We start from the raw sequence: 144,179 nt of genomic DNA on the forward strand, positions 1-144,179 counted from the left end.
CTTCTTCTTTTTCTACTTCTTGTTCTTCTTCTTCTTCTTCTTCTTCTTCTTCTTCTTCTTCTTCTCCTCCTCCTCCTTCTTCTACTTCTTCTTCTTCTTCTTCTTCTTCTTCTTCTTCTTCTTCTTCTTTAGGCGACTAATTCTTTTATGGACATGCAAGAAAGTATGAATGCCATAAACATCATGCGAACAACGCTACATAATTTTATATAATATAAATACGAGATTTAGAAAACATATATCACTATGTGTGTGTTATGTACTGTATTTTCTTTTTTCCGGCTATGTGTGTTTGTGTGTGTGTGTGTGAGAGAGAGAGAGAGAGAGAGAGAGGATCCATACACACACACACACACACACACACACACACACACACACACATATATATATATATATATATATATATATATATATATATATATATATATATATATATATATATATATATATATATATATATATATGTATGTATGTATGTGTGTGTGTGATATATCAGCAACGTTTTTCAAAGTCACTTTTTTATATATAAAAAAACATCCACGTCGCTGAAACTTTAATTAATGAAGAGGGTAGATTGAGGCTTGTCCCTTTCTTTCGGTCTACTGATACCAAATATTAATCATAAACATACATATAATGTCGACAACGCTGTAAAGTAAAACTTGATTACCAAAGATCTATTTCTGTGTCATTTTTTCAATGACCATTTTTAAAATCAATTTGTATCATCAATTTTTCTGTCCCTTGTGTTGGTCAATTTTTATGGTCAACTTTAGGGAGCAATTTTTATTGTCAGTCTTTGGGGGTTATTTTTTTACAAATCCTTTTCCAAATTAATTTGGTAGAAATTGGACGTAATTTTAAACTTATTTGTATGGTTAATGTTGAAACCATATATTTGAAATTAAGCTTTTAAAAACTATGTTTATTTTTTTTGTAAACTGTATATTTTAAAACGTTCAAGTTACTTTTAAAGGTAATATACATGTAGTTTAAAAGAATTATATATATATATATATATATATATATATATATATATATATATATATATATATATATATATATATATATATATATATATATATATATATATAAATATTAATTCTCATAAAACTACATTTTATATATTTTTAAGTCAATTTTCATTTTCTGGTGATCTGTAAGAATATTTAATAAAATATTGTTTTCTATGGTAGAAAAGTGTAAAATACTCATGGAGGTTAATAGGGGGTGGTTAAATGAAAAGCTATTAAATAGTCTGATGCACCTAAAAAGAGAAAAAGAAATATTATAATATATTTTGTTTTCATTTAATACGAACATTTTAAAAATAAATTACAGCTGAGTAATTGTAGTATGCACACTAAAGTTGTAAAATTGATTTAATGACTAGATATGTGAGTGAAAATTAAGATGCAGTTATGTACAATACAAATGGAGCATCAAGTAGCTATGTCTGTGCCGAAAACTATAACGGCATTAGTGCATTTACACTGAGTGGTATGTCTGGTAATTACCAACCCATACACGGGATCCTTAAAATGATTATATACCGTGCTTATATCGGGTGGCAGGTTACTTTTTTATATCCTGAATACGAATAGTTGATAGGAACGTTTAAAAAAAAACGTTAAGAAATATACAGTATACAATATATAGCGTGGAAGCCTCATAACAAATTTTTAATGAGTATGGCCATTTTCCAGGGAAAGAGATATTTATCTGAACCAACGACTTCTGTTAAAAGAGATCAGTAATGAAGATATGAGCCAAATGTTATGACATACTATTTGCTGTAATATCATGATATTGTATTAGGGACCCGATGGATCACATCTTTCTGTTAATTGTGCATACCACTTGGATAAAAATATGTATGTAAATGAATTAAGTTTTCATATTATTTCCCAATAAAAAAGGAATCTAATATATATCATATATCAAGCATTGTACTTGGTTGTGAAAATACACATTAGATTAATTTAATCTGTAACAAAAGAGACCAAGACATTTATTAAATAAATTCTGGGAAATATGCTGCAGATGACGTAAAATATATTTATAGCATAATGAAATAATAATAAACTTTGATTCTATTTCGGAAAATTGAATAAGCTTTATTATCTAAATATTAATGTTCCACCTGACAGACACAGATACACACACAAGCAGAGAGAGAGAGAGAGAGAGAGAGAGAGAGAGAGAGAGAGAGAGAGAGAGAGAGAGAGAGAAACAGAGTACGTTTCATTATCGAATCAAACTGAAACCAAACTTTGATAAGTTTTAATTTTTTATTTTCTCTTTAAAGCCATTTATCTCATATGATTGTATAGCATAAATGAGCTACATTATTTTTTGGAACATGAACAGGCCCTGAGGCAGATGCAGAAATGGTGCGACTCAATTCGCAACAAAGTGTGTGTTAAAAAATAAATGAGATGACTTTGATGTATACATTCACTGTAGTATGGAATTGCAACTTGAATCATCTATTATGGCATGGATATGACGTGTTAATAAGACTGTAAATTTAGGTTTGGCCGATAAGGAGCAAGATGCTTCAACAGATAAAGTTGACACGAAAATCGATGCTAGTGTTAATGATATAACAACAAAGATTGATCCTAATGTTGACACAATTACTACATTGACTAATGCTAATGTTAAAAGTCCTTTAAGCCAAATTATCAAGTTTGGTCAACAGATTTAATAATTAACTGAACCCTTTTTGATGCAATAGCTGATATGTTAAGACTGCTCATTTTATTATGAAAGTTGGAGAAATGTCAACGGATTTAATATTAGGCTGTGATGATATATCAAATATAAACAAAAAAGATTGAAATGAGGCAACGAAAATACAATAATATACGAAACTACAAGGATCTTGTGAAGATAATAACAACAAGTGATGGTTTGCCAGTCCGTTTAAATGGTGATAATTTAGTTAGATATGAAATATCAGGATAAAAAAACAATCATTTCAACACTGTCCACATGAATAATAAGTTTGTCAAAATTATCAAAGATCCAGTTAATAGTAATGACTACTAATCAAAGCTATTTTGATACATATTTAGTTCCAAATCTTTACGATAATCAGGAAGCTTGTTAAAAACCTGGCGATTTTGATGACTGGTAGTCCAGATATGGATAATACTACTGTAATACGGGCTAAGGATACAAAAGACAACTAGGACTGTGCGATAGATAGATAGATAGATAGATAGATAGATAGATAGATAGATAGATAGATAGAAATAAAGACAGATAGATAGATAGAAATAAAGACAGATAGATAGATAGAAATAAACACAGATAGAGAGATAGAGAGAAAGACAGATAGAGAGATAGAAAGAAAGACAGACAGACAGATAGATAGAAAGACAGACAGACAGATAGATAGAAAGACAGACAGACAGATAGATAGAAGGACAGACAGACAGATATATAGAAAGAAAGACAGACAGATAGATAGAATGAAAGACAGACAGACATATAGATAGAACGAAAGACAGACAGACAGATAGATAGATAGAAAGAAAGACAGACAGATAGACAGACAGATAGAAAGAAAGACAGACAGATGGATATATAGATAGAAAGACAGACAGATAGATAGATAGAAAGAAAGACAGACAGATAGATAGATAGAGAGAAAGACAGATAGACAGATAGATAGATAGAAAGAAAGACAGACAGAGAGATAGATAGAAAGACAGATAGATAGATAGATAGATAGAAAGAAAGACAGACAGATAGATAGATAGATAGAAAGACAGACAGACAGATAGATAGAAAGAAAGACAGATAGATAGATAGATAGAAAGATAGACAGACAGATAGATAGATAGAAAGACAGACAGAAAGATAGATAGATAGAAAGAAAGAAAGTCAGATAGATAGATGGAAAGAAAGAAAGACAGACAGATAGATAGATAGAAAGAAAGAAAGACAGACAGATAGATAGAGAGATAGAAAGAAAGACAGACAGATAGATAGATAGAAAGAAAGACAGACAGATAGATAGATAGAAAGAAAGACAGACAGACAGATAGAAAGACAGGCAGACAGACAGACAGACAGATAGACAGACAGATAGATAGATAGATAGACAGACAGACAGATAGAAAGAAAGACAGACAGACAGACAGACAGATAGATAGATAGATAGAAAGACAGACAGACAGACAGACATATAGATAGATAGATAGAAAGACAGACAGACAGAAAGACAGACAGACAGACAGATAGATAGATAGATAGAAAGACAGAGAGACAGACAGACAGACAGATAGACAGACAGACAGATAGATAGAAAGACAGACAGACAGATAGATAGAAAGACAGACAGACAGATAGATAGATAGATAGATAGAAAGACAGACAGACAGAGAGACAGACAGACAGATAGATAGATAGATAGACAGACAGACAGACAGATTGATAGATATTTAGACGGACGGACAGACAGACAGACAGATAGATAGATAGGCGGACGGACAGACAGACAGACAGATAGATAGATAGATAGATAGATAGACGGACGGACAGACAGACAGACAGACAGATAGATAGATAGATAGATAGATAGATAGATAGAAAGACGGACGGACAGACAGACAGATAGATAGATAGATAGATAGATAGACAGAAAGACGGACGGACAGACAGACAGACAGATAGATAGATACATAGAAAGACGGACGGACAGACAGACAGATAGATTGATAGATTGATAAATAGAAAGACGGACGGACAGACAGACAGATAGATAGATTGAAAGACGGACGGACAGACAGACAGACAGATAGATAGATAGAAAGACGGCTGACAGACAGATAAATAGATAGATAGATTGAAAGACGGACGGACTGACAGACAGACAGATAGATAAATAGATAGATAGATAGAAAGACGGCTGACAGACAGACAGACAGATAGATAGATAGAGAGACGGACATAAATACAGACAGACAGATATATATATATATATAGATAGATAGATAGATAGATAGATAGATAGATAGAAAGACGGACGGACAGACAGACAGACAGATAGATAGATAGATAGATATATAGAAAGACGGACGGACAGACAGACAGACAGACAGATAGATAGATAGATAGATAGATAGATAGAAAGACGGACGGACAGACAGACAGACAGATAGATAGATAGATAGATAGATAGATAGACGGACGGACAGACAGACAGACAGACAGATAGATAGATAGATAGAAAGACGGACGGACAGACAGACAGATAGATAGACAGATAGATAGATAGATAGATAGATAGATAGATAGATAGAAGGACGGACGGACAGACAGACAGATAGATAGATAGATAGATAGAAAGAAAGACTGACAGACAGACAGACAGACAGACAGACAGATAGATAGATAGATAGATAGATAGACAGACAGACAGACAGACAGATAGATAGATAGATAGATAGATAGATAGATAGATAGATAGATAGATAGAAAGATAGATAACTAAATAGATAGATAGATAGGTAGATAGATAGATAATCTGTTATACAGTGGAATTAAACAATTAACGTGATAGTCTAAAATACTTTTGAATACTTTATTTATCGGAGAAGAGATAGATAGATAGATAATCTATTATACAGTGGAATTAAACTATTAACATGATAGTCTAAAACACTTTTGAATACTTTATTTATAGGAGAAGAGATAGATAGATAGATAGATAGATAGATAGGTAATCTATTATACAGTGGAATTAAACTATTAACATGATAGTCTAAAACACTTTTGAATACTTTATTTATAGGAGAAGAGATAGATAGATAGATAGATAGATAGATAGATAGATAGATAGATAGATAGATAATCTATTATACAGTGGAATTAAACTATTAACATGATAGTCTAAAACACTTTTGAATACTTTATTTATAGGAGAAGAGATAGATAGATAGATAGATAGATAGATAGATAGATAGATAGATATATAGATAGATAGATAGGTAATCTATTATACAGTGGAATTAAACAATTAACATGATAGTCTAAAACACTTTTGAATACTTTATTTATCGGAGAAGAATGAAAAAAATATTTAGTTCAGTCGATGAATCAATGAATAAAAATTGAGAATATCTTCCAAGATGCCATAATACTAAGAAAAACGATCAATATATTATCATCGAGAAAATGGAATGCGACATGCATAAATAAAAGTTTTATTGAAATGTGGATTTCAAACCGACGATAATTTGTCAGTAAATGATGATGCACATGACGCAACGTAACTTGTAATAACGCATGGAATCTATTTCACAGCGCTCCCTATTTAATGGATGATAATCTGATAGAACAAATTTCTTTTTAACTTGCACAAGTTATTACCATACTATGAAAATTATTATATTCAAATGATTGTGAAAGCTTCCCAATAACCAATTTGCTATGGTTTAGAGAAATTGGGAATGATAATGACTATTATTGAAACGGGTACAGACTTAACATCTGCATCAATGGTTGCAAATGATGCCAATGTAACATTTCAGAACAGCGCTTAAGCTACACGTATGTAGGTGGTAATATAGGATTTACCAAAAAAAGGAGACCTTTAATTGCTGGCGACAAGCACTTATCTTTACCATTATCCAGCATATTTTGGTTTATGCCGAGATATAATTACAGTATGTCGTGGTTATTCACTCCATTATTTGAGACAGGAATCCGCCCGGACAATATATCACAAATACGGATGGGGCAGGTCCAGCAGCTAATGGAAAAAATTTAATATTGACAAGACATGGAGGTATATTGCCATGCCAATATATGAATTTTAAATGTCTTTAGCAAGCGATATCGAAGTAAAATTGGTTAATGAGTATACTAAAAAGTAAACACACGCACACACACACACACACACACACTATATATATATATATATATATATATATATATATATATATATATATATATATATATATATATATATATATATATATATATATATATATTTATGTATGTATGTGTGTGTGTGTGTGTGTGTGTGTGTGTGTGTGTGTGTGTGTGTGTGTGTGTGTACTTTTATATATAAGAATTAAATCCCATATGGACAATTACTACAAATGAAACTGAGAAACTTCGAAGGCACGTGTTTATTTCATTCAGCTGTAGGAACCAATAGAAACCAAGAATAAAAAACGAGGTATTTTATAATGCAAATTTAAGAAAGAATTTCAGCATCAATAGTGTCGAATATTCAGAACGGACATTACTTTGCAATTTGTCAGCAGACAATGCAAATTACGCAGCATAATATTCAATGTTTCTGGACGCTGTAAATAAATATTCAGAACTTGTCACTGCATTAAATGTAAATATAATTAACTATGCTACTCTTTACGCTATATTCAATTTCCATGTTAGAAAACACGATACAACATTTATAATATCTACATAGGATGTTGAAGTCACGTGGGAGTTAGGTTGTAACATGAATTAAAAATGAATTACCGTTAGTTTTGGGGTTTAAAAAACACACAAAGAAATATCAGAACATCATAACTTGCTGTTCAATCTGACAAAGAATTGAACAGAAAAGTATTACAATCGATTCTTGGTTTTGCAGATTACTTTTATTCTTCCTTTACCCTTCATTTAATGTGACGCGATATGATCTGACATTGAATCTATGGCTTTATAAAATCCCACAAAGTCACAATTTTGCATTAAATGTTAACTTAATTCGAAATTCAGGAATACAAGCAAATACTGCTATTCCAAACCAGTTCATTGGAAATAATAACGCATTGCATTTCTTCCAGCTAAGAAATTATTTTTGAAAATGAAGTTGGTAAGAACACGATAGCCGATTGGTTATTTTGTATTACTTAACGATTGAATACATTTTAGATGAAAATCTGCCGTCTTTGCATGGAGTAAAATAACTGTCCAGTCTGCTCATTAAGTAAGTTGAAAGTCAGTCAGTTTCATACACAAATAAACAACTAGCTGCTAGCACATCGTTGATTTGTCAGAACTGGATGAATAGACGTAGGACACGGGATCATTTTTGATCAACATATCTGGGTGACACTAAAACAGAGTATTATTTGCTAGAACATTTGATTGACATATGAAAATAGAAAGATTATAGTAACCACGCAGTTCAATAATGAATGATTCTACAAAGACCTTATTCCTCAGGACTACAGACTTCCTTCGAATTTTGCATTACACGTGTGTGTGTTAGCGAATACATTTCTTCGAATTCCTTAACCGGCAGATTCATTGTGGCAAAGGTTTTACTATTTCTTTAAGAAAAACAAAAAAACGTGTATATCTTTATTTTAAAAAGTATGAATAATATATTCACACGGACAAATACCCATTTTATAATTTACAGAGCACACACACACACACACACACACACACACATCCCCTCCGGATCAATGATGTTTCACTAAAAGACATAAAGGTGGAAAGATTACAGAATCAGTCTTTAGCTTTGCGAGCAAAATATAAATCCAATGTGTCACAAGAAATGAATGAAAATATATGTGGCTTTCAAGGAACATAAACTCATAAATTTGATAGTGAAATTCTTAACATCGATATCGGAAGTATATTTTTGCTCTGCGTGTCTTTAACAATAAACAGGAATCTTCTATTTATATTTTAAAAAGTCGGTCTGTATGTGGTACCCAGCTGGATAACATATTACAGCTTAACTGTTGAATCTGCTTGAGATGTTACTAGATCGTTGCCACAGAGAGAGAGAGAGAGAGAGAGAGAGAGAGAGTCACAAAAATTGCTTACTCCGTGTCCTGAGTAAGCTCGCAGCCAGTTTATGCTAACTACATAATGGTATAACGTAGATATATAAGAAATCAGAGTGTGAAAATTCTACCGGACTTGATACTGCCAGGAAATAGAAGCAGCTGGTAACAGTATAAGTTGGAATTAATTTGAGTGATAATCTTAAATTGAGGGTATTCAAATTTTTTCAAACTTTCCGTTTGAATAGGATACAGGGTTTGTAAAGGTCGGACCTTGGAACGTTTCTACCATGGGGTAAAATGTCACAAAGATGGGAACTTAATTTAGTATTTGTTTTACTAATCACCCATAATGCGAAAAATGTGAACATATTTTGACATACACTTTCCCCTTTTCCCCAGAATCACAAAAAAATAGATGCATAATGGTAACGTCCCTTCGTTCCTATAATTTGCCATTATGTTTAAAAGATGGACATCAGAAATCGGATTGTCACTATTGAAAGGTAATATCTATCCTACTTCATGATTGACTTGTCTATCTATAAATCTTTTGACCCACACACACACACCTTTCTCTCTCAATTGTTAAATGTCTAGACAGAAATTGTTACGCTAGGACGTAATATTTATTTTAGTAAGACGACAGAAAAACTCCAAACAATGACATCTGCCTCTCAACAAACACAGCATATTAAATTGGTACCATTTTTGGCCATATATAAATATCATGTAAAGACTACGGCACATTACATCATGTCCGTAAGCATTTCAACATGGAGGCTTAATGTTAGATTTCGATTTTGCCTGTAAAATTTGTATGTCCTGTTTAAAACATGATTTTCATTTTACTCTAAATCTTCCCACTACATTGCTAATGATGCTCACTTTATTAAAACAAAAGACACGTAAAAGTGAGATGAAACACATAGATAACTATTTTTCAAAGATCGTTTCTGCTTCGTAGGTTCTCTGCCGTTCTAAAAATGGCGCGGTTTAGGCATTTTCCTGTTTGTTGTTATTGAGATCATACCTGTACGAACTGGGTGATTAGGGGGTGGGAGGATATTTGTGGCCGTTTATAACAGTTCGCAAGCAAAACGTTTGTCAAACCAAAATTTGACCATTACAATTAAAATTTCTTTCATACTTATGTTTCTGTTGATCTCTCTCTCTCTCAGTTGGCTGTTTCACACGTTAGGCTATCAAATCTTAGTCACTCACCATTTAAGAGCTAATTTTGTATGAGAGCTACTTTATTCGTTATATCAGATTGTACGTGTCCCATACGTGAACTGCACAATACACTCTTATGTGCAATTCGATCTATATCAGTGATGAAACTTTCCAAGAATTTGTTTGGTGTTCCAAGCTCGTCTATGAATCTTTAATTCTTCGTAGAATGTAGAACAATATAATTTATATAATGTTTGAAGTCACTATTGTTTGTATTTTTCAGTGAGAAAAGGCTGACTTCTGGGCAGTTTTGGCTCCACATGGTTCTGTATTTATTCGAGTATACTATTTGGAAGCATGCAGATATTATTATTATTATTATTATTATTATTATTACTATTATTATCTTATTATTTTTATATAGCAATATTCTGATCGCTTCTCATTTTTAGGCTCCTGTCACGGAGGGACAATTAAACGCAAATTCAGATGAATGTGGTCCGGAACACTGCTGTGGGTATGCTTCTGGACGACTCTTGGATGGAGGTTTAGAGAAAGCGGAAATACCATGTAAGTTACTGAGAGACTTGCCATATTTATGTGTGTGTGTGTGTGTGTGTGTGTGTGTGTGTTTTAATGAGAAGCTATCAGGAAAGGACTTAAGGACTTTCATACTTCTAAAGAATGAATGAAGACATATGTTTAACAGGTTCCTTATCTCTATATTCTACTGCAACTCGTCTAAACTATTTGCAAACATACAAACACCACACAACATTTTATGTTTTTTATGTATTTACATTTATTAATTATTAGACTCATTTCAGATTTACCAAATGATTTCAACAGAAAGTAACTTGGTAATTTGTAATTTGATTCCTGAACTTACATTTGTTTTACTCATTTGTTAGAGTTACTCTAGATTTACCAAATGATTTCACCAGATTTGCTATCAATTGCCATAACCCGAATTTTCTGAACTAATACCTACATAGATTTAATCAGCTATATTGACAATAAATCCGCAGCATGTGAACTAGCACGAATAGTACTCCTTAGCTCGATGATGCACAGCGTATGCGCTGCCTGTGCTCTAATTAAGCGACCCTAATTTAAACTCATGCGCTAAGCAATTCCAGTGCTTCTTATGTATTACGTTCATTAATTATTAGACTTATTTCAGATCTACCTAATGTTTTCAACAGAAAGTAACTTGATAATTTGTAAAGATTCCTAAATTTATATTCGGCTTACTCATTTATACTAACTAATTACTAGAGTTACTAAATGATTTCACCAAATTGCTACCAATTGCCAGACTGGAATAACTTATAATTAAGCGACCATAATTGGAACTCATGCGTCAAGCAATTTCCTTATTCTTTTTGTTTTTTGCACCAAACAATTACATTTACTTCCTTCTCTTTTACTTATATTAAACTTCTTCTACAAAACTTAAATCTTGTATAATTAAATATCAATTAAAAATTGATTTATACCAAGAGTATCTAAACACTAGTTAGGGAGGTGTACAAACCCTAGAACAAAATTTAATCAAATCCAAATTTATTAAAACTGATACAATGAAAGACATATTGCGGAAAATATAAACACATAAAAACCTTTAACTTTAGACACAAGGGGGATCTTCTATATGATGCAAGCCTGAGAGGGACCACACAATAAAAAGCAATAACGTTGCTTCCAAACGAATCGCATTAAGCATGTTTTAAAATAGCTTACTTTAAAAGAAGGGATGGCAATGTATAAGAAAATTAAACTTTAAGAACATTACATGAATTGCCTTCTTTCCCACACGAGCGATAGCTGTGAAAAAATTATTTACAGGCATATGCTTGGATTATTAATTGGCTAATCGACTTGATAAACAGGTCATGACCCATTCATACCTGTTTTAGCCACGACAGATAGCTTTCAAACCCCGTCCTGAAGTAAACCTAAAATTTGGGCGAGAGTCTTACGGTGGAATCTCAACTTCAAAGGACCGGACCTCAAAAAGCATATTGATTTTGAACGATAATTTGATATTGGTTCTATTGACAAAACACTGATCAAACTTTGTGGATGGCTTGCACATATAATAGGAAAGACATAGTGATATTGAGGTTCGAACGATCTTGTACTAAGTGACTGTTATAAACAAGTGGGGGGCTCCGAGAGTGGCCGAGTGGTCTAAAGCGCTCACCGTTCCGGATCACTGCCATCTCACCTCTGCCAGCGTGGGTTCGAGTCCAAGGCTCTGCTGGCGGGGGTACGTGGGAAAGCTTGCCAGTAGGTTCTCGTGAGTCGGTGGTTCTTCCCTGGGTTTTCTAGGGTTCTTCCTCCACCAGTTATACTGGCCGCCATGTAAAGCCTATCTTGTGCTGAAAAATGGCGTTAAACCCTAGAACAACAATAACAACAACAAAAATAAACAAGTGAAATAAATTTATACAATTTGTGTAATCACATGCCACATACCTGCTCAATTCTTTCGTGCTGACCAGTTGTCCGAACAAGAAAATAAAAATAACTTCATTAGATTTGGAAAGATTAAGTGTCACGTGTATTAGTTCGAGCCGGAAATAGTTTTCTATGTCAATGAAGTTAAACGAAGGTGACTGATTCCAAAACATAGTAGCATCAACTCAAAACGTCGTTTTGTTTGTATTGAAGCAGACTTGGAAGAATAACCCAGAATTAAGATGGGGAACACAACCCATTTGCATGAAACTACATACATAAAACCCTGGGAGAAAACATAAATGTAAAACCGTTGTTGTTGTTGTTATTCTAGGGTTTAACGCTATCAAGTAATAAATAAATAGACCCCTTCTTTGATAGAAAGAAAAGATTCAGAAGGAAGTGATGGAAAACTGAAACAATGAAACAAGCTATGAAATATCTGGGAAACATTACATGATATGAAAATAACGGTGAAACCGTGTAAAATGCACGAGCAATTCAGGTCAAATGAATAACAAATGTATGTAACAAAAGGATGATTACAACAATACACCCAGTCAGCGGAAAAGCACCCCAAAACACCACAATATGGTGGAGTAGCATATTGTGCAAACCAGTCAACCACAATCGCAAGTGTCTAGACAAAGTGAAAATGAGCTCAAAGAATTTCGACTAAAAAGTGAAATTCCGTGAAAACATTTACTAACAGTTCCAGATTGGAACACCTCTAGCCCAGACAACGTTCATTGAGTCTAGCTAAACAAACTCGCTAAACTCTTTGATATATTAACAGCTGAGCTGCACGACTATATGGACGCAAGTAGTGTTAACTTATTGATGACGAAATGGCTTACTCTTTTGATGGTGACAGATGATTAGTGTGATGTGTGTGTGATTGGACTTTTTAACGTAGCTTTAACAATTTTTCAGTCATATCGCTACGATGTCTGCAATGTGGCAGTTTATAGTGATGTCTAGCACTGGAGCATCATGCCGCAGACATGTAGCATGATGTCCCACCCAGTCATATTATCCTGACACCAGTCCGACCAGTCCTAACACTAACCTCTTAATGCTGAGCGTCAAGCGAGGCAGCTGTAAGTACCATTTTTGTAAGTGTTTGGTATGACTCGGCCGGGGATCGAACCCACGACCTCCCGCATCCGAGGCGGACGCTCTAACCACTAGGCCACCGGAAAGATGATTAGAAAGGTCCAGTAGAGAGCATACTGTTCGTGAATGATCCGAATAGCTAGGTGGCATATAGTTTGAAATAATGTTTCTTGTATAGACAGTAATGATCGACACTGCTTATTACCAAATGATAAATAATGCAGACTGTATCTTCCCAAATGGAATCGTGGAAGTAGGGCTGGTAAGTGTTGAATAGTTTGCATGGGAAGAAAGGCGGCCCCTAGGAAAAAAACATATAGAATGTGATACAAGAATATATAGTCTAAACCAATAAAAAATTCTTTTTTTTAAGAAAACGAATAAACAAAGTGTTACCAGAGATGTTAGTTCATAGAAGGAATGTCATGATAGAAGGAAAAGGCAATGTATATCTACTTGGAAACGTAAATCGAAAGAAAAATAATAGTTTAAGGATGCCTCCAACTAGAAGGCAGTGCAGGATCAGGCACTAATCAGCGACAGGTCGAAATTGTGTGTACCCAATCAAAACGTCACAGCATCATAATAATTGTCCAGAATTAAGTACTAGACAGCCAATCTCTGGTCAATGAATGCAACCAGTCTACCAAGAGTGAGTACAATAATCGGTACGACAAATAATGCGAACGACTGTATGAAACTTTGAGAAAGGAATGAATGCACAAGTGGTACAGTCATAAGACAGGGATAGAATGAGGAATGGATGGGTAGAGGTGCTCAGAACAGCAGGACCAAATCGTGTTGAAATTTCAACATTCATATAGATCACCGATATATCAAAGAAGGACATACATCTACTGATTTGCCTGTAGATGAGCATCTACGTCATAGACGGTCGAATACCGAAGGACTCATACGTCACATTTGAGAAATAGGGAGCAAATAATAAAGAGCAATGACACAGCCATATACTTTAGAAAGGTTTGGGACATTCACATCGAAGTCTTGCCAGTTATAGTGATACTACTGTAAGTTATAGAATGGAAAGAATTACACAATGTTCCAAGTCCCTATAGTATCACTCTCATAACAAATAGTTTGGATAGTCTGAGATCTAAGGATATGGTTGTGGCTCCAGTAGGAATTACCTGCCTGAAATACCTTTAGAAAAAACGATCTGAAACGGAGGCATAATAATAATAATATTAATAACGATCAATAATACGATTAGAACAGGCATTCACACATACCGAATTCATTTCAAAAAGAAAATTAAAATGTTGTCGCTAATAGATCTGGAAATATATTTCGATCATATTTTGAACTGAAGACAACTTCTACTAATTATCTTTATTTACTCTGCAGCATTGTTTTTATGCCCTTATTAACGGACACAGTTTATACTTTAAAATGAAAAAAAATAGATACTGGAACAAAGATATATAGATATTACTGATTTTAAAGCAAAAAGCAGTTCCTTCATGTATGCAGTAAAATAGGTAATCTTAACATATAAACGTTTCTGTTCTGAAATTTACCAGTTCGTGGTAGAACCAGATTTGGTGCGTACTCCAGTCAGTTTGGACGTGAGGAAGAAATTTGTGAGTATCTGTCCTGGCAGGTTAATTTCAGTCTATATTTTCATCTATTTACCTATCTCTATGTCTGTATATCTATCTATCAATCGTGTGTAAATATTTTGGAGAAATATAAATGTATACCACGCAATTACATCAACACCAACAACTACATGTATTATTCAATATTTTCCCCTTTAGCTTCTAAAAAAAGACTAAATGCAGATTCGAAGCAAGAAGGTTACCGTAAGCCATTATCTCTCTTCTCTTTTAATTCGACAACAAATACCTAAGCCGTATACAGGATCTTTGTGAATGGTATCGGGGTAAGAATGGGGTATGGCGGAGGAATGGTAGGGGCTTCTACAGAAGGTGAGCGAATTTGACTCCAGGGCATATTTATTTCTTTCGCACCAGTTCAATCTTTGAAAGGGGACCGCTCCGGTGGCCTAGTGGTAAGAGCGTCCGCCTCGGACGAGGGAGGTCGTGGGTTTGAACCCCGGCGGAGTTATGCCAAAGGATATTGAAAATGGTACTAACAGCTGCCTCGCTATGCGCTCAGCATTAAGGCGTTAGTGTTAGGAATGGTCCGCCTTGTGTCAGAATAAAGTGACTGGGTGGGACATCATGCTACATGTCTGCGGCATGATGCCCCAGTGCTAGACATCACTATAAACTGCCACACGACAGACATCGTAGCAATATGGCTGAAGAACTTACACACACAAAGTTATATTCTCTAGTTTGTTAATCTAATTGTCTTCTTATTAAGTGCGTTTGAAAGTGACACGTTGGATAGCTTCCACAGACATGACGTAGTCTTGCTTTAAATCATATTGTACGAAATGTACAAAATGATCTGTCTTCTTAAACTTGGATTTTCCCAAAGCTACTGTATATTAACTAATTTAATTTATTCTCCAAATGATTATTCTTCTTCGTTTTATATAAATAGAAGGTTGAATGTCACTTTGTGTGCATTCATGCATATTATAATGACTTATCATCATGGAGAGGCAAAGGTTAACCAAGTCTCAGATAGCGAGGATACGCGTAGCAAACTGATGCGGAATAGCGGCATTAAGAACGTTGTGCCTTTGACAATCAAATTGGCTTAGTTAATCCACCCTATCAAATAAAGTGAAAACTATAATTCAAGATCTTGTCAAGACACTAGCTGCGAGGCGCCCAGATGGGATCAAACCACCATAAATGTTCCTATATATTATATACAATTCTCCACGAAACACCTAGGGTGACATCCCAAATGACACTAGAATTGTAATGAGTGACACTGCCATTACACACGCCATGGTTTTTATGGTTTGATACTACTTGCCTGAATGTTTAACAGGGCTCTCTCTAACAACATATTCCTTTCACACAATTATAAGGCACAGTTGTCTATGTTTCGCCTCACAGGCATGTATCGGTATGTCACCTACGTTCTTTTCAACTGTATAAGGACTATGCTATTTAATCCTAAAGAGGATTTTGAGGTATGGACAAGAGAGCATGGAGCATGAACTTTATCACCGGGCTGAAAGATCCTTTATTTTTTAATTCTGTCTTACTTTGATTTCATGTTTGACTTAGTAGAGCAAGGACTAGCTCTTGTTACTTCACAAACCTTTGTCACCATATATCTGAATTCAGAGACATGTTCAATAAAATTACCTTTGTATCTTCGGCTGAAAGACATTTCTCCTTTAATAACTTCACAGGTCCTCAGACAGTATATCCAAGACCTAAAACGAAATGGCTAAAACCTAATGATTCTTGAACTGATTCACTAACAGCAAACGACAGTAAATGAACACCCTTGTCCCAATACATTTTTTGTATCAAAACAATATTACAGAATCATATTCTTCAATGTTTGGGGGAAATAGCTCCAAAGCCCATTTTCTTTCGCAGCTCCAGTAACTGTACAATCAAGATATAAAACAGGGATTTCATTTTAAGTAGGAACAACATTTGGTTCCAATAAGTATTGACAGTCATAAATGGCTTAGCCACAACCTTATCTCCATCTAGGTCATTGCTTAAAAATATATGAACACTTTCTATGCTTAAATAAGTTACTGTTAAGTGGTGACGGGTCCGAGGCTAAGCCTGATGACAGATTTACACAGTGGAGGGGAGCATTAACAAAGGCGCACTCTACTCCCTGAGTATATGAAGATAACTTCTCAGGTAAAGGCAAATTACCAGGTAATAAAGACTATGAGAATATCCTGTGTCCCTTACTATTTTAATAGGAATAGGATTGGTAGAATCACCCATAAGTGATATAGCACAGATCGATATGAATGGTTCATACTTCTCCATAATAAAATCACACTGGGGTTTATTTTCTTCAATATGTTAGATGAACTGATATCCCACATCAGCTTGTGTACATCCAAGTAATAATTCTGTTGATATATACTCAATAATTATTGTATAATATTAGCTATGTACTATGTCATTTACAAAAAAATGAAATTCGTCAGGTAGATCCAACCCCTATTCTCAGTCATGGACAAAAGTCAATTAAGCAATACAAATTAAATATACATAGCAATCCTTATATGTAACCTTCCAAATCTTGGTTGTTACATAAACATTATATGTACTGCTTTCAATGATCATGATGCCAACATATTTTTAGCATATGTCCAGCTCAACCTCTAAGTAAAAAGCAACACATATATTTGTCAAATGAAACCATTTTAATAACTTTGCTCGCATAGTACCTATACACATAATTTCCATAAAAGAAAGAAGTATTCATTTCCATGTGAAGATCTAAATTACGTTGAAGTGATTTTCTTCAAAAAGTGTACCAGCATTAGAACAAACATATTTTAAATTAAAATTAGAAAATATCAGTTATTAACGAGATAAAAATGTTTGAAACATATTGGTACAAACTTGGAGATTAATACAATCTATGCTTAAAATTTTATATTTTAATATTGCTTGTCTTATTTAAAAATTTGAGATCAACTATGTTGCAAATTGAAAAATTGGTTACAGTAAATTATGTCAGTATACATGGTAATGCTGACAGAAATGTTGCGAAAAATATCTGTTTCAAATTTTCATTTATTTCAAGAAAAATTATTACAGGTGGAATTTATATGTCTGTGAGAAAGAGATATTGCCGAGGAAACAATAAATGTATGAAGCATTACAATACATTTATAAACAATAAACTGTATTTTATGTGTTGGTGCATCTGCCATGATAATACTGATTTCAAATCGATTGTATGTGACAACCGTATTGTTAAACAAATATTAGAAACATATGATAATTGTGATTATGGATGCAAGGTTACAGACGATTTAGAAAATCCGAGGAATTAAAAGAGGATATGTGCTCAGGCTATCGATTTGATGTTACTAATTTTGGAATCCATGCAGAATGGCTACCTGATTTCCGAAAGAGAATATTCTCAGATAATAATTATAACATTTTAAATGCAAAAAATATTCCAACTTTATTTGACAAAAAAGAACAAACAAATGTATGCTGTGCAATATACATTATTATAAATATACGTGCAACTTGGATTAAAAATCAACACAACTTCATGCAATAGTACTATTTAAACAGACACAACGATTAACAAAATATATGAAATATATTGTAGATTTGAGACATTATGTTAAGAACATGAATCAAATTATGAGAATGATCATTGCAAATGAGTGAATAATGTTGTCTTTGTGTACCTGACTATATTATAATAAATATTTACAAGATATATTTAGATTAAATCGATAATTATCTTATCACCAGCAAACGAAAAAATATTTACTATTTTTACCGTTAAAATCCCAAAGAGTTTCATTGTTTTTTTTATAGCTGCATATCAATCCCCAGGCAATTTTAACTAACCATTAAATTTTAGATATATAGATTTCATTTTGTTCTTCCTCGCTACTCACTGATTATAAAAAGTACCATTTTATGTACCCAAAGTGAACATTGTGACACCGTTTTCACCATTAAAAACAAATTTAGTACATTTTCAAACAAATCATCTGACAGTCACAAGTAGCTGTATAGGTATAGTTTTTAAAACAATTAACATTAAAATTGTTAATATGTCATTTAAATCTTAACTTTAAAGTTCGAATATATAGGGAATAAAAGCAATTAAAATTACTGTTAAATTCTGAATTTTCACTCATATAGCTTATACAATGAAATTAAAAGTTTATTTGCAAACAAACAAATATAACTAAAATTAACTCCAATTTCACAGTTTGTTTCGAAATTAAAAACGTACGTAACAAAATTGTTCATCAAATTTGCAGATAAAAATAGGTCAAACGTTTTGCTATACAAATTGATTCTAAACTGCTTTATTCAACATTTTTGTCCTACCTTGTATCCCTGCCATTCATGCCATGTTTATGTGCGAAGAAAACAGATTACCATAATGTTCAGTAAAACACATTTTTATTTTTTCATCATTTCTAGAGAAATCACTTCCAAAATAAGTAAATTAATGTTCTAAGAGAAATTCGAAACCACGTTGATGATGCAGATATACAGTTAAATAAGTGTGCAATTGAATTAATAACAAAGATATGGCTAATGAACTTTTAAGAACGAAATATATAATGACTTTTATTTTCTTGTATCTAAAAGATTTATAATTTAACTTGAATGTGAAATATGTGGTTGATTGTATGTTATTTGCACATAATGGCAACATTTTTGAAACAGCTATGATAATTCATGAAAATCTGTAAATGGACATGAAGATAAAGGTAAAGAAAGGTTTGAATCTGCTTGCAATATGCACAAGTGCCGACGTATGGGCTGTATCCGAACATGACATTACCCTACTGTGTTTTTTAACATTAGTGAAGACATATCGGGCTGTGCACACGTTCACATTTGTAATCTTATTAAAATCAGTTGGTACAGAAATGAGAGAATTCAACATAATACATTATAGTTTAATCGTATAAGAGAAAGAGAAGACAAAATATGACTTTGTACAACAATCTTTCATACGTCACGTTAACGAAACAAGTATGATTGATCAAAATATTGATGCAATTTAATAATCAGTCTTTTGTGGTTTTATTTTGTTGGAAACCAATAGAAGGGGTTTTCAAGAGATTGTATGTCTTGAATATATGTTGTTTTATGTATATATATTTCTAGTCTTTCATATGATATTGCATATTACCTCTACCTGTATGTAATCCATCTGAGATGAATAAAACGTTTTTCGTAATCAGATTCATTTGAAAAAGTGGTTGACAATTTTGGATATTTTCTATATTATTTTTTCTCAAATGTTTCAATCCTATATAGTTTTTTTTTTAAATGACGGATTCTTACATTCCATTCAACGAGTTCTATTTAATTATTTTGATTAGGGAGGAAGCATTATCTTCATTTTCAATGTCATCATCATTTGTTCAAAGTTTATGACTTGGAAGATTACTCTAATTTCTCATCAATTTTTTTATAGTTCAACGTTCAGTTTTTAATTCAACCGGACAAATTCTGAGAACTTTTACAAACAGATCTTTGTAGTGATACGTATGTTTGTGTTATGTGTTTGTTTCTAACATTGAACAGTCCAAACCAAAACAACACTTTGGAAAGCACCGACGTTAGGTGTACGACAACTTACTCATGCACGTGTCATTTACATGAAAATGTGATTTCACAGCATAATTGTATGTAAGTCTGGTAGACCAGTTCGTCCTAGCATTCTCAAGGTCTTTTAAAGTCCGTAAAGAAATGGTGGAGCTATTCTGATTAGTTGCAAAAATAGTTAGACGCAGGTAACATCATACATGTATAAATTTTAATCACACTATATGGATGCTTAAAATAGAAACGCATATTAAATACATTTCATATTATGCTCCTCTCCTCCGCCAGCGAAAGAAAGTAATGGCTAACTTGCAGAGACAGAGAGATCATCATAACCCGTTCTCAGTTATTCATTTCCCCCCCCCCCGCCTCCATCTGTTCCGCTCAACCCCCATCAGCACCACCACTCATCCGTTTCTCCCTCTAGATAATAAGGATGGTTGTAAATATGCAAGGCAGTTAAGCACACATAATAGCGCGTATGATCTTAACCTAGTTTTTGAAGTATCTGTCTGAAATTTCACATATGTAAAAAAAATATTCACGCCGACGCGGTATGGACAAATGGAATTGCAACGTATGTAACAGTTTTACAAACGTTTTAGGATAAATAACATATTGTTACAAGACAGGGGTCTTTACTTGGCCGAGCAGTGTCAAACCCTAGCGCGATTCCTGCTAGAAGTCATACACGTTTATCCCAAATTTCTAATGACTTCCATACAACTTCAGTTGTAAATTAGAAAGCCAGACGTTTCCGTTCTTTACATAAATTTCACTCTAATCAATGCAAAACATCATATCTCCCAACCTGCCAAATATATATCAACCGCACATCTGCATGGTTTCTCTTCATCACGTTTCCGTACAGCCAGCAGTTCACGCCGTAGAAACTATACAACTATCTCCTAAAATCAGGGAATTATTTTAACTACGCCACCTTAGGCCAGTCGATCCAGGGTTTCAAGGCACATTTCGCCAGTCAAACTGCATCATATTTGCCACCGTGGCGACACCGTGTCTGCCCAGTCCTTCTTCTTTATTCCTTTGTGTAATTTACCGGTTTCCTACCGTAAATACTGCCGCTGAAGTCACACCACCAATGTACAACACTAGATTTTAATAAGGACCTTGGTATTCCAGAGACCTGAATTCACTACTAGTGAACCATGACATCATGGAAACTTATTAACGCTTCACTCCGTCACGTTTGCTCCTAGTAATTGGCTAATTATTTAGGGCTAAAGAATATTTCCATTGCACCGAATCCAAATAATCACACAAGCAATCAAAAAAATCTAAGAATTCCTTAAAACGGGGCGCTATAACAAAATGCGCATACTCTAAATCTATTACAATATATTTTTCTAATTTCACCTATGTTTCCTGTTGTGGTGTCGTCTAAATTAAAATATAAACAAATAATTCATTTGCATTCCGACTGCAAAGCACAGACGAGGTTAAATGTTTAGTGGAAAGTCTTCTGCATGCTTACAGGTGTGCGTTCATTTGGTTTGTATGTGATTTATGCATCAATCATAAGAACATATGCACAAAAGCCCAACGTGATTAGTTGTCAAGTTGTTTTATCACTTAGATACGACAATATAAGACACTTACACAAGTTACAGTTGCAATACATATTTACTCGTAATTTTTCTGTTCAGCAAAGGGGGTTGTACGACATCATTTAGTTTTGGCTGTCGTGGTTTTCAAAGTTATACACTATTTTCTGGCAGGTTAGAGTAGGTACGTGTTGATGACGAAGGGATACATATAGATTCAAACATAAACCATCTTGTTTCAGTGTTGAATCACATGTTATTTTCCTCTTAATCAGTAATTCAAATAGTCAAGTGTATGGGCTGTTTCTATTCTTTTCTCTTTTCTTTAGCTCTACATATACAACGATGCGGTCTGTAGTTGATTCAGACGATTTATGTTACTTAAATGACTACCATTTTCCGAGGTATTTTATTTTTCTTATAGTAGAGGACATGGTGAATTATCCTGAATTGTCTTACGTTTTCGTGTTTTGTCTTAATGCATGAGACACAAAACATTTCCATTTCACAGAAGGAATTATGAGTGTTGGCATTTTCAGCTCCGATTTGTATTGTCTTCCTATTGTTAAAGCATGCATGGGGTCTGACACAAATATCACGTATTGTTCAAGCCAACGAAACAAGATTATGGCCATTATTATCCTTAAAACAAAGGGAAACCTTACATTTAAAGTCTGTTGATGTTAAACAAGCCTCAGAATTATCATTTAATAAATTTTAACATCCTGTTCCATTTACTCCTTGTTTTATCTAACATCCCTACATTCGTCTGTCAGTCCTACATGTACGTTACTCATGGTCATATCCAATATGCCCCTCCTCTATTTGCGCATTGTGTATTTACTTTAATCAGTTTTTGTATGTTAACATTAACGCGTTGTAAATGGTATATTATTTTATTTTAACTTATCTTGGGAGATCTTTGTTAACGATGATAACCTATTGTTTATATTACCAAATTTCAGGCATTATATATCAATAGTTTCAACCTTGTCGGATCTGAACTAATTTTAAAATGTTCGTGATAATAAGATAAGTGATCAAATCTCGCTCGTTCTGAAATAACCTACGATAAATTGGAACACACTTACGCAAAATAGATGTTATCTAAAAATGTAAAATGAAATTAAAATTGAATTACAATGAAACGTCTATAAACGTCTATGTTAACTCAGAAACCTCTGATAACTGACTATTTATTACAGTCCCAACAAGACAGTTTTAACAGAAATCTAACCTCTTTTTACTGGTGACCTCTATAAAATTACCCATGGTTTTGATCATAACAGTTTAAAATGAGGGAGGATTTAACGTAAATGCATTTCTCTGATGTCGAGTAAGTACTTTGTATATATTATTTATTGCTTATCATTATTTCTCCATTCTACAAAAGCCTACATATACTTAAGATGACTAATTGTTGTCAGATGTATTACGTCATTTCGGTAAACAATATCCATTTACAATCAGACCACAAACAATATGCGGGCTTAAGGTACATGTATGTTCCATTGTGTGATTTTAGCCCTCACTATAGTTTTGAGGTATTCATGTAAGTAGGCCAGGTTTATGACAGGTACATGTTTCGAGTTCGCCTATAAATTAGGAATATAAACAACACCTAGTCATACACAAGAGAGAAAGGAAATATGATGTTGGCGATATTTGCAAGTTTGCTTGTGGTACGTATGTGACAATTATGTTAGTTATTAGAATTTAAAATGTATATGAAATTAATGTGAAAATTGCATTATAGCATCAAGTTAACAACAATATGGTGATGAATGAAGGTCTATTGGTTGTCGCTATCAACAATTATAGTAATCAATTAGATAAATAATATTCTGTTACGATTTCATTTTATCAGAAATAATGCATTTAAACAAATTGAAGTAAAACAAAATAATATGTCAGGTGACTCGAAATTATTGTATGATAACAGCTAATATATTGTGTATAATTGGTAGATACTGCATAAGAAAGGACCTTACAGGTAATTTATAGCAGCATATTGGAGATGATAAATGGTTTAGCATATGTTGTTAGTTCGATATAGACAATACTTTGCGAAGTCAATGATAGGCACGTTTGTTGGTCAGAGTTTGTTAGTGTGTGTATGTGTATGTGTAAATTTGATTTTTAACGTATCTTTAAGACTTTTTTAAAAATTCATTTGGCTAAAATGCCTTCAGTGTGGCAGTTATTGTAATGTATAGCACTGGGGCATGACCGGCGTTTGAGGGTGGCAAGTGGGGCGACCGCCCTCAGGCCCCGCTCTTGAGGGGGGCATCGCGCTTTAGGCCTAAGGTCGTCCTTATGAGTTTGTCAAGCTATATTCTCCGGATACTCAGGCCCCGCGCGGTCATGAACCCGCGTACTCCTAACGCCGCCTCTGCACTGGGGCATTGCAGACATGTAGCATGATATCCCACCTAGTAACATTATCCTGATCAGGCCGACTAGTCTAACACTAACCACTATAATGATGAGCGCCATGCGAGACAGCTGTTAGTACCATATTGATAAGTCTTTGGCGCGACCTCTCGCGGATACTCTAACACTATGGCACAGGAGTGGTCGAGAGTTTGTTATATATATATATATATATATATATATATATATATATATATATATATATATATATATATATATATACATATATCCTTTGGATGTAATATGTAGACTTATGTAGTCTATCAGAAGTAATGTGTAGTCTGTTTGCAGTACCGCCTAATCTATTAGAGGTAATGGATAGTCTGAGGCAACGTGCAGTCTATAATAGGTAACTGGTAGTTTGTCGGAATTATTGGTTTATGAAGCAAGGACACGCAGTTAAAGGGAATGGAAAATAATTTTACAACTGAGAATCATTTATTAATTAGAATAAATAATAAACGGATTCATAAAGATCATTCGATCAACCAGTCAGTTAATCAATCCACCAACTTTAACTTCTCAATTTTTTTTCTCTTGGCTTTATCATCTTCTTTTTAAAGCGTTCATCATATTAACAGCTCCAGGAAAAGCTGTGTGAAAACTAAAAGTCTGTTTTAAATGTTTTGTTTGCATTCGTCACTGGGAACTTTTTTGATTTTAATTAGTTCTCTTATGATTGCAGATACCATTGTCACAAGGGGTAAGTATTCATGGATCTCTCAAAGCATACCCTGTTAGCTCCGATGATGAAGGTTGGATAAGAATTTTAATTCCAAGCACTTTCTATCTTTGTTAACAAACAATTCCTTTAAATAAATTTGCATTTTACATTTCCGATTATGTGAACAAACGTAATAATTTAACAAATATGTTACATTACCACCCAGCTATCGGAAAAGCTATTTAAAGAATCCTTTACTTAATACTGTGCATGTATATATGATGTTATGTCCCTGAACATTAAATTAGAAATCATTTTAAACTGATTACCAATATATCAATACTCGGATCAAACGTATCAATCGGTACCTGTGTGTGCACTGCTAATTGTTACTTGACTATGAATGGTGACACTGGCAATATATGCACTCTGGTCGACGTCCACCCTTCCGAAGGTATGTGCCAGTTGGGTAAGTGTGTTTTGTGTGCCAGTGGCACAATGCTACGTCATATCAGAGGATTGTGCTATGTGAGGCCTGACACTCTCCTATGATAGTTTGATGTTCCGACAATAGCCTGTGGATATTTATTTCCACATATCTGCCAGGCATGTTGAACATTCTGATTCTCTAGAGCCACAATGTTGGCAGCTGCAAGGCAGCTTTAACTAATGTGGGCAGCGTGTGTAAAGAAAACCTCACTACACACTACTAATGCTAGAGTATGACAGAATTTATTACCATACACATAAAACTAGTATATACATATGCCATTCATACATGTACCTCAAATAAAGTGATTCGGTCTATCCACATCACAATGTGCATTTTGACATCTTTGATCTCATTGACTCGTTAAATCTGTGCAAAGAATGCTGGAATGGTGCACCCAGTTCAGGCACAGATCCGATTTCCGTAGTTGTGATCTTTCGAGAAAACAGGGAAATCTCCTCGCAATAATTAGTATTAATTTTTAACCTTTGTATTAACCTTTTTTTGGTCTCGTTTAAACAACATTACTAATTCAAAGATAATATGGGGCATATTTTGAAGATTTCATGAAATTTCGACGTGAAAAACTAAAGTGATACAAATTTAAACCTTTTATGTTTCACATTGGTATTCTCGTATGTGCCAGACCGAGCCCTATACCGAATGCTTGACCAGCCTAGGAAACTGGAGCTTAAATACGATCAGGTAAACATGGACATCTTATCTTTTGATTGTAATGGTAAGCAAGCTATCTGAAAGTCACTAATGCGATGGTCGAAGGATAACTATGAATGTAGATATTACTCTGTTTAAAATGAGAGGACCCAATAGAAGTATGCTTATCGTTCATTCTGATATGTCATTTTCAGGCATACATTTGTTATAACATATGTCGCTTGTCGTCCTTAGGACGAACTCACAAGGAGACGAGTAGACGTTAATTGTACGACTTCCTTAGATTGTGGTCCGGGACTCTGCTGTCGGGATGCTTCGGGACAAATATTGGCTGGCGACAGCGAGGGATTGCTACGACAATGTATGTAACTGAACGTTTTGTCACAAACAGGTTTCATTTAGATGTTAATTTATGCTAATGTGTATATTTTGTATCAGAAAGCTTTATTGTGAAAGCTATATTTGAGTCTACCCAACGAATTAACCTCTCAAAAATGTTTGATTATAGTCTAATGTAGGTCTCTTCACCTTTAAAGCTGTTTGTTTATTTTTCCTCTCATCGTATTTCAGTGGTTTATTTTTTCTTTCTTATACGCGACCATTAGATGTCGCTTCCTCATGTTCTTTCGTCTGTTTGTCTGCTTGTTTTTCTGCCTCACGACAACGTTGCTTGTAAGCCACGCACATTGACCAAGTTTTACGAATACCTTTCTTTGAAAAAAAGACCTGGATGGATACAGCAAAATAAAAAATGATATCATTCTCCAGCTCTCAATGTGACATGCCTTGTGTTCGAGCCTCAAACAACCGGTTTATAATCGCTGTGTTAAGATGAAAAAACAAATGATATTCAGTGGTGTCAAACGACGATAGGTAATAATAAGCTAGTTCTATCCAAATACGCTCACTACACCGTTCTGATTGCACTAAAGGCATGAATAACCATATTGATTTTAAAGTCAAAAGGACAACGGTCTAAGTAACAGTGGTATAAAGAAATGAAATAAGTTTTTTTTTTACAAACCACATACACGCTCCATCTTTAAAGTTGTTTTGCTGTTGCAAGAAAATAATATAAACAAAAAACGATCAAAGGTAAATTATATAGTCTTATTAAAAAAAGAAGAACAGCTTATATATCATTTAAATTCAAACTAAGCTGAAAGCAGTTCGTCAGCAAGAATGAATCAGATGGAACCATTGACTCTTTATATTGAAGAAAACCATCCAGAGGAGCCTAAGAGTATGATGGGCAAACGATCCAGTTCCATTAATATATTAGTGGGTGAAAAAATACAACGGAAAAAAGATCAAGAAAGGCACAAATGTAATACAGAATGGCTGGATAATGTGATTGATGAACTATGGAAATTTGTCTAATAACAGGATATTTTAATAACGTAAACAAGTCGGATCAAACAGTTCCTAAAATGCCAATCGGAAAATCCGCGGCTCATACGAGGTTCATAATACTGGCTCAAACGTTCATTAGCATCCATGAAAAATGACCAGCTGTTCAGTTTACAACATTGCATGAATTGTGGCAGTGTCGCATTATGGATGACAAGGAATCGCACTGTTCTGGTGATAAAATACATTGATGAAGGCCTCGCAGTGAGCAAATACACACCAATAAGATAGTAATTTATAAGACGATAAAGATACAAATTAGAAAATAAAATAGTATGTTAGGAGAGAGAGAGAGAGAGTAGAGAGAGGTCCATCAATTCCTGGGATGTCGCCATCATTCAGCGCAGAGCTGACATTTCGGATTGGACCAAAGACATGTCTTTTCGTTTTGAAAAAAGCATAGAATTAATCCTAGTAGAAATGAATAGCCAGAAAAATCTATTTCTTTTTCAAAAGGCTATCAAAGAGAAGAATAATAATGATAATATTAACGACAATGATAATCATTCGTAAAATGAAAATATGCTGAATTATTTCTTAAGAAAGTAATATTGAAAAGTAATACGTTTGTCATTAAAACGGTTAGAAAATAATACATTGTATGGTTTCAAGTCTTATTGTCATCAGTTTTTTAGTGGTTTTCTTCTACTTTGTCGTATATGGTTATAATTTAACGAGCAATTATATTTTATTAAACGATAAACTAGATGTGCGTAAATATTTGCAAAGGACGAAGGTCCTCTCGCTAACATAAATATTAAGAATAAATACTCTTAAAATTTATATGTTCTCTCTGAAATTTATTAGCTGCAGTTTTAAACACATTTGGTACGTGCTCTCGCCAACTTGGACGTGAGGGAGAACTTTGTGACTGTGGATGTCGGCGAGGTAATTTGAATCTATCTACCTATCTATCCATCCGTTTGTCTGTCTGTCTGTTTGTCTACCTACCTCTATCTATCTATCTATCTATCTATCTATCCATCCATCCATCCATCTATCTGTCTATCTATCTATCTGTCTGTCTGTCTACCTACCTCTATCTATCTATCTATCTGTCTCTCTGTTTGTATACCTACCTCTATCTATTTATTTATCCATCCATCCATCCATCCATCCATCTATCTATCTATCTATCTATCTATCTATCTATCTATCTATCTATCTATCTATCTATCTATCTAATGTTAGTTTGTCAGAGAAAGAAGAAATGATAGGAATAGGAAATTTAGCTAATATTAAAAACCACATGACTATTGTACTCACATGTAAATCGAAGCTCGAGAGTTAAATGTTAGTCATTTTTTCCCTTAACCGTTACAGTCTCTGTGAATAAGATATTTCCGGCTGTGTGTATGCGGGGTGAGTGGGCTAGGGAATTATTTTGATGATTTATATGGGTTTCTACTGGACGTCTGCGAATGTTTGTACAGGGGGTATATGTATGATCCTCGCCAATTCTGTCTTTAGTCGGTTTTAGGTTTTAGTGAGTTGTGATCGCTTGCTTTACAAAGTGGTTTTATACTCTTCAGCGGTCTAAGTTTAAGAGACAACAATGTTATCGATGTTACCTAAAAACTAGCTCGCCAAAGTCTTTTATTGTCACAATCAGATCTGCATGTAATATTTAATTATAAAGAATATTTGCTCCAGGCTTGGAATGTTATCGCCCCCTGACCGGCATGTGTTGTGTTCCTATGAGGTGCACTGATGCTGCCTACGTCCGGAAACAGAGAGAATACTGGCAAAAATGTTTTAGTGACCCTACCTGTCCCCTCCCGGTGTAACAGATCCATATGCCCTTGACCTTAAAGGACACGACCGTTCGTAAAGTGGAAGAAGTAGGAGCATTTAGCTACCTAGTTCCACTGATAAAGATGAATGTGACTATGACAAATAAAGATAATACGTCTATTTTTATTCCCTCTCTTTTTTGCATAGTTTATTGCATAAGAATTCGTTATGTTTATTTCAACATTAAAGTATAAGCAGAAGCGGCATTTATGCTAATAAATATATCTTCTGTTTCAGAAACTTATTAATAATTTTCTAAGTAAAACTTTATTACAAGATTACATGCATTTTAACTTTAAATAGCGGCAGATTTCCACGTATGTGATTAATTCTCTTCTTTTGTTTATCTATATAAAGTTTCTTTTTGTTGCAGTTCTTTATTTTTACATGGTAATATTTAACTTTTAGTTATTATTGTCCCAAATTGTCGTTAAACCCTATACATACAAACATACATACATACATACATGCACACACATAGATAGATACATACATACATACATGCATACATACATACGTGCACACACACACATACATACATACATACATACATGCATGCATACATGCATACATACATACATACATTAATACATAGATACATACATACATACATACATACATACATACATACATAGAACAAAATTACCACAATGTGCCAAATGATGCGTCAGAAAACTCACCTTACGTATTTCATATCGCAACGACCTCTGTTTCATAAAAGAAACATGTATCCGTACAAAAGGAAATAATAAATGTATACAGTGTTAAACGCTTTTCGAAAATCTGTCAACTGCCTTGCTTAATCTATCAGAAAGCAATGCAAATAAAATAGCACATAAATGGAAATGTTCATACGTCATGAGCTGAATAAGCTATTTTTTTTTTTTCGTTTTGATTTTCTCTTTAGGAATGTGTGAATGCATAATTGCAGATTTTATCACTCATTCTGTTGCAGTGCATTGGAACTGCTCATGAAGATAAATAAGGTTGAACTAGAATCATTGATCCTAATGACAGTAATACAGTAGTTTATGGATACTATGTCGATGATCAAAGTAAATTGAAATATAACGAAGAATACAATATGTCAATGTTAAGGTCATTTATTATGTACCTCGATCCTTTATTCGCAAGAATTGGCGACGAGGTAAAATAAGAACTCTAACAGGTAAGCAAACAACGTATCAAAGTCAAATAAACAATCTTTCATCTTGGACGACTGAACATTTTAAATGGTATTTTATAAGTAGATTTAGAGATATAAACCGATCTGAAAGACATTTCAAAGATTACCCGTTAGCATCACTTAGTTTTGCAACAAAAGAAGATACTACGGTTTGTTTTAATCACCCAAGAGGCAACTTTAAAATCTTAAACTGAATATAATACATACCACTCTAAGACTAAACGAAATCAATGACTTTGAAAGGACACTTTATACTCATTAAGCTTTGGTAAACAGATTTTAAATCTAGGGAAGAGAACAAAGGTTAAAATAATGCAGATAAAATACAGTTTCACAGATACCAACAATATTTAGCATTTGGAAAGAGAACGGCCATAGATATAAAGATTAGCTGGTAATTTAAAACAAAAAAGAATTAGCCAAATCCATCTACGATGATAGACATAAGCAACTGCTTAAATTTAACTTGACTATAGCAAGCTATATCTGTATATGGTTACAAAAATGTTCATACTAGCAGTTACAAATTAGTTATTCTATGAATGTAGATACTACACATTATACAACGACATATAAAACCTAACATCCAGTTTTACCAAAAATGTGATTACTATAATAATAAAATGTTATGTTAAGTTTCCCTTGAATGATTAAGAAGGTATCTGGTCTTTTCACGTACGAATAACCTATAAAGGATTTGCTAGATACATTCTTTGAGGACTGACAAAGATGAAGAGTATATATATATATATATATATATATATATATATATATATATATATATATATATATATATATATATATATATATATATATAGTGGTTAGAGCGTCCGCCTCGGATGCGGAAGGTCGTGGGTTCGATACCCGGCCGAGTCATACCAAAGACATACAAAAATGGTGCTAACAGCTAATTCGCTTGGCGCTCAGCAATACGAGGTTAGTGTTAGGACTGGTCGGCCTGGTGTCAGGATAATATGACTGGGTGGGATATCATGCTACATGTCTGCGGCATGATGCCCCAGTGCTAGACATCACTATAAACTGCCACACAGCAGACGTCGTACCGATATGACTGAAATTGTTAAAGCTACGTTAAAAATCCAAATCACACCCACACACACCCACCCCCACACCCTTACACCCCCACCGCCACCCCCCCCACACAAAGAATGACTTTGTAAAAAGAAAATGAACAACAGATGTAATTAACAATATGGTACTATTATCAATTATGCAGTATTTCGGTAATTAGTTTCCAACATGACACACGTTATTTAGTGAATAACATAAACACACTTTATACTTGTTAAGATACCGCCTTGTAATACAAGGATAATTGAAAGCCATTAAACGTTTATTATTGTATGTGGATTTCTCTGTCATGTACACGTTTTCAGCGCAAATGTTTTTCTTATTTATCATTATCTTTTTTTCCAAGAAAGTCTACGTGTAGAAAAGTGATTAATCGCTGTTACAGGTGTGTCATTCTTTCTCTAAATTTATCCATTTACAATCAGACCACAAAACAACTGCGGGATTAAGGCAGTTTCCATTACCTTTGACATCATCATTGTTTTGTGGCAGTCAAGTGAATAGATTAAGTCTATGAATGCGCATGTTTAAGTCCATATATACATCAGGAAATTAAGTATTACTTAGTCGTACACATCAGAGTGGAAACACAATGTTGACGATAATTTCAGTTTTGTTTGTGGTAAGTGTGAGTTTTGTATTAAGTATCATAATAGTCAAGCGTTTAAAACGTATCTGAAATTCTTGAGCGAAATGCATATCCATTGAAGCATCTATATTGAAACAATTGGTACTGTACCAAGGATTGTTGATGGTCTCTTTCAGCAGTTATTCTTTATCTATTAGATCTCATGGTAATGTGTTAGAGCTTAAAATTCATCAGAAGTTATGTGTATATTCCATCTAAAATATATTTTAATCAAATGTTACATGTAATTGGAAATCATTGTGAGATAATTTGTCGTCTATCAAGATTAGTCGATAGATATTACACAGTTAAACACGTAATTGGTTGTTTACCATAGCTAATGCTGGCAGCATGTTGTAAATGATCAATGATTGATAATATATCTATTGTTAGTTTGATATAGGTGATATCTTGCATACTGCACGAGATGTAACGATGTGGTAATTTACAGACTGGTTGATAAGTAGCCTGTTAGTTATAAATTGTAGTCTATAGAATAAATTTGAAGTGAATAAGTGGTAATTTGTTGTTTATCACAGTTACTGTTTAGTTAATTAGAAGTAATGTTTCGTTGTTTTAGAGGTAATTATATAAGAGGTAATCTGCAGTCCATGAGAGGCAGCTTTCCCGAAATTACTGGTTTGTTACATTTGTATTCAAAGATTAGAGAATGGTAAATATTATGCAGATGATAGATATTCGTGTCTTAATTAATAATTATAGTAAATAGAAAGAAAAAAAATCATTCTACCATTCTACTAGTTAATCAGTCAATTAACTTTAAGTTATCAATCTTATTGGATTTTGTAACATATCAATAATTGCTATTAAGAAAAGTATCAGTTACATGAAATGTCAGAATGAAAACTAAAATCCAGTAATTGAAATGCTCAGCTCGATTCAGGGATTTCATTTCGTCACTGGTGCTGGGAAATTTAATAATTACATTCTTAAACTAATGATGAAATTGATTTTACTGCGTTATGGTTGCAGATTCCAGTATCACAATGCGGAAGTATTCACGGATTCAGTGACGCTAGGGTAAGATTAGAACTAAATAATAATCATAACTGTATATCTAGCAAGCCTTTAATATGTCGAATTAATTGTTGAATCTGTTACATGTTGTCTTTTAATTAGCGCCACATCGTTATGTTTGTACTGAGGTCCCATTTCACAGTTATACATGGATTCATACGCACACAATAAATGCATAAACATTCTAATTTGCAGAGATATGATACATTACCCCCAAAGTATTATGAAAGATATTCAAAATACTTACTAAAATTGTATGTGTACATTATTCCTAGGTAAATACATAGTATGAGATAGCTCGGCATTGGCTGTAAGGATTTGTTGCAATCGGTACTAAGATATACTCGTATAGTGGCAAATCCAAAACTAGCCATGCTAACTGGTCTATGAAAAGTAACTCATGATTCATTTTAAAATGTTGAGGTATATATTAAGATTTGTATGAAACTTACCAAACTGTGCCGTCTGTGTGTATGCACCGCTTGTCGTTTAGTTGATTATCCCAGTTTATATTTACCCAGGCTTTAAAATAGCACGCTGTACTTAGTGTCACGGAGTACATTTAATTTACTGCTAAAGAGGACTTGACCCAGCTGATGTGCTTTCCACTTTGACGCTGCTCATAAACTCTTACGTTCTTTGCGAAAAATGAATTAAAATCTAAAAGCATTCGATGGCTTGGTATCAGGTCTTTTGACGTATAATATAAAGTATTGGATTATATTCCTTTCCATGTATATTTTCAACCATACAGAAGGAAGGATATAGATTCAGTGGTTTTGTTTTTGTTAAGAAAATCGTACAGTTTAGAAAATAAATTTTATGAAGGTGATTTAGAGATAATAGCATACTCTCCCTATGTTCGTCTTTAGTGACGTTTTTGATATTAAGCTATTTTAGCGTGAGAAACATCAAATGAAACTGGTCCAATGATATTATTATAGTGGAGAGATTTATGGCCAGAAGGAAATCTAGTGTTAAACAGGATGTAAAGATTGTATAAGTATTTACAATTTGGCCGCGTTGTTGATAAGTATAATAATAAGATGTAAAATATTACCGATATATATATATATATATATATATATATATATATATATATATATATATATATATATATATATATATATATATATATATAGAGAGAGAGAGAGAGAGAGAGAGAGAGAGAGAGAGAGAGGGGGGGGGGGTAAAAATGCACGTACAATAGTCAACATACTGTTTTCAAAATTAAAATTTTTAATAAGCCCCTCTCACACAAATAGGAATAAATGACGAGACCGAATTTGGTCTAGTCCTTCCATTGTCACGTACAAATAAAATGTATTAAGCAAGAACGTATTTATAAAGTTGACAACGTTATGTATTATGACTAGATGTCCAATGATATAATGCAGCATCACTACGAAATCACGTCCCACAAAAGTTTGTAGATGTTCCAAGACAGTATTAGGACATAATTGTTTTTAGTAAAATTAATAAGATTGAAATTTTCTCTAAATTGTGTTAAAAGTAACTTATCATTAAATTTTATTGAAAGTAATTTTTTACTAAAATATTTTGAGATTAATTTAATTTATTTTTCTATTACAACTATATACTATTTTAATAAAGATTGCGCCCTTATGAGCAAGCGCAAAACTCCCTTGCACTATACATTTCTCTAAGATCCAAAAGTCAGCAAAAATTACACTTGGTAAGTTGTAATGGTTGTTGAACTAACGAATTCCAATAATTCCCTCTGAATGAGCATGTAGCTATGCGGCAAAATTGTCTGTCTAATGACGTACATAGACCCAGACGATAGTCGATAAGAAACGATGAAGCCTCACTTTGAGATTCTGGTGGAACCCAAGAACTAAGGTATATTACCATTATTTGGCCGCGTCCTAAGAAACTGTGTATGAGAAGCGAGACGATTTGCTTGGCAAAACTAGTCCGTTTTGTCGGAACTGAAAGAGGCTTGTATCATTACAGCATCCCGTACCTCCGCTTGCCATAGTCCCCAAGATGTAGCCGTATCTATGCCGTTATGAGTGACACCTCTTTTAAGAGAGCATGAACTCTTTCATCTCTGTCTCTCTCATTATGGGCAAAGACACTTCTTAACTTACGAGTAACTCCTTCTCATAGCAAGAAATGAGAAGAAGGTTATGATACAACACACAAAAGTTTATGAAAACAATTGCATTGAGAAATATAATATGCCCAATCTTATCTACACAATTGAATCAAATATATGTAACCTCACATACTTGACTTAAAGAGATACAAAATATATCCACATAAAAGTGACGATATTGTCGTACAAAGGGGGAGACCAGTCGTAATCAAAATGTTCCATGCTGTGGTCTTTGAGAAAGTGGATCGCTATCCAATGGGTTCCTGGGCTATGAGTGTCTTCTGTGGTAATGACATAGGTACAAAGATCTTAAGTTTTGATGACGATGTTCATCTGTAGCACACACACAAACCATTTGATTCCAAAATGCTCTGTATGAACGGTGAGTCAACGGTAACGAAGTTCCCAAGTATTGAGTTTCAAAAGTAATGATAACTCAGGAGTTCACATTAGAAAAGATCTGTAAAGTAAGTCAATGAAAGTAGTCTCCGTAATTTGTTGTTAGAGAGGTTCAATGCATTTCGTTTCCGATAGGCTAGTAGAGGATGAGAATGACCATTTATATCTTTATACCACTCTTTCAATATTGTCTATTCTGAGAAGACGGTTAATATGTCTTGCAGATACTCTTACAACCTTTGTGTTTGATTCATATGATATGATAGATTTGACAACTGTAACAATGTACTTTGGTCAGGTGTGCAATCTGTCATCTGCCAGTCATGTGGTGGTCAAAACAGGGGATTAAGTATTGTTCTTGTTCTAGCCATCCTTACACCATGACTATATTTGGTTTTGTTTACTTGTGGTATGAGACTATTTGATTCTAAAACATAGTGCGCTTTATCTACATCCATGATTTCATGTTCCACATCTACCATTTCTTCTTCTTCTTCCTCTTCTTCTGCTGCTGCTTTTTAATCACTGAATGTCCATGATTGCTACTGTTCTGGTTGGGAAAAATACTTTTTGTCTATCTTCATAACGTTTTCTTTCATATTTGTCTGTAATTAGTGGCTCTGATTGCTGTTTTCGTGTCTGTTAAACATCCTCTTCGCCATAGGTTCGTGGTGGGCCATTCTCTTTTCCTTAATAGGACCATTTTTCTTAATTTGTTTTATACAATACAAGGGTTACTGTGTTCATCATTGGCAGTGCAAACTGAATTTTGCCACTGAATCGACTTATTATTAAAGGGCGAAATTGTCCTTTGTCCTTGCGTTAGGCTGGAGTACAAACAAATTTCCCACACAGTATATTCTCTACATAATCGTCGTGCATAATGCCATGACTATTATTGGTTTCCTGTTGCTTTTGATTCTTCAAACAGAGTTCAAGTATAATCTGAAGTAATTGTTCTGGGCAAAGATAGTGTGAAAATCTTTGGTACACCAAGTTTGTATATCTCGGGTGACTTCTTTTTGGACACGTAACAAAACAGGAAATCGAAAGAAGTTTGATCGTACGCTCCGTTTAGATTTTCCTGATGATGCTGATAAATAAACTATTTGAAGTTAACTTTGAAGTACATGACATTTAATTTTAGACCTGAGTCTAGAGACAATGCTGAATGATTTTGGTTCTGCTTGTAGAGTAAGAATTTGTCTAATGTCGTTTCCCATTTTAGGTAAACTTCCATACTTCGCACGTAATGGGTGGCTTCTTCAATATTAGTTTCATACTCCTTAGCCTTAACCATCAGAATAATGCACCATATTTCTTTGATTCAAGTTTAGGTGTACATCCACACAATTCAACAAATACTTGTGCAACTACGTGTGCAAGCATAAATGATTCGTCATTTATGAACTACGTTACTGCTTGATTCTCTTTTAACTTTGACTTTTGTGTAAACATCTGATCAGTCACATCGATTGAATCTTAGGTTTATCCAATGATTCAAAGTTCGATAAGTGCTGAGGTGATCAAAGACAACAAGGAATGAAATCTTACCCTCAGTGATTCTTGCATCGTAATTATCATGTGTGGCCTGGCAAATGAATTGAGTTCTAAGTTCAAACATTTTCTGGGATATACGTGCAAATTGTTTTCTTACTACTAAGCGTGTCAACCTTTCTGGCGCATGTTCTCCTTTTTATATTCTAAATGTGTTAGTGAGGATTGATAAGCTTTATGCCTTTATTTCTACTTTGTTCTTCTTGTGACGTAGACGACGAATCAATATCGTTGACTGGAATTTGAATTGAATTTAAAGGCACGTATTTGTGACCCAGTGCCTTTTCCAGTTTGCATCTACATATTTTCTCCTGCGTTCTTTACTATTTTGTTTCTACGTTGTTGTTGGATGTGTATGTTTTGATGAAATTCGTTCAATGGACCATAGAGGTATCTCTAAAAGCATGGAATCCTTGAGACAACATAGGTTTTACAAGGGATAAATGTTTTAACATACCTACCAAACGACATTCTCGATGTTATGCAACTCCTCGATATACATTTATGCTTCTATTATCATTAACCTTAAAATCATTTTCGAGAATCTAGTTTTACGGTGACTTTGTCTTTAGAGAATATAAAATCTTGTCTCAGATCTCGATTTGCTCTAATATTGACACTGTCAAGATAAGTTTTACAGTGAATGTACAATTCTCTGTGAATGTAAAACATGTGTCATCCTTTATCGCAAGTAGCTAGGACAGTTTTTCCACCCATAATAGCAAATAACATGAGTAAAAAGCCATATTCTTTCTGGTATCTTACGAAATCAACATGAGACGATGAAATGATGGATGATATTGTCTAAGTACACATAAACTAGTGTTATCCATTGCTTTGCCAAATTGATCTTTAAACATAATTGAAAATGGTTGGATATCATATTGAACATAATACCTGAATGATCTCATGGTATTGAAATTGAATTGAGGAGCCATAGATGTCATGAATTAGTAAATGCCAGGACCATTTTGGCCAGTTAGTTTTGAAATTGTGCATGAGGATGAAAGTGGTTGAGTTTTGATTATATTCTAGACTTGAGTGTATAAATATTTTCTACCAAAGTCACATCCCAATGATATTCATTATGTAATTGTATAGACTGAAGCACTTTGGCTGTCTAATTTATTGTCGGGAAACATATTCATATAACCGTTAGTTTATAATGTCAAATAAATTGGTTGTTTATAATTAGACGGTTTTAATTTCATAGGATGGTTTCTCATGGAGAGTTATAGTTAACCTGTGATTAGAAGAGTTGTTACGGCTGTTGACATGTCAACCGTTGTTGTTACTGTCGACGTATTGCATTGAACAATTAGGAGGAATATAAGCAGCACAAAGGCTGTATAAAATAGTCCAGTATTGTTTATCTCCTTGTTCCAATCCCAGAGTTTGAATGAATGCATCGATGATGTAGTTTACCAGAAACATTGGACGCAAAAAGACGATTGAATTTGTAGGAACAAGTTCTCCACACCACATCCTTATTGGTCATTTCCATTTCTGCTTTTGCAAACAGAGAAGGAGATGTAGTAGTGTTAAACAGCATGGTTGAAATTTTGGTTTACTTTTTTATTGGACAAACTACGATCCAAGAATCGAAACTTTGGGGAAGGGGAGAGACTGTAACTTCTTGAAGAAGATGCGTTACCATTTACGTATTTTTCAATTCAGAATTATTTCCATAAAGTACATGTGATCTTTCTTCCAAGTATTTCGCTATAATTAGGGTAAGCACTTGTACTCCTTGACCCTTTAGGCAGTTAAATTTATCGGAAAGGGGTTTAAGTCCACGTACATGTCCCAATTTAGTTGTAAAGTTAGGTAAATTACCTTTAGCAAAAGTAGATTGTGTTCTTCCGATTCAAGGTTAACGGATGAGTAGGAGAGACGGTTATAGAGCGAGAAGTTTATGACTACGTGCCAGTTATAGCTGTAGTACATCTAGTCTTGAAAAATCCTTTTTCTTTTGAGTTTTCTCCTTCCTCTCTTTCCTTCATCATCATGAATGGATTGTCTCTACTCTTTGGTTTGTTTTTAAGTCCGATTATGTGTTTGTAACAAGTATACGTTACGTTTGTCCCAAAATCACAAACGTTTATGTGGAACGTGAATAATGGTTCCTCGTAACTGACGTGTTGTCAAAAGATCATCATGACACATCCTCCAAACTAGTTTCCAACAATTGTAAACACATTTGTGGATCTTTGTACTGATGACATACTCTGCACGAATAAATTTAGAAGAAGTATCAGGTGGAAAATATATCACGTCGAATGTTGTCTGAATAAAGAAGCAAAACATCATATATATAGCTTTTCACAAATGTTGTTTGTAGTTTTGCGTACGCAGATATGTAAGGGAAAGTGTAAATTTGCTACAGCTATTACTTAACACCAGTCGTGAATCAAATTTCGCAGATAATAAGGAGTGGTAGTTTTTCGATGTTGCGATGGTGTGGTGTCGTCATAAGCACAAATGAGTCAAGGTGTTTGCAATTCTTTGGCCAACAATTGAAATTGATGCTTATCGCTGGAACGTTTAAACAACACAACATAAAGACCATTAAGACTGATGGTGCCATGCGGTTTACTTTGTTGAAATACATTTTGAGCAACACTAGCATTACGATGATATTTTTAATTTTTTTAAAAAAAACAAACCTTAATTTAATCCTCGTTTCCTCCTAATATGTCATCTAAGATGGTATGATGTGTATGACTATCCCATCGTCTTCGAGACGCGGTTCTTCGAACAAAATAGAATCTCCTTGTCTTTCTTGGAGTAACGACGTGTTAGAGCATTGCCACCTATAACTCTTGGGCTGATTTTGGAATTCTACGATTTCATAAATAAAACAAGCCATTTTATACATTTTATACCTTTCAATTATCCTGTATTATGTAATAAATATACAGTTAACGATAATATAGTTCATGGTGTAAAATATTCATATATAAAACACAGATTGCATACTACACATCTCATGTTATCAAAATACAGTTCCAATTCAGCCTACATTAAACAAATTTTCACGTAACTTAGCAGTAGATGACATATCAAATGTTCATTAGAATACACAAGTCATGTACAACATATTTTCATTTTAATACAGCTCAAGAACAATTCATATGTACAGTGAAATGTATTGTTCATGGATCACATATGTACATAAAATACACAATTCAATTTTAATATATTGACATGTCAAAATTTACAGTTCATAGTGTACCCACTGTATATCTCACAGTACAAGGTGTAACCAATGTGCATTTCAAGAAATACAGTTCGTGGAACAAAACATTGATATTTAAAAACTACAATTCATGGTACAAGTTTAAAAAACAACATATCATATTTTTTCTATTTCAGGAAACGTTTAGTCCTCTTTTATTTGTAGTTTTCGATAAGCTTGTTGTATCTAAAAGTGGTTTGTGAGTGGGAGTGTGTGGAGAAATCCATAAAGTGGTACAACAATGGTATTGAGTTTTTATACACGTTTTCCAAAAGTCGATTGTTGATCTGATGATCTGACAAAAGTACTATTTTTTAGGATCTACCCGATTGACATGAAAGTCTTGATCTTGACCTGACATGACAATTATTTTCGTAACGTCCAAAAATCACAACTTGACTAAAGAAAGTTGAGGGTAAATCCTTTCAGTTTATATTTGGTATGAAGATCTCCTTGTTTGACTCTGTACGTAATGTTTGTGTCCACCACTATCAAAACTGAAAATAGTCTCTTTCATATGTGCATATGTCCGCGCTCCTAAACGGTCAATAGATGTACATGCAAATATCGGTGTCAAAGTACAGAACACTGTTTCCTAAAGATTCCAGAATGAAGTACAATTTTAAATGCTCATTGGCTATCACGTACGCCGCATTGATGTCATTTCCAGACTCTAGGGCAGTGCTGACTCTGGGACATCTTCGTAATTAGTTAAAATAAGCTGTGCATGCAAACTTTACGATACATGTGAATTTATTATCCGTCGGGGTAAATCTTGTCCTTGAAACACGAGATCTCCACAATCAACTACAGGGTATAATTTCAACATCTAAGGAGCCAAGACGTCTTGAAAATTTATATTTCCGGAATTCCACACATGGTCTCTTTGTAATTGCTAACTTTGTTCAAACGAATGCTTCTCGCCATTCTTCGATCGTATACTGTTCATCCGTAATCATTCCATGCTTCCGATAGCACGAGCTAAATACATGTGCTCTTGATGACTGTTGATCTGGACGTTATTATGTTTGTTACATTCATCCTCAATTATAAGCTTTTGCATTTTCCGCTGCCTCGTGTCGATGGAACGTACGTCATGTGAATATTAGCCGTTCCTTCAGTGATGTCAAACTCATTGTGAAACTGCTGAAAGTATTGTGCTATATTGTGTTTCAGACTTGGAAGGTGTTAAATCTTCATATGTACTACATTAGATCTAGGCAAGAGTTTCAAAACTGCTTGTGAGTGATAGACAGTCTCAAACGATCTTAATCTTTAGCATTTTCTGTCGCATCCATGTCGTTAATTTGGATTTCCATTTATCTGTAACGAAACCGTCCGTTTGCTCTGGCGGAACCTGTGATATGAACTTTATGAATTGTAATATATCCGTGCAAGCCGTAGTTTGAAATTTAGTGAAAATCACTTGTGTGGTCTCTCGAATGTGAAAATAATCTACAGAGGGCACTAAACGATTTTCATTCTAAGTCGATCATGACACATATGGCCCCGAGGAAGAATATGGTGTTGGATACGACAACTTCATCTTCAAATTGTTATATAAACTTGTCCTAATACTTCTCTAGATGTATATGGCCACAAACAAACATCTTAGCGACTCGACGTTTGGTTTCACATTGGAATGATCTGATCTTTTTATGATAGATGTCGATTCCAGTAAGATTTGTCTGTGTTACCAATCTCTGTGTATAACTACTGTCTATGTTTGTGTATGAGATAATAAGTTTTGAAGTATGCCATAATACGTTTGCAGTACTTAAAATGTGTCGATGATTATGTGAAATACCGATCCACGTAACATTAATTTCGCTGTTTTCAAAGTTCGAATCTACCAAAGTAAAAATACATATTTGGCTTGGCGTATAAAAGATTATTCATGTGTGTCATAACAATCGAATTGGATCTTGTTTTGCCCTTGTTAAAAAAGCAAAAACACAGATCTACAACATTGTAAGAACATCTTAGCTTGCCCTAAAGTCTGCAAATTTGAACAGACGAAAACTACAATCAACTCTTGGCTTGCCGAAAGGTTATGTTTCTAAATGTATTTTGTGACGACAAAAAAGATGACAAAAATCCCCAAACTCAGTACTTTACATTAAATCTTGACTTCGTTCCATTTTTTGGTTTAGTAATGCAACCGAATATTGCTGTTCTAAAAATAGTTCATAGGTAATATTCTGCACTTCATTTCTTCAGTATAAGGCACGAGTTTTGGAAATAAAATTTGGTCGGTATATTCTAGCCGGTAGGCTGACATTTCCTTTTAACAACTGAAGAAATGAATCTCTCTTACTTGAAATTCAGCCGTCATTAGAAAGAGAGTCGCAAAAACTGTTGGTCAGTCCTCAACAAAAACTACTAGCTACTAGCATATCGTTGATTTGGATGAATATGTACAAGCCACTGGATCATATCTGGCCAAAATAACTGGATGACGACATAAGTATTTGTGACATTTCATTGAATTTTGAAAAAAAGAATGTTTATAGTAACCACGCAATTTAATCATGTGCGACTTTGCAAAGATCGGATTCCTCAGCATGATGCTTTTGCTTTAATATTTGGATGACACGAGTGTGACGTGCTTTTGCTATTTCATTGCGATTTTTATTCACCGCAGTATATACTCCCAAAATATACATGTCTTGATTTTTTAAATGATAAATAAAATATTCATACAGATAAATACCCAATTTATAATCTACATATGCCTCTGAATTTGTCACATGCATGTATACTCCCCCAGCACCATTAATAGTTCACTACATGACGGAAAAAATATATACATAGCGCTTTGCGAACAAAACAAAACGTATCCAATTTGTCACAAGAAATGAATGGACATATATTATGTAGTTCTCAAGAAGCACAAACTCGTAACTTTCCCAGAAAGAATCCTAAACTGGATATCGATAGTGAGTAGTAAGGTGGGTCATCCTAGCCTCAATGGGAATTAGCATTACAGAGACCCCTGGGTCACTCTAGCCTCAATGGAAATTTAACATGGAGAAAAATCGTGGGTCACTCTAGGCTCAAGGGGAATTTAACATGGAGAAAAGTCTTGGGTCACTCTAGCCTCAAGAGGAATTGAACATGGGATGTTTTTTTTAAAAATTTTTTTAAATTTAAATTTAAATTTAAATTTAAAAAAGGGGTAGGCAATTGAAAAGTCATTCTCTTTTCGAGAAATATGGCTGGCCCTGAAAAGGGCCTTTGGGTTTATGTTAATGTATCCATTAACATAAAGGGCACCGCATTGGTCTTCTTCTTGTCCTTAGGCTGCGTCTCACTGTAGGACCGTAAATCAGGACTCTTTTGAGGCATCCTTGTCTTTCTACGTAGATCCTACGTATCCACAGAATGGTGTTTGTCCTGTGGACAACGGTCCACTTGGATCGGACATACATGGGTATGTCCGTCCGGAACATCATGGAAGACACAAGCGTAGAAGATTGCACATCGGTCCACATCTTGAAGCGACGAGAACAGGTGAATCAATGCACTGAACTGCGCTTATTTATAGGTAGAGGTAGGATTGAAACGGATTGAGTTCATTCACCAATCCAAACACGTGTTACAAAATTCAGTCAGCCCGCATCCAATCCGAAGAGAGTAGTCTGTGACGTCAGTTGGTCTATATAGATTCGCTAGCGCTTGTGTGCAGTCAATCTATGCGACAGTGATTCAACATGACGGAAATTCAGAAAACGATCCATTGGGGTGCACCAACAGGGGAGACTGCCCAAGGGAACCCGGACTTACTTTCAGAAGACGTGAATTGGGATTTTGTGGATTTTCTCTCCTCGCAAGAATTTGTTCCGGAACCTTCGTTACCTTCTTCATTACCGCAAGTGGAGAATTTTAGACAGAGACAGAAAGAAGAATTGGAGAAATTTATACAACGACAAAAGGAAGCGGAACAGGCTTTTCTCATACAGCAACAGCAGCAAGAAGAAGAGGTAAGAAAAAAACAACAGCAACAACAGCAAGAAGAAGTAGCAGCAGCAGCAAAGAAACAGGAGGGTGAAAATCAAACGGTCACGGTACTGTTGGACATTTTAACGGAGTTAAGAAGTCTGAAACAAATGTATCAGACTTCTTTATTACGACCGAAGAGAATACGACCTTCCCGAGCTAAACACGTCAACCCTGTGACTAAGCCTACCGTACCACCCTTAGTGATTTCAACCCAATCATCATCATCAACATTACGCAGTCCAGAAGTAGGCCTTGGCCGTGACAAAGGCTTAAGGCAGTTAAAGTTGATTGCTTAAAATCACCCCTACACCGAAATAAAAAGGCCCTTTTCAGGGCCACCCACATTTCTCGAAAAGAAATACAATTTAAATTTGCCAATAACTAAAAAAAACCCCCACCCATTTTACCCTTATAGTACGTGTCTGTGTATGAGTGCGTGAGTGTATCTTCTTATTTTAAAATCAAAACTCAAAGACACTTACCTTGTATCATTAATTTATTCTTTTATCCATTATTACAATGCAATTCACAATTCACAACAGAACACTTTAATTAAAAGTTCATTGACTTCTTCTGTTTCCTTGTTTAGTCTCTCTGTTTTTTGAATTTTTTCACCGTCACACTCTTTTCCTCTTCTTCCTCCTCCTCGCTTTCTTACCTTCTTCTTTTTTCTCCTGTTTCTTTTTCTTCACCTGTCTTCTTTCTTCCTCAGAAGAATCCCTCTCTTCTTCTGAAGAATTCCTCTCTTCTTCTGATTCCTCTTGTTTCTTTTTTGGGCAATCTGGAGACCAATGTCCTTTTTCTTTACAATAATAACAGGTATCTTTACTTTTGTCTTTTTAGCCCCTGTTTTCTTTCTTTTTTGACGGTCTGGACACTCTGAAGACCAATGCCCTTTCTTCTGACAGATATAGCAAGTATCTTGACTTCTATCTCGAAAGGAAGGAGAGTAGTCCGTGGGCTGGTCTGAAGAGAATTTTCTAATGACCCCTCGCAAAGCTCTGACGAAACGTTCGATTTGGTTAGTCTCTTCCATCGTTGTGCTCGGCTTGAGAGTGAAATGAATAGTGAAAGGACAAGACACACACCCTTTTATATACGCTGGTCTGCCATGACTATAAATTAGTCTATGGTGTTTAAACTTGAGTCATTTGACGTTTTGCACTCAAGATGAAACGATCCTATTCATTCGAGAAGAAAGAAGAAGAAAGTAAGAGGCAGAAACGTGATCTATCGCCTCGAACCAGGGCTGAAATCTTGGCACAAATTCATGCCAGTGATTTTGAAGAGGACATGAGTGAACCAGAATCCGAACCCTCTAAACCAAGTTCACCACCCTTAGTCAACCCTGAAAAGTACTATTCCATTCGAGAGACGGAAAAGCGCTCCTCTAGAAAATTTAGAACCACGGCTTACACCTACACAGTGAAGTTTAAAGATTTCAAGGCCGACGTACCATTGAAGAAAGCAGAAGGGTTTATCACCGAGATGTGGGATTCTTTGCTCACCGCACTCAAGCGACAATGTCAACCCAAAGAAGACGATCGCTTGACACTATCCATAGATCACGACGGTTTGAAATCCCCTGTTTGGATCGAGTTTAGCAGACCCGCAGAACTAACCCCTTCCAAAGTCATGGACAAGATTCAACACGTACAACAATCTAATGACCAGTTTGACATCACCGATGGTAAAGCCACACTGAAAATGGCCCACGTCTCTCCTCCTCAAGGGACTGGACGCAAAAAGATGTTATTGGTGGACGACCTTCGCAACACCAAAAAGAGTCTCGTCCGAATTAACAACCCTCAAGACCAGATGTGTTTAGCTCGAGCCATCGAGACGAACCTATGCCAACAAGAACGACACGACAGAATGGAAAAGAGCCTGGAAAACTATTCGACAATCGGACCGAGCCAAACAACGAAACGAAGCAGAACTCCTGTTGCAACAAGGTGGCCTGTCCAAAGACACACCCTGTGGCATTCCTGAGATGATTAAATTGCAAGATGCCCTAGCTCCACGCTACACCTTGAAAGTGCACCCTCAAGAAATGCGCGGGCCTCTATTGTTTCGAGGTCAAGATTTTAAGAACGGAAAATACATTCATGTTTATTATCACGATGACCATTTCGATACCATTACCACTATCACCGGATTCCTGCGATATGTTTATTATTGTGAGAAATGTGATTATGGTTATAACAATCGAGAGCAACACAAGCATTGTGGATGGAAATGCCCAGGATGTTTGGCCTATCCACCCTGTCTGAGCGAAGAACCAGTGCCTTGTTCGACTTGTCTGCGCACGTTTGTCAGCCCTACCTGTTACCAACAACATTTGAAAACACAAGGTTCACAGAAGAAATGTGCTTGTCAACTCCTGAGATTGTGCCCTACCTGTGGACAAGGCATACTTACCAATAATGCCAAGGCACACGTATGTCGAGGAAAGAAATAATGTCACATTTGTCACCACATCGTGGACTTGGAACACCAATGCTACGTGCAAAAATACCAACCCCCACCAGAGAAAGAGGACGGTCACAAGAAGAAAGGCAATTTCATCTTTTTCGATTTCGAATGCATGCAAGAGACCAGCATTCACATTCCTAATTTCTGCGTGGCTCATCGAGCGTGCGAGAAGTGCATTCAAGAACCTATCTTCAGTCATTGCCCTCACTGCAGCAAAATTCCGATTTTGCCCAATGGGTCTTAGATCCCATCGACAAGACGTGGAGCCAAGAGGACATCGAACGTTACGGAGATTGTCATCGTCATGCCACAGTGATGGCTCACAATTTCTCCGGATACGATGGACAGTTTCTTTTGAGATACTATACGGAACATGGCACCGAACGTCCTAAAGTGACTTTGAACGGAGCCAAAATCATTTTCATGCAAGTGGGACAAGTACAGTTTAAAGATTCGATGAGCTATTTGGCCATGCCTTTGAGCCGAATGCCTAAAACGTTTGGAATGACAGAAATGGCTAAAGGGTACTTTCCTCACTTTTTCAATACGGAAGCCAATCAACACGCCGTTCTACCCCATTTACCCGAGGCTCACTATTACGACCCCGACAACATGCGTACCGAACAACGAGAAGCTTTCTACGCTTGGTACCAGGCTCACGCCTCGGACCCTTTCGACTTTCAGGAAGAAATGCTAAAGTGTTGTCGTTCCGACGTGGACATTTTACGGCGTTGCTGTGGAAAATTTCGAGAACTGTTCATGGAACACGGAAGGGTCGATCCTTTGAAAGAAGCTTGCACCATTGCCAAAGCGTGTTCCTTAGTGTATCGACAACGATTCATGCCTGAAAACACCGTGGCTGTCATCAGTCCTCAAACGACCCACTATGTCAAACGTCAATACTCGGTCAAAGCCCTACGTTGGTTACATTACTTGTGCGACAAGGAATATAAACCAAGATCAACCTTGTCAGCACACCCAGGAAGAACGTGCCTTGACGGGAACCTGGGTCAGCGTAGAATTGTTCAAAGCTCTGGACATGGGATACGAAATGTTAGAAGTGTACGAAATTTGCCACTTTCCCAAGACACAACAGTACCACAAGGGTGACCCTACTCAGAAAGGCATTTTCGCCGACTACGTGGATGCCTTTTTGAAACTGAAACAAGAAGCCAGCGGCTATCCGTCCTGGTGTCACACTCCCGAAGACCAAAAACAATTCAAAGAGAAATACTATGAACAAGAAGGCATCTCTTTAGACCACATCGAGAAAAACGGAATATTTGACAGAACCTTCCCGCTACTTCCAGATGATTCACGACAAAACCAAATACATGAAACACGTGGACGTCGTTCGAGAGGATTTGATCTTGGTCAATTACGAAGAAGATCTGGACTTTGTACAAGACGACCCTTTTGGAAATGTCATCATTGCGGCTTACGTGACAGCTCATGCTCGTTTAAAATTGTACGAAGCTTTAGAACTGTTAGGGGAACGCGTCCTGTACTTTGACACGGACAGTTGCATTTACATCCATCACCCGATTCAACATCACCCTGACATCGAGGGAGACCGTTTAGGAGCCTGGACAGACGAGCATTCCGACGACAAGATTCTAAGTTTCGTCAGTGGTGGTCCCAAAAATTACGGCTACGAATACCGTGACAAACAAGGAGAAGTGCACACGACGTCCAAAGTGAAAGGACTGACTCTGAATCATCGTACCAGTCGAGTGGTCAACTTTGGGGTATTGAAAGAAGCCTTGCAATCGGGAGAGGATGAAAACTTTAAAGTGACCACCTGTCAACCGAACAAGATTGTACGTTTACCCACTCACCACATCGTCAGTCGACCCTTGGAAAAAGTCTATCAAATCGTGTACCAGAAGCGAGTGAGACTTCCCAATCACTTTACGTTGCCGTACGGTCACGTCGGTATTGGTCTGTATATAAAAAGGAACCCTAGGCAAGATCGATAGTTCATTGTGACTACCAAGACCGAGCGAACAAGATGAATACTTTCAGAGAAACACAGAACAAGTTGTTTAGAAAGGCACAATTCAAGTGTGAGGCTTCGGAAATGGAATGCGATTGTGAGCCTTGCGATGGGTACGATGCTGTACGCTGTGACCTGAGCGATGCCGTAAAGCATCATGGGAATTTTAGTGTCACTACCCCTATCATGGAAAGGGATGCTGTGCGTGTCAAACCTGAGGGATGCGAAAGTGATGCCGCTCGTCCTCTTGGACATTTTACTTGGCTTCGTTTTAAAGGGGAATGTTCACCTTCACGTCTACCCCCCTACGGATGTCATCCAGCCCTGAGCAAACTCCTGCCCATGTCACTCAACCCTCATCGAAACGAACCTGTGAAAGACGAATATTCGTTTCCTGTGCGTTTGTCGGAATACTGCGACTTTGAAAATCGTCTTCAATCGTTCAAAGGAAAATGGCCTGAGTATCTGGGAGGACCGACCCCCGAAGAATTAGCCAGAGCCGGATTTTTCTACTTGGGCGAAGGAGATAAAGTCAAGTGCTTCAGTTGCGGTATGTCACTTCACCACTGGGAACCGCAAGATTCGGCCTACGTAGAACATGCTCGATGGTCACCGAATTGTCATTACTTACCCTTAGTGGGACCGAGACATTGAAGTAACTTACCATAATCTGTTCAGGATACTTTACAAGAGAACATTCGTGCTTTGCCTGTGGAGTTGAGAGAACGCATTTACCGAGAGCTAGTCAAAATACAAGTGAAACGTAAAGAACAATTGCATCCGTTACGTCACCGGTGTTTGAACCACTGGTACCTGAAGGCTATACAAGGATTGATTCAATTGAAAGTGTTCCATCGGACAGACATTGATCAACGATCCTCTAGTTTTAAAAAGGATTGGTTTGTTATGGACGATTCTGCCTACATCATTGTAAACGTACTGCATCGAATTCCAGAGGAAGAGTTAACGAATTACCAACATCTTGAACACAATGTCAACTTAGTGAAAGAGGAAACTTCTGAACGAATTGTAATGTGCAAATTAGTGACTAAACGATTTAAATTCGACACTGAAGTAAAACCATGTTTGTGCAAAGAGTATATTTCTTGTGTCAGACCAAAGAGGATTTAGTATGACCTATTCATGGATACTTTGTTAGTGAACATTCGTGCTTTGCCTGTGGAGTTGAGAGAACGCATTTACCGAGAACTGATCAAAATACAAGTGAAACGCAAACTCAAAGTGATTCGTCCGTTTTTAAATTATGCTCTGTTCCAAAGTACAAGAAGACTGATTATGAGTGGATATTACATTAGGCACAAAGTTAAACGAGGCTATTGGTCACCACCCAACGATTCCAAAAACAGTGTATATACTTATGGATACTTTACAAGAGAACATTTTGGGCTTGCCTGAGGAGTTGAGAGAAAGGATTTACCGAGAGCTGGTGAAAATACAAGTGAAACGTAAAGAACAACTGCATCCGTTACGTCACCATATCTTTAACCACTGGTACCTGAATGGTATAAGAGGACTGATTCGTCAGAAATTTTTTCAGTGGTCAGACCTTGTTGAACACTTTCAGTTTGGGGATGATGATGGACTAGACGTTCGTAATTTTGGTTACTTCGAGATTCATTTCCTGCAACGTATTGAGGAAGACGAGTTAAAGGATTACCAACATTTGTTACATGGAATCTGCTTAGAAAAAGACGAAACATCTAGACAAACTCTGACGTTTCAGTTACAGTATGTAACATTTAAATTCCCTACTGGAGAACGAACATGTTTGGTTAGAAATTACCTTTATTGCTTCCGAAACAAAGACACTATAAAATCAAGTTGCCATGCCACGGATTATGTCACATATTATTGAACAGATTCCGTGGAAGGAACTCAATGACCATATTCAACCGTGGATCATTACCATCGATTATTACAAGAACTGTATCCATTCAATTTGGGACGACAAGTGGTGTGTGTCTTAGTGACTTGTTTTCTGGGATTTCGTTTACCAGCCGATTCTTTGTGGACTCTTTACGATCAGTACTTACCACCTCAATGGCCTTAAATGGTCACGAAAAACTCCTTTTGCTCAAAGCCTTGCGTTTTCATCTGGATACTTCTCGATCTCAACAGGAAAAAAAGATTCGTCAAATTTTAGCTACCCAAGACGTGTATGACGATGTGTGTGTAGCTTGTGACTTACATCCCCATTGGACAGATGTCCGTGCTTGGAAAGAATGGGGTTTTGAGGCTTGGACCCAAGAAGTGGCCCAGTATGCACGAGAGTTGTTCAAGGAAAAAAGTTACTTTTCAACCCGTGTTAGTGAAGAACCCGTCACCCAGGACAGGACTGTCGTGGACAGGCCTGAAAGACCCTTTCGGGAGGATACTTGTGTGACCTTACCCCCTACTATAGAACTGGTTAGGACATTACCCAAAACATGTTGTTGTTGTACAGACACTTGTTTTTATTCCACGTTAATGGTTAATGGTTATCATGTGCCTTTTATCCTTGTACTTAAGCCTTTGGCTTTTATGTATTTTTGTCTTTCGTATTCATGTTTGAAAAAAAAACATTCAATAAACGTGTTCTGAAAAAAGGATATAAACTCTTGTCTTGTTTGTTTTCGTGTCACAAGTGACATTTCTCACACAATGGCTACCTCTGCTGTCTCTGCTCCCTCTTCCTCTACTGTCAAAGTCATCGACGAACACTTAGATCGTGCCAGTTGGGAGGCTTTGTATCTTCGCCATCCCTTTAACATGCTCATTGCTGGACCTAGCGGTTCAGGCAAAACCGGATTCGTCAAACGTTTGATCGAACATAAACATCATTTGATCGATCGGCCACCTAACGGATCGTGTGGTGTTACAAAGAGTGGCAATCGGCGTACAACCTCTTGCGAGAAAGTCAAGGCGATTCCATCGTGTTTGTGGAAGGCATTCCTAAAGAAGACGACGGCATCGTCTCTGACTCCCGTCAAACCCATTTGGTTATTTTCGACGACATGTTAGGAGAAGACGAAGAAGAAATTAAACTGTGGTTCACGCGCAAAGGGCGTCACCGTAATGCCAGTGTCGTTTACATCACCCAAAATTTGTTTCAACAAAGTAAAGCCCATCGCACCATCAGTCTCAATGCGCATTACGTGGTCTTGTTTAAAAGCCCTCGAGATAAATCGCAAGTGCAAGTCTTAGCCAAACAGTTAGGAACGCCTTGGCTGACTCAGGCGTACGACGATGCCACTCAAACACCACACGCCTATTTACTCGTCGATTTGAAACCTACGACTCCCGAGGATTTGCGATTTCGTACCCACTTGTTTCATCACTGGTGCCAAGACGGAGGACCTGTCCTGTACACGTCTCCGTCCTCGACTTCATTTCACTCCCCATAAAAATATCTATAAAAACCTCAGACCCTTTTTCGTCTGTCTCACACAGTGTGAACATGACGTCCCTTCAGTCGCATCTTCCCGTCAAATTGATTCGTGCCTTGTATGGCATCAGTCGGGAAAAAAATCCACAAACACGAGCTCGTGTCTTAGAAGCTAGTCTCAAAGAAGTCTTACGATGGTTCACGGTGACGGCGCGTCAAATACTCCAAGGAATTATTCAGATTCCTCATCAAACCAAACGCTTTTTCGATCGAAACAAAGTCGCTTTGGTCCAACTGGCCGATCCCCGCATCGACACTCAAACCAAAAAACAAATCATTTTGAAACCTGGAGGGAGCGGTACTCTAGGAGGGGTCATCATTCGCTCTCTCTTAAGATGGGATCCTAATGCCCCCAAAGTTATACCCAAGACAAAAGTCCAACGAAGCCCCAAGAAGAAAAAGAAAAAGACCAGGTCCCCAAGGAGAACTTCTCTAGTGGCAGGACCCTCCTCTGACCAGACACCACCCCGGAAAAAGAAAAGAAGCCCAGAGAAAAAGAAACAGAAAAAAAGTCCCCAGAAAAAGAAAAGTCCACAGAAGAAAACTAGTCGCAAGAGAGGCACTTCGGCCAGGACGCAACCTTACACTCGCAAACCACGACCTGCCACAGCGGTGACTGCGTCTCCGGCAGCCTCACGTTTATCCACTCCTCCGTTAATGACACCCAGAACTGAAGAGTACTTGGAGACGTTGATCACACCAAGAACTTCTCCGTTGATGACCCCTAAAAGAACTTCCCCAGTGGCAGGACCCTCCAATTTAGTGACAGTGGCTGTTGCTCACAAAGTACCTTTTCCCAAAATCAAAGTCCAAGAAAGATCGGGCATGTTACAAAGTTTACTGGATTTGTCCAAGCAAGAACTGGCTCGATTCAGTCCGTTACGTACCCCTGCACGACGTGTCATGCCTGTCCTCAAACTGATACGACGTAAAGATAATAAGTGGCGACGCGTTCCAGTATAAAAAAGGCCTGTGACCAAGTAGGGTATCAGTGTATTTTTGGTGCTCCTGAAGACTCAAAGATGTCACCCTCCAGAAAACCCCAAGGAAAGAAAAGGAAAGGACTGCCACCACGTTTAGCCAAACATGGGGACATGTTATCTGTTCTGTCCAAAACTTCTCCACCCCTACGAAAAAAACTCATTCAAACGGCCTCCAAAGAGGTCATCGATACCGTGTGCGAATGTTGTTTGAACGTTTTGAAAGGCACGATTCCTTTGTCCAAACACCAGAAACAATGCTTAGGCAAACATCGTCACGTTCTTCGCCAAATGGTTCAAAAGAAAATTCCCATTCGTCAAAAAAAGAAGATGTTAGTGCAACGTGGAGGTATTTTACCTCTCTTGTTAGGCCCCATGTTGGGAGGACTGGTGGGAGCAAGATAAAAAGGCCCTCGGAAGTCCCAAGATCTCAGAATCGACCGCTGACAACCCCATGGAAGGACGAAAACTAGCTTTAGTGCCTTACAAACGATGGATGGAATACCATCGGTGGCAAGAACAACGCACCCCGCATTTACCTCCCAATCCCAATTTGAGCGAGATGTCCCAGTTACAACACGAATTGCAGTCCTTGATGGATCGCCAAGATTTGTCCGAAACAGAAAAATCGCAAAAGTACGGTCAACTCTTGCAACGACTGCAACTCTTTCACCAGAAAGCTTTTTAAACGAAACAGCTCTACCCACTCTGAAAGATTTTAAGACCTTGATGAAAAGTCCAGCACCATCACCAGTACCAGTACCAGTACCAGTACCACTACTACCAGTGACCAATACAGAAAAAGGAGAAGAAGAAGAAGGGTTTCAAACTCCACCAGAAAAAGTACGCAAGTTAACAACACCACCTACCTCCAGAATTGGATGGATTAAAAAGATAATGGCCACCCCTTCTTCATCACAAGAGAAAAAGAAAGTGAAGACAGAAGTGAAGACAGAAGTGAAACAAGAACCGATATCCCCCGCTCAGACATCCTCCTCCTCTTCAACACCTATTGCCGGTCGCACACGCAAAGCATTGCAATCCAAGAAAATACCCCAAGAGAAAAAGAGTAGCATCCTCCAAGAGTGGGTGCCTTATTAACACACAAACACACCAAAAATGGAAAAAGTCTTAGCCAGCATTTACTACGATCCCTCCCATCCTGCAGGTTACGCAGGAGTTCAAAAATTGTATCGTGCTGCCAAAACGCGACTAAAAAGTCTCCGTTTACCTCAGGTGCAACGATGGTTACAAGAACAAGCTACCTACACTTTACACAAACCCATTCGACGCAAGTTTGCCAGAACTCGCACCCGAGTGGAAGGCATCGATCATCAATGGCAAGCCGATTTAGCCGATGTCTCTCATTTGGCCAGCTACAATCGTGGCTACAAATATTTGTTTTGTGTCATCGACGTCTTTTCCAAATTTGCCTGGGTCGTGCCCTTGACTTCCAAATCGAGCAGCGAGTTAGTGAGAGCCCTGCAACGGGTGTTGAAACAAAGCGGTCGTCACCCTCTTCGATGGCAAACGGACAAAGGCACCGAATTTCTGAACCAAGCTTTCCAAAAAGAATTAAAGAAACGTGACATTCATTTTTTTACCACCGAGAATCCCGAAACCAAAGCCAGCATCGTGGAACGGTTTCAACGCACTTTGAAAGAACGCATGTGGAAATATTTTACGCATCACCACACTCTGAAGTACATCGACATCTTACCGCACCTGGTGCAAGCGTACAACCAATCTTACCATCGAAGCATCGGACGTGCCCCGCAAGACGTGACTCCCGAGAACGAAGTGTTGGTGTTTGAGCGCCTGTTCGGTACGTCCCCGACGAGGGCTGTCCCCAAGAAAAGTGGAGAGTTGGCCGTAGGAGATTGGGTGCGCATTGGCAAAACCAAATGCACTTTCGACAAATGTTATTTACCTAACTGGACGACCGAACTGTTTCGTGTCACTGGACGAGTGCATGGCCGTCATCCTGCCGTCTATAAATTGGAAGACATGAACGGAGAAGTGCTCAAAGGAACGTTTTATTTGCCCGAGTTACAACGTGTCACCAAAAAAGAAGACGACGTGTACGACATCGAAAGCATTCTCGAACGCAGAACCCGTAAAGTGGGCAAACGACGTGTCAAAGAACTCAAAGGACGTTGGAAAGGATATCCACCCAGTTTTGATTCTTGGACAGACGCTTCGCAAGTCATCGACTATAAAAAGAAGTGACCATCATGCCCTTTCACACAGACGCAGCTACGTCGACCACTCCTCCTTCACCCAGTTCTTCTGTGCAAGATTTACAAAAACAACCCTTGTGGGTGTGGTGTGGAGAACGTGTGCCTAAAATGCAAATCGTCTTTTTCTGCCAAATCTTCGTGGTGTATTGTGTCATCGGGGCAGCCATTGCCAATTTGAGTTTGCAACAAGGAGACAAACAATTGTGGACCATTTTATTGAGCAGTTGCATCGGTTACCTGCTTCCCAATCCCTCCCTGAAATTCACCTCGAACGGGAACCACGGGAACCTTGTGTCCAGTGCTAGTGTCAGTCACCACTCCAACAACAACAACCAGAACCCCATTTTGGGCGGAGACACGCCTCTGACATCCACTAACCCCTCGGACAGCCACAGAACTCTGGAATTATGAGTCACCAAAACCAATTTTACTTAATCTTACCCAGTGACAGTTCCATGGAGGTGTTTCCCCACAACACGTTGTGCTGTTACACGGCCAAATTACCTCAGGCCATCCCCTTAGATCACGAAGCCCATTGGGAAGTGGCTTTAGTAGAAATCATTCACCCGACCCAAGTCCTCAATGTCCTTCCCAATCAAAATTTTTTTGATGTGGAAGTTCATGACGAGCAATTGCAACAGTGGATGGATAGCAATGTCAAATATGACAAGAAAACCCGTACACAAAATCAAAAGTACACCACCTATCACTTGTTCATTCCCCCAGGCTATTATTTTAGTGGTCAACATTTGGTCAGCACCATAGCCTCTAGGTTTAATGTCGTGTTTCTGAAAGCTTTGGAGCATGTCAACAAAAATGTCACCATGGAGTACCACAAAGCAGCTCGTCGCTTCTTGATGAAATTTGAACGGAGTAAAATCATGTCCATTTTATTTTGTCCTGAATTGTTTGACATGTTGGGCGGAGACATGAACATGAGAATGAGCATGATGAAGAAAAGCGAATTACCCATCGTTTACGACAACGAATCTTTTAGCAAGTTATTTCGTGTCCCGGTAGAACTGAATCAAGGACTGAATTTGATGTTCGTGTATTCCGATGTGGTGGAGTACAACGTGGTGGGACACACCTCTATACCGTTACTGCGTGTCATTCCTTTCAAAGTAGATTCTGCCACGAACGCTGACGAGGAAGGTGGAAACACTTACCACGTCCACCGCGAATTTGTCCATCCTCACTATTTGCCTGTCAGTAAGTCGTATTTGGACACGGTCAACATTGCTATAAAAGGAGATTTGGGACAAAATATTCCATTCACCAAAGGAAAAGTCACGGTGAAACTCCATTTTCGAAAACGGTTTTCTCACGATTCGTAAGTCATGTATCCAGTGTACCGAGGGGTTGCACGACAGCGAGGACACGGTTTAGGAGATATGTTAAAATCGGCCTTTCGTTCGGTGGCCCCAGTGTTGAAACCGATGGTGACACGCGGATTGCACGCCTTGAAAGATGCGGCACTGACGCAAGGCAAAGAATTTCTCCAAAATGTCATCATCGACAAACAAAACCCTAAAGAAGCCTTCATGAGGGCAGGCAAAAATGTCTTGCTGCAAACGGGCAAAGACATTTTGGGCCGACGAGACACACCTATAAATGCCCTGCACGCTACCGAGTCAGGCATTCAGCAAGGACAAGGCAGAAAGAGACGACGAAGAAAACACCCTTTCACCAGACTTCAAGCGAGAAAGGCCAAGAAAAGAAGAACCGTTCGAGACTTAGACGTTTTCGATTATTGAGAAAGAACAAAAAAAATGATGCACCGAGAATCTTGCGCTTGTTCCAAGTTGGAACTGGATCTGTTTGCCATGCCACCTACCATGATGACCATGCAAGAATCCCAGTGGGTGGAATTTCACCCCGTGTCCTCTTTGACGGATTCCGCTCCCATCGAGTTTGAAATCAAAGGACAGCCCGAAGATTACATCGATCTGAATAGCAGTTACTTGTACCTGAAAGTCAAAATTCTAGATAAGACTGGAGGTGCTATAGACGATGAAGCAGTAGCTCCCGTCAACAATTTCATGCATTCCTTGTTCAGTGGAGTGGACTTGTACTTGAATAACAAACTGGTCAGTAGCAGCATGGATACTTACCCTTATCGTGCCTATCTGGAAAATCTCTTGACGTACGGAATAGATGCCAAGAACACTCATCTCAATGCCTGTGTGGTATGGGAAGCTGACGAACCTACCAAGTTTGAAATATTGGAAACTGATGAAAAGAAAGACAACAATGATGGATTTGTAGAACGAAGAAAGAGAATCACGGGAGTCGACACAAGTTTAGAACTGATGGATCGTTTGCATTTGGACATGTGGTTGCAAGAAAAGTATTTGCTGAACGGGGTGGATGTCCGCCTGAGACTGAATCGTAGCAGTACCGCTTTCCATTTATTGGCTGATAGTGACGGTTACAAAACCAAAATCCAAGAAGCCAGACTCTACGTACGCCGTGTGGAAGTGTTACCTAAAGTGGGAAACGACATCAGTCAGACGTTGAGCAGAACGACCGCCAAGTATCCCATACGACGCGTGGAAGTGAAAACCTTCACCATTCCCAAGGGACAGCGATCCATGATCGAAGATCATCTGTTCCAAGGACAGTTACCCAAACGTTTGATCGTTGGTATCGTCGAGAATACAGCCTTCAACGGAGCTGCCGAAAAAAAAATTCCTTCCTACTTTCAACACTTTGGCGTGTCCAGAATCGAAGTCAGTCGCGATGGCAAAACCTTGTGTACCCGACCGTTTGAACCTGACTTTACCAAGAAGAATTACTTGAGATCGTACTTGTCCCTGTACGAAGCCACCGGACAGTTAGAAACCAATACCAGTCACGGTATTACGTACGAGGATTATGCAGGAGGCTACGCTTTGTGGGCTTTTGATTTCACTCCAGACCAAGGCAGCGACGAGGGACATTTCCACCCTATAAAATCTGGCCAGATTCGTGTGGAAATTCATTTTAAAGACCGAGACCCTGATGAAACGGTGAACGTCATCCTGTATGCAGAATTCGATAATACGATAGAAATCAACAGTTTGAGAGAAGTCATTCTAGATTACTAGAAGCCATGGAAGACTGTTATCCCTCTTTACCTAGTGGAGAAACTTTGGACATGAAATGTGAGAAAACTGTGGAAGAAGAAGTGATCATGATGAAGTCGAGATGGCCAGAACAAGAAGCCCATTTAGTCTCCTGTTTTGCCAAACACTTGGTCGAAAAAATGACGGAATTGATCAAGAAAAATTGCTATGGATGTCAAAACGATCATCCCAGTCAAATTCAACACGATAAATGCCTAATGTTGAGTCAAGAAGAAAAATTGGACGAGTATCTGGACGAAGCTTGGAGTCTCATCTCGAACAAAGACGTGTTGCATCAGTGGCATAAAGACTTGCGTGAACATTCTTGTCCACCATTAACCACTCAAGAGATCCATCGTATCGAAGCTCTCCTGAATCAGAGTGAGGAAACAGAACGAATAACCGTTTATTCGTCAGACATTTTCAAGCAAAAAGTCAGGATCGAATTGACGACTTATTATTACCTGTGAAGAAGAAAAAAAGCACACACAATACATGGATACCTGGGAACTTTATTACCTTTTGAACCACAGTTCGTATACGGCTTCTTGGAATCCTGTCGTCTGTGCTAAAGATGAACTCCCTCATCGCAAACCTAAAGACCATCAAGCTTACGTAATCAACACGGACGACAGTCATCTCCCAGGAACCCACTGGGTAGCCGTCTACTTTCCTCAAGAAGGATGTGTGGAATATTTCGATTTGTACGGATTGCCCCCTTTGGAAGACGATATCATTGACTTTATGAGAAGAAATGCTCAGACTACCCGATTCAATAACGTGAAATTACAAGGCACAGATTCCTTGGTGTGTGGACAGTACTGTGTGTATTTTCTGCATCATCGCAGCCTGGGCTATTCCTTAGAACATTTAGTGACTCATTTTGATCCTCGTTCTTCTGCTAGAAACGATGTGAAAGTAGATCGATGGTTTTGTGACCATTATGCTTATCTTTTGTCTCAAGCTAGGAAACGTAGTGTCCATCAATGGCCTAATGATTTCCAACAGTGGAAATCACAATTTCATTCACAACGTTGTCAGCCCTGTTTAAAGTAGATTGTCAATTGAGAAAAAAATGTTTGTGATTTGAAAAAATTGTTTGATGTTATATTGTTGGATTATTGTTAAAAATGTTAGAGTTGTTGTTTAGTGTTAAGTGATTTTTGAATAAAAAATGTTGTGTTTTAAAAAAAATGCCTTTGTCTTTTGTTTAGCTATAAGAATGTTGGATTGATGCTCTTTGATTTCTTACTATCCCTCTCATGACACTCACTGAACGTTGCGGTTCGAAAACCGTGTGGGGGATGTTTTCTTTCACGTCCGCGCCTTGACTTTAAGAACCGGGGTTGTTTCCATTCTAACCATCCATTGTCGACTCATCCTCCTAAGAAGATGTGCTCCAAACTAGCTAAGCTCAACGAAGACTACGTGAATTTGCATAGGGTCAGACACAGTCTGATACCGAAGCCAGAAGAAATAGAGAATGTGAGAATGTTAAAAGTCACTGAAGACCTGATAGAAGAGCTCTTCAGACAAGAAATGAACAGGGAAAAAGAAGAATGGACAGAGAAGTACAGACTTCAGAGACAGCAGCAACAGCAGCAACAACAACAACAACAGCAGCAGCAACCTGAAGCTGACAGAGGCTTTGTCGATTGTCGTATCGACACCAAAGAGTTCTTCTTCTCTTTCCGAAGAAGCAGACCTATCGCCAGAAAGTCTATCCTCAGAGGACATCGCATTCTTAGAAACTAAAAAAGATTGCCATAGCAAACAAAAAAACAGCCCTTTTCAGGGCTACCCCAATACTCTAGAAAAGAAATAACTATCCATTTGCCAATGTGTGTAGGTAGAGTAGTGTGAAAATAAACACTAACTCTTTCTTAAAAAATGTGAGGGTATGTGTTTGTGAGTTTGTGTGTTTGTGTTTGTAAGCGCTCACGTAAGTTGGTGTGGATAGTAGATTAAAATCATGTTTTTTTGGTGTTTGAGGTGTACATTTGGGGTTAGATTGCTTTGCGTATGTAAATAGTCTATTGAAGTGATTTATAAAAAATTTTAAAATAGTGAGGGGTAGCATTAAAAAAGTGAGTGAGTGTTTCTTTTAGGTCCGCACATTGTTTTTTGGTCATGATCTAGGTAAGATTAATTTTATTTTTTTAGGGGGATGTTTTCCTTCACGTCCGCGCTTTCACTATAAATTGAAACTCGTTCTGCAGTCTAACTGCCCTTGTTGATTGATCAACACCAAAAATGAATAGCAGAATAAGCAAACTTCTTGAACTCCAGATACATCTGGAATATGTCAGGCTCCTGTTAAATGAACTGGCCGCGGAGGCTATAGTAGAAGAGGAAAGAATAAAGAAGGAAGAGGAGGAGAGAAGACAGAGGGAACAGGAGGAAAAGAAAATAGGAGAGAGGATGTCGTACAATATTCCAGAGACAGAGGATTGGGTGTTGAAGCGAATCATCCTCCCTCTGCGCTCCCCAGAAGAAAGGTGAAAGGAGACTGGGGAAGAAGATGCGTGTGTGGCGCCAGGCCAGGAAGGTGCCATCATTAGATAGGTGCATCTGGAGTTAAAAAAGCCCTTTTAAGGGCTACCCAATACTCAAGAAAAGAAATAACGATCAATTTGCCAATGTGTGTAGGTAGAGTAGTGTGAATATAAACACTAACTCTTTATTAATAGTGCGAGTGTTTGTGTTTGTGTTTGTAACTGCTCAAGTAAAGTTTTTGTGAATAGTAGTTTCTTTATTGTTTTTTAGCGTATGTGGAGAGTATAGTTTGGGTTTTATTATATGAAATGAGAAAAGTGGGGATGTTTTCCTTCACGTCCGCGCGTTGTTTGGTCATGATCTAGGTAAGATCAATTTTATGTTTTGGGGGATGTTTTCCTTCACGTACGCGCTTTAAGTATAAGAACCCACAAAGTTTGATGTTGGAACCATTCTAAGGAATAACTGAGACAAAATGACTCAAGTATCAGTTCTATTTAATCTATTGAGAGACATCTATTTCTGGATAATGGATGTAGAATATGTTTTAGGAAGAATAGAAGAGGAATGTAGGCATGGAGATATGAAAGACTTTGTAACGAGTCAAGTTCAAGGCCTAAAGACAGCAAGAGATATCATAGCAGGGATGATTGAAGAAGAAGTCAATAAGTCAAGAGGCTTCATTAACCCACCTTACTTCAGAGTGGGAAGTTTGAAGGAAGCACTGGATAATGTCATCAAAGTCCGGTGCTTCCTAGAAAAAATATTGTACTGGACAGAGTGGAGAAATGTAAAATGGGGATTGGAAAAGGTGAAGAAAGGGGAAGATCTGATGAGAAAAGTAATGGAGGAAGAAGTAGAGAAGATTAAAGAGAAATGGAGGGAAGAAAGAAAAGATGTGGAAAACAAAAAGAAACATGCAGAGTTTGAGAGGTTGAATCAGAATTGGATAAAAGTTCAGGAAAAGTTTAGAGCTCTAGGTCATCCTGACTGGATGCCAGAAAAGGAGAAAAAGAAGACAGGAATAGTGACAAAAGTGAGAAGATGGTTGAAGAAGTGGAAGTGTTAGAAGAAACCCAAAGGCCCTTTTCAGGGCCAGCCATATTTCTCGAAAAGAGAATGACTTTTCAATTGCCTACCCCTTTTTTAAATTTAAATTTAAATTTAAATTTAAAAAAAAATTTAAAAAAAAAAATCCCATGTTCAATTCCCCTTGAGGCTAGAGTGACCCAAGACTTTTCTCCATGTTAAATTCCCCTTGAGCCTAGAGTGACCCACGATTTTTCTCCATGTTAAATTTCCATTGAGGCTAGAGTGACCCAGGGGTCTCTGTAATGCTAATTCTCATTGAGGCTAGGGTGACCCACCTTACTACTATAGTGCTATTCTACTATGTATGTGTTCAAGATCAAAGATGACTTTTCGATTTATAAAAAGAAATCGGTATGTATATGATACCCATTTCGTTAACTTTGTTTTACAACTTTACAGTCGAATCTGATTCAGATGCTATTTGATATCGCTAGATAGATGCGTTTGAAATTACAGTAATTTTGTTCAAAATGTATACAGGCATCTCGTAGATTTGCAAGACGCTGAATAATGACCCCATCTGTCTCCACTATTAAGTGTCCATACAGACAGACTCAGTATAGATAATAAACTGAGAACGCAATATTTATTTCAATTAGAGGACGGGCAAACTCCAATCGAAGCGACACAAAACAGCTTCTGGTCATAAGGATTTATCATGTAAAACCTAAGGTACATCACACCTTGTCCATATTAAATTTCACCAAATGTTGCTTTTCCGGATAATCTGCAGGCACTGTTCAACGTACAATTTCGGTTTGTTTCTAAATCTCCACACTATCTCGCTAATGATACTCACATGTCTCTTTCTTAGAATAAAACAACTTACTCAAAAGAAAATTGAAACACCTTTTTAGCTTCTTTCCGAATACAATTTCCGCCTCGTAGGTTCTCTGCCGCTTTATAAATGATACGGGTTTGTCATTTTTCCTTGAGTTTGAATGTTGTGGGCTGTTGAAACATTATATGACAGTTCACAGACAGAAGTCTTAAACTGGATATATTTCATAGCGTTAATCCCACTAGATCCATTATACCTGCTCGACGAATGAGACCAGGCGAGGTTATGCAAGTAATAACATATATATGTATTGGTCAGCTGGCTACCTGACTTTCAGTTATGCGAGAGCCAAAGAGACAATGTACAGTTAAATCATTGACTACCTAGAGCGAGAGACAACGAGACCTTATAATGGAAGCGCATTAATTACTTATTCGAGTGTGATTTCTGGAGCATACACCTTTTATAATTTAGCAATATTCCAATCGCTTGCTATTCATAGGCTGCGGTCACGGAGAGACAATTAGGCGCTAATTGCACGAATTCATACGAATGTGGACAGGGGCTATGCTGCAGGCTTGCTTCGGGAGACATTTTGACTGGAGACGTCGATGGAGAGCTATCACTAAGTAGGTACCTAAACGACTCGTCATATTCATGGCTTGTTCTTTTCTTAGACTTGATACGATTTCGTGGAAAGGCACATATTTATTTTATTAGAAAGTTTGCATTACTAAACGTGTTAACCTATCGAGTATGATTTAAAGTAGGTTTATCAACCTTTAAAGTTGTTTGTTTCTCGTTTTGTTTTATTACTGGTTTTGTTGCGGGGGGAGGACACTTTTATTATATACTCTTTATATAGCAAAGTAAGCTTGGATGTTATCGTATATCTGTATGTATACCTATCTCCTTGTTTTGCTTCTGTGAGATATTTTTGGTTCTAAACCACGCTCATTGACGAAGTGTTAAGAATAACATGATATTAAGACAGGACCGCGATATAAAAGAACAATCATTTATTTTCCTTGTTTCTCCCACTGACTGTGGCTGTGAACACAACTTTTTAAATTCATATGATTGGATTATTAATTACTGAACCTGTCTTTAAGTTAAACCAAAAATTGAGCAGGAGTCAAACGGTGGAACGTCAAGTCCACAGGGCCTTGCAAAAAGCATACTGGTTTTGAATGATGGTTCTAGTAACATTGTAACATGATAACCGGGTGGGATTTCGGATTTATAACAGAACAGAAATGGTGAACGACTTCAATTAGCAATTAATTATGATTAATTTGTGCATGTATAGGATCCAGATATTGGATCAATTAACACAAAACGAGCAGCGGGGGGGGGGGGGGGCGAATCCGACATTTTGTCCAATCGTTATTTTGCTTAATTATTACTTTCTGCACTCAGCGGATCCGGTGTAGTCAGCGCCCGGTAAAAAAAAAACGACGACGGTCCATCCTACACGACGGTGACGTCATTTGGTTTAATACACTTTTCTGCGCACCGATCCCAGTTTTGTCAGCGTCCGGTAAACACAGCGACGACCGCGTCGATGTCATTGCCCCCCCTGCTGCTAAGTGGTTATTTACAATGAAAATTATTTACAACTAACCGAATATTTGGTCAAGTCCGATACGATATCGTGTCCGAGGATCATGTAAATTTATCGTTACAAATCCATGTGGGGTCGACTGAGCATGACTAAAAAAGTTTCGAAAACCATTAAAGTCCATGTCACCGCCGCACCATGTCTGCCAAATATTTCGTAGCGTGTGTGTATCAACGCCGTTGAATACAGCAAGAATATTACAGTTGTCTCTGATTACTTTTGGAATCTGAGTGTATCGTTGAGTGACATATATCACGTCGGTGTTTTTATGCCTGCCTCTGGAAAATATCCTAGCTGGGTTTTTTTGATTGTCTAACATAACATCATCGTACACGACTAGATTGTTAACGTCGCCATCAATATCATCAATACCCGGTGCATCATTGATATCTGTAATAAACTCAATAACATTTTTTTCAGCGATCGCTGATGCATTCTCGTTAAAATCTTTCAACACCTCGTAGCATCGTTGATCATCCACGCTAGGGGCGATTAAATACAACTTATCCCACTTCATCCATCTCATTATTAAATTGAGCAATAATTGCGTCTTGCCGGATCCAGATGGTCCGATGATAATCATCCGGATCGAGTTTGGTAACGCTGCAACATGCTTAACTGGTTCTCTTGTTTTAGTCGCCGAAAAATCAATTATATTCATATCTCTATACATAAATTATGGATCTATATTGTGTGAAGTGTAGAGTGCGTACTGGCACAAATGATATGACAACCGTTACAACGAGAAATAACAGATCGGCGCTTACTGGTAAGTGTGCACGATGCGGTACAAAGAAATTTAGATTTATTTCTATTAGACCCGGGGATGCTTTAAAAAAAAGCGAGGAGGTGATATTGCAGCCAAGTTATCAAAACTCCCCGGAACACCGTGGGCAAAGTATCCAGGAGAAAAGCACCTTCCAGGATATAGCTACTGTGGCCCCGGAACACGATTAGATATCAGACTCGATGATCAAAATCAGCCCAAACCCGGTGAGTATCCAATAAACGCTATCGATAAGGCGTGTCATGCTCATGATGTTGCTTACTACAAAAGTAGCGATCTGCAACAGCGTCATATCGCGGATGTAAAATTAATTCACGCGTTAAATGCTATTCCTGATAAATCCCTCAAAGAAAAGTTGGCTTCATGGTTGGTAAAATCGGCTATGAAAGGTAAATTAATGATTGGAAGCGGAGCTTCTCGCGCTGGTAATTGAAAACGCTAGCGTTTATAATAACAACATGGAATCCATCTATTATTCTCCGAGAGGATACTGGAAGGGGAAGGCCGCAATTGGTAAACTCGCAAGCGCTGCAAAGGTAACAAAGGCCGTTGCGGCTAATTGGTTATCCAAACAGGCTATATGGCAAATTTATCTACCACCGCCTAAACAAATCAACTTCTCGCGCTTTGATGTCAGTGTACCCAATGAAGTTCATCAAGCTGACATATTATTTCTGCCGCATGACAACGGTTACAAATACGCGCTAACCGTAGTTGATGTTGCGACTCGATACAAACAAGCGGAGCCGTTAAAAACAAAGTCAGCAACTGAAGTAGCCGGTGCGTTTGAGCGGATTTATCGAAGAGGTCCTCTGCGCTGGCCAAATCTATTACAAGTTGATCCTGGCAATGAATTTCGCGGCGCTGTTTTATCAGCGTTGAAACATCATCGCGTCGCGATACGACGAGGTCATACTGCGCTACATCGTGATCAGGCAATTGTTGAAAGATTCAATCGGACTCTTGCTGAACGGTTATTTGGGTATCAATACGCGAAGGAATTCATCCAAGAAAAACGATCTCGTGAATGGGTTAAAAGATTGCCAGGCGTAATTGCAGCGTTAAATAACGAGATTACCCGAGCAATCAACATGGAGCCCAGCGACGCGATTAAATACGAGTACATACCCGGAAGATCAAAAATAGATAGCGTTTCCAATCCGATTCTCGGCGATGTCACTGTTAGATATCTGTATGAACCAGGAGAGCTTGAAGGCGGTAAAAAAAGAGCTACTGATCCTATTTGGAGTGTTACCACACATAACATATCAACGATAACACGATCAACTGGTAGACCACCGATCTATAGACTGGATTCAACTGCCCCACAGCGCGGATTTACACGCGAGCAACTACAAGTGATACCTGACGATACTCAATTGCCCCCGCGTGGTCTTAACAAGCGCCGTTGCGTCTATTGCACTCAAGACAGGTCAACCTTACATTGTTTTTGACATGACCGAGACTGTTATCGATCCTGTCCACGGTAAATTGGCGAGCGTCTTTATCCGAATAACGCCAGCGCATTACACAATTGCAACTCGCGCAGTGATTATTCTGTTGTTGTCGTAACGCAATTATTAATTCGGCATCAATATCAAAACGCCGCTGTTTTTTTTTTATCCTGTTGGCGGTAACCCGAGAGTTTTCTATCAATGACGCTAGCATCAATAATGTCATCGTTGTCACTGGCTTCGTCAATAACAATTCTTCGAAGCTGATTCATTCTCCGTACTCGGGACACTGCAAGATAGACTAGATTTGACCATTCGATGCGATTATCAACCATCCAAACAATTGTATCCGTGATAGTCAATCCCTGCGAGGAATGTATTGTCGTTGCGTATCCTAGCGTCCACGGGGATTTATCAGCACGTAGCGCGTCCTCGACGACGCTAATATCAACGAGCACGATATCATTCAGCACGAGAATTTGTTTTTTTGTCCCTGACGCTGTCGGGCCCGGGATTTCAACTTCAATGTTCTGCCGCCGTGTGTCCGCGGGTCTATAACATAACGGCACTGGACGCGTTGGAAACTTTTCCTTATGCAACGCAAACAACTTCCGCTGAAGTGTGTCTCTGACTATCTTTCTACTCGCTACAATCAAATCGTTTGGTCTCCATGTTTCCCAGAATTCATTTAACGGCGTTTCCGGAATCACCTCGCGGATTATTTCACATTGAACTCTATCCGGCTGTAATCTGATTAATTTTTTAACCTCGCGCAGTTGTTCATCAAGTGCTCGGTAATCAGTATCGGTTTCTTCATAATAGTCCACAAAACCCTTTAACCAATCATGTGGACCCTCGCCGACAAATGGTGGTGGTTGGCCATGGTCGCCACACATGATTACCGCTGTATTCGCGCGCAGCAACCACTCAAGAAACATTTGTAAAGTATCTAACGAAACAGTACATATCTCATCCCAGATGATAACCTCGGGAATAAATTTTTCCCCCATTCGATCAGGAGTCCACTCACCGCCGCTGTATGGAAAAAAGCTGTGATAAGTAACGGCGTCAACATTTCGTTGTTTTATCTCTCGCGCTAGTCTATGGGTCGGTGTAAGCACGATTATACTTGCCCGCGTTCGAAATAATTCAATTGCCCGAGTCGTCTTTCCTGACCCGCCACAGCCGCTTAAATAAACTGTTTTATGTCTACAAATTGGATCAGAACACGGTGGTGCATTAGACCATTCTGATAAATTATCACCGCGTAAGTAATTGTTTTCAACGGTGACATCTGCTGACGGGGAATAATCGCGTCGTATTTCATTTTTAATTCTCCATATACCCCAACTCTCGTCCGGACTAGTAAACTCGGCTATGTTTCCCTTGTACTTTACGTCTATATAAAATGAATCAACGGCTACTCTAACCGCGGTGTCGGGAAATCTATTTATCATCGAGGATAAATTGATAGCGGCGTAACCCAGCATAGACGCCCTCAAATGCGGATACGCGGGGCTGTCTCCATCGCTGTAGGAAACAACTGTACCCAACTTTGTTCCATTGGACAAGAAAGCTGTTTTGCAGTTCACGTATCTATTTTTTGCCACTGCATCCTTGATTACGAAATCATATTCTGCGTCATCTATAATCAGCCGTGAGCAATATCGTTTGTAGTCGCAGCTTTTTCCACCTTGTGTGAACTTACCAATTATTCTTCTACCGAGATCTTTTGCCTCGCGGTTTCGTTGGTTGAATATCTTTTTGGACCATTCGATGATATATTCCTCGTCGGCATCAATGTGTTTTCTGGACTCGTCAATTATGCTATCTAGACGCTCTGGTTCTGGTAACCAGACTTCAGTCTGCGCCCGATATGATATAATCGCGTCACTGACAATCAACGATACAAGCATTCTACAATCAATCATATACCGTAGCAGCGCTATTGGCAGCCACTTCCAGTCCTGCCGCGAATTCAAATGATACTATGCGAGCGAATCCGGTTAAATCAAAATCAGGCAGTGGTCCATTAATAGCAACACGAGTCATTTCATGTCTGGGGTGTCCAAATCGTTTGAAATACTCAGCGGCGGATCCATACCCGAGAAAACTCGCTGGATAACAGGCAACCATATCAACCGAGATCATAGCGTCGCGGTTGTATTCAGTGTTCCATAGTCCACCGTGATAATATTCCAAACAACTGGATTGTACATCCGGTAGAAATTCCTTGCGCGTTGGTCTCCACGCATTTTTCCTTGCTGCAACATGAGCCGCAACCGATGGAATCGTAAAACAATTTGTTAGCAGTTGTTCATCATGCTCTTCAAATTCCATGGCGGTTTTTTTCATCTTGTTGTGAAACGCTTCAGTGCGATATAATTCACCGTTTGGTCTTACAAACTGATCAAAGGTATCCACATCGTTTTCAGCGCTGCGAAGTAACCACACTGATACAGGGTCGTTTTTACACAAGCAGGCAATAGCATCAAATAGTTTCCTCTCCGCGAGAAAACCATCCTCTCCCAGGAATTCCCCCGGGATATACTTTACTGTTCTATCCCGTGGAAATATTGTGACCGCGGGCGTCCACGCGTGTTCGTTATGATCAATAATTTTGATTGAGGCCCAATTTGATTTATACTTTGATTCATATAATGCTTCACCGGTTATTGTTGTAACGGTTATTGGAAATCTCAGCGACGTTTCTAATTTCGCTATGTCGCTGATGGTTGCTCCTCGCTCGCGCACTGTCTTCTCCCATTGGTTTATTTTGCTACGTCGTAGATCAGTCAATTTGTTTCCTCGACACGCATTTGTAAAATGCTCTATTACTCGTTCTGCTACACAATTTATCCCCGTTGACTGTTTCATCGGCGCTAGTTTTCCGATATCAGGTTTCTTATTTAACGGGTATATTCCATAGACAACTGCTGTTTCAGGATACGCTCGTTCATAGTATGGTCTGTCAATTCCGGTTAACAGCCCTGGCTTGGAGTCGCGGCTAACAATGACTGTTTTCTTGTCGCTGAGAACCGGTTCAAATTTATCACGTATGATCCAATTACCTGATTCCACCCGGACAATAAATTTTACTCTGAAGAAATACTTGCTGGAGCCAAGTTGTGATATTATCGTTGCCGCGCGTTTGTCGTTCATGGTAGCATCAACAACACCATCAATTCGAAATGTTGACCAACTATGAGATGCACCATCGCGCTTCAATTCATTGATACAATCGCGTATTTTATTCAACAGGGTTCTACCGTTTATTGACGCTTTTGGTGCGTCCTTGAGGGCTCTATCGAGATTGAACTTAATATTTTTCCAGGGCTTAATTGCTGCTAATCTCTCAAACTCCTCCATATAATTAAAACAAGTATTTAAATAAAAGAATATAGCATAATGAATAAATGCAAATGGTTGATGATTGGGTCGACAACCCCGTGCAATAAATCATGTAGAGGTGAATTCTGCGGGTATCATTTACAAAGCGTTCGTAATGGTTCTCTTGGCCCCCTACCGTGCTTGGTTTGCCACGTTGGTGTAAGAGGAAAATCACAATTATGTATCAATTGTGGCGGAAAGCGATACAGAGAGTTAAAACGCTATTATGACAAACGAATAAAAAACGCCGTCATTGACCCCACCGCTGACTCAGTCATCAAAACTCCTCAGGACTATATTGCATGGTTTATAATTAAACCAAATAATGAATTAGACAAGTAGTATTATTATACAAATGAACCAAGAATTTCAGCCGCATCCCGTGCTTGTTAATTACGAAGCATCTCGCGACGGCGTTGTTAGAAATTGTAGACTGAAGAAGCCGGTTGGTACCGTAAATAATCGTGGGTATTTGATGTTTACTGCGGGAGGAAAAAGCTATTATGTTCACAGGATTGTATTTGAAGTATTTAACGGATTAATCGAGAATGGGGTTGTGATTGATCATATTAATAATAATAAGACTGATAATTCTCTTATAAACTTGCAAGCTATCTCGCAAAGTCAGAATACCAAAAAAGGCGGAACCGGTAAATACTCAAAAAAAGCAAAACCCGTAAAGTCATTTGATACAATAACGCACGAAGAAAAAACTTTTCAGTCGATGAATGAAGCCAGTAGATATTTTGATATTTGTGTGCCCGCAGTACAATTTGTTGCAGAAGGAATACAAAATTCAGCGATCTCAAAAAAGACCGGGCGCAGAATTCGATTTTCATATGTAACATCAAAGGGGAATAACTCGTGATGGTATATCACCGAGTGACAAAGTTACCGACAGTGTGAACGCTACAGTCTATTACAATTAATAAATTGTTTCTTCCGGAAGAAAACTGATGGAATAAATTGTCTTTACAAACAACTGTAATATTCTGTTTTATGTTTCATCGAATGTTAACACACCTCGGGATTGATACGCGGGGTTCATTTTGTAAAATAATTTTTTTTTTGATATTAGAAATAAGATGTTTTATAAGAATATGAATATCGAAGACATCAATAATATATTAACCGAGATTTTAAAATTAAAAAATCAAGGAATTGAATTATCTGATAAGCTTGATAACCAAAAAATATTTTCTGATTATGAAATTATTAACGAGCAATCAAAGAAAGGTCGATATACCTTGCCACGCGAGTATTCTTTTATAAAGCGATTACAATATACGATCAATGAAAACTTGTATGGCAATGACGTAAATGCATTTATTGGACTATTTACTGCCGTTGAGATAGTACAAAAAAAACTCGGACAGGCTTTTGAACGACGTCGAGAAATCTCTAATAAAATTAAAAACATTAGAAGGATTATAGACGAAAACTCCCTGGAGCCCCATGGGACATATCCCCCCGCCACACTCGGCAGGAAATTAGAAATTACGGTGCAATTGCAATAATGGTAGGCGAATCACTTACTACTCGGCTAGCCAGAGAGCGGCTAGTAGCGCTTAAAAAGTTCATACCGTTACGAGACAGGGTCCGAAAACAACTTCAAACGCGGCAACAACTACAAACTGATTTTGCTGTTGGAAGCGAACAGCTCTTTGCTCCGGTAACTAAAGCGACCAAAGATGTTACGGCGGCAACTGTGCCCGTCCTCGGTGCGCTTGAAAAGATAGCGGCTCAGACCGAGCAAACAAAAAAATCTCTGGAAACACTCCCTGCGAAAATAGCGGTTGCTACAACACGGAGGCCGCCACCACTCGCTATAACGGACCCACAAGAACCTTATGTTACAATGGCCGACGAGGAAGAACTAGGCGCCACCGCAAGAGAACCAGAAGAAGAAATACCGGAGGAAATACCGGAAGAAATACCGGAAGAAATACGGAAAGAGGGGAATATACCCCGTAATGTTCTTAAAAAGAGCACAATAGATCAAATCAGAGCCTTCAGCGATGAAGAATTGATTGATTTTACTGCCGTAAATTTTGATAAGAATTCACGAGATGAGCATATCAATAGCGGCTACGAGAAAAATATAAGGTCGTTAAAGGATTGGAGAAGAATAGTGTATTTGGCAAACTAACATAAAAATGTATTATTACCGCGTGATAATAATTATATAATATTCCACAATAAAGTAAAAAGTGAAAGACCAAAACACGGAAAAGGATACTCTTCTGGTTTCAACGCTAGCGTTACTTGTCCTGGTAGTGTTCTCAGTGATATATCACGGCTAGAAATACTAATCGGAGGAAAACGAGCCGGAAATAACTCTCCGGAAATAATCAATGAGGCCGCTGATATTTGCAGGCGGTTATTTGCCGGTGGTATCATGGACATTAATGTATATCGAACGCTCATAGACGAGTTAGTGGATGATTAAAAAAATTATAAAATTGTCGTTTTTTGTCAGTTTTTTGTCAGTTTTTGGTCAGTTTTTACGGGTGAAAACCCCAGGAAATCATTTAGAGAAAATCGATATTTTTTACCAAAAACCGGCAAAAACCGACCAAAAACTGACAAAAAACGACAAAAATTGACAAAAATTGACAAAAACCGTGGATTTTTACCGCCGATGAAAACCCCAGGAAATCATTTAGAGAAAATCGATGTTTTTGACAAAATTTATGATTCGGTGGTGGGAAGGGGGTAATCAACCACTAATTGGAAAACACTGGTGTTTTTTATAATAAAGATGATTATACACTACAACCATGATAAACCAGTCAGCGTCTACGTGGTAAACTCACGATTACCCGTATACCGCGCGTGGTACGGAGACGGTCTCGGTAGCACCATTGCGGGGTTATTTACAAGAATGGCTCCAAAAGTAGCGCCGTTAGCCAAACAATTAGGAATGAAGGCTATTGATGTTATTCGTGATAAGGGAATCAGCGCTATTGGAGATGTCGCCGGAAGGGCGTTTTCTGCAGCAAAGGACAAACTAATGTCGTTGGTGAGAAAAAGAAAACAGAAACCACCGGTGATGCCATCAACGACAGTGATGCCTGCAAATGTCAGTAAAGTAATAAATAACGCCGTGGAAGAAAAACTAGCGTCGTTGGTAAACAATAATCAAGATGACATCGCAAACATAATAGCGGGAAGTGGTTTAAAACCACGACAAAATTCGAAGAATTTAAAACGACGACGATGATTTAGATGCATCAGCGTATTATTAAATAAAATGTTTAAACGAACAGCTGACCCGGCGTTTGATATGGACGCACCAGTGCACAAGGATGATTCTGTCCGTAATTATCAATTTTATTCCTATCATGCAGTACAACCCAACATACGATCGCGAATTGAACTTCAAGTCCATGATACCAGTAAATATTTTTTACCGTGTGAAGCGTTTATTGAAATCGAAGGAGAACTTGTAACAGAGGCCGATACTCCTGCTGTACCAGCACCGTATCCAGATGGTACCAAAGTTAGCTTAGTCAATAACGGCGTAATGGCGCTATTTGAGAGCGCAAAATATCTCATTGACGGGCGAGACATTGAATCAATAGAACGTGATGTTGATGTTGCTACAACAATAATCGGGCTAGCAAGATATTCCGACGATTATACAAGATCAGCGGGTCCATCTATGATGTTTGCAAAGGATACTAAAAACACTGCTGAAAACTCGCAACTTGTGGTAAGACGACCAAGAAATAATGCTGATAGCGCTAACGCTGATGTTGAGAATATGATTATAAACAGCGATCCTAATTTTAACATCGGAGCTGCAACACGCATATCAATGTTAACAGGGCCGCGTAGATCTTTCTCATGCGCGATTCCACTGCATCATATATTTGGATTTTGTAGGAACGTGCGAAAAGTTATCTACGGAGCAAAGCATACCGTGGTGCTTGTGCGAAAAGGTGATGATAGAAATGCAATTTGGAGAATTTCAGCGGATCTTGCGAATCCAAATAATGACTCTGGTAAAGTCGTTTTAACTAAAATATTATTGTGGATGCCAGTAATGACTCCATCCATTACCACAGAGGCACGATTGCTATCCTTTATGGAGCAGGGAGGAAAATCATTACTAAGTTGGCTAACAACAACAACAGATACTAAGCAATCAAATATCAATGGTATATTTACATGGAACCTGGCATCACAACAAGGCATTTCGGCTCCGCGTCATATATTTGTTGCGTTGCAGGATATGACGAGAGTTGATAATCAACTATCCAGCCATGTGATATTTGATCGATTAGGCGTTACTGACGTCTCGCTGAGAATAAACGGCCAGCAGGAACCATCTGAGGATATACAACTTAATTACGGTCAAAACCATATTGCACGCGTGTACCATCGGTTGCTGTCGTATATGAGTCGTGATCAAAACGTCGACACTGGTTTGCAAATATCACAACATGATTTCAAAGAACTATATCCGATTTATTACTTTTCGCTGGAACATCTTGATTTAACAAGACAATCCGTCGTTGATATACACTTCCGAGCTAATGTAACTCGCGGCGTTATTACCGATTATAGAGCGGTTGCTGTCATTCTCAGCGATAAATCAATGCTGCTAGAAGGCGTTGGTGGACGAATGAGAATCGTTGATGCACCAGTGGAAAACATGTAATTGAAAACATAAACGCGTTTACAATAAAAATGTCGTATAATGTTGTCGATGTAGAGTTGACCGATGGTCAAGTCAAGAAATTACGATCAAAGTCGATTAAACAATGTGGAACCACAATAACGCTGAAGCCGTCACAGATGGCAGGTGGTAATCATAAGATATCGTTGACGGCGCGTCAAATAAAACATTTCAATGATGCGATGAAGAATAAAAAGGGTGTTCAAATAGATTTTTCAGCCGCAGCGATTAAAAACATGGAAAAGACCGGTGGGATATTTCCGTTGTTAGCTGCGATTCCAGCGTTGATTGCCGCGGCGGCCCCAGCAGTGGCGAAGGCGGCGGCGTTAGGAGCCGTTGGTACTGCGGCGGGAATGGCATTGAAGAAGGCAACCGGGAAAGGCTATAAAAAAAAACGACCCGTAGCAGGAAAGGGTCTAAGACTACCGGGAACCCCGTATTCATGGTACTCGGGGAAGGGTCTAAGACTACCGGGAACCGTTTATTAACTCCTATGTCTAATTTTGATTTAGCGATAAAAAACTTCAGAGGTGTTTTTATGAGGGATCAATTACCGACAAAACCAAGAAATATTGAAACCGGTATAATTAACCTCGATAAATCCTCCGGAGCGGGAACTCATTGGGTTGCATACACAATTGATCCGCGTGCGATCGTCTATTTTGATTCATACGGGTTAGCCCCGCCAAACGAGTTCATGCGGTATATCCGGGCGTGTTCAGCCCCGGTTTTTTATTCCACGCTGCCAACACAACAATTAAGTGACCCACCGATATGCGGCCGTGAGGTATTGAACGTACTCGCGGCGATTTCATCATCGCGGAAACCACCTCATGTGGTTGTAAACGAATACACTAGTGGGGTCGTAGAGGCCCGGCGGGTTAATTAAAAACACTGTTTTTTTTTACAATAATAATGATTGATATCTGGGGACGACCGGTTTCGGCGCTGAAAGCATCCACGGAAACGCTCGCCACCGATGACATAAAAAAACTAATCGAGGATGAAATCGCTGATACGTTAAATTTAACCAGTGTTGACCCGGGCGAAATAGTTATATTTCAAGACCGCCAGGGTAAATTGAAATCCAGTAATGTGTCGCTGAATGACGTTTTAATACGACAGCGTGATGCCGCCGAGAACACTATCGTGTTGTATACCGATGACGGACGACTTAAATCAGGTGAATCCATCTTGACGATAAATGGAAAAATAAGTACACTTGGCGACAATTATATATCCGTGTCGGATTCGTTAAAAAATTTGTATGATAAATTTGACGCGCAAGCAAATCAGTTCGAGGGGATACAAAAGTCTGTCACCGATATACAACTCACTACTGCTAGTTTTTTTGGAACCCCGACGGTAACCGAACCGAATCTTGTAGGGATAAAAAGTACTATTTCGGAGTTTACAACGCTGTCGGGTCAATTTTACACGTTACGAAAAAATTTTAACAGGGCTGATAACACCATTGATAAATTCTTTGGTAAAAAAAATACCAGACCGGATGAAATTACAATAACTATAAATGATATCACTGCGTATGGACAGGAAATAGGAACAATCAAAACTGATGTTGCAACGATCATAAATAATGTAGACGCGCATAAACTGATAATAGAAAAAATCGGCTCTAATGTTGCAACGAACAAAAAGGGTATAGACGCGCATACACAGGAAATAGGAACAATCAAAACTGATGTTACAGCGATTAAAGACAGACTACCGGAGGTGACAAAAATAAAAATCCCTCATGAAAACACCATCAACATAGTATACACGATTCATCATGGATCATTCGTTTGGACTCCTACACAGAATATAATAAATATCATCGCAACTGTTAAGGGCATTTATCGATTGACACTGGTTTCAATGATGCAGTTTAATATATTATCGTCGAGTTCATCCGGGTTTAACAATACAATATCAACAATTATAGACAAGGACGCAGCTGAACTGTTTACAATTTATGCCGTCGATAGACATTTAACCGAGGCAAACATTACATGGTATGTGGAATTTGTAACGGATTTAAGTAATTAAAAACACTAGCTCTTTTAAAATAAAAATGACCACCAAGGTAATTGAATCAGAGGTATCACCGACGTCACATCAATATCGATTCAATACCGTAAAAGAATTCTCCGCGAATTTGAAAACGCTTTCCGAACAATACCGTGTAAAAATAAAAAAATACCGTCGAAAAATAACCACCATCGACGCGGTCGTGTACTCGGTGTCAGGTATAGTAGCCGGTACCGGTGTTATTTTATCCACGGTGACCATGATGGCCCCGATCGCTGTTCCAATCGCTATCTCCGCGGCGACAACAATTGCTGGAGTCGCCAACGCAATCACTAGAAAGATATCATCGTGTTCTCAGGAAAAACTCAACGAGTATACAGTAAAACATCAAATAGTATCCGACGCGTACTCGAAATTATCCGGGTTGATCTCGTTGTCGATTGATAATTTGTTCATATCCGATGCTGAATTCTCCACGATGGTCCAGTTGTATGACTCCGCGATGTCAAAAATCGAGGATTTTCAACTGGAAGCTGGAAACCACGTGGCTGAAACCACTTCAATGGGCTTAAAACATTCTCCTGAAACCACTTCAATGGGCTTAAAACATTCTCCTGAAACCACTTCAATGGGCTTAAAACATTCTCCTGAAAACAAGCAGGTTGTTAATATTCGGTGTTGAAATTAAAAACTAGAAACAGCGAATAATAATAATGTCGCTGAACCCCGAAGGGTTGCAATTACTTCAACGGATCGCGGAGAACACCACTCCGGTACAAACAAATATGATATCGATAACATCAACGAAGCCAGAATTCAGTGTAAACTTCCCTTCTCCGATTCCAGTGAAGGAAATAGCGCTGGCAAAATTGCGAGTATGTCACAGTTGGCCTAATATCCGAGCGGAAGCATTTAACGGACAACAACCTAATAACTCGCTGGTTTTTGCATGGACAAATAAACCCGATGGGACCCCAGACTGGAAGGAGGTTACAATACCAACTGGGTCATACCAAGTAGAACAAATCAATAAAGAATTTCAACGCAGGATAAAATCGATCACAGGAAAAGAATCAAAAATCGATATTACGGTTCATGAACCGACGTTATCGTCGACGATTGAAACAAGCACACCGGGGTATATGGTTGATATTTATAACAGTTCAATAAGAACCATACTAGGTTGGCCCGAGAATCCACCTAATGAAATCCCCGCGGATTTGCACACGAATGCGCAATCGTATCATGAAATTATTACCAGTTATCAAGATAAATTGTCTATTATGAAAAACACGTTATTACCCAGTTGGTTTATATTTCAAGACAGGAATACCATGCAATGGTATTTTCAGTATGACAAAACCCCTGAATCGATCGTCATATTAACAGTTATTTTAAATGATATCGATAGTTTTTTTATCGAGATTAATCGTAATTACCAATTGCAACTAGAACAACTACGGAAAACAAAAGCACGAAAACACGTTGAGGTGTTAAATCAACTTATATCAGACATGGAATATATCAATGAACGAATCGTTAAAATAATATCCGATAACAGCGATGATAATAAACAAAAATTCCTAACCGAGTATAATATCACAGAAGCCGATTTACCCGATTTCAAGTTTCCAGGATACAACGCGCCAGAACTAAGAAAGTCTCTTAATGATTTTCTCGGTCCATCAATTATCCTCAGACACGATAACGGAGATGGTGGTAGGCATATTGCTCCATACAACGTAAATATCGCATCGGTGATAGCAATCAATCTAGTGTGTGATGTTATCGAAGGGAGTTACCAGGTAGATACCAAGCAATCAAATCAAGCTCAACAGGGGTATATCCTTTATTCATTTTCGCCAACAGCCCCTCCAGGATTCTTAATCGTTGAGAGCCCGATTAATCCGGTCTATATGCGATGCCATAATCGGTTTTTAACGAGAATTAATTTCAGACTTACCGATCAGTCAAATAACCTAATTGATCTACAAGAGGAGGAGTTAGTGATCACTCTGTTTGTTAGATCATTGTAAATAACTTCTTAGCAGCAGGGGGGGCAATGACATCGACGCGGTCGTCGCTGTGTTTACCGGACGCTGACAAAACTGGGATCGGTGCGCAGAAAAGTGTATTAAACCAAATGACGTCACCGTCGTGTAGAATGGACCGTCGTCGTTTTTTTTTTTACCGGCGCTGACTACACCGGATCCACTGAGTGCAAAAAGTATTAATTAAGCCAAATGACGATTGGACAAAATGTCGGATTCGCCCCCCCCCCTGCTGCTAAACGCACGGACTTAATAATAAAAATACAAATAAATGACCCTACACAGTACAAAGACAAAGGGTGAATGATTCACAGTGATTTAACAACGAAAAGATTGATGTGTGTTACTCAAATAGTAAAACAAATGTAGTATTTGACTCATATAGTAAAATGTATTCATTCAAATAGTGAAATTATGTAAACAAAAGGGACAGATATACAAATTATCTTTACAGTCCCAAAACACACTGGTTTTACAAACCCCAAAGTTTGCCCACGGCTAAAATATTACACGTATGGAGTTATACAATTCGATACCAGTACACTCGGCTACCAGTCACGCTGGCCAATCAAGCCGTCAGTATTCCAGTTTGGTCAATCAAGCAATCAGGGCCCACCAATCTCGGTCAGCAACGCCCGATCACCTGTTACTCGACCAGCAACACCGTTTATTCAGCTCTAAGGCTGCTATGGTTCAGCTTCACAGCTGCTATGGTAGACTTTTATGGTTAGCTCTGCAGCTGGCACCACGTCGACTCCGATCACTCCGATAACTCAGATCGCTCCGGTCACTCGGATCACTCTAGTCACTCGGGTCAGTGCGACCACTCTGATCACTCTGGTCATTGTGTGATCACTCAGGTCAGCTGAAAATACGTCTAACACAATGTACTATGCTTAACACGATGAAACGTAATGACGTTAAATACGTTAAGTTGTACAGATTACATTATCGGCACATAAATTACAAAATAACAAACAGGATCAGAAGTAAACCTAACCGAGCCCGACAAGAATCCTACGGTACTAAACGTTTCTTAAAATGCAACTTTATATATTGCTAATATAAATCTCTTGCTAAGTCACAACCAAGAATAGAAAATATTTGCATGATACTACGTAAGCCGAAGCTACATAGAATATATACGTGTTAGTGCAATAGTTATAACTTATACACAATACATTAATAATTCACATACCTCTACAGCTGAAAATGTGCAAGCCCTTAAAGTACGTGTTGACACCTCTTAGCCCCATCTCAGCATATATAGCTGGGTAGGACTTAGAAGTGACACATTGGTTTTCCAAAAATGTGATGTGATGCGGCGTTTCCCTGACCTCACATGTTGGTGTTAGTTGTATTGTTGTTAAATAAGAATACTATTATTTTATAATATAAGTGTAATTTTGTCAGGGTTATTCTTTGTTTTATTCACCAAATTATAGAGTTTTTAGTTATCCCAGTAGAAACTTGGGTGGTTACACTCTCTACCTTTTGCCTGGGCTGGCAGTGGGGATGGTTTCAAACCTCCCTTGCATCGAGCTTATGATTGTATTACCCTCCCTTAAGACTATTAAATCCCAGGGTGGGGTTCCTCTCCTTTGATCCCCATTATTTGTTACATTTGAGTTACTCTGCAAAAGTCAGCTTTGTCCTTGCATTATGCGATAGTGAGCGCTTGTTGTAGTGGTTACCGTTTTGTTGTTAGGACGGCTCTATCTAGATCAAATGTTCTATGGTTGTTTTCCTTATCTATACCTATTTGTGTAAAAATAAAATTTTGAATGAATATTTTAAGCCTAATGAAAATATCTAGTATTGAAAATAATAAGGTGTCTTTGTGCACGTATTCTGATTTTTGAGTGCATGTTTTACGTTTTGTTATTTGTGTTTAAGTTAAACTATATGCCTTAGCATACTGTTGTCAAATTACGTTTTGTTTGAATATTGCACCAAACGATAAATGTGTATAATTACACTTGCCAGGAACTGAGTTCCTTCTGGTAGTTTCTCCTAAGAGTGCACATTCTTAGATGGCTTAACTACCAAGAGAACCCTGTCCCTGTATCCTCAAAGTTAAGAGAATTACTGCTGTAGTTTTATAATTTCATTCGGGATGATGGTGACCAGGATGAATATGCATTATGAAATAGTTTCCACCTCGTGAATTCTATACGAGACAGCTCACCTTGTGGCTTTTCCATGAGGGGAGTGAAGTTAAAGGTAAATATGGGTTCATTCTGCAGTGGTGTTATTGGGATAATAAGTATATTTGTAGTCATTTTTTAGTTACATTGTCTTCCTGAGTTTTCGTTTCTTGTGTTTGTACTATGGAATGTATAGTTTATTGTTTATGTTTATTTCAATTTCTTTTTCTGTTTCCCAGTTGTCTGTTTCATTTAGTTGAGTTTGTTTCTCTTGGCTTCTGTGTTTTCGTTTGATGAGTTCGCTTTTCGCGTGGGCCAAATAGTTGAGTCTGAAAGGTTTGTTCGCTTCATGTAGTGTAGGTATGATCAGTGGCATTAAGTTCTAGTATTCTTATTGTTATTTTATTTCTTGTTTTGGTCATGTTATCATTTATTGGGAGTAGTAAAGATGGTTGTTGTTTCATTTCTTCCAGAAGTCTTTTGATTTCAAATGTGTTCAGTGTACTTACTTCTGGGGCTATCTCTTCTGGAGCTCTCTTTTTATTGTCTTGTCCCCTTTTGATGAGGTAGCGTGATTCTTGATTGACATTTTTCTTTTATTTCTTGGATTGTGTTCGAGATGATGTATCAGTTATCAGTGTTTGAGTCGTTTCTGTTTCCACCTCACTTGTATGTATAGTTTGATCTAGTGATGGTGTGATTTGTGCTTTCGCTTTATTAGTTAGTGGTGGTGGTGAAGGTGAAGGTGTTGTAAGCATCTGTGATGTTTTCTCTGCTGGTTGTGATTATTGTGAAGGTGAAGCTTCATCCATTGGCATAATTTCCATGTCTTGTGTTACTATTTGTTCATGTGTTCTAGTTCGTTGTGTGTTTGCATCTGTTTACAGACGTTTTGTTGTTGCTGTTGTTTTTTGTTGTTTTTGCAGTACCATTTCCTGTGACTAATGATTCCCAAACCGTCAAACGCTCTTGTCATATGATAGTTGTAGAACCAGGTCTGCACCGGTATACCATAGATTTTGAAGCGTTCAGGTATTTTCGGCGCATCCCTGATATCCACTGTAGCCTTGATTTTACTGTAATGAAGGCCAGGAATGGTCTTGAAGGTATCCCTCCGGACGTTTGTAATCTTTACACCAGTTCTCATTTGGAAGCCCTCCTGGAAAACATCCAGGGGGATCTTCCCGCGAACTTTGAAACATAAATTTCAGCATATTTTCTCTTTATTAATCTGGTCATGGAGGAAGCTGTCACCTTGGCCACCATGTCTCCCAGAACAATGTTGCCTTTAGGCAAGAGCAATTCTTTTCTCTTGAGGTAGAGAAGGATAAAACACCTCCTAATGTTGTAGCAGGTGTCTACGTTTATTGAGTTTATCCCTCTAGCCGCCAATGCAGCCAAACTTGTGATATCATTGGGCCTCGCTTGGGCCGGAATGTCAGAGAGATCCAAGGCTTGTGTCCACGGGTCTCTATATGCCTTAAAAATCCTGCCGGGTTCTATTTATTCCTCCTCATTTCTGAAGTATTGTTTGAGGAAGTGTTCCCCATTAACGTTTGGTGGTGGAAGTTTTGTTGTCATGATGGATGTGGGGCGAAAAGGAGCGGTAGTTCTCAAAAGAATGAAATCTAAACTACAGCAGTTAAACTAATTGGTGATTTAATGTTATTTGGGTTTTTTATGTTAATTGTAAAAAATGTTTTGTTTGTAAAAGCAGATAGAAGAGAAGTTATCTTCCTTTTATTGCCCGCTAACTGACAAGACTTCCGTAATGTGAAGATTTAATCTTACGGTGAGGCATTTATACACAATCGAAACATTCGGTATTTTCCCACTGAAAATACTTCGCAAGTGCAGCATAGGATGAACCGAACTCACTATTTCGAAATATTGTACAATAGACATAATCACCCTCGGGTATCGTTGTACACAAAAAACGAAACCCAAGTACACGTATTTAACAAGAAAAGGATTTATACAATTCTATGACAAACATTACAATCACCAAACATCCACATATGGCTAGACCAAACATGATGGATGGTTTCCACATATGACCAGATAGAAACAGTTTGAGGCTAATATATTAATAATTAGATGCAGTAGAAACATTTATTTCGATATTGGTGACTTTAGGGTCAAATTCATCGTTTATATATATATATATATATATATATATATATATATATATATATATATATATATATATATATATATATATATATATATATATATATATATATATATATATATATATGTGTGTGTGTGTGTGTGTGTGTGTGTGTGTGTGTAAAGAGATAATCTAAACGTGTATATATTTTTATTCTGAAATGTATTAGTTGCTGCTGTACAACCAACCGGTACGTGCTCAAACCAATTAGGACGTGAGGGAGAACCTTGTGACTGTGGGTGCCGGAAGGGTAATTTGAATCTATCTATCTATCTATCTATCTATCTTATCTTCTCTATCTATCTATCTCTATCTATCTATCTATCTTATCTTCTCTATCTATCTATCTATCTTATCTATCTATCTAATCTATCTATGTATCTATCTATCTATCTATCAATCAATCTATCTATCTATCTTATCTTCTCTATCTATCTATCTGTCTATCTTATCTATCTATCTTATCTATCTGTCTATCTGTCTATCTATCTATCTTATCTATATGTCTTATCTAATCTAATCAATTGCCTGTAAATATGTTGGACAAAGAGAGTTGCGAAAAAAATCACATTGAAATCAACAACTACGTGTTTATTCACTGTTATTTATATATTTCCCCGTACTCTTGTAAAGTAGGCCAATTGTGAATTCGAACCAAGAATGTTAGCATTAGCCAGTTTCTCCTATCGTTAACTGGACAACCAACACCAAAGGAGTCTACAGGATGCCAGCAAAAGGGTATCGGTTTGGGGGTAAATAATGGTAGTGGAATTGTAGCGGTTTCTACTGGAGGTGTCCGGGTAGTATTTATATCATTCTCACCTATTCATTTTTTATTAAAGGAGTAAGCGGGAGTGGTTGCGAGTTCTCACTTTCTAAAGCAACTGGATATTTTTTTAGTTGCCTTAGTTTCACATACCTCATTGTTTGGAATTTTATTTGACAACTTAATTGCGAGCTTTTTGTTTGATAATAAATGTAGGCAGAGTCATGTCAGCACTTCGTGGTCCATTGAATATTATGTTTTCTTCAGGCCTGGAATGTTACCGCCCCATGACTGGCAGGTGCTGCGTTCCTATGAGGTGTTACGATGCCGACTACGTTCGGAAAGAGAGAGAATACTGGGAAAATTGTTTTCGTAATATGTCTATCTGTCACATGCCGATGTAAAAGATTCAACCGCACTTGACCTTAAAGGACACGTTAATCCCTGTCATGCAAGCACTAATAACATCTAATAACTTAGCTTCATTGATTGGGATGGAATTGGCTATGACAAATAAAGATCATATACCATTTTACCGTTCGACTTCACAATTGTTAATATGTGTTGCAGAAAAATGTATTGTCTATAGTTCAATATTAAAATAAAAGCAAGAGCAAGATCTTTTAGTTTCGGTAAAAGTATCAACATTTTTGGAAAAACATATTGACCCCAATATTCATTTTCGTGCTCGAAAATATATCTCAGCTGCTTGTGAAAGTTTTTACCTTGAAAAGAAATATATACCCACGTGTGTAATTAGACGCCTTTCCTTGTTTATCTATCAAAAAGTATCTTGAAACTCTTTAATCATTATATTTATGAAACTAAAGTATTAATGGGGGATATAAAGCTAGTATTGTCCTTATGTGTAATTAAGCCTATACATACATACATACATACATACATACATACATACATACATACGTATGTACGTACGTACATACGTACGTACATACATACATACATAAATACATACATACATACATACAAGCGCTGCCTGTATTGCCAACACATAAATGCTACATTGGAAAATGGCAGGAAAGGTGCAAATTTTACGTGAATACTTACAATTCATATTGGGGCTCCAAGTGGCAGAGTGGTCTAAAGTGCTCTCCGTTACGGATAACTGCCATCTCACCTTTGTCTGCATGGGTTCGATTCTCGGATTCAGCCAACTTGGGTATGTGAGAAAGCGTGCCAGTATCTCTCGTGGGTCGGTGGTTCTTTCCGGTTTTTTTCCGGGTTCTTCCTCCACCATTAATACTGACCGCCATGTATAGCCTATTCCGTGCTGAAAACGGCGTTAAACTCTACAATAACAGCAAGAACAACTACAATTCATACTAACATTTATGAAACTACCAATTCAGTCATTTATGACCGTATTAGTGAAGATCGTTAAACATATTGAGAAATCATGAAACAACCATGCATGACTATTTTTTTAAGAGTACATATAAACATCTTGTCTTCACATATACCACAGTCCCCCATGAGAGCCCTGTAGATGTAATACGTATAAGAGAATATTCGTTTGTGTTTTACTATAATTTTGTAGCCAAGTTTGAAATCAATGGATCATCCGATCTGAGTAGCTTGTGCAAATTCCTGATTCATGTCCCTGCAAATACTCCTAGGTATTTATATACTTTACCCTTTCATTCCATTTGGCGTGACACCAAGACAGTTGTGTGCAACATTCACTCTATCATATCATATAGTTTTAAATCCCCATCTGAAGCTGCGGAGGAAGATTCCGACAAAGCACATCACTTTTACTTTACAGACATATTTTGCATACAAATATAAACTATATACACTTTTCGATGCCAGGTGTGCAAATCTGCAAACGCTACAACGTTACAAGTCAAGTTAAAATGTATATAAATATATTCGACAAACAAATAAATCAATAATTGTAAATGTGTTTTGAATTTTTAACGTAGCTTTAACAATATTTCAGTCAGATCGCTACGATGTCTGCAGTGTGGCAGTTTATAGTGATGTCTATTACTGGGGCATCATGTTACAGACATGTAGCATGATGTCCAACCCAGTCACATTATCTTGACACCAGGCAGACCAGTCCTAATAATAACCTCTTAATGCTGAGCGCCTAGCAAGGCAGCTTTTAGTACCATTTTTATAAGTCGTTGGTATGACTCGGCCAATGTTCAAACGACGATCTCCCACACCCGAGTCGGACGCTGTAACCACTGGGCCATCGGAGCAATATTCAATAATTGATTCATATTTGAAGTTAGAGCTGGAAATTTTCAGATCCAGAACGGATTTCATTTCAAGGACAGCTTCAGCTTGTTCTCCTTAATCATGTTTGTGACATGCTATTAGTAAAGATAAGTAAACGAATTATTCATTTCTTATCTAAGGCCTCGACCATGAACATTCCACCACTAGGCGCTGATTGCACAATATCGTACGAGTGTGGCAAAGGGGCTGGTGTCGGGATGCTCTTGGAAAGGTCTAGAGCGATGACTTCGAGGGTTGATAGGCCTTCGTAAGCAACTCGAAATGTAATCTTGTAACTGATTTAATATAACTATAGGGTTTGGTAATCTTCTACATGTTTTGGACACGGTGGCTATTTTATTATTATTTGTTGTTTTCTCGCTAATCATAACCAAAGAGATATTCTTGACAACCTCAAATATCGTTTGTCTTTAATTGCCACCAAGTTTTTTTTTAATCTGCATTGTTTCAATGTGTATATAATAAATATTGTAAATATGCTGTTATATTATTCATTTGCATCATAGAGCTTAAAAATAAAAACAATATATATAATCAACCAAATCAAATTAGGAACAGATGCAAATTATTGATGATTCACAACCATTAGTCAAAATAATAAAGCCTATAAAAGCAATTTGATAGATGTAAACACACCTGCGTTGATTACCTTGGTTTATTCAAATATTAGTGGCAGAGTATTTGACATATACATATTTCTCCGTTCTGCGCGTTTGAAACCTTTGCTGTAGCACAATATGTCCCATATTTTCGCCAATACGTTGGCATTGATAATGCATGCGTACATGTCAAACCTTGGCAAGATTATTCCGGAAAGCTGGTCTTCATGATGTACGCTTACATGACAAATCTAGGCCGGAATGTATCAACAAGTTCACTTTCATGATGTATGCTTGCATGCCAAAAGCTAGGCCGGTTTGGAAAATAAATTGGCCTTTCATGCCAAGCCCGAGCCGAATGAAGCACAAAATTTCGATACTCAAGATGTGAGCTGCATCAGACCAAAATATTGATCTTCTTAATGTATGCTTACATACTAAATCCGGGCCGGATCGTGCCAGACATTTGGAAGTTTTGATGTATGCTTACATGCTATATCTTGGCTGGAGTGGGCCGAACTTCTGGTCTTCATGATGCTTGCTTGCATGCTAAATCATGGCCAAATTAGGACACAACATTGACATTAAAGATGTCTGCTTACATGCCAATAGTGGCCAAAATGTGCAATAATGATGTATGCTTACATGCATAATCTGTGCCGGGTTGGGCCAGAAGGTTGGTTTTCATGATTAATGCTTACATTCTAAATCTGGGCTGCATTGAAGGGTGGCATTCAAAATATATCATTACATGCTAAATCTGGGCCGCATTATGGGTCAAAAGTTGGAATTCATGATTATGCTTACGTGCTAAATCTGGTCGCACTGAGCCAAAATGTTTACATTAATAATGTATACTTATATGCGAAATTTGGGCCGGATTGGGGCATACGGTTTGCATTAATGACGAATGCTCATGTGCCAAATCTAGGCAGTATTGGGACAAAAATATTTGCATTGATGACGTATGCTTACATGTCAAATACATGCCAGATTAGGCAACAACGGTGGTCATAGTTATATATTCTTACATGATGTATACTTGCAAGCCAGGTCTCGGTTAGACTGAGCCAAACATTTGGGTTTCGTTATGTATTATTACTTGCCAAATCCAGGCCGGATCCGACAAACAGTTTGGAATTATGATATATGCGTACATGCTTAATCTATGCTGGATTAGGTCAAGAAAGTATTTTTCATAATATATGCTTACTTACCAAATCTGGGCCAGATTCGGCCATAAAGTTGGCTTCATGATCGATGATTACATGACCAACTTGGCCGAATTGGGCCAAAAGTTGGTTTTCTTGATATACGTTTACATGCCAAACATGGGCCAGAAAGGGCCAAAAAGTTAGCATCATTGTATGCTTACATGCCAGATCTGGAGCGGATTGCACCTAGTATTGATATGTGCTTACAGATCAAGCCTGGTCCGGATTAGGCCAAGAAGTTGTTGTTGGTGTTCATGATGTATGCGTATATGCCAAATCTAAGCATAGCTATGATCAGTGACAAGGGGGTAACTTTCAAAGTATCTATCAAGCAATTATATCGAATGGGAAGATTTTACCCTGCAGTATTATTACCTCTGCTTGTGACGTGGGATCCAATAATTGTTTCGGCGCTTGGATAGCTAGGAAAAGCAGCTATCTCTATTGCGATATCAGGGGTCGGGGGGGGGGGGGGGCTTCAGTGGCATTGAACATAAACTCAGAATAAAACACCAAAGTATTTCGTAGTTTTGTGTCAACATTTTATGTAGAATTGTTGTATCAAGAAGTTAGTATCTCTCTCTCTGTCTCTGTCTCTCTCTGTATCCTAAGCTCATCATAAAAGATTGCACATCTTCTAGAGGATATGTGTTACCAAGAAAACATTCAACGCAGTAGCTGTCATCTGGAGTCAACAAAATCATGTTGTCAAAGCGCCATCATGACAAATACGAAAACTAAGTGCAGCATGTAAAGACATTTTATACTTTATTTATATGCAGCTAAACTGAGCAAGAAAGACGGCACCTTACTAGCATTGTCACTGCTTATTTCTGGTTGTACGGAAGTGCTGCTGCCTGGGCTAATTGGGAAATAATAACAAAGAAACCTGAGTGTGAAGAGTGTTGTGTCATCGACATTGAAATGTATTTTGACTGCTCTGGAACACAGCAGACTGCAATAGTCAATAAGCCAGAAAGCAGAGACGCAGGATGTTACGACTCTTTGGTCTGCCAACATCTAATGTATCTACCAGGCGACAAGCAAGGTTGTATTTATAACTTCTCAAACGTTAAGTGGATTAAAAACCTCTCAGATATGTTGACTGACCAATGCAACAAGCACAAGTGCAAGCAGACTGTGACAACATCGTGAAAGCTATGCCTGATAACAGTAATAGCGTGTCAACATTTGAAAACTTATCTCGTATGATACGTCTGCAATTTATAAGTTATTACCAATTCTGAGTCGTTGCTTGTTCCTATATCACGCGCAGATAGAAATCCAGAGAAATAATTGACAAGACAATATCAACAGCGTGTCAAATGTGGCTACGCTTACAAAGTCGTCTGCGTTAAGTATTATAGAAGCAAACCAATGAACCTTTATCTCGTAGAAAATTGTGGTGAACATTTCATTCAGAGCCTGCTTGGAGAAATGAGCTACCTGAGTAGCATTCCACCTATGAATATAATGTGTGATGTGAGCAAAAGAGAAATATTTATATGGGCTACGTCATGTTGGATTTGTGAGCAACCACTGGGTAAGACAAAGCCAGAGAGCACTGTTACTTTACTGGTAGATATTGTGGCTGGGCTCATAATAAATGCACGTGAAATGGATTATGCCAGTCACATTCTTTACTCTCAGAGACAACAACTCACATTCCATTATATGGTCTTAAACAATATAACGGAAAAGCATATCGAAACAATCTATGTAAAGTTAGACAACAGTATATCTCCCTAGAATACAAAGACAACATTTTCAAAGGAATTTATAGAATTGTAGATTAAATCCCAAATAATTATAAAAGTTCAATCGCAAGTCTTGAAGTATAAAACATTCAAAATTAATTCTCATAGTCCTGAGTGTGCTGATGTACCAATAGCAATGTCGTATTAAGGCATTTGACGGCCCTGGGCACAGCCAACATAGGGGTCCATATATATCATACTTTGTCCGTAGGTATGGTTTCAGTACTAGTAACAACACAGCATGTGAAATCAGACGATAATATAAGTGGCCCCGTGAGCCTCGGGGGCACCGCCTCTGAAATCAGACGACAATATACAGGGCCCCTTGTGCCTAGCATGGCATATTTCAAAAAACAATTTGGCCTCATATTTATTTTAGATTCGGCGTGTTTATGCCGTGACATGTATATAATATAATTTCTATTGATACGTTCGATAACAAGCAAGAGAGCACAAAAACAAATAAGAAATCAAAGTACGAAGAATATACTACAAGACAACAACAAAAGAGGTTCTATGCTGTATCGACAAAAGAAGAACATACCAGCAGTTGCAAATTGGTCGATTACATTTAATACTAAGTAAATTAAAATATTTGTCTGCCTCGAGACCACGATTAAGTTCTCAGTCCTTTTATCGAACTTGATGATATTGATGTGGTCTATAATGAAGTCTGTTGGTATGATACTATGTCAGTATTAAAAGAATAAACCAGTGTGCCCTCAATAACCTATGGTATCTTCCTTTGCTAGATAATGCTATCAGAATGTAGTCGTTATTATTTGGATTCTTGGTAAGAATGTTGTGACGCAAGATGAGTAGAACGTCTCAGTTACTATTAACTTCAGAACATTTGTAGATTGTATGCTCTCACATTCACGGTCTAATTAAAAATCACTTGCGGTTTTATCTAAAATCAATATATAGCATCATCATCATCTGCTTGCTAAGAATTCAGTTGTATCTTATTTTAATATATAAACATCATCATATCAGCTGGTTAAGGCATCATCTTTGTTTAACAGATCATATAATCCCAACCATCTACTATTCTTGTGAGCTTTAATTAGTAACATAGATAAATGAAGCTACTGATTACAAAAGTACGTTGCCCATGTGGCTACGCCGAGTTTTAATACAATTTTGCAGGTGAAAAAAAACTTTCGTTTGATGTGTGCTCACGACAACTTCATCTTCTCCTAGGAAAGAGGACATTGTCTGAGCTCTCGGATGATATGCAAAAAGCGAGACAAAACCATTATTGGATCGTGCAGGGGTTTTGATAACCCATTTACCTATACTATTGCCAATTTATCTCATGACATTGGTTGAAGCTAACCGGAGTAAGTATGAATTGCTAATTGATTTTGGCAAATTGATGATGATTAACAACGGAATGCTTGGTGGAATTAGCATAATAACGCATAATTACGCTTAAGTCAATCATGAATATTAACTGAACGACAACGGTTATTTGAAACAGTATTATGAATATGGCAACTATAAAATCCTTTATCACTTATATAAAAGCTAACGATATATATATGTATACGATATGTTCCAATACATGCATGTCAAAACTTTAGATGTGCAACTGATGAATAAAGTAAGTGGGTAGAAATAATTTGTTTGGAATACAGGAATAAGATTACGTTTGTACATTTTAGAGGTTTATTTAGAAGTAACAACTTAATTGCATGACTTTTCCAAGCATTATCCATCGTCATCTCATAAACTTGTACCTAGTATCGATGAATTTCAAGAATTTTATTGAACAAGAAAGACAAAATTCCAACGGTACTGTGGTGATTTTGTGCATTTAAAAGCAAGGAAAAACACGTCATTTACAAAAGAAATCTGAAGCAATACATATATTTAGACCTAAATTTTAAAAAAAGATGCACTGACTTCTCATTTTTGAATAAAAACTACAGCTGAAATCATACGCAGACCTCAATATAAGTTTGAAATATTAAAGGATCTCACTAATTTTTAACGTTTCTCCGCGTTAGCAGAAGAAACAGGACATCTGAAGACCTTGTAAACATTATCTTGTGCCGAGAAAGTATAACTGCACTACCTCACCTGTTGCTGCATCATGCGATAGTCCTGAAGTATATCCTTAATATTTTTCTCGAATTTTATCTGGAGATTCGGTAACCAGTGAAGAATTTTACTTGTATTCAGTAAAACACACCATTAAGCTTGAACAGAAAATAAAAAGATTTATTGAACTCGGCATCTTGCCTTTCGCATAGGCTGACGAAGTAAAAACTTGTCATTCAACCGTTCCCTGAAGGTCATTTGCAATACAATGTCCAGTCATATCATTCAAATACAGCTATTTCTAGAAATTGAAAGATAGCCAATGCTTATTTTAGGATATGTTTTACCAGGTTAGTGACATGCATAAGCGTGATTCTGTTATTGCATTTGAAATAAAGCACTTGATTTCCTAAAAAATTTAGAAAAGTGATGGCAATGTATAAGGACTTTAATACGTTTGTAATAGTCTGAGCAACATCAAAGTGGAAAATATATGGTGCACACATTATTTTAATAATTAAACATTATTGATGCATTCTAGCTAATTACTCTATGCCTGTAAAAGTTATTAGCAAAAAAAGCTGTTATTTGGGTGCGTATTTCAATAATGCAACGTTGATTGGTTTTATTTTTAAAGTTATGATGTGTCAGATTTATTCTTCCAAATACACTTTCTCCATACATAGGTAGCAAAGTAATAAACAATCAACTCAGAACTGTAAATCTGAATTAATGCCATAGAAACAAATTTAAACATCGTCGTTCCCTTTGAAAGAATAAGAAGAAAACTTGGAGAGCCCAAGTTTTTGGACTTGATCAATCGTTCATATATGTTGCGAAAACGTATTGGTAAAACTAAAATAAACAGTATAAAAAATTTAAAGAAATCTGATGAAATGGTGAAAATCGTACCTGCAATAACAGATATTTCAGCCGAAATTTTCTCCAAACGTATTCATCAGAGAATTATTCTGAAGCCTTCCGCCTTTCAAAAAGCTAAAAGAAAATGTTCCTCTAAATTTCAAATCTTTAAATTATGAAGATTACAGAAAAAGGTTTTCACTCCTAAAGGTGCAAAACCATCTTAATCTAGCCCATGGAATTTCAGCATTATCAGATAATATTCGCTATCAACATTTGAAACATAGATCTGAGAGATTTTAGTATACTTGTAAATATTTTCAAAACCAATTCGTGAATCTAGAGACATATCGCACTCCTGGAGAGAAGCAACGGTGATGTTAGTACCTAAACCTGAAAAGGACCAAACCGACCATTTGAATGATCCTCCATGCCATTAACAAGCTGTATTTCACAAACCGTACAATGGATGATACATGATATATTTCTCTGGCATATCGAGTCCAACAAGGAAATATCGGACGTTCAATTTGCATTTAGAGACCAAAGAAGCAAAATAACGCATCGTGTCAGAGTCAAAGTATTTATGTAACGTGTTGTTTTGTATTCCTACAACATCAAACACCATTTCAATAATATTTGAATTTTCGTTTTCAATTTTGTTAATGAAACTAAAAGGTTTGTAATCACTTAATAAGATAATCTGAGACGGAACTGAAGTAATATTCACTTCAAAGTGTTGCGAAGCCAATATCGAATATTCCTTTTCGGTTTTGAAATAATGTCTCTGGTGCTTCTTTAGGGTTCTGTTTGAACATGGCACACTGGATGATCAACACCATTTTTGTCTTCTTGGTTAAGCAAGCCAACAATTCCGACATCAATTGCATATACATTTTAAATAATTTTTTTAAATCTGGAGATCAAAGAACTCGTACACTATTAAGTATGCCTGTTAATTGATCTAAAGCCTTCTGACCTTTGCCAGACCATTGACAATTGCATTTCTTTGTCAACAAATTGTTCATGGTTCAGCAATTATCGGAACATATGAGCTATATCCCAAAATCGCATAAACTGCTTTTTACTGATAGGCAATGGGAATTCAGAGATTGCTTTGATCTTCACTTCTGTAGGTTCAACATGGCTTTATCACTCAGTAGTAATTATAAATGTAACACAAGCACTGCAAAGCTAACTTTTACCTGAATAACCTTTCAAATTTGCATCATTGAGTCGATGAAAGATTTTCCGAATGGTTTCCTAATGATACGTACAGGTATTGATGTAAGCGTCATAGTTCTCTAGACCAGACGATATCGTGGTATTATACGCTGGAATATGGACAAAGACATTTTTTCATACCTGACGCCATCACATTATCTTGAAAACTCCATCTGTAGTTGCAAATGCCAATATTTCTTTGGACCTGTCCGTGAGTGGGATTTGGTAAAATCCTTCGAAATGTGAAACATAGAGTCATATTTTGCATTTCCAATTTTGTCAATGTAGTCATCAATCCCTGGCACTGGGGAAACTGTTACCTTTTATATACTCAGAACACATACGGAAAGTATATATTTGGTTTAGTCGCAAGAATCCATTTTGAACTCCAGTTACTTTTACTTTTACTTTGTTTCATGAAATCAATCTCTAGCAAATATTCAATTTCATTATTTTAGCATTCCTGCTTGAGAGTATTCACCCTGTAAGGTGATGTTTCACAGGTGCAGAATCTATAATTTGATCATCATAATATATTTTATCTATGAAGGAAAGTGAAGAAATAACTGCCTCATTCACATAAGTGCTGTTTTAATTCATGATTTGCCTGTGCTTGTAAATGTCAGTATTGCTTACCTGAACGTCAGGACAGTGATATTACAGTGCATGGTTTACTTTCCAATTGTGTGGGACAGGTGCAAACAAATTAATAAATGATTTTGAGGACAATCTGTACAAAAATACTCCTTAAACATATGTTCTGTTTCCTCCTACCAGGAGTATTAAGTATATAATTTAAGCTATTTTCTTTGTTTGTAATTGTATAAGGACCATAACACTTAAATTAAAGTCTATCTTCAGGTACAGACAAGAGGGGCAGTACTCTATTGCCAGGCTGAATACGTTTTTCCTTTGTACATTTGACATACCTTAATTTCAGTTTTGACTGAGTAAAGTGAAGACTAGTTCTTGCTACTTCACAAACCTTTGATAACTTACATTTTAAATCAGAGATATAGCCAAGAAGATTAACCTTTGATTTATCATCAATTTGAAAAAGGTTCTTTTTGAATACTTTCAATAGACCACGGACAGTGTGTGTTGAAATATATTCAAAACATCTAAAACCAATGACTCTTGAACTGATTCCCCTATAGTAAACAACATCTAATGAATGCACGCATCCCAATATGTTTCTATACTAAAGCACTATGACCGAATCAAGTTCTTGAAAGTCTGATGAAATGTTTCTAAAGCACATTAATGTGCAGGATGTTAGCCGTAAGATTTTAAAGTTTCCATGCCTAATGCATGCACAACTTGGTGGTGCATCATGGTATACATACATATATACTTGTCATATTAATGCATAATAGTACATCTGTAAATATCTGGCAAAAATGATTGATTAATTTTCAATTGTTCAGGCAGAGGTTTTTATATCGTTGTCCTTCTGTTTCGAAATTTTCCATCTGCAAGTTGTCTGATAGAAAGTGCTGTTTTAGCGCTTTTCTAAAATGATAACTATTTTGGTAATTTAGTGGTAAATCCACAGTTATAAAATATTTAATCTCAACTGTAATATTAAATATGTTAACCATATTATATATATATTTAATCTATTATTGTAAACAGATACCCTTTCTTTAACTCAATACGTTGTACAGACGGTTTCACTCACACTTTATCTACGTTTGATTCTATCTTTGAACACTCAAATTAAAGATGATATAAAACTCATACGGAATGTTTGTGTAAAATTTCAATTAGATGTCATTTAAACATAAAGTATAGTTTTAGTTTGTAAGGCAACAATCTTATTCCATTCATCCTAATGTAACCCTTTCCAGTTCTGTTTTTCATTTCATAAGTGAAGCTTACTCCTGAGAATTGTACATTTGTGGTTTGTGAATTATATTGGAGCCATATGTATATATTTTTATAGGTAAAATATATGAGTGAATACACTGAGATTGTATATTTGAAACGATAATGACATCAAATTTACTACTCTAGATTTGTATGGCATTTAAATTCCGCTGAATTTCTTGGAATTTAACACAGAACTAAAATATTTTATCACAAGCTTATTTAAACTGATCCATGACTAATCTTCATCGTTTACAAAGAAACTCCGATTTTAATCCAGTTCTTGTACATCACAGTAGAATTCACAACTGTGATATTTTGATTTCTATATTTACTTTTTGTAAAATTTGTTTTCTTTTTAGCCGCAATTCATTAAACTATTTTATACATGCTAACGTATATCTATAAAAAATCTATCCGGCATGAATTTGCTATTATAAGAAAAAGTATTCGTAATATGACAAAGTTTTGTATATTTTGTAGAAAACAAACTAAAAAGTTTTTCCTTTGAAACTCAAAAATAATCATTCTTCTCATTCACGGTACCTTAATCGGAATCAACAAAAATATTGATAACTTCCGTTTCAAGATCAACCACATGATGCTCCATAGTAGTTGGTGACTTTGCCGGACTTCAAACAAACTTATATAAAAGAGACTATATATCTTGGATTACTCTTTGAAGTGAATTTATTCAACTCCTTAAAACACAAGAACCTTTTGATAAAGTCAAACTTTAATAACGTTATTTTTACCAAAGTGGTTAATGATTTTTTTGACGACAGCTTGTATTAATTTTGATCTCCCTGACTTTGTTATCGTAGCTGATTTAACAACATTGTTTAACTCTCGTGAGAATATGCATAGATAAATAATTTCAGATGAGTCCCAGTCTAATTGATATTCTGAACAATATTGAATGTTAATACCTGTTCTACTTCAAATCCAGGTTGCCTTCGCTTCTGCTATTTGTATTAATGATTGAACATTTTGAGGGTTGAATACATTCTAATGCAAATATTAGGGACTTGTAGTGTCACCCGTATACTAGGAGATAGGATATAACATTTATTTGTATTCCTATTCTTACTTATCATGTGGATTAATACCCTTGCAAAGAAATTAAAAATCGACCTCACGGACTTTCCTAATGCTAAGCTAAGATGAGCACGGTCCGTAATGATTAATTTAGTATTTTGTCTAATACTTTATCAACGATAGGCCTCGCATCTGCAACAAGCCTTGTAATCCAGTAATGCCATTTTGTTGGAGGTAGAAAACGTATAGCCATATAGAGTAGGAATAATTTCCCTTATGCATCATCTTAATCATTCGTATGAATTGCTGCAAGAACATGTTTTGGTCCATTTTCAAAACAAACTGATATAATTTGGAAAGCTACATTACGTAAAGGGAACTTTCTCCACGACAACAATAAAAGTTTAAATGTTAATCCGATTTTATGCTAGTGCCTTTGGTATGTGGCATGTATTTACACTTACTGTAACTTCAGTTACAGCTATAGGACTATCAAAATAAATTAAGTATACAATCTACTTTATTAATTTGCCTATACTAGAATAAGGACTCTAGATTAGTTGGATCTGTCTGTTTAAAGAATAAAGCACCTGATCATATCATTTGTTTGTTTCAAAATTTCTAACTTATTACCAATATATAATTAATCTGATTTTGACTAATTGTTCGTAATTTAGCTAAATCAGATACTACATTTAAAATCACAGAAATATGTGCATTCCTCTTCTCCTTTTACAATTCATTTTCCTTTTGCTCTTACTTACACACTTTCCATTTTGTCTTACAAATTTTAACTCTTTTAGAGTTCCTCTATAAATATGTAATTGATTAGTTTTATTAATTTGTTCTAAATAATCAATTTAAATAATTCGCTGTGCCATCAATATTAGGTGTACATATGTGTCACTATCTCTTTTATGTTCAGAGTTTTGCAACTTTTTCCGCCATTAGATGTTACTATTACTATACCCCTGTCCAGTACATGCATTTATAGACACGCACAAATTATCGGTGTAGATGTAAAATCAATAGTTGAATGTACACTCAGCGCCTAATAGGCGAGGAACTCTAAAAGTCTTTGTATTTTATGTTATGATGATTCAGGTTTTAGCAGCATTATTGTACTGTCTTTGTATTTTATGCTAAGATGATTCAGGTTTTAGCAGCATTATTGTACTGTCTTTGTATTTTATGCTAAGATGATTCAGGTTTTAGCAGAATTATTGTACTGATCTTTAATGACGTTCCCATTCAAACTGAATAAGGGACAAGGATAAGTCATGATATTAACTCGACGAATATATACATGCTGCTAAATTTACCTACTGATAAGGAAGGAGCGATCACTACATCACTAGGTCACTCGTTAACTACACATACCGAAAACATGATATTGAATACAGTTTCATTTATTCTTCTGGTAAGTCTATTAAAATATTTATTTAGGCTAATTTGTTTTTTAAATAAGTGTCAACCAAATGGCTGACGAATGCTAGAAAGGCAATTTCTGAAGCAGTCATGTATAATTGGGAAGAATGTTCGGCCTTCTTGAAACACGTTTACCAGCAATAAGTCCAACAAGACGCCACCGATAGAGATGTAACACACACGCATGAAGCAATACTCAAATCGTTAACTGAGAACACATGCGGAAATTGGTTTAAATATAGAAGGAAATAACCTTTATAATGCTTATTTAGGCATCCGTTTATTACAATAACGAATCTTAACGATAGTTTTAAACAAAAAAGTAATCCTTGACCCTTTATACTAAATTTATAACTGTTGTTGCTTATTTTATTATTATTATTATTATTATTATTATCATTATTATTATTCCTTTATAATATGACGCTACATGACTCTTTTTCTTTAATGAAAATGTTGTAGTTCATGAGCATGCTTTTTGCCTTTGTTTTCATCCTAGAATTAGGAATTTACATGAGCACAGCTTTTAATAATAATTTTTTTCTTCTCCTGACGAAGCGTTTGATATGCTTGAACGCTGGAAAGATATTTCGTAACTGCGTTGCTACCAGTGTAAGTTATAAGATTGTTAGGCGTGTGCTAAGCATCATTTACTGGTAGATTATTAATACGTCAATGGAGCAATTGATATGTTGTGTACGTTTGTGTGTTTCATTGATTCAGATGTTGGCGTCCTATCGTTTATAATGGGGTAGGTAAACGAAAAATCCAGAGGAAACCATTGACCTTAAATGGACCAATGCATCCCATAAACGTGCAAACAGTGCACATAATGACTGAGCTATGCAGGCTCCTATAAATTAAACAAACACATATGCAATAGGTTGAGATCATTAATATTTTCAAGTGAGAGATTTCGGCAGTATGTCAAATTGAAGTATTTCCATATTGCAATGACATATCACATGCACCAGGTGACAAAATATACGCGTACCTTTGGTATTATTATTTGATCCTTGCTTAATATTATTTATGATTACTAAAGATGAAACTGTAACAATAGATATAGTTTTAGTTGTCTACTGTTCCAGATCTCGGTGTCACAAGGGGTAAGTTGTTTTGAAATATTCATGGGAATTATGCAACATGATATACATTTTCGCAGCTTCCAATCATCTGATCTAAGTTAACTCGGACCAATAGATCTTAAACATATAAATCCAACGTATTACAGTAGAGACTGCGAGCGAATAAGCATTCTACTTATAGCAACTTTGGATACAGAAACTTGTTACTTTTGAAATATATGTGTTGATTAAAGGTAAATAAATGAATTGACGATAAGTATGTTATATATAAAATTAAGGTGTACAGAACACATAAAGCGATGATTTGAGCGTGCAAGAATTGTAGTTTCTGCATCAATGTGCCTTTACATTGCAATTATTGATTTTCTCTGTTAATTATTATTAGCTGTGCATAGAGAATTATACGAGTCCTCTAACACATTTCAGTTTTAATGACTGATGTTTGTGAAATAATATTTGGATGCTTTTTTTCCCACAAAATTGGTTTTCGCTAGGACCCTCTGACATGTGATAAGACCAGCCATGGCTGTACCTTGTTTCCAAAGCGTTTTTTGTTATAGATCTTATTAAAAACCAACATCATTTGCTCTCAATTATTAGGCTGTGACAACCAACAAACCTCTTGGCACCAACTGTACGACTTCCTACGAATGCGGGACTGGGGTCTGCTGTCGTGATGCTGCTGGACAACTCGTGGATGGCAACCGTGACCCGCATGGACCGTTTGGTATCTGTTATAAGTGATTAAGTACATTTATTAATGCTTAATATCTCTACTAAAACAATGTTTTTTTTTCTAGTAAATTAGTTGATATTTACTGACTGGGAAAACTACATCAAACAATGCGTTTTGCAAGTAAATAGAATCATACGAACACAAATATTGAACATGAAAACAGAAATAGCCGAATGTTTTTTAATAAATAATACCCTTTGATATGTTATACCTGACATTGTTTACATTAGATTTAATGAAATTAACATGGAAAAAAGTTATTGACACCTTTTAAATCTTTTAGGGAATTAGAAAAATCTGATTATTGTCTAATTATGTTTTGAAAAGAATAATGTTGTATTTCATGCATGAAGCATCATATATTGTGTCGTAATAGTTTACACTGATGGATTAATTCAGTCTTAAACCACATACATTCTTTACACGTGTTTATTGCACGCCGCCACAAGTGGAGGAATGATCCTTTTAGGTGTAGAGCACATATCATAGGCAGAATGATATACTCTAATTGTAATAATATGACGTATGCTATATATTACGTACCATCTGACAAAAGATTCTGATAATTCTCTACTGTTTCTAAAAGGCTATTTTAACACCGTGTCCTTCACTTAGAAATTTATAGTGTAACCGTCTGAATCACTCGTGTGGAAAAAATTTTCTACAATGTTACGCAACCCTTCATTGTTTGGAGCCTTTGTACTACAATTAATTTAAACTATTTCTGCAAATATTTGGATGTCGAAATTCTTACATGTTTCAGATGAAGGTTTATTGTATCTGTATTTCAGACAACAAACATTAGTGAACCAATTTTTGGAAATTTAATATTTAATATTTAATATTTCGGACAATTTTACACAACCTTGTGGATATTTGTGTTTACAATTCTGCTTAATATATACTTTAGATGTTCTTTGTGCATTTCTACAATAGGAATATATGATCCTATTTGAACCTCTTTTGAATCCATTTTAAAAAGCATCATGTGACCGTTTTAAACCCGTAGTAAACAATTTTCAGTGAACTGAATCATCACCCCTGGGAAAGTGTGCGTTCTGAAATGTTGAGGACAACTATAAAGTACGTCGTAGTATGGCACATAATGACCCAAAATTGTATCACTGACATGAACTAACAAGGGATATGTAGATATTTTTCTCTAATTCATTATGGATTATTTGATGATGTGATTTGTGACTAGATTTTTGAGGCACGTTTCTCAAGACTCGTCCTATATTCTATTGAATATAACTGGCCTTTGTTACCGGCAAGAATTTAGTAAATTACTTTCATTTTCGACTATATTTGTCTTTAGTCTTTAGTTCCATGAAGGACTAGAATTGAATTCCATATCTAATGCAAGAGTTAATTTTTAACACGAGTGTGCAACATATTCAATGATAAGTAAGTGTCCTTCATTTGTTATCAACTGTTGTACACATTATAACACTTATGGTGTATGTTCCTAGTGACTGAGCAGAGGAAGTGATTAGGGATATATGTTTGTCTCACTCTCTGATCGCTAGTAACAGATAAAGGCGTCATCTAATACAGCAATGATTGCTAACCTAGTTACGATCGCTATTTCATTTGCAACTGGAATCAACTTCAGAAATTCATATTATTTATATTTGGAGATTTAAGTTTTAAAATTACTTTTATCTAATTGAAAGACTCGTATACAAACGTTGCATAACTTCGTTCCGAATAATATTTTTAAAAGTTGTTCAAGGTGGGATAAACGGAATGGAGGAGGGACGGACAATTGTAATATTACATGCCCCTTCCAAAATTCGTTGCGTCGCATAACAAGGCAGTATTGAGAAGAGATCAGAGTATTACTTATTGTTATGTAGTACAGCCCGGATGATTAGTCCAGTTCATGCCCCATAATTTATGGATTACTCCCTATTATTCCCGCAGGGCACCTTGCTCTTGGTGGCGACGTTTCAGGGTCAGGAACTTGCTCCAACAGACTTGGACAGGCTGGGGAAGTGTGTGAATCATCCTGTGGATGTGATCAAGGTAGTCCTACCTGCCTATCTATCTCTTAAATCTTGCAGTCCCCTTGCACCTTGCTTATATCGATGACATAAACTATCTCTAGCCATGGATAATTTAAAATTACACAGTTGCTTAAATTAAATTGTTTATATTTTGCTACGCTTAGGCCACTGACTTTTGGCTACTGGGAAACGTTGGCATGAGATGTACACCAGTATCAACCATACTGCAACATAATAAAGTCACGTGCCAGTAAGGTACCCATTTATTATGCTGCCACAAGAAAGAAACTAATCCCATTTGTAAATTAAAACTATTCAATAATGCTTTATAGGTTCAGAAACGTTACTAACAAAAGACATTGGTTGTCATTTGCGAGTCTTTCACTCTTAACAGACAAATAATCTATGAGAATCAGAAAATGAAAAATGAAATTTCCCTAGAAACTGCAAGTACATGTACATTTCCGTGAGAGTAATTTTATAATGCTTCCTAAAATCAAAGCTTTGTGTAAAACACGTGTTTTGCTATGTCACGAGCATATGTTATACTGGGGTCAGAGAAAGTTACATCTGGTCTTAAGATACATGTATTACAAGTCTGAAATGATGTCTTTTTGGCATTGAGTTTTGCCAGGGCCTAACATATTTTGCTACAATTTACGGTGACAAATCCGACTTGTTTGAAAAAATCAGTTAGAATTATCAAATTATACAATTCGATTAGTCCATTCCATAGATGTCTAAGAAAGACAGCTGTTTGTGGTTAGTTTAAGAATGAAGTGAAGATCTTTTCTAATCATAGTCGTAATGCTTGAGGCATTAGTTTATATGCTTAGAGTCTATACCAATGCTAGGTTATGGGAGGAAACATTTATTTTGTTAGGTTCTGGAAGTATTACGAACAGCACTTTCATTCCAATATGGAGACAGGAAATCGGTCGAGGCATCTCTTAGTGTACATTTTGCTCTTTCTAATGTTCACTATACGTATGTTTCTTTGATGTGGATAAGTAAATCAGAAGATTCATTTGTACTTATGTACTTTGTGCTTCGACACTGAGCATCAGGCTACATTTGTCTCACTGTTCTAATTTCTTTTTGATATCTAACGCAAAATGCCCAATGGCGTGAAAATTGAATGCAAGGAACGATGTAAGCCAAATCAAGTATTTGAGAAAAGTTCTTGGTCTTCTGATATTACGTTGAATAGTCTTGCTACCCGTGGGCAATAAACAAGCAACATCGACAGTTCGAGTTACTGTGTGTGTCCTAAATTAAATGGATTTTGTAGAATACACCTCTGTCGTTTTGCTCTTCAGGACTGGAGTGTTATCGTCCCATGAGTGGAGCGTGCTGTCCCCCAATGAGGTGTTATGATGCAGCGTACGTCAAGCAGCAGAGAGAATACTGGCACAATTGTTTCTCTAATCCACACTGCGCCATTCCCCCTTAAAAGCCTACACAGTACCCGAATTCAATGGTCACGCGAACCTGTGTTGTCGCGTAACTATAATTGTACGTCAACGAACATCTCAATATAATTTCTGGATTATAATATTTGTCAAAATGGGAATAAATAATGGATATCATTTTTTTTAATTCTACCTAAGTTTTGAATACAATAGTGTGGTTATTGTCTAATGTGTAATGCAACATTCATTAACATAATGATATAATAAATGACTTTAATTACAACCGCCCTAGTTACTTAAACGGCCTTTTAAAATATCGTGTTGAAGAAAGAAGTGCTTCTCCAAATGTCTTGTTACAACTGAATGTTGGTATTCACATGTATGCATGTTTCAATTTACGTCTGTGACAAAACAATAAAATATCTCAGATAATTAAAATAGGAAGCAATAATAGCACTATTAGGTAAACACGGTCAAATAAGGAATCTATAAAGATTTGACGGAACGTCCATGGAGTTAAGATCCATTCTCATTTTGCCAACATACCACAGAGAACCGATGTTAATATACATAGATGTTTGAATATGAGAAAGAGATTTTTCGAATTTGTAAGGGATGTATTTACCTTTGGATAAATGGATAAGTAATTTACTTTATTGTAGATTTGTCCCTTTCTCCTTCGCCGATACGGACACAACCTATTTTGCAACTTTAACTCTCTGAAAACAATATTCATTGATCAGTGTTTTAATCTGAAGCAATGGATCTGAATACACATACCAAATTCTGCTCCCAACTATCCAACCCAGTTGGAAGTGAGTGATATGGTTAAAAAAGAAAATGGTACCATTCTATTTTGTGTTTCTCGGCGTCAAACGGCAATGACTCGTAAATAAGCCAAATTATTCTTCAAACGTATCTATTGTTCTGGGTCCTTTATTATTCCCAATTAATTAAAAAAATATAAAGCTCTGGATATAATTGGCACAATTATATTACACATGCTCGAGGTGCAAGTCCCATTTAAAGTTGTTGTTTCTTTTTTATGTAAAGACTTATAACACGATGAACATTATGGTTTTATTGTCATGTCCTTTCTGCATCTTTGGTCTTCCATCACGAAAACAAAACTAAACGAAAGTGTGTTAATACAATTGACGTGTTTATTTAGAAGCAACATGAACACACATATAATAAATACTAGCATATTCCAAGAACATATGTTCATTTTTCAGTATGCCATGAATACCTAATCCTATACTCATGAGTAAAAATATAATTTTTTTTAGTTTGATAGATTATGGAGTCCTCAATATTCAAAATAATTTAGTTCAGCGTAATTGGATAAGACAAAGCTGTGTATCATGCCTTAGAATGACGAAATTAATGATTAGACGAGAAATGAGTACCGACCAGTTGCAACCCATATATCACTAGAACCTTTTGTCGTTTTAATCTCTGTCGTCAGCACTTACCAATTGTAAATAAAGTATTTCAAAATGAAGACTCATAGGATCAGAGGACTATTTCTAACTGCATTTAATATCATGACTATGTGTTGATTTTGCCTGCAATAAGACCACTTTAGATGCATTAGCGACATAAGGCCGTCCTACATAAGTTAATAGAGATGTTATCCCAAATAATCAAAAAAGCGTTGCCAGTTATATGCAAAGATCACCAGATTAATATGCATTAACGTTTTCATAACTGTACCCATCTTAATGATTTAGATTTCTTGCCTTGTTTACTCTGCAGTGGTAACGCATTCGACAAACAAGATGGATGTTCACCTTATTAATAATAATATCATTTTGCGAATTTCGCTCCTTATTCAATACAAGTGAAATCTGGATCATATAAGAACACATTACAATTTTGATTAAAATGGATAGACATAACAGCTTCCCGAATGATCACAATCTAATAATCCCAATCTAAGCCAACATAATTCATTATTGCTTTATTAATGTACTTGAAACTTTTTCATTATCATATTTATGCCAAACCTTACGAATATATGCCCATATTGCAAGTTTCATCAAAGTCTCATTTGCATGATAGCTTCCAGAATTGTTATATGATCGGCCAATCAGATTCAAGATCATCTCATTATTGTGTTTCAGAGATCATGATGACATTAATATATATTCCATGTCTGACCAATATCGGAACTATATATTCGACGTTTAACTAATATCGGATCAATAAATGTGTCTTCCAGAACTGCAAAGGCCCTTCAGTAATATTCATGGCATCTCATTTGCTATCCGGCGCAACAAGAAATTGATGACATAATCCCATCGTCCAAGTTTGTACGTTGTATGATTGATATACAACGAAATGTATGAATTGTTTTATTGAAAGGAAACGAGGCTTGCCATGTTTAATTCATTTAGAAGAGCGGGATTATTACTTTTATCGTTATTTTATTACAACGTTAATTAATACAAATGATTTCCTTCAATGCGTGATTATGTTAGGAATATTTAACACCCACAAGAGGCTTTTTATAATATATTCTTAACGTAATAATTCAGAGAGACTAGATACACTCTGATTGGCAAACCATTAAAAGGACACTAGAATGTGTATTTTCTCAGACATTGAATACTCAAATGTGTTGATGAATGTCACTGATTTGAAAGTGAAAATAGGATAATTACTATATAAATGTATAAAATAAGTGGTCACAAATCCTTGCGTTGTGAGAATAAGTTATTACAAACGGATTTGCTTTAATCTCTCTCTCTCTCTCTTAAAAATGTAGTTATAGCTATTTCCAAAATCTTTTCTACCTATCATGTTTTCCTGTTTGTATACATGTATTTGTCTGCTTTTGCTCTTTCAACTATATATGCATTTAAACCCTTGCCAGTCTACATATCTATGTGTATTATTTACTTCCCTAAGAATCAACAAGATTTTGTCTTATGGGTTTACTCGTGTTGGGATATTCTGTTTGTCAGCTTCCCCCGGTCAAGCTGATCTTATGTAAATCTTTGAATATATATATATATATATATATATATATATATATATATATATATATATATATATATATATATAAACAACAAATACCAAACCCCAACCTTTTTATATAGTTGGCATTTGATAATACCATTTTCCCATGAGCAGTCTATGTTTATAGAGAACTATTCTGACCGAATGTGCTATTCAGTTCTTAATTAAAATGCGACATATTGGGTCTTTAATTATCAAATCTATAGTTAGTAATGTATAGTTTCAATTATAAGATAACACAATAAGTTATTCAATCCATCAGTTCCTTTCTTATCTAATTTATCTATCAGAAGCTCATCAATGGAGAACTGTTTATGTTGATGTCATTTTAAAGCCAATTAAATTCATTCATTATTTTGGGATAATGTGTCACTGACCGTGTATCATATTTAGTGATCTTCATCGATAACAAAATTAGAAACATACTTATTTTACATATGCTCGTAAAATTTGCAAATATGGGTCTCATGTGGCTGCATTACTGAATATGAAGTGTACCTTCCGTATGTCTAATGTTCAAAAGTTAAATAGAATTCTCGGTGTGAATTAATAAAACGTACCGTTGATTTCAGAAATAGAATGAGTATCCAAAAGATTCACATTCGCGGTAAGGTCGATGCGAAACTCGCCAACCATGTCAACTCACCCGCTTTTGACAACAAATAGAAACTCACCCGCACATTCAGTAGAGTCTATCAAGATCTACTGACTGAGTCTAATACGGGGTGGATTGAAATGGAACGCTTACGGTTGGGAACAATACTGGATTCTGCGGGAAATATGGTCTATATGAACAAAATGAAACATTCCAAAAGCAATTGTGCATCCGTGTATGACAGCACACATATTTTGGCTATAATTATCATCCATGTAAATACTTCTTGGCTCTTAATTGAAACATTCTTGTTATCTTTAACTTTTTGGGATATAATTTTTAAAACAAATTGTAGCTTTTCTGATCTTAGATGACGTTGTTTTCTCGCTACAGTGGTTTGAGCATGTTGACTTTATTCTGTAATTTGGACACATTAATTTAGTTCTCTGATGTGACAACACGCTCGTACAAGGTGTTTGCTGTGGGTTATCTTATTTTTGAAAAAATGAGATAGAATATAACACAAACCTGGTTCGTCTAAGACTTTATTCCAACAAGTGCCCAATCAACACATAGAGGTGGAATCCTTGAGCGTGCAAGGTATACATGACATGAATATGTATAGATAATGTGAATACATAATTTATTTAAATTTTGCAAAATTTCTCTCCTTTTGAGAAAGTGAAAAATGATTTGATTGTTTTGGCTCATGATGAAAATATTGAAATGCAGTATGCTTACCAAAAACAGAATCTAATATGTTTCATTATATTTTCAGCATTAGCAAATTTATAATCATAACAACACTAAGTTAAATTCTGTAATATGGCAATATAATAGTAAATTGTATTCATTTACTTTAATATAGGGTTCAAAAATATTTTAACTGACGATTCAAACCTTGCTATATTCATCTTAACAAAACAGTTATTCACATGGGTTAATTATCTTATACGCACTGTCATCGATTGAATCCCATTCTTATTATTCAGTCACTGCTCTGTTTGCAATATCACTTGCTTATCCGTCAGGGTATCGTGTACACGCTTTCACCTTTTCTTCGGGACCGTGTTACATGAGGGGATTTGATCTCAAGGTAAGTTCTGGCATGCTTGATTCCGTAATAGTACTACTATTAAAATGGTGTTCTCTAGTGGTATGTGTCTGACTTATGCAATACGAAAATTCATTTCTAGGACACGCCAAGACATTTTCAGCAAATGGGGTTATGTTCGCTGACCTTTTGCACGATGGTTGCGTCTACTTTCATGAGATGGAGAAATGTGCCTGTTATGGGCAATACAAATTCGATCCTCCTATCAAGTAACAGCTGGCCTGGGGAGTTAACCGCAATCAGCAGGAGAATACTTGTATCCAAGGATAATAATATATGGGTCTTGTTTGTTGTCCTTCGCAACAGTCTTTAATCTATGCAAATTGTCTGTGGACCATTACAGTTTATTCACACTGTACATATGTTACCATGAGACATGTGCATTTTAACTTTTCGTATAACCGCCGAGAATTAGAAGAGTCTGTCAAAAAGTCAACTTCAGAGAAACGAATAAAACAGTCAACTGTAAAAAGGCAATTTTTGCAGTCAAAAGTTAAAATGTCAGTACCAATTTTTTTATATGGTCTTTGTGGAAAATCATGCGGAGTTAAGGATGCCTTCGAGTTGGAGTCCCTATAAGTCAACCATACCAACCTGTGTGACAAATCTTCACTAATTTCTTTAGACATTCCTAGCCAAAATATATTATCTATCGCACGCTCTAATGTCTTGTGTGCTCGTAGGTGATCTAGGGAAAATGTTCATAACGTTTCCTGTCTGAGTGATCTCGGCGCAAATAATTTTTGAACTCTAAAAGTTTGGCTGTCTTCTACAGAGAGTTCATCTTTGTGATTCAACAATTTTAACACAGCTGGATTCAATAAGTGCAAATTTGGACCATCCTTCTGTTTCAAAGTTTACATTAACTGGTAGTTTTAATAGTATTTCGTAGCAATTCCAATCGTCAGTTCATTAGACACAATTGTTTTGTGATATGTACATGTAAGTCAAGACCTTCAGTCAAATCAAGGTATGTATCTGACAACGACTGTCTTGGCGAATATTCGTTTATATGCAAATCCTTGCTGCTAAGATGGTGTACCTAAGGGTTGTATTTCCGCAACTGTAACATCATTCACTGAAGACGTGGAAGGGAGTACAGATAGGAGCTTTTTCATTATCGACACTGTGGGTTTATGGTCCGAAATTACCCGTATGTATCCAGCTAACACTAACTGGTGAATACATTTGCAGCCAAAGCGTATAGCCAAAGTTTCTTTTTAAATGTCGGCGTAACGTATCTCTTTTTACCAAACACTTACATGCAAACACGTTATGTATATTTAAGTTATAGTATTGGTCGGTTTTTCTTAATGCTTTATGTTACACACATTTGTAATTTTTACTTGACCTTGTCCAAAAAAGCTCATAGAACCTGAAGGTTGACGTTTTTAATATTTTAAAAGGTGAATACATAGCTGACAATTTCTGTATTAGTTTGGATTAAATACTAAGATCCTTATTGATGCAAACATCTTTTCCTCAATTTTGTTAAAAGATAAGACCTGTTTCTCACATCAGAATCTTCTAGAATGGAATATTCCATTAAGTGACAGAGTATCTCCTAAAATGGTAATTGCTAGGTCAAGTGGAGGGTATATAATATTGCTTATCTACAAATTATGTATTCTTGCCTTAACATCTTGAAGCAAATTCAGAATGGAATAATGAATGTCGTTACAAATGACGATTCGGCATCCAATCTTACGTTCCAGTATGCCTGTAAACAGTCTAATATACTGAAATATTGTACGGCACCAACTGTCAACATAGAATAATGTGGCCAAAGAATTGCATCGTTAAGTGGTTTGGGATCCAGGCAGATCCTGCGTTTGCATGTCTAGGGTTTCTATGGAACCATAAGAGCCTGGATATGTTTTGAAATTAACCTGGACCTGAGTAGACATATCAAAGCAAAAACAAATTTAGGTGATAAACATTTTAACACCATGTATTGTTTGTTGGTGGTTTATCTTATTTTGAATCTCGAATGACAATAGGTTTAACCGATATAATCTAGCTTCTGCGACTTTATTCCAACAAATGCCAAATCCCGAAATACATTTAATAATAGTAAATAAAACGCTGCTTAAAATACAATAAACTTTACCAGATTTCATTATTTTATTTTCGTTGAATTCACTGCTGATATAGATAATGAAGAACATGAGATGTCTGCGGAATTGATTGATCTTCAGGTGTGGTGAGTGAAGAAAGTATTTAATCATCCCATCCGTCTGATGTTTATCTAAATGAGAATTGCAATCGGACACATCGGACACATCTTTATGAACAAAAACCATTACGTTAATTTCTTCTTATCAAGCGTTATATTTGGGTTAAATATGTAAAAACTGATCCTTGTATTCAGCATACGCCGTCCTTTAAAAGCCACTTTGGCTAGCTCCATATTTAGCACCACAATCTATGTTTATTTTATAGTAGTTTCCACCACTTTCCGATGATTCAAAATTATGTATGTTGTTCTCAATGATAACCTTATCTGAACGGATTTTCGGATCAGGTACGATGATTAACATACGCAACTATATACATAGGTCTAGATGAAAATAGTACACTTAAAGGAGTGGTTTACGTCAGTTACCTTAATTTCACGGTCGAAAGATATGATATCAACAACAATGTCATGACCTCCTGTTATGCGAGAAAATTCTTTTACAGCATGCCTTTTCAGTCCATTGCTCATCTTTTTTAAATAATGTCGGACAAAATGTCTACGTGTATGGCTATTTGAACAGGTTGGTGTCCATATCGACTATGCTGACACTTTCAACAATATGATTTATATTAAACTCACTCCCATCATCTATGTGTGTTATAAATATACTGATCAAGAAAATTATTTCTACCATAGGGACACACAATTGAAGCATTATTAGTTTGATCGAAAAGACAACGTTTCTCAGTATCTATACCTAATCCCGTAGATGGCGTTGATCTCTCGCTAAGCTGTGTTTCCGTTCTATGTTCACAGTTTATATATATATATATATATATATATATATATATATATATATATATATATATATATATATATAGTTACGTCTACGGACTTAGGTTAAATAGCTAGAGAACGTACAATCCATCAATCATTCAATTTTCCAAAATATAAATTTATTTCCCTAAAATATAAAAACAACCTAAGTGAAATAATTATACAAATTGCTTACAGTATATGAGTATTATAATAAATCAAATGAATCCGGAAACTATCCAAAGATATTCCGAATGAATTTTATAATGTGCTTATGTGGTAAGATGCTAGCGGAACTGAAAAATCACTGTTCTTAATCAGAAAGATTTTACTTCAAGGTAAATACCAGGACACTGAAAATAAAAAATGTCATAAAACGTTTTACATAATCCGACAGAATTATTTAAATTTTCATATTCATGGATAATTTAATATAATCAGATATTGGCTATCTGTTTTGGAATAAATGCTTTTCACTCCGCAAGTACAACAAACAAATTATGAATAAATCACGCTTCCTCCTTCCCCCTGTCTCTCCCTCTGTTACAAAGCTGACTATGAACTGAAGAATCCTAATGTGGTGCTTTAATTCTCTTATATAGTCACCAAACTTAGCAACACTTGAATCACATGAAAGGTTCTCGAACATTTAAATGATTAGAGTGTGAATTAACAGTCCTGTTCTGACCTTCTGTAATGATTGAACTAATCAACAACTATGTCGTGCATTATATTTCTAGAGTCTAAATTTATTCACAGTATCCTTATGAGCCGTACATTGGCCGAAACAGTTGTTGATATGACCTTGGTAATCGGCCTTGATTTATGACTGAAATTTTACACGTAATGTATATGTACTTTTACAATAGCACAAGCCAGACACTGAATTAATTAATTCAAATATATATTTCATAAACTCAAATGACTTAAGTAAATTAATATTATAAATTTATATATAATATATAATACACTTACCCGTAATATATCGTCGATTGTGTGAAGGGTTGCGCCAGACATTGCAGCAGCTCATAGGAGAGCATCGGTAGTTCATATTAACTGTTTTCTTCGGTACTTAATTCACCCTCTCCGTTACCGAAGTGGTGTTGATTTTGGTCGCCTGTATCATTCCTCCGCGTGTAATGCTTATTATTGTTTTAGAGAGTGGCGTCTCTCAAAATCATTGTTACCCAATACCGCTTTTCAGATTAGGGGTTATTCTCATGAGGATGGTGGATTAGGAAGCCAGGAACGTCTCCACAGATCAAAGATCAAAGCAACATATGAACATTAAAAACGTTTGCGTTCTGTAGATTTCATTTCAATCATAGCAAGGACACAAGCAATAGCGTTCTCTTACACCCTTGCATAGGTAAAGTACCAATGTTTAGAGATTTAACAATGAGTTCTACAACCTTATTCTTGCTGAGCTACTTTGAAAATCATATACATCATGGGTGAGAATTCTTCCCGCATTGTCCAGACTCCGCTACCGAAGTGGTGTAAATCCTGGTCGCATGTAGCATCCAAAGATGCTTCGTGTTGTGCTTATTATTGCTTTGGAGAGTGGTGTCTCTCAAAATCAATGTTCGTGAATATATGCTAAAATTACCTAATATCGCCTTTCAGATGATGGGGCCATCCTCTTAAGTACGTCTTAATACAATGGTGGATTCGGAAGCCAGGTGCGTCTTTGCATATCCATGATCAAAGCAACATAAGAGGATCAAAAACGTTTGCGTTCTGTAGACTTATTTCACTCATAGAAGGGAGACAAGCAATAACGCTCTCTTCCTCCCCTGCACAGGATAAGTACCAATTTTTAAAGATTTCACGATGAGTTCTGCCGCCTTATTCTTGCAACGCTCAACATAATACACATCCTGGGTGAGACTATTTCCCGCATTGTCCTGCCTCCAAATGCCTCAGACGGCTTCACAGTGGACAGTGCCAACTGCTAGTCCAGCCCGATAGGTTCATTCCCTATTGTTGTATATCACACTCGAGCTTTCCTCAATCTAGTCTCAGATAAGTGCACAACAGCCCCGCACACGCATGTACTCAGGTTCGAAGGAGGAAAATCAGACATGACTCACGCATCAATCGACATTGACTACTTCGTCTTTATCAGTAGGGACTTCTATCTTTTTGTTGGTAATGTTTTGGGGCAACCCAGTTAACTACTACACATAGCGTGCATTCTATTAAGTGCCAAGAACTTTTCTGGTTCAGCGATCTAGTTCAATGTGACACATTATTCCAGTTAAGTTCAAAATATAAATTGTTTGGACTTCAGTTGATTGTCCCATATGGGTATTTTGCCAGATATCTGATTATATGATTTTACTGGTGATCAGTCTTAGCATCCTACTTTTTGCCTTTTGCGTTGTTTTGCAATGTTCTACATTATATGCGCTGTCGGGTTCCACATTTTAAATGCGTTTCATTTCTATCTAAGACGCATGCTAAAATATGGTATGATACGTTTTCTGATAGCGTAAAATATGATTGGTCGAATTTCCTGGCGGTTTTCAAATTAAAATGAAACCATGATGATGTAATTTTGAAATTAGCCAATTTTTAAAACACAAGAGCTGTCATCTAAATATATTGTAATGTACTTAAGCAGCTTGTAATAAACCGGGACAGATATAGTCATTTTCGATCACGTGTTATTGGCAGTGGCAAGTGGAGGGTTGAAACATGAAATTCAAATAATAGTGATGAATATTAACAACACGAATATGAAACCCGTACCTAAAGCAGAAACCTTTCCAAAAAGATTCTTTATCGCACATGAGAATCCTGTTCTGTCGTCACTTTTAATATTTTAAGCTGAACAAAATCAATGAAACATTAAATCAAAGCAGACAGATCAAATAATACAAACACAAAATATTTTTCTAGTCATGTGCAATGGCTAAAGCAGCAACTAGGCTTTGCTCTAAACCTCGACGAAATAGATGTTATGGCCCTGAAAACCATAATTCAGATCCCAATTTGATCAAACTTGGATTAGAGGCTCACGTCACCAACATCTTCGGTGCACTGAACAGTGAACAAAATTTACGGATATTATTACAACGGTCATGAATCTTATTTACCGAGGTTGTTGATGTTCTGGGAGTTTCATTTATTTATCTGATATTGATAAGACAGAATATATACTTACATCATCAAGATCTCGGATACACAATACTGGGATCATCTTGCATCTTATCGGTGGAGCATTTGAAACTTCTGAAAGCCATATTGCAGATGATACATGAATCAAACTTGGGTTATGTCTTTTGTCGTCAAGATCTTGCATAAGTTCGATAATGATTGAGCTCAAACTATATTAATAACGAGTTTGTACTTTTAATTGGCTAAACTTGTGATCATTCTGGAAGCCATCTTGTTCATTCAATTTTAATCTATATGATAAAGATCTCATATGTATTGGATAATGAGCAAAATCCACTTATTAATATTATTTTAAAAAGGTGAATATTTGCATTTGATTCGCCAAGCGTGTTACCTCTCTAGAGACTGTGTTTCACGTCCGATTTTAACATACTTAGAAAAAGGCTCAAGCGATCAGGATCTAAGGTGGGTACAGTAATGAGCATCAGTGATGCATATTTATCATGCGATCTTTGCATCTGATAGGCTGAATTTCAGTGAATACCAATGATAAGATGATAATAATACATTTTGGGTTTTAAAGAGTCATTTCACTTCCAAATAAGCAAACCAATTAAAAATAAACAAATTACAGAATGCAAGATGCATACATTTCAACAGGGTAGTTTATACCCCTCCCCCCCCCCCAAAAAAAAATAATAAAACTATGTACACTAAAAACTGAAATGAATAATTTTTGATGCATAATTGGAGAAAAGTATAAGAAATAAAACAAGTGACACTCTAAGCAAAGACAATACTTAGCTATACGATCTCGTTTGTTAGACAAGTTAATCATTGACATATAGCTTAGGACGCTTTTTGTTTCTTTAAGGACAGTTTACACTATAAGTACCCTGGTTATGGTGAAATCCGCTGCCAGAAATTTTAAGGTAATCTGGTATCTCACTGCGGGCACTTTGCTCATGCAGCATTAGGTAAACCATCCTCATGTAACGCGGTAACAAAACATGTAATGACGCATGCGGTAACAAATCCCTAGTGCATTTGCCTCGGTATATAAAACATTGATAATCAGTACACACAGTTATGTTACAATTCTGTTTATAGTTTGCAATAGTATACTATAATAACGGTTAATAACTGGTATACCGGCAACTGACTGTCTCGCGTGCATCGATACATTACTAGCTATAAATTCATATCGCCAACTATCCCGTTTCTTCATCTTACAAAGCCAGCCCAAATATCGCAAATCCGTTATTTACATGGTTGTTGGCTCTTAGACATAGGTACGTAATACTGTTCCGATGTCTCACAAAGTATTTGCTAAAATATGCAACTAGTCAGAAACAGATGCGGAGATAGAAAAAACCAGTAGATGAATGTCAGCGTTCAGGATTTAAATAAGACACAACCTAGCAGCCATGAATTATGTACAAAGTTTGTCTGCCTGAATGAGATTAAACAAAATTGTTATCAGTGCCTTCTAGTTAACGACAAGAAACTGATGATAAGAATATAGCTTCTCATAACATATTTTATCTCTTTCATAATTTCTGAATAATTACGTATATAGGTTTCGTGTGAGATTTATAAATTAGGCGGCATTATTAGACTGATGCAGTTTGTGTTTTCCAAATTACACAAAAATGTTGATACATGTTCTTCTTTTTCATCAAATCATTTTATGTTTCATCCAGTGCCGGATAAAACCCCGTGGAGGCCCTTAAGCCCCTAGGCAGTCGAAATCTCAGATTATCTCCTAATACGTAATATTATTTTAATCCATTGTCGCGGGGCCCCTAAGCCGGTGCCTACTCTGCGTATTTGGTAATCCGGAATTGGTTTCATCTCATTTTTACACCTTTCATTTCTCTGCTAAGAATTGTTATCAACTGATTCACTCTGCTCTCTAAAAATTTTACTGCATTAGTTTCATTAATTGTTCTAAATAATTCATTTAATTACTATGATGTATCTTCAATATACATCATATTGTCGTTGTAAAGGGCAAGCAAAAGATGATTTCTCCATCTAACGATAATAGAGTGTGATTTTGTTTTCCTTTAAAGTTATTCATGGATATTTACACTACACCAAAAGCTGGACTTTATATAAAATTATTTAATTGGTTGGAGCAATCTTATTTTTAAATCGTCTTGCAAGGAATAAAACTTATTCAAACACATTGAAAATATACATCAACTATAAAGAGTTCATCTAATGACATAATCAACTATAAAGAGTTCATCTAAGGACATACTATTTTGTAGCAATTTGCAGTCCCATAGTAGCTGATATTAATTCTGGTCTCTGAGTTATGAAAAAGACAAACAATATTGTTTCGAAAGTCACATTGTCTTCGTGTTGTTTTGTGCAGTTTCACTCCGATTAATGTCACAATCAGTGTATTAAACGTCTTAAAATTATATATATATATATATATATATATATATATATATATATATATATATATATAGTTACGTGTTTACGCTCTAATAAACAGTAAATAAAGAAAGAGTCAAAACAACAAGCTTTGAAAAATTCAGCAAATAATTTATTTCACTTGATAAACACTGTAAAAATGAAAAAATAACAATGTACGGTTTTAAGAATCAAACCCAAAAAATAATCCAATAATAATCCACGAATTCAATTTTAGAAGTCCTAGGACTGAAAAGTTCTAATGAATTCAAGTTCGAGACCCGAAGAAAATCCAAAATGGAAGGCGATGACGCATACTGTAGCCTTTTACGGATGTGTCTACAGTTCTTTGTTCATTCACAAACAATATTCCGTTGTTTGAATTTCCGGTTAAAATTTCAAGAAATGTCTTTGTCCAAGAATTCTGTATGAGCTCTCAAATATTTCCAGTAAAAACAATTAATCTTTTAGGATCCAAACTAATCACAATAAAACGAACATCTTACATCACCGTGTTTAGAAGCCCGACTGACTCAGTTCCCATTAAACAAATATTATACAGTAACTTGAGAAGCAAAACAGATTCCCGGATGAGGCTCACGTGATCACATTCCAGAACATTTTAAAAGGTATTCACATGTCTAAGATCACGTATTCCAGTACAGCCTCGTTTTCGTTATTATCATTCACACATTAAAATTGAATAAAAAAATAAGTTGTTTACTTGATTCTCAATCAATGCCAAGAACTAGGTCAGTTAAACTTACAAAGTTCGGTGTTTATGACTAACAGTCAGGTCAAACTAATTTCTGGAAAATGTCGAATTCCCAGTAAACCAAATTACATTAATTTGGCATGCAATGAAATTTTAAAAAAAGGATTTCAAAACTTACAGGTGTGTGTGTGTGTGTGTGTGTGTGTGTGTTATTTGGATTTTTCAGTAGTTTTAAAACTTTTTCAGTCATATCTCTACCATGTCTGCAGTGTGACAGTTTATAGTGACGTCTAGCACTGGGGCATCATGCCGAAGTCATGTAGCATGATGTCCCACCCAGTCACATTATCCTGACACCAGGCCGACCAGTCCTAACACTATCCTCTTAATGCTGAGCGCCAAACGAGGCAGCTCTTAGTACCATTTGTGTAAGTCTTTGGTATGACTCAGCTGGGGTCTAACCCACGACCACCCGCATCCGAGGCAGACACTCTAACCATTAGGCCACTGGAGCGGTTGGTTGGGTAGAGCTGTTCTTCTGTGCATTTTTTAGCTGATAGGTACATCTAATAGTTTTAAGAAACAACACGGAATCAAAACCGTCCAGTTCAATTTGTACGTTGAAAGACTGCTCTGGTAATGAAAAGCCTTGAGTAGAAAGAATGATAGGGTCAGCATGTTTCACCATAAAATGGTTATTCTAAGAGATTTTTGTTCTTAAATGTCGATGAAATCCACTCCTACTGTCTGGAGAAAATCCTGCAAAAGGATATTTGTTTCGATACAATAACTTCTTAACACATTGAGCTTTAAATGCATATGATCTATGTTTTGGCGTGTACTATTCGTAAGAGCTTCTTTTAAGCTAGTTCTTTGACAAGTATTCCACTCGAGAAATTGTCTGGCGGCATATCAATTGATTCAAAAACAGTTAAAATTGTAACCGTCTCTTATGAGGTTAATTAGTGAAAGAAATTAAATACTATAAAACTTTCAACAGAAGCGCGTGGTTTAAAGACAGCAAGTTTCCTCCAATCATAAAAGACGAAACTGCTACACACAAAATTCTGCATTGGTTTAAACATCTTAAAGTGAGGTATAAGCCATGTATGTTTAGTTATTTACTAAATTTAAAGGATGAAGCTTAAGTGGAATTCTAAAATACATCGAACAAATGTTTCTGCATGCTTATGAGGTATCTGTTTGGCACATAAGTACCGAACAACCATAGTTTAGATTATGGACATGAGAAGAACACACAAAATGCCCTACGTTTAGGTTCTTTGCAAATGAAAAATAAATTAATCACTGAGAAGTGAGTTTGGGTTTGGATTTTTAACTTAGCTTTTGTTCATAGTGATGTCAATCTCTTGAGCAGCATGCCGCTGACATGTAGTATCATGTAAGCTCAGTCCCATTATCCTGACATCAGGCTGAACAGTCCTAAAACTAACATCTTAATGTTGAGCTGCTAATACCATTCTTTAAGTCTTTGATATGACTCGGTCTGGATTCGAACCATCGACCTCCCACATCCGAGGATCACTCTCTAACCACTTAGTCACCAGAGCGGTTTTAAATGAAGAAAACAACTATACAATCCATCATATCACCTGAATTTCATCTAATACAAACAATTTACAGAGAAAAATAATTTGACCAATGATTGCCACCTCAAAATACACACATTCTTTGGTCAGCGAAAGGTCTTTATCTGTGCCGATTATTTCTCATTCTTGCATAGTGTGCGGTCAGAACATGTTATCTTAGGGGGATACAGTATATAAATTGGATTCACGCTTATTTTGTAGGTACAGATTTGAAATGAAATCTGGTAAAATGGAATGGCAGCATTTTCTAAGATAAACTAAATAACAGGTCACTATCTTAAGAGATAGATGGATATATATACAACAATGTCACTGTAATTACACTAGAAGTGTTCAGTTTTCAACAGCTTTACGGTATTGGCCTTTGATGACGTTCCCATTCAGGCTGAATGGCGGACAGGGATAAGTCGAGATATCAACTACACGAATATATACATGTGAATAATTTTACTTGTTGATAAGGAGGGAGAGACCACATTAGTCACTCGTTAATCATACATACTGAAGACATGATGTTGAATGCAATTTCGTTTATCCTCCTGGTAAGTGTCAGAAGTTTTCTTTCAGCTATTTCTTTTTAAAATGGATTTCAACCTAATCTCAAATGATTGTTAGAAAATCAACATGTCAAGCCGTCATGTATGCTCACAAAAGTTCATAGGAAAACACTTGACACCTTCCTCTCTTCATACCTTCCATATTTTGTACCTTCGTTATGTCTAATGTTTCAATAGTAAAGTGCAATGTTAAAAATGAAACAACATAAAGCGATAACTTGAGAGAACAATTGAGCATCCATCAGGCTCACACTAGCGTTAAAATCAATGCAATTTAGGCAACTACTTCAACTTGATTGGATATTGAGTATATGACCTTAATCGAGCTACTGATTGAATCTAACCGGATGTGGGCTGATATGGAATTCACACACTTGTAACGATACTGGTTCTGCAACTGAGAACTTGGGAAATTTGATCATCGTTAACAAAAATTAATCTTCTAACGCAGTTCTGTCAATATTTCGTTCAGGCATCTGTTTATGAAGAGTACTCAGTTTTATGATACTTTGTACCTACATAAATAATCCATTACTCTTAACACGAAACTTAGTGACAGTAGTGATACATTTTCAGGTGTCCATGACACATTCTTTCAATTATCATTATGCTCAGATCTTTCAGGGATAGAAGTTTAAAAACATTGTTTCCGCTCTTCTCTTGTCCTGTAATTGGGTCAAAAAATATTTCTTAGTACAGACAACACGCGTGAACCGACCTTTGAATATTACTTTTGTCATTCGGAAACCAAATCAGAAATGCAGTTTGCACATTTTCATACGGTTTTTGCAAATTTTGTTTTCATTATTTTAACACTTTTCCTGAAGATTTATCTTATCAGTGAAACTTTGTAAATAGTTCAAGTAATACTATTATGTAAGAGTGTTCCATTAAGTATTTGGAGTTAGTTTCCCGGTCGTCATTAAGGTTGTTTTCTCCATGATTCCCATGATGTTTGTTCAGATAGAAACAAAAAGAAATAGCAATAATATTCTTCTCCTCCTCTCCGTCACACTGACTAGTGAGGTGGCATTCAAATAGAGTGATTAGTGATGTGTCACTTCATCACACTGACTAGTGAGGTGTCATTCCATCAGAGTGACTATTGAGGTGTCATTCCATCAGATTGACTAGTGAGGCGTCACTCCATCACACTGACTAGTGAGGTGCCATTCCATTAGAGTGACTAGTAAGGTGTATTTCCATCAAAGTGATTAGCGAGGTGTCACTCCATTACAGTGATGAGTGAGTTGCCACTTGATATAAACAATAGGTGTTACATTCAAGGCGTGCTAGAGATGACATGTTTCGAACTACATATATAACTAAGAGAAGATAACTCCTAGGATTGCAGACACAACATTGTTTTATCAAATCAAAGTTCTATGTGACTGGATACTGAAACTAATTTACGTTATTTATGTCTAACAATTTCAGATTTTCTAGATTTCTTGTGTTTTAAATATAATGTTAGATTCTGTGAATAATCATATCATTTATTTACCAAAACATATGTAAGATAGCCTTGAAATGTAATAGTAAACTGGTATTTCCAGTAATATTCAAATCGTCTTGCAAGAGTTTAAATTAATACACACTTTAAAATGCTAAACTATATTGCCAAAACACAATGTTGATAACTTTCAAGAATGAAAAATTAATTTCCAAATAACAACATTAATACCATAACTAATAACAATCCAATGAGTCATTTCCTAGAATTACTGCATATGCCTAATTAATCAACTTATATTTCTAACAAATATATCACAAACCATCGAACGATATATTTTAAAATTATAATGATGACTACAATGTTTTTATGCATTTGTCATTATTAACCTGACATAGTACCTGAGAAAATAACTCAAAATCTACAAGGAACAAAGTGACAAACGTTTCAATTTTCAAAAATTAAGATATGTACATACCTGTAACGAAAATAAGAGAACTCCCAGGATTGCAGACACAACTATGGTTGGTCCTACCTCCCAAAAGCAGCCTATGTAGAGTACCTTGTCCGGAATGTGCCGAACCTTGCCGAAAATGTACAGAGAGTGCAAAGGACACTTTATCGCCAGAAAGAACCCACGCTTCTCGTCACGTTACGTATCGAAGTTATCTGTATTTGATTGACATAACCGTGCAGTAAGGAACGTTTACTGACTAGTAAACAAATGGAATAACTCGACAATTCTAAAGAGAAAGGAAGAGAGTTGGCTGACTTATTTTTATGTTGCATATCCATAATATGTGTTACTTGACCCTACTGACAGCACCAAGGGAATGTCGGCTCTTTCATTTATATATACATGTGTGTGAGCGTGTGTGTGTGTTTGTGTGTATGTGTGCGTTTGTACTGCAGTCGACGAAAATTAGACTTTATGAAATCTTTCAGGAATTTCAATTGTAACATTATGTGTTTGGTTTGCTGTTTTAAGTTGTTTCCTCCCCTTTCGACGAATCTGACTGACTCGAATTGTTGAAAAGGTGTTTAGTAACTTTGTCGTTATCAATTGTAGTTATGCAGATTGATGTGCGTGTCATACGGGTGCGTATCGCCTACCCGCAGTTTGTAAGTACCTTTCAGGCTCTGGTATTCCTAGCCCCTATCGTCGCCTATCAACTGTTGTAACGAATATATTTACGTTGCAGAACTTGTCTTCTTTCTCAACATCCAAGTGTACTTGGCAACATTTTTTTATATTACATACAATCAAGATTGAAAGACTTGAGTGCTTATCATTAATAAAGTTTCAGGTTCCAGGCAAATCCAGGCATATATTTGGTGGACGCCTTGAGAGACACAGGGAACTAAGTTTGGAAGTTCTTGCATTGTACGCGTTTCAAGGGCATACTTTAAACTATCGAATTCGAATCGTACTCAAGAACGTTCCTATTAATTTGCATTATTTATGAGGTGTGAGAGAGAGAGAGATTGCTGGATCGCAAAGGGGTTCAACGCAAGCTCTGCCACTTTAGAATTGTCCTTCTGACAAATGCATAATACATTGAAGAGTCATAAAAGGATAACAAAGGAGCAAAGGGGAAGGACGCGAGTTCTGTTAAGTTAGAATTGTCCTTCTGACATATGTATAATACATTGAACGGGCATATAAAAAAGCTAATGTCAGTAAACAAAGGGAACAAGAAATATGTACAGGTGTGAATATTGTGATGGAGAAATGCCATCCCCACCATAGCCACCTAGATCCATATCAATATACTTTTATACACATATATGTAAGTTCTGGTGAACAAATATGCATTGTTTTTAAATTTTAGAATATAACCATACCTATATATCTTTTGCTTACAATGAATTAAAGATAAAAGTGAAATTGCAGATAATGGTTGAGAAGGTGTCTTCATGATTAATATTTTACCTCTAACATTTAATTCGTTCCTATTCAGATTTTAGCAGAAGTTTGAACTTGTAGCTAGCAAACACTCCACACAATGTTCTATATCCTGCTGCCGCGGTGGAATGAGTAAGATATCAGTAAAATTCATGAGCTAAGAAGCTGCAAAATCGGAAACTGAGAATATTGATACTTTATTAGCTAAACGAATATCTTAAAAATAATTGGTCTCATGGGAAGATATTGGTGAAAGTTTTTATTATGTTCCATCGATGAATGCATGCTCACCCTCAGCTGTTGGTGTGATTTTGTTTAAAAGGGAAATGATCATTAGGAAGCTATAAAGGCACAAAAAGTGTATATAACCAATGTGGTATTCAGGTTCCTCCTGTTACAAAGAAAACGCGTGCATTATGCATATATCTTTCATATTTTCAGGATGAAACATTTAGAAAATCTCCTAACGTCGAGTGTTAAAATAACATGTAATATTAACTGGGGGAGTGTTTGTGAGTGTGCCATATATATTATAATGTTTATCTTTGCGTAATATTTACTAAGAAGGCAAAATTAGAGACATTATTAATTATATGTAATTTTTTTTTCTTCCAGTGCTCACTGTCACAAGGGGTGAGTTGTCTTCCAATTTTCATTAGGGACATGCAACATGATAAAGTATCTTCCAGATTATAATCGTTGGAAAACATAACTTTAAACGTAACAATATATAACACACATTTTCACATACACGCACGTTTGTAAGAGACTGAATATATTTGTATTTACGTACTTTTTGTGAAACATTTGTCTGCATGACGTGTTCGTCAACACAGTTGATTGTATTAGAACCCTTTGATATCAATTATCAATAATGACACGACACTGACTCCAACGAGTCTTATTTATGGAACTTATTAAAATTTAACTCACTTCCTTTCAATTCATAGGCTGTAACAACCAATAAACCTCTTGGCACCAACTGCACGAGTTCTTACGAATGTGGCACAGGTGTCTGCTGTCGTGATGCTGCTGGCCAACTTGTGGATGGTAACCTTGATCCCCAAGGACCGTTTGGTATATGATAGCAATGTTTACCAACATTTATAAATGTTTATCTATATTTATATCCCTCTTTAATTTGTGCCCCATTACATTTTGTACTGGATGGTCTTTTCAAATATTCTTTGTCATTATTTGCTAATGACAGAATCATTCAGGGTATTCTACACATAAGATTGTTCTTGTGAAATTCGAAAACATTCACAAGAAGGAAACATCTTACACCATTTTGGTATCTTTCAAAAGTACAGTCTTAAAGGAATAGTGTTAGACTGCTTTGTCTGCATTATATATTTGAAAGATATATCTTATACTGATGTATTAATTCAATCACGGATGACATATCTTTATCTAGGGTGTCAATGAAACTCTTGTATACGGAGAGAGGGAGGGTACCTTTTAAATGAAGAGCTTCCATCATTAGCTAAGTACCAATGCAATGTACAATCTATCTTAAGTTGCAAGATATGACTTACAATGTTTCTAAAATCACTGTTTTAACAGTGCGTTCTACATTCTGACACCTATTTTCTAGCAATTTGCTACTTTTGTATTAACATGGTTCAAACATATTGTGTAATCTTTCCAGTTTGGGAACCTTTGTATTTATTTTCTTTACAATGTTTTTAATACTCGGAAACTTTACGCGGCAATTCATAAATCTTTCAGGTGATGATCTATAGTCTTTTCGTTGCCAATCAATTGCCTTGTAGGCATTTAAGTTTTCAATTTTGAAGCCCCATGCATAATATATATATATATATATATATATATATATATATATATATATATATATATATATATATATATATATATGTTTGTGTGTGTGTGTGTGTGTGTGTGTGTCATCTTTATGTTAACGATTCTAAATAATGAATGATTAGACCCTATTTGAACCCCATTATATTCCATTCCAAGAATTGTTACACCTTTAATCAATAATCTTATAACTTTGGACAATCGTCCTGAATGAAGGTGTACGCCTTAATGATATCGACTGACACTCGACAGCACAGTGTTTTTTTTTTTAGAGGATAGCTCCTCGGGATTTGAAAACTATCCCTGTCATGAATTATAACTTCATAAAATTGCCAAAGTTAGACAGTTGGAAAATTTGTAGAAGGGATTAGTTTTCAATATGTCATATTCAAGAAGGGATATACCGGTATTACTTGTAGATTAGTTGATGTAATTTGGAATAACGTTTGGAATTACAATTGTCATACATGCAATAAGTAGAAACTTCCTTGCATTAAATGCACTGGAAAATTTGTTGAATTACACCTCTTGCTTTTATGTGCGACGACAATTCTCAGACGAATCATAAGTTAGTTCCTCATTTGATGATAGAGCGAAACTTTAATAGGAATGTAAGACATATCGGATGGGTAGTAAACGCCTTTGGGAACTACCGTACACTTTCAAACGACTATGGTGTACGATTCCTAACGAATTATCTGTGGAAGGAGTTGTAGATTTATAAGTGTTTTAACCTCTGATCGCTACTAACGATTACACACGTTCACTTTCCTATGCAATGATTATGAATAACCCAGTTACGATCGAGCTTTCTTATGCAATCCTATCTTTCATAAAATTAGCATTAGAAATTCCTAAAATGTTATTTTTAACTTAAATCTTTCAAAATGAGATGATGGAACAATGATGTCTTGTCCCGGTGACCAGGACTGTGTTGTATTAGTCAATATGCATCCATCGAAAGGTACATAGCTTTTTGGTCAACAGTATGTGGGAATCTTGCTTGAACGTAAAATCGAACCAGTGTAGAAGAAACAGACAGACGGGTGGACTGACAAACAAGGCTAAATCAGTAGGTAGATCCCACATTGTTTTGGGGCATATCAATGTCGTATTAACCAGCTATATATGCATTATGTATTGCTGTTTAGTAGTGTCTGCATATTCGTTCAACTTTATAGCCATAAGGTTCAGATTCTGCTCTATTATTTACGTAGGGCATCTTGCTTTCGGTGGACAGGTTTCCAGGTCTGGGACTTGTTCCAGCAGACTTGGACAGAACGGTGATGTCTGTGATTCAAACTGTGGATGTGATCAAGGTAGCACTACCTACTTATCTATCTATCTATCTATCTATCTATCTATCTATCTATCTATCTATCTATCTATCTATCTATCTGTCTGTCTGTCTATCTCTATGTCTGTCTGTATGTATGTCTATTTATCTATCTATCTGTCTGATGGTGGGTCGGTCAGTCGGCCTATCTAACCCTTAGCATGGTTTCGATACCGATAAAAGAAACTGAAATTGGCTTTAAAAATTGAGAAATTAGACAACTACATGAATTTACTTGTTTTTATTCCAATTACAATCGGGTAAATTATCAATAAATATGAAGTTTAGATACTGACCTAAACGAAAAGAAACTCTCTTTAAAAGGTTTCATTTTCATCCGTGCTTTGCAGTTTTAAAAAAATGTACTGCAGAATAAATGTATAGTCATTAACAAATATTTCTGAAAGAGCAAGTGGTTTTCGCTCTTAGAGAGCGGGTCATGCCATAAGTTATTTTTTATAACAAATCAATTGTGGTAGAAGAATTGATTTTCCAAAAATGATGTGTTATTTTTATGGCCCAGCATATGAACAATTGAAAATAAAACTTCTTTAAGACGTAAGTGAGAAAATGAAAAACATGTTTTTTTCTTTTCAAGAATAACTCCACGGACACGCACAATTTCATAACAGTTATTGTATGTAGTTTTCTAACATCCAACAAACAAAATCTTTGTAAAAATGTAGTCAATACCTGTTAGGTGCAATCCCTTAAACACGTGTACGCAAAATATTGTTCTCTTTTTTAGAGAGTAGGGATGCGGGGGTAATCTCGTTATGTTCACATATGTTAATAATAACTCCAAAAAGCTGTCCTTTAAGACTATGTTTCACATTATGCTAATAAAACAATATTGAATGAATGAAATTCCTTGTCGTAATCCCTGCATATAGCTATAAATACGACATAAAGATTTTATCCTGAAGTACGCCTATAAGTCTCTTCAAGGGATCAAAATGTGACTTTACTGTAAATGTAAATTGTAACAGTTACACACTGTTATGACATTTCAATCTTTTACACAGACTAAAGATTTTATAAAGGGTGTTCTATCCCAGCTTGTATCTCATCTGAATTCAAACAGGCTTTTTAGCAATGTACAATCAGCATATCGCCCTTGCCACAGTACTGAAACTACTCTTCTAAAAGTTGTTAATGACATTCTCTCTGCGTTGGATAGCGGAAAGATTACAGTCCTCACCCTCCTTGATTTGTCTGCAGCATTTGACACAATAGACCATGATATATTACTTCACCGTCTCCAGCATGTATTTGGCATTCATGACACAGCCTTACTGTTGTTCAAGTCCACTCCAGCCCAGTTAATCTATGTTGTGGTGTTCAACAGGGATCTGTTTTTGGACCTGTTCTCTTCATTATATACACTCAGCCGCTCTCAAGTGTCATGGCTCATCATCCAGTGTCCCACCAACTGTACGCTGATGACACCCAAATATACAAATCTAGCCACCCAAATGAAGTTGATGCTACCATCCAAGGTGTAGAGAGGTGCATTTCAGATGTGAAATCATGGATGACATGTAACAAGCTGCAGATGAAAAAACCGAGGACATTCTGATCACAAATACTTTCTCATTCACATCCTTTACCTTAAACAATAAATATCAGCAACACCAACATTAAACTGACACAGTCAGTACAAAACCTAGGTGTTACTCTGGACAGTACTCTCAAATTTCACCAACATGTCATGAGCATATATGCAAGTCTGCACATCTTGGGCTGAGACGCATCAGCTCGATTCGCAAATATCTTTCAGTTGATGCCACTAAAACACTTCTGTGTTCATTAGTACTTTCAAGACTGGACTACTGTAACTCAATTATGTTTGGTTTATCTCAATATCTACTCCAGAAACTTTAAAACGTTCAAAACACAGCTGCTCAGATCATACTTAGAGTGCCACGATTAGAGCACACCTATCCGCTGCTTTGTACCCTACACTGGCTATCCATTCGATCCAGAATCATACACAAAATTTGTTTTCTGTGCTACGTTTCAAAGACGGACTCCAGTCCAACATACCTATCCGACCTCACCCATGCATATACACCAGCAAGATACTTACGCTCCTCTTCTGACAACTGAATACTCATTATTCCCACTATGAAAACAAAGTCATATGGACAGCGTTCTTTTGCATACCAGTGCCCAGCAACGTGGAATGAATTGCCCACTGAAATTAGACACAAAGACACAGTGATTTCATTCAAGAGTGCTCTTAAAACTCACTTATTTCGACTGCAAGAACAAACATAATGACCTAATAATGGTTCCTACCTTAAATATTTTCAGCAGGGATTTTTATGTGTTCTAATTTCATGGTGTTTGTTTTTTGTAATCATATCATTATATATGTTTTTTATGTTATAGTTATTGTCTAATGTTGTAAAGTGCTTAGAGCTTCTAAAGTTTAGGCGCTATACAATGTCCTCATTATTATTATTATTATTATTATTATTACATGGGGTGCGTTGAGGTGGGTGAGGTGGGTGACCTAAAATGAGGTAGATTTAGTTAACGATGCTACTTTTTGCCTGTCAGGACTGGAGTGTTATCGTCCCATGAGTGGCGTATGCTGTCCTCCAATGACTTGCTATGATGCAGCCTACGTGAAACAGCAGAGAGAATACTGGCATAACTGTTTCTCTAACCCACAGTGCCCCATTCCCCCATAAAAGATTTTACTGCTTCGTGGTACACTTGAAAATGTTGAATTATGTACTGGTAATTTTTGTGTCAACGTACATTAATATATAATCATGGATAAGAATGTTCGACAAAGTCAAGAAAAATAATACATATCCTAATTGTGTAATCCTTATTAAATGAATACTTGTAACGATTATTTTATATTCTTATTTTGAATTTAATGTAAACTTCATTCAAATAATGACAAAATGCATTACCTTAACGGTAACCGTTATAATGAACATAAAGCTAGATTTTAAATAGCTAATTTAAATAGAAGACGTTTATTGGTATGTATGTATGTCCCGTCTCTTAATCTGAAACAAATGTTAAACATAATAGTAACAAACACATGGTGGAAAAAATACCAAGGTAAACTATCGCCCTTGTTAATGGGATCGAATTAAATTATGTTTATTCTTTTCAAATTCGGATCCTCTCTCTCTCTCTCTCTCTCTCTCTCGCTTGCGCGCAAAAGAAGCACATATTTCTTAATTCGAAAGGAGATGAATAACTGTTCTTGCGACGCCCGTGGATGCGTTTCTTCAGAGCCATACCATGATGAATTTCATCGCATGTGCATGAAAAAGAATGAATATAAACCATCTGATTTATCACCCTCTTAAAATGTTAAAACTGATGTATTTGAACTTGATGAATACGCATCTAGAAATGCATTCACTGGGTCACGAATAGACTGCAACTGTGACCTAAAGTCAATATGTACAATAACGATTTACGCATATACGGAGGGACGAACTTAACAATATACACTCTTTCCACGTTAGTGGTGGAACGAAACAATAAATATATGAGACAGCAATCCAATGCTTCAAGGTACAATACAACTATTCAGAAAGTCCATGAATACTCATTCTGCTGATCAGCACGGATAACCTCCATTTGTATGCAGCACTGTGTGTATGTGTGTGTATATGTGTGTGTGTGTGTGTGTGTGTGTGAGAGAGAGAGAGAGAGAGAGAGAGAGAGAGAGAGAGAGAGAGAGAGAATTTATAGGGGACATAACAACAAATGGATCGCCGATTTATTTTAATGTAGCTACTGTACTTACGTCCCTTTCTCCTCCGCTTAATACCGACACGTCTCATACTTATCCAGCCTTCAGTTTGATAGTAAATATACATTGATAATTTTCTTAAATAAAAGCAATGGATCTGAAACAGACGTCAGATTCCGTAAGTAAACTGAAGTGTAGGTATGTATCTCGTGATTTGATTTGACAGATAGCGTGTGTACTTAGGACTCTTGTAGTAATATTTACTTATGGTAATACTATTGATATGCATTCATCGTATGTCTTGCTGTGGTCTAAGGTTGACATTGCCCGTGGTGGGAGTGGGAGACAAGCGCCCCAATCCTCCAAAATGCCCCATACGGCCTGCGTCTCTTACTGCCTCTGTCAACTAAAATCCAGCTCCTGGCCTTCGCGAGTGGCTTAGATTTGAAGCCCGGCAGACCATGTTTTCTACTAACAGGAGAAGGGGTGAAGGCGGCCCACTGGCGCCTTAAAACCAGTTGCTTCGGGTAGATGGGACTCGTAAACCTTGGATGGTAGCTCATCTAGGAGAAGGAAAACTCCGATTCCAAACCTCTGCTGCCTTGTGGCTATACCCACTCATGGGAAAGGCTAAGGGAGTAAACCCCGACAGAAAATCCGGAGATGGAGTCCCTAAGGCGGTATGACATTGAATTCAACGTCATTCCGGCAACTCCTGCGACGCCGTTGGTGCCAAGCTGTATCGGCATTCGTCGTTCCCTTGGGCACACCAGCTGCGTGGAGAGGGGGGATCTGCTGCATGGGCAACAGCTGATTCTCCATACCACCCTGCCCAGGCTTCATAGTTCCACTGGAGAGGACACTCCAGCGTCGTCGTACGGCGTCGGCACAACACGAGAAGTAGCAGTTTACCGGTTCTAAGTCAAAGCTCGATTGGCGTAGAGCTTGGCGCCAGGGGTTACTTCTGACGGTGGGAGAGATCATCAGGTCTCACTGGACAGCTACCGCCCGCCTCAAGCTGGGCAGCCCCCAGTCAGTAAGGTGCTGCCCGCCATGGCCTGCCTGCTTCACTGGGTGCGTGGAGCTTAGAGAACCATCTCGACAAGTGTGCCACAAAACTGCACCAGGAAAGACTAAAAGAAGAAATAAAAAGACTCCAACTCTTCGTTTTGCAACCTGGAACATCAGGACCATGTGTCCTGGATTGACCACTGACCTACAGCAGATCGACGATGCACGGAAGACTGCCGTCATTGACAGAGAACTCTCCCGACTGAACATCGACATTGCCTGCCTCCAGAAGACCCGACTGGCTGACAGCGGCACCATCAGGGAAGCCAATTACACATTCTTTTGGCAGGGGAAGCCCTTGGATGAACCTAGGCAGCATGGTGTAGGCTTTGCCGTCAAGAACACGCTAATCGCCTTCATTGAACCTCCATCATCAGGTACTGAGAGAATCCTTACCCTCCGGCTGTCAACATCCTTAGGCCCGGTCAACATCTTCAGTGTGTACGCCCCAACCCTCTACTCCACCTACGAGAAGAAAGACAAGTTTTATGAGGCTCTGGATCAGGCAATATCCAGTATCCCCAACAATGAAAGCCTTTACTTACTAGGAGACTTCAATGCTAGAGTGGGAGCTGACCATGAGGCCTGGTCCACCTGTCTCGGCTTTTACGGAAGGGGCAAGATCAACGAGAATGGTCAGCGACTGCTGGAGATGTGCTGCTCCCACAGCCTATGTGTGACAAACACTTTCTTCAAATGCAAGGAGATCCACCAGGTGTCGTGGAGACACCCACGTTCACGCCACTGGCACCAGCTAGACCTCGTCATCACCAGGCGTGCAGAACTGGCCAGTGTCCTCCTTACCCGCAGCTACCACAGTGCCGATTGTGACATGGACCATTCCCTCGTGGCCAGCAAGGTGCGAATATTACCCAAGAAGCTGCACCACGCCAAGAAGAAGGGTCACCCACGTATCAACACCTACTGTGCAAGCAACCCAGAGAAAACACAGCAGTTCATCAGCAAACTGAAGGAAGCCCTCACCAAAGTGACACCTGATGACACCATTGATTCCAAGTGGTCCCATATCCGTGACTCTGTGTACAATTCAGCCATCACAGCTTACGGGAAGAGGGAGCGAAAGAATGTCGACTGGTATGAGGCAAACTGGGAGGAGATGGAGCCCGTGACTGAGGCAAAGAGGAAAGCCCTCCTGGCATACAAGGCTGCACCTAGCCCCAGAACACTACAAGCCCTCAGGATTGCAAGGAATAACGCCCAGAAGACCTCCCGCCGCTGTGCCAACACCTACTGGCTGAACCTTTGCAACAGTATACAGACAGCTGCTGACACCGGGGATACAAGAGGAATGTATGAGGGTATCAAAAAAGCGACAGGCCCCCCCCCCCCCCCAGCTACAAGACCGCCCCCCTCAAGTCCAAGACGGGCGAAGTCATCACAGACCAGGGGAAACAACTGCAGCGATGGGTTGAGCACTATCTCGAGCTATATGCAACCCAAAACAATGTCACTGGAACTGCCCTGGACGCCATTCCAGACCTGCCTGTCATGGAGGAGCTAGACACACAGCCCACCCTGGAAGAGCTCGGAAAAGCCATCGATTGCCTTGCCTGTGGGAAGGCTCCTGGAAGCGACGGCATTCCGCCTGAAGTCCTCAAGAGCGGAAAACCAGCACTGCTCCAGCCCCTACACACACTCCTCTGCCTTTGCTGGGAACAGGGATACATCCCACAGGACATGCGTGATGCCAACATCGTCACTTGGTACAAAAACAAAGGAGACCGTAACGACTGCAACAACTATCGGGGCATCTCCCTCCTCAGCATCGTCGGAAAGGCCTTCGCCCGTGTTGCCTTGGCACGCTTGCAGATCCTAGCCTCCCGCGTCTACCCAGAATCCCAGTGTGGATTTCGAGCCGGCAGGTCAACTGTAGACATGATCTTCTCACTACGTCAGCTGCAGGAGAAGTGTCGCGAGCAGCGGATGCCCCTCTACATTGCCTTCATAGACCTGACAAAGGCGTTTTACATGGTTAGTCGGAGTGGACTCTTCAGACTCCTGCAGAAGATCGGCTGCCCCCCACGTCTGCTTGCTGTCATTATGTCGTTCCACGAGAACATGCACAGCACAGTGTGCTTCAATGGCGCAACATCTGAAGCATTCCCAGTCGTTAGCGGAGTCAAACAAGGCTGTGTCCTTGCACCGACGCTCTTTGCCATCTTCTTCTCCATGCTTCTCCAGTACGCATTCAAGGACTGCAGCGAGGGAGTGTACATCCATACCAGGGCTGACGGCAAGCTGTTCAACATCGCCCGTCTCCGTGCTAAGACTAAAGTCACAGAGGTACTCATCCGTGAATTGCTCTTTGCCGACGATGCAGCCTTGACATCACACACGGAAGATGGACTTCAGCAGCTGGTATGCTGCCTCTCCCATGCATGTAAGGAATTTGGACTGACCATCAGTTTGAAGAAAACAAATGTCATGGCACAGGACACAGACTCCCCTCCCTCTGTCTCCATCGATGGGTACAATTTGGAAGTTGTCGAGAACTTCACATACCTCGGGTCTAACATCTCCAGCTCACTCTCCATTGATTCTGAGGTGGGCGGCAGGATTGCCAAGGCAGCAGCAGTGATGGCCAGACTTAACCAGAGGGTCTGGAACAACCCCAACCTCACAGAGAAGACCAAACTGCGTGTCTACCAAGCCTGCGTGCTCAGCTCACTTCTCTACAGCAGCGAAACATGGACCACCTATGCAAGACACGAGAGGAAACTCAACAGCTTCCACCTGAGATGTCTGCGGCGCATTCTGCACATCCAGTGGCAGGACAAATTACCCAACACAGAGGTTCTAGAACGCGCCAACATGAACAGCATGTTCTCCATACTCAGCGAGAGGCGCCTTCGCTGGCTCTGCCATGTCAAGAGAATGGACCCAGGTCGCATTCCCAAGGACCTGTTATATGGGGAGTTAGCAGAAGGTGCACGACCAACTGGACGACCACATCTGCGCTACAAAGATGTTTGCAAGAAGGATATGAAGACAGCAAACATCAATGTCAACGACTGGGAGAGCTGTGCAAACAACCGTTCCAGCTGGCGTCTAGCTGTCAGGCAGGGAGTTCAAAACGCAGAGGAAAAGAGAAGAACAAAGCAAGCTGAAAAGAGAGCTAAAATGAAGGATAAGCAAAAGCGTACTTTGGAGCTATGCCATCGTCTCTCGTAGACGGATGGATGCCAAGATGCCAAGATGATGTCTTGCTAAAGCAAACACATCTCTAATACTGCGATTGTATTAAATATAACAACGTATTTGATCACGAGTACAAAAGTCTGATTTTTTGTGGGAACTTCTAATAGTATATTTAGCCATTCGCTCTACTAGTTTTCAAATAGCATCCTCTGAAATTAAATTAATTACATAATTAGGTGTGAAGATAAAATGAAATTACTGTAATAGACACGAAACATAGGATACTAATTTTGATTCTTTTGAAAAGTTTTGGAAGAAATATTAACAGTAAGTACCCCTCCTCCGTTCCGCTTGAAACTAAGTGATGTTTAGTACTAATGCTGTTCAAAATAAAACAGTTTAAGCTGATGATACCTTTTTCTTTTGTATTTCTCGTAAAGATGCAAAATTAGTATCCCGTCACAGTTCTTTTACTGGGCCTTTTTTGATTCCCAAGTAATTGATAAATGTCGAAATCTACAAAACTAAGGATATCACTGACACAGTGACATTACACATCCACGCGGTATATGTTCTATGAGAAGTTCTACTTTACTTAAGCTTTATATTACATTGTAAATGATGGTTTAATAATAATGTAGTTTTACTGTCATGGTCATCTATCTCGAAGCCACAAAAAAATGAAGTAACAATGGGATCAGTTTGTTTATTTGGAGTAACGTTATCTTATAGACGATAAATGCTTTTATTTTCCACAGAATAAATATTCATTGATCGGAATTACCGGAATACATAGCACTGGGAATATACGAACACGAACATTATATATTCAATTCTTGCAGATAATTCTGGCCTCCATTTTCTTAAAATCATGATTCTGCGTCAACGGGCGACATAGTTGGGCATCATGCATTGCTCGTCGACAAGGTTAATTGTAAGCGGAATGAATAATGAACGGTTTCAATCAGACGATCACCAGAACTAAACATTGTTTTTACATTTATCATCCATGTCTCTCGCCAATATCTAATAACTCCTTTCAAATGCATACGCGGAATAATTTTGTCAGCTTATTCTGCAATCAAAACGTTCAAGATCGATTCTTATCCGACACAAGTACGTTTTTTTATTTAGACACAACTTATCATGATGAATATAATTTTTTGTCAACGAGGTCCATAGCAAAAGTAGGTTACTGTCATAAATTGAGCATTCATATTTCGTAAAATGGCAAATGTTATTGACATCCATGGAAACGAAACATTGAATATGCTTACTATCAATAAGTTAAGTGCAAAATTGTAGTGTCGGATATATGTCCAACATACGTAGTCAGTATGGAAAGATCTCTTTGTTTATGGTACATTTGGCTGCAAAGGGTGTATGTTTTCGTTGCTTTCTCTCCCCATGATACATCATGCTAACGTTCTTGGAAGCGAAACACATACTTAATATGAAAAAAATATTTTATGAGAAAAATTATTAGGTTTAGTTTAACGATAATATTACATTAAGATGCAACATAATATTGATTCTGTAATCCAGTACAAACTAAATGAAGAATTTATGTCCATTCCCTCTACCAAGTTATCAGAATGTGTATGGTTTGAAATAAGCTATACACTGCGCTTGTCTGTGTTTCTAACAGAATGTTTTTGTGAATATTATTATACATGATATTGAAGAAGCAAATTATTACTCACTTCTCACGGAAAAAAATGATTAATAATGCATTCGCATAGAAAAGATGACAACGATACCAGATTTTTTTTTGTTACTTAAAACCAAATCAAAAGCGTTTTAGATGCTGAATTCTAATTAAACTCAATATCAGAATAGTAAAAACAAGGAGATCTTTGAATATTAATTTTATAGCTCTGATATTTATCTCAGAATTATTGTACTACTAAATGATCTAAATGTACACATACTTCTGATGTGAGTTGTATACCGAAGATCGCGAGTTTTTCCTAGGAAAGATCGCTTTTATATATATATATATATATATATATATATATATATATATATATATATATATATATATATTGTGTAATTAACTTTGTCATTTGTTCAAGATTGCAGAAGATATTTATAAATATTGGTCATTAATATTGCCAAGGATTGTATGATGTAAAAATAAGATGTTGACATAGGTTGTTGACTTCAGAATAGCCTCGAAGCAGAAATGTTTCCAATTTTGATTGGAATTTTCAATTAGACTATTTCACATATAGGTTAAATTTGAACGAGTTGTATTCCTACTGTATGTTCTCAAAATAAGTAGCAGCAAAATGAAAACCAGCAAATTTAAAAACATTCAACAAAAAATGTATTTCTCTATGGCAGACAATGAAAAGTTATGAGAAGAAACAGTATTTTGAATTCAATCCCAAAGTTATATCCAAAGTCAAGGAGAACAGTGTTCTGAATGAATTTCAAGTCTTGAATGTACCAGTAGTCCTTGAATATGCCGATCTGCCAACAGAATTCCTGTATCACAATGATCTTATCTGGAATGTTCAAAAATAGCTTTTAAGTTCAAACGGTCATATAAACACTTATAATTCCAATAAACATTTTAAATAAATAATTCATCTCAAATTATACCTAAAAATAAGAGTACACACTTCTGCAGACTGAACATAAAATGGGGAACAGGAACAGGAATGAAAATTATTCACTTCTTCACCGTATGCACATTCTCACTACTCTATGAAGGCAGTATATCTCTACTTAATCTATGCTAAAATGCATCCCACCTGACTTAGGTTGCAATAATCAAGCATCCTAACGGAAAATTATCACAAACTATAAACAGGTTCATTTTCTAGAACCTTATAAGGTCATAATCAAGACTGGGCCTTGAAGTCAAACTCATACAACCTATTTGGTGTTAACAACCTATTTATAACTTCCAGCTTATCATTATCTTAAAAGATATAACACATACTTAAGGACAAACATTGACTATGAAATATTATGTTGATAAATGATCATTACAATCCACACTCTTTTTATTTCTAACATCTGTTGACTTTACGGAGAACATACAAACATTCGTAATCTCGTTAGAATACTTCCAGCATGTTGTACATGTACACATTCCAAATAATGATTCTTTTAATATAACATTTTGATTAGACAAAAATCAGAAATGGCTTCAATAGTGTGAGCAACTAACTACAAAACCGTCTGGAGCTAGTATTCAAATCATGTTTTTATTGTCCCAATAATAGGGAATATGTACTAAAAGGTGCAATGATAAATACATAAATGTGAAAATGGTCCTTTTTTGAAGACAGTATATTTCCTAATAAAACACTGATTGTTGAGATGAATGAAAACTTGGTTCCATGGCGCCGATTATCTGCGTTTGTTAGCGGAAGACTTCGGATTTTTTTGTACTTATTCCCTTTATACATCATTTGTCAATATTCCGTATGAAGTAATCAGGACGACGCAATGTTAATGTATAGGATTTTTCTCTTTTATATTAACACGAAATTTAAATTGTAGTAACGTTCTAATGACAATTATTTTCTATGAATTGTGCAACCAATAATATGCTCGTAAAATGCGGCGGCTAAAATATTTACTGCCTTAACTTGAAGCAAACGCAATCCCATTTATCAAATAATGACATCATAAATCAATGGTTCTTCCGCTATTCATAATATGAAAGATATACGGCATACGGATTTGATAAAGTGAAAAATGAGTTTATCAAAGATTTACGATTGTATTTTTTCCTGTAATTGTGGCATTGTACAGTAATGAGTTTCACAGTCGATGTATTGGTGTATGCAAGTAACAAAGCCGATATAAATTCAATGTACTGACGTACTGTAGGGATAAGATCATCGGAGAAGTGGCACACTTTTGTGAAAACATGGCAATGACAAAGATTTTAAGATGGTTGGTATCAACTATTATAAGAATAAACGTAGGGAAAAATACATACCTGTCTTGAAAATTTAAAGAAACACAACGATGGAGGTCGGATCCTTGCCATTATAGACAAAACCAGCATTGTTGGTCATTAAATGAAAACCCAAATTAAAGCTTCTAATCGTTCAAGAAAAGTAACGAAAGAAGAAACAAAACACTCAAAAACAAAGAATTTAGTTAAGATAATTTGCATGTTGGTTAAGGAAATGCTTATGTCAATATAATGATTCGTTAATGGGGGTGCGAATGGAGACAACACGATTTAATCACGGGTGCTTTGACGAGAATGTTGGTGTTTACATTAACATCATTTCTAATTTGGGACGAATTATATGCCATAAGAAAGCTTCTGCTTAATGCTCCATTTAATCACAAGAAAGACGAATGTAAAGATGTTCAAGATGCCCAATATGGCTATCGTGTTAGACATCATATTGGCACAATTATCAACAATACCACAGTGAATAACCAATTCACTGAAGAAGCAGTTACAAGATTTTCAAGACGGTCACTATGGCAGCCTTGTTGGATCACCATTTCCATTATGGTTTGCTAAATGTCTAGATAAAAATGCATGACTTTCTTCTTAGCACTTTAGACGTAGTAGAGTCAGCAAACAACTGACAACGCAACACAAACACCGGAAGACGATGGCTGGGCTGCTTACTCAGGACCATCTAGTTATCGAAACTAGGTCAGAACGGCCGAGAAAAAAACTTGAGCAAATGATATATATCCGGAGAGATAGTTTTATTAATTTTAGCATATTTTAATAAGTGGTACAAGAGGGACTGATATCACTTACCTTGATTATATAACGCTGGCCATTTGCTGATGCAGCATTGAATTAACTCAAATTAAACCATCTGCAAGACATAATATCATGCAGATATGTTTTATTGTGTGATAAAATTATTTCAGAAGTCATAGACGTGATTAAATTCGATTTTCTCTCGCCCATAACTGAAGTTTACCATGATCCTTAAAGTTACGTTTATAAACAATTGGTGGTCCGCATCGCTTTCGCACTGAATTAAATTGCAATTCACATATCTATGCTTGTGTAAAGAAATACTTATCCGTGATTACAACACTGCTCATAGCCTATGATTGCCTGCAATTGTACATTATTTATTGCACAACTAATGGAAGAATTATAACGGTTCCTTAGTTACAATATTTGAATGTATTTCACCACAAATGATTATAATGTCTAAAGATTGTAATAATTCATATGCTGTATCTTATCGAAATCTTATGTGCCATCTCAAAATTCATTTCTACGTTTACTCAAAATCAGAAATATTGTCTCCATAATGGTAACACATTCGTCCAATCAGGTGCAAGCTCACCTCATTAATATATGTGAATCTCAGTCTTCATCAAACCCTTGTTAGATTTTGATTATATAAGTATATCACAACTGGATAAAACAGAAGGCCTTCTGAATCACCACAAGTTCAGATAATCAGATGGACGATAGTGCCATGATTGGACAACGCTCACTATCTAATGTATCCACAATTTGTATAATATAATCCCACATTCACGTTTGATCAGAACAGGCTCCGAAATATGACATGAAGAACACTTCCAAACTCATACAACCATATGCAACATTACCTTATTATTATGTCTGGGTTTAAATCTGTGTTTAAATCTCTCTCGTACTGATCAGAACTCTAGATGATATAAGCATATATTCCAACCAGACGTACGTCCTCCAAAGTGATAACAACCTCGGTCAATTAGACGCAAGTTTGCCTCATTAGCATATGCGGATCTCGTTTATTAACCAACTCATTTTAATGATATAAGAAAATATTCCAAAACTGAGAAAAATAATACAAGATATATGATAGTTATAACAAGCTCATCCAATCATATGGAGAAAAACCTCTTTAATATACATGAATATAGCCCCACATCGATGCTGTTTAATATAAGGATACATTCCAGACTGGATCAAAGTCGGATCAGAAATATAGTCTCCGGAATGGTATCGTACTCTGCCAATCAAACTGAAAATTGCATCATAATGACGTGTGGATTGCGCTCCTTATTGCATTATTTTGAGATCATGATGATATAAGCGTATATTATATGCTTGACTGAATTCCAGTAATCAACAAAACATCGACCTTTCCGACTGTATGGCAGGTCAGCTTATGAGAATGAAATTACGATTTTCAAGAGGCTGCAATTTGTCCAAGACCAGACTATGATACCAATGATTCAACTGCGAGGATGATATCTTCCTATGATTATTTTCTGTCGCTGGATGGCGTGTGTGTACAGTATAATTGCTAGACTAGCTCATTATTTCATTACTTGGCAAAACGTTCTTAAAATGCGAACCAAAAGGCTCATATTTTCTTTTCTATCTAGCTAAATTGTCAAACTAATACGATTGCTTAGCAAGTGGCTTCACTCGCACATAATTGACGATATTCTCAATTACAGTGATACATTGTAATCTAAACATCAGTGCATTGTGTAATGGGTAAACGTACACTTGTGTACTTTGTTTGCAGATGACATTTGATTATTATCTGGACTCCGCAGAGGCTCGTTTTCCTGTATTTTCGCTACATTTGATTTTCAGTTGTGAACTTTCTGGTGTGTCGAACGCCAAATGAATCATACGTAACAAAACAGGTTGAGCGCACAGTAAAGTTCTTGTCATGTGCAATCAGGAGTATAAATTACATTCATGTATTTTTAATTACCTGCAAACACACACACACACACACACACACACACACACACACATATATATATATATGTGTGTGTGTGTGTGTGTGTGCGTGTGTGCGTGCGTGTGTGTGTGTGTGTATGTGTGTGTTAGGAATCAAGGAGAGAGATTATTTTAAAAAGAAAGTGGTATTCGTGGAGTTAAGAATCGACAGAGGAATTAATGGAAGGCTAACTAGTTACATCTTCATAGCATTTTCTTTGAGACCAAAGTATTGACAATAGAATATAAACAGTTTATAATTAAATACTAAAATGAACATTCTATGGAAACTTACATCATGATGGCTGTTTTAACTATTTTAAATTATGTAAGATATATGTGAAACTGTCCAAGCGTTAGCATCTGAAAAAAAGCAGGGAATGTTTGTGCAACATTTGCCTAGAATAGGCTCTGTTCGAAGTCTGTCAAATGAAAATTGAGTAAGAATTCTGCAGAATGCTTCCTTTCATCTGCACAATGGATTCATACCGCACATGTATAAAGTAACTAGCTCAAAAAAGTATATGACAACTGAAACATTATGTCCTTGAGGTGCTTAATATTACTAATATCACTACATCATCAAATTGAACACGCAATAACGTCAATTAGTATGCATAACACGACATTTTAAGCTAGACCCTAATTTTATTTTACGAATGTGAAGGAATACTCTTTTGTTGAGCATTAGTATTGGCTGGGATAATTATACCCTCTGATCAAACCTCAGACATCAATGATAGTGTCTGACGCACATTTTTTGACGATATTCCACAACAGTGATATAAACTGATTTCATCAAAACTGTTAACCTTACATATCTCAGATTATTACTCCTCTGTAGGAAATCAAGATAGAGATAGCTATGTGGAGCCTGTCTGGCCGATGTGTTGTTGTTGAGTGATATATGCATATGTAGGTACTGCAATCAGATGTATACAGAACACTGCTGTAGAAATGCACAGCTACACAGTCTGATTGTAACGAAGGACGGAATTCTACGTCAGACGAAAGATGGTACAAGGTCGCAATGGATAATACGGTTTCAGTTTCAGTCAAAACCAATCTACAGAGTTGCTAACAATGTATTCTGACGCAGGACATGAGTCTCTGCTAGAAAATGACCACAAAGATTCAACGTTTGGTGTTGGTCATTAGAAGTATAAATCTGAGTTTGAAATTTGTGTAAGAAGTTATTATTTTATTTAATACAAAAAGTGATTTTCCCCGCTAAAGGAATGACATGTGTAAGAGGTAGTATAAAACCTGTCAGCAATGTATAATACTACCAAACGTTTCAAATTTAGATCGAATTTATTTCGGTCAATTATTTACTATCGCGTAGAATTGTCCGATCCTACATCGATGTGTATAAATGATTATATCAGATCAATTATAGAAGATCCATTCTATGCGGAATAATGACGCACATGGTTTATGTATAGGTATACACATTCATGAGCTCAGTTCCGATATGGCTCAGTACATTTGTCTATATATCGACCTTTTGTACAGAAATGTTCGAATATAAATACGATCATGAGCTACACAGAGGTTACTGAATACCCCGGTGAGATTCCTACGCAAACATTAATGGAGCCACGGTGGCTCAGTGGTAAGCGTGCAGGACTCACGGCCTAAAGGGTACGAATTCGAATCTTACAATCGAACAAGCATGGGTCAGATAAGAAGAGTGTCCTTGTGCAAGGCACATTGCTCCATATGCCTCGACCCTAAATAAACTATTTGTGGTGTTGTGTCTTAGAGCACCAAACTAAGTTTCTTATAAAAGGAAAGGTCTCTCCATTTTCTTACAACGTTTGGTTAAAATTAAAAATAATAGCCGAGCAAACGGTAAAAGAAATTAAAGTAAGCAGAAAACAAAAGTCTGTTAGTGCATTGAAATACCACAAAACATTCTAATTACAATATAATTTGTTTACACATTACGGTCCAACTTTAACGTAGACGCTATTACTTATTCTGAGACATTACCAGTGATATAAATTCATATTTAAGGAAATCTAAGTGATGAAAAAATCATGAATTTCGAACCTTTGCAGCAAAGTTATGATGGACGGTATGGTGGCTAAAAATATGACCAGTGTCAGTTAAGAACAACAGGCATCGAAATCAATTCGAAGATAAATATAAAAAGTTTCATTATAATATTCCTATCATCGAAACAAACTCACAAAAATTAGCCTACAACACACTGAAGAAAAATGTTGCATATGAAAACTTTTAATTTCATGTCCATTCGGTAAAACAATGTCTTGCTGTCACAAAAGGAATGCTTCAGTTTTAAAAATAAGAATTATGTTCAAGCTTAAGATGTGAGTAGTGAATAGGGGCACTAGGGCCTCAATGGGACTTAGCATTAAAAACACCCCTGGGCAAATATATCCTCAATGGAAATTTAACATGGAGAAAAATCGTGGGCAAATATAGCCTCAAGGGAAATTAACATGGAGAAAAAAAAATCGTGGGCAAACCTAGCCTCAAGGGGAATTGAACATGGGGGAGGGGGGGGAATAAAGTGTGGGTCTATTTAGGGACAAGGGGGAATTAAACATGGGAT

At 36.9% G+C, this 144,179-nt stretch overlaps 4 protein-coding genes across 4 annotated transcripts; all 4 read left to right on the forward strand.

The window, feature by feature from the left end:
• The first annotated feature begins 23,825 nt into the window (after positions 1 to 23,825).
• On the forward strand, positions 23,826 to 29,870 carry LOC149776517 (uncharacterized). The gene is made up of 5 exons (XM_089940958.1): positions 23,826 to 23,966; positions 25,403 to 25,420; positions 26,781 to 26,907; positions 28,764 to 28,844; positions 29,610 to 29,870. The coding sequence occupies exons 1-5, from the start codon at positions 23,934 to 23,936 to the stop codon at positions 29,741 to 29,743; spliced, it is 393 nt and encodes a 130-aa protein (XP_089797084.1). The 5' UTR covers positions 23,826 to 23,933; the 3' UTR covers positions 29,744 to 29,870.
• Positions 29,871 to 32,271: 2,401 nt separating this feature from the next.
• On the forward strand, positions 32,272 to 85,261 carry LOC149776518 (uncharacterized). Its single transcript, XM_089940959.1, has 5 exons — positions 32,272 to 32,650; positions 33,650 to 33,697; positions 64,127 to 64,253; positions 84,129 to 84,209; positions 84,993 to 85,261. Exons 1-5 carry the CDS (start codon positions 32,621 to 32,623, stop codon positions 85,127 to 85,129), a joined length of 423 nt encoding a protein of 140 aa, XP_089797085.1. The 5' UTR covers positions 32,272 to 32,620; the 3' UTR covers positions 85,130 to 85,261.
• Positions 85,262 to 98,888: 13,627 nt separating this feature from the next.
• On the forward strand, positions 98,889 to 104,456 carry LOC149776519 (uncharacterized). Its single transcript, XM_089942428.1, has 5 exons — positions 98,889 to 99,024; positions 100,124 to 100,141; positions 100,721 to 100,847; positions 102,783 to 102,884; positions 104,185 to 104,456. The coding sequence occupies exons 1-5, from the start codon at positions 98,911 to 98,913 to the stop codon at positions 104,316 to 104,318; spliced, it is 495 nt and encodes a 164-aa protein (XP_089798554.1). The 5' UTR covers positions 98,889 to 98,910; the 3' UTR covers positions 104,319 to 104,456.
• Positions 104,457 to 120,245: 15,789 nt separating this feature from the next.
• Positions 120,246 to 129,816, forward strand: LOC149776520 (uncharacterized). The gene is made up of 5 exons (XM_089940961.1): positions 120,246 to 120,422; positions 124,412 to 124,429; positions 124,747 to 124,873; positions 126,835 to 126,936; positions 129,519 to 129,816. Exons 1-5 carry the CDS (start codon positions 120,390 to 120,392, stop codon positions 129,650 to 129,652), a joined length of 414 nt encoding a protein of 137 aa, XP_089797087.1. The 5' UTR covers positions 120,246 to 120,389; the 3' UTR covers positions 129,653 to 129,816.
• The last annotated feature ends 14,363 nt before the right edge of the window (positions 129,817 to 144,179 follow it).

Source organism: Sinohyriopsis cumingii, chromosome 18 (genome assembly GCF_028554795.1).
Source record: "Sinohyriopsis cumingii isolate HCF-2022 chromosome 18, ASM2855479v2, whole genome shotgun sequence".
NCBI classification, from domain to species: domain Eukaryota; kingdom Metazoa; phylum Mollusca; class Bivalvia; order Unionida; family Unionidae; genus Sinohyriopsis; species Sinohyriopsis cumingii.

Coding starts and splice junctions, on each gene's coding strand:
- LOC149776517 (XM_089940958.1), top strand. CDS start 23,934: ATGATGTTGGCGATATTTGCAAGTTTGCTTGTG. Junction 26,908..28,763: donor CGAGGGATTGCTACGACAAT/GTATGTAACTGA, acceptor GAAATTTATTAG/CTGCAGTTTTAAACACATTT. Junction 28,845..29,609: donor TGACTGTGGATGTCGGCGAG/GTAATTTGAATC, acceptor TATTTGCTCCAG/GCTTGGAATGTTATCGCCCC.
- LOC149776518 (XM_089940959.1), top strand. CDS start 32,621: ATGTTGACGATAATTTCAGTTTTGTTTGTG. Junction 33,698..64,126: donor ACGGATTCAGTGACGCTAGG/GTAAGATTAGAA, acceptor TGCTATTCATAG/GCTGCGGTCACGGAGAGACA. Junction 64,254..84,128: donor CGATGGAGAGCTATCACTAA/GTAGGTACCTAA, acceptor GAAATGTATTAG/TTGCTGCTGTACAACCAACC.
- LOC149776519 (XM_089942428.1), top strand. CDS start 98,911: ATGCTGCTAAATTTACCTACTGATAAGGAAGGAGCGATCACTACATCA. Junction 100,848..102,782: donor TGACCCGCATGGACCGTTTG/GTATCTGTTATA, acceptor TTATTCCCGCAG/GGCACCTTGCTCTTGGTGGC. Junction 102,885..104,184: donor ATCCTGTGGATGTGATCAAG/GTAGTCCTACCT, acceptor TTTGCTCTTCAG/GACTGGAGTGTTATCGTCCC.
- LOC149776520 (XM_089940961.1), top strand. CDS start 120,390: ATGATGTTGAATGCAATTTCGTTTATCCTCCTG. Junction 124,874..126,834: donor TGATCCCCAAGGACCGTTTG/GTATATGATAGC, acceptor TTATTTACGTAG/GGCATCTTGCTTTCGGTGGA. Junction 126,937..129,518: donor AAACTGTGGATGTGATCAAG/GTAGCACTACCT, acceptor TTTGCCTGTCAG/GACTGGAGTGTTATCGTCCC.